The 144,179-nt window shown below is 43.2% G+C and overlaps 1 protein-coding gene and 2 long non-coding RNA genes across 3 annotated transcripts; 2 read left to right on the top strand and 1 right to left on the bottom strand.

Moving 5' to 3' along the window:
• Positions 1 to 38,204: 38,204 nt before the first annotated feature.
• CACUL1 (CDK2 associated cullin domain 1) lies at positions 38,205 to 108,108 on the top strand. Its single transcript, XM_086680981.1, has 9 exons — positions 38,205 to 38,844; positions 64,161 to 64,287; positions 65,207 to 65,309; positions 88,443 to 88,538; positions 90,772 to 90,874; positions 96,586 to 96,675; positions 100,974 to 101,112; positions 107,394 to 107,437; positions 107,876 to 108,108. Exons 1-9 carry the CDS (start codon positions 38,478 to 38,480, stop codon positions 107,914 to 107,916), a joined length of 1,110 nt encoding a protein of 369 aa, XP_086537107.1. The 5' UTR covers positions 38,205 to 38,477; the 3' UTR covers positions 107,917 to 108,108.
• An 88-nt stretch (positions 108,109 to 108,196) lies between these two features.
• Positions 108,197 to 120,689, top strand: LOC147576195 (uncharacterized). Its single transcript, XR_015241878.1, has 2 exons — positions 108,197 to 119,040; positions 119,788 to 120,689. It is a non-coding gene; the product is annotated as an uncharacterized LOC147576195 (long non-coding RNA).
• A 28-nt stretch (positions 120,690 to 120,717) lies between these two features.
• Positions 120,718 to 125,722, bottom strand: LOC147576194 (uncharacterized). The gene is made up of 2 exons (XR_015241879.1): positions 125,434 to 125,722; positions 120,718 to 122,822 (listed from the first exon to the last, which is right to left on the bottom strand). It is a non-coding gene; the product is annotated as an uncharacterized LOC147576194 (long non-coding RNA).
• Positions 125,723 to 144,179: the final 18,457 nt, after the last annotated feature.

Below are 144,179 nucleotides of genomic sequence, written 5' to 3'. Positions count from 1 at the left end.
GACCTGAGTGGGGAGAGAAGTGTCAGCATGGCCCAATGGCCTGCCAGTGCTGGAGAGAAACTAACACACATATGGGCAGGTCCAGTCCCCAGGTAGGACAGGTGTGCATGGGGGCTGTGTGACCCCAGACATTTGAGGGCTTTGCCTTGGAGGAAAGCTATAGACAGCCTCTCCTGCTGAGTTCCTTGCCCAGAGTACTATAGTCCAGGAGTTGGCATATCTGGCCCACCACCTGTTTTTGTGTGGCCTATGAAATAAGAACGGTTTTTACATTAAGTGGTTAAATTTTAAATATTTATATAAGTACATATATATATATATATATATAAATTTATATAAACACAATATACTCAATTTTGCTTCTTGGCCTACAAAGCCTAAACTATTTACTATCTTGGACTTATTAAAGTTTCCTGGCCTGTGGTGTGGTCTTTTTTTTTAGAGTCCAGACTTGGGGGCACTTGGCTGCTGGTGGAGAGACTTGGCCTTGCCTGTATCTCAGCCCTGGGGATGCTGGCCTTCCTTGGTTTTAGGCATAGTGCACCAATATGCCCCCCTTCATTTTCCCTGAGGCCCCCCCAAGTATAGAAGGGTAGGTCTGGGAGAGGGTGCCAAGCTCCAAGAATGAGCCCATGGCTCCACCTTCCCACCAAAGTCTTCCCAGGGCCGTCGGTGCTTCTGACAGCCACTTGTGCTGGGGGCAGGTGTGTTCCTGCCAACTGAGCAGTATCTTGCTGATAAAACCCAGTGATCTGCGTTTAACAACAACAAGGCCCTGCCATGTGTCTTTCCCCCGGGGCTGCCCATCTGTCGGCCCTGGGAGATACTCTTCGTGCAGCTGGAAGCTTCCTCACCATTGAATCAGGAGAGAGCCGAGGCCCCCAGAGCCAAGCCCAGCATACAGGCCAGCAAATCTCTGTGCTTAGCCTACGCCAGCTCCTGGCCACCTTCCAGGCTCTCCATGACATCGCCAGATGGTGGTTAACGAAGGGTGAAAAGCTCCTGGGGAAGGCCTGGGCACAGAGCAGTGTGGGAAGTCCAGCCAAACAGAAGGCACCCTGACCCTGGCCATGGGGAGGGCTCCAGGTGTGGCCTGCCTTGGGCCAACCAGCTTTTATTCCTGACCCCTTGCCAGCTGCCTTTCCTTTTCTTTCCTTGTCACTGTCTCCAGGGACCTGCCAGTTGGATGCTTATACGTTGCAAAGGACAAGCAAAGGCAAGGTGTTAGTGGGTGCGTGAGGTCTTATAGGCTCAGGACAGCGTGTTCTGGGAGGGCAACTGCTCTGTGGCCTGCCTACCTGCAGATGTCCTAGCAGACTGAACCCTTCCTTTTCCCTGGAGTGAAGGATTGGGCATCACACATCTGGGATCTCTGTGGTTCATCGTGCATCCCGCCAAGCCACAGGCTGGTCTGTTCAGGTGAAATAGTTTGACCTAACTATCAGAGCTGTGACTGATGTTCACTTCATCCCCTAATGTTCTCAAGCATCATTCTAGAGAGGCCAGTTCACTAGTTCTGTCCCCACCTGGGCCTCTGTCTTCTTCTCCCTTCTGGAACCCCCAGAGAGCCAAGTGGGTGAGGCCAGATGGGAGAACAGGGCTGGGTCAGGACAGATCCAGTTCCACATAATGGAGGGAATATTGTTATAAAATAATCCAAGCCGACTCCAGGATGCCTGTCTCCCTAGCGGGAGCATGTGGCATACTTCCTTCCCCTGGGTGTGAGGAGGGAATGTGGGACGGAGGAAGGAGGACACCGCAGGACATGGTGTGCTGTTATGACAATGTGCCATGGTGCATCTGCCAGGAGGTTCTGGGCTATTTGTCGGTGGGAGCTGGAGAAAGCTGCGGTGCTGTGCACGATAAAGCAGGGGGTCTTTTTGAGGTTGCAGGGGAGCAGGTAATGAAGAAGACGCCCAAGCAGCCTGGTAGGCGCTGGCTGGTAAAATGGCTGAGGTTCTTGAGAGTGGGCATAGCCAAGATTTAATTTTAAGCTTGTTTCGCGGATCCATGTGCCCTTCCTCTTTCCAAATCACCAGTGCAAACTGCTGCCTTCTCAAGGCCCGGGGTGGGTCTGTGCCCCGTGGTTGGACAGGGTCATGTGAACACAAAGAACCGGCCAGGGAACACAGAGCAAAACCCAGGAGTTCAGAGGAGGCAAGGGAGGAGAACTGGAGGGGCCAAGGGCATGTAGCGCTTTGGGGAGGGGTGTGAGGGGAGGTCTGAGGCAATGTGGTCTGGATCGCAGGGTACAGAGAGACCCCAGGGGATACCTATCCACTCTAGAAAAGTGCATTGAGCCCATGAGCCCAAGGTGGGTGGACGACAGCTCTGCTTGGCTGCACGTTGGCCTGTTTTCCTGGCAGGTTACCAGCCATTCCCGGTGTCTACATCTCCCTGGCTTTTAAAGCAAAGATGGGAGTCTGCAGCCCAGGTGTCGGTCAGGGGGGCAGAGCTTTAAAAGGGCACCAGTCATCCCTTTGAGCAAGGGAAAGAGCTGGGCATTGGAATGTTTCTCTTATTCTGTTTATTTTGTCTCAGCGATGGGGAGTGAATGGAATTAAAAACCTAAAGAAGCTTAGAGCTTTAAGACAGTGGGGATAGGAATCTGGCTGTGTCAGCTCCAGCCCCAACCTGACCCAGGATCTCTGGGTCCTTGACCCAGAGGTGGAAATGGTTTTGGAGAAGGTCTTCCCCAGGCCTTCCCCTAGCCCTGCTTAGGCATGCTCAGGCGGAGGTGTGGTGGCAGGGAGGGACGCTGGCCCCAGAGGTTCTTACCTGCTGTGGGTTTGGTGTTTTCTGGCTGGTGAAGGTCTTGCTTGGCTAAAGAAGAGCTAGAGAAGGTGGAGCATGAAGCCCAGATGCGCCCTATTAGTTCTGGCTGGAGAGGGAGCCAGCCTGTTGGGGAGCCCAGAAGGCAGCAGTGTTTGTTGCCAGGCTCCCATCCGGGCCACTGGGGAGGCGGGCATTGGCACAAACCATGCCAAGTGAGGCATGGAGCAGGTTGCATTTTACGAAGAGGGCTGCACCAACAGGCACCCCACCCCACACTCTTCTTACAGTGTGACATTGACCTCCATCATGCAGGGAAGCAGGTGTTCCCTGAAACTGGGAAGATACTGGTGACTGCCTCCACCAATGAAGTGTGGTAAGTGACTTACAAGGCCAGGTCATAAAGGGTAATCTAGCTTCTGCTGGGACATGCACTTGTGGGGCCCTGAGCCCCCAGCTAAGAGGTTTTAGTTACACCAAAGACCCCACGCTGGAGAGAGCATGTGGCGAGACCATATAGAGATAGAGAGCAGCTCAGGAAGCCCACGCTGCCACAGTAACCCCGTGGAGCATCAGACCTGAGAGGGAGTGAGCCTTCAGGTGACCCCAGCCCCATCATTCATGTCTTCCCCACCGGATGCTGAATGGAGCACATGAACCCCCTGCTGAGCCCTGGTAACACTCCAGCTTCGTGGGCAAAAGAAACACGTTGCTGTTTTAAGCCACAGAGTTTCAGGCTGGTTGTTACGCAGCCACAACTGACTGATACAGGGGTGGAAGGAGGATATTACCACATATTAAGCGGCCATTTTGCCCAATATTTCACAGGCATGACTCATCTAATTCCTACAACAGAAAGGTAAACACCTCTACTGGCCCTTCTTTAGAGATGCAGACACTGGGAATCATAGAGATAACAGACACTGGGAGTCATAGGCACTAAGTAGCTCCACCAGGAACACATGCCTGTGGGTGACAGGGTCAGGACTGGAACCCAGAGCTGACCTGGAGCCAATGCTGTTTCCCATGGTGACACCTCTCTGTTCTGGAATTCTTGCCCCAGCTCTGTTGTGAGCTGACTGACCAGCCTGGGACAAGCCCTGGCCCTCATCTATGCCACAGCAGACTCCCAATCTTATACCTGTGGCCTTGCCGACCTCTGCCTTTGGACACCTGAGGCTGGACCCTATGGACCTACAAACTTAGGCCTTTTGAGGCCAGTGGAGCTGGACACATAGACACAATGAGGCTGGCTCCCCAGCAACAGTGGCAACAAGAGAAAAGTGTGTTCTGGAGCACAGAGCTTTTTGTAAAGGAGCTGAGAAATATTCTCTTTCTTTAAAAAAATTTTTTTAACATTCATTTTTGAGAGACAGAGAACACGAGTGGGGGAGGAGCAGAGAGAGAGAGAGAGAGAGGAAGACACAGAATCTGAAGCAGGCTCCAGGCTCTGAGCTGTCAGCACAGAGCCCAATGCAGGGCTTGAACCCATGAACCGCAAAATCATGACCTGAACCGAAGTTGTATACTGAGCCACCCAGGCGCCCCAGAAATATTCTCTTTCTATGCTTAGCATTTACCCTGTGCAGAGCACTGCTCCAAGGCTTTTTACAAGTAGTAACTCTTTAATCATCAGAGCAGTTCTATGAGGTGGGCACCTGGTTGTACAGATAAGGAAACTGAGACACAGGGAGGTTACTGAATTTGCCCAGAGTTACATGGCTCATGAAGGCTGGAACTGGTATTTGAACCTATCAGTTTGGCACAAGCATCCCATGTGGAGGGACATTAAAACAATTCTCTTCTCAGACTGGTCCAAGCAGATTCTACATTGCGTTTTCTTTCTTCTTCACATCCATATTCCTTGATCTGAATCTCTTGGAGAGAGAAAACAGGAAGACACAGGCTGGCACTATGAAGGGGAAATGGGGAGCTCTGGGCTTCTCTCTGCCCCCCAGAATGCATTCAGTCAAGTAGCCTGCTCCTGCACAATGTGGAGACAGAGGTCTGAAATGTCCCTGAAGAGATACTCCCATCTGAGCAGGCTCAGAGTCTCCGCAGTGCCTGTTGCCATGGCAAGCAGCCATATAGACAGCCAGGCAGATCATTCCAGAACCCCTGCCCCACCGGTTACCCTCTGACCCAGCAAAGTGAATGGTCTATGCTTTGAAGATGCTGCATCTCTAACAGGAATCTGAGCTCAATGTTTGGCCTCACCTTGGAGGCCATGTTCCTGCTTTGGACCCGGAAGTAGCTTTCCTCCCACCCCACTGTTCTGGGGGGAATAAAGATAGTGCAGTGTTCCGATGCTCACAACCCCTCAGCCTTAGAAAAGCACAGTTACTCTCCACACTGATGAGACTGAATCCTTGCATTTAAGCTGTCACCGAATGCTGATCTTGAGCTAGGCCTTGCATGTCCCCATATCAAACACTCAGGAGCGATTCACTAGTCAGTGACTGAGGTTGGGTTATTGTTTTGTTGGGTTAAGTAGAATATCTCCCCTTTTTGGGGTCCTGGGTGGATAGAATGAGGTACAGTATATCAAGGACTTAGCACAGCGCCTGGCCCCAGAGAGAGGCAAAATGCATGCTTATTCCTGTTCCTTTTTCTGTCCTGTCCCCCTGCTACCCAGTACATCATCTTCTGTCCTCTCTTTCCCTGGAAAGTACACCAGAAAGATGAAAGAAAGCCTAGAGGGCTTCCTGGAGGTGATATTCCTATACCCAAAACAGGATGTATATATGTTCTAATAAAATAATGGCCCCTATTTTTACAGTATCTACTGTGTGCCATGCACCGTCTATATGCTGTCTCACTTGATTCTTATTGCAATCGTTTGAGGTTTCATTATCCCTACTTTTCAGATGAGGAAACTCAGATGAGATGCAGAGAAATTAAGTAACTTACCCAAGACCACACAGGTTATTTGAACCTGGGAAGTCTGGTACCAGAGTGTGGGTATTTAAACCCCACGCAATCCTTTTTTGTGTCATATTTGTGTTTGTATTTGCATCGGGACTCTTTCCAGCTGCCCTTCATAACCCTCTTCCTGCTCTGGCTCCTCTGAGCAGCTAGACCTACCTCCCTGAGGGATGGGGAACCTCTTGCCTCTGTCCCCTTTTGGATTCTCTATGCCTTCAGTAAGGCAATGACCATTTGTTCAACCACTGGACTGCACCTTCCAGTCCACTGAATGACTATGGAAAGAGAAGGGAAACAAAGGAGACAAGCTCAAGTGTGAGACTGACTGGGGCCATAGCCATACTGGTTGGCAGGCTCATGGAAAAGGAAAAGGTCCCAGGAATGGGGCTAGAGTGGATCTGGCAAGGCCAACTCAATGGTCACCATCCAGGGTCTAATGGCAAGCTCTGGGAAGTCTGGGAAGCAAGCTCCAGCTTTGAGAGACAGGGCTGGAAAATTCTGGCAGTGTTGGGTCTCCAACCTGAGCTCCCTCCAGACAGGGGAATCAGAGCTGGGCTCCCGGTCTGTGGGGCAACAAAGTGCTGGGCAGGGAAACTGAGGCAGGAACCTTATCCTCCATGTTGGGCCAGTCCAGGGGTCCACATGCAAGGTGCTGACTCCCAGTATGACCTGGCCATGCAACCTTAGGCCTGTGGGTAGTAGGACTCCATTCAAGCCCCACGGGATGGCATTACTAAGGCTGTTGAGACATTTGCTGCCTGTTAGGATGGTCCCAGACCTGAGTAGTGCTGGGTCTGCAAGTAGGCATGGGCATTCCAGCTCAAGGAGGTGGGAGGGAAAATCAGGTGAGTAGAGGTGAAGGTCGCACCTCTTAGCACCCCACCTCTCCTACCACAGGGTCCTGCATGCAGAGAGCTCAGAGTCCTCAGACCCTCAGAGTTTGCTCTCCAAGGGCCTTAGGATTGGTGTCACCTAGGGCTTAGGAGGGAAGGACATGACAATCTGATTGTAGAATTTTATACTAAAGTGTTAATGACTACTTGTTTTTTTTTAAGGGTCTGAGGACCTCACAGAGGCTTCTTCTTAGTGTGATGTGGGGGTGGTGGTGTTGACTAAGCTAGGGGGATGCCATATATGCCAGTAGCCTGATTAAAGCCTACCTGTCTCCCCACACAGCCCCCTTCTCTGTTCTTTACAGATGTCCCAGGTCCTTGACTCTCCCCTTCTCACTCCCGTTTTGACCCCCCGTGTTCTCATTCTTTCCTTTCCATCACTTAACCACAGTGAGAACCAGTCCCCCATCTTGTCTTTGGCACCCTGCCTGGGGAGCGACTTCTGGCATTTGCCCTCTGCCCCAAGGACCACTAGAGATGTCTCATCTCTGGTCCATGGTACCAATCAGCTGCATCCAACATGTCCAGCCTCCCCTGCTGGGCCTCTGTGGAGTAGAGGGACAGAGCAGGAAGTGATAAAGACCGTGGCATCCTTTGGGAGTCAGGAAGACTCCCCTTTCTCCCAGCTGAGCCCTCCTTCTGAGGGAAAGGCAGAGGCCCCTCTTGGTAGTATAGAGTGAGCCCCATGGGTAGGCCACTCTGCTCCCTGAAGCCAGGAACCCGCATCATCTCCTTGGTGCTTGTCCTGGAGTCCTGGCAAATTCACACACTGTGCCCTGGCTTTCCCAAACAGAGAGGTCAGCCACAAAAAAAAAAAAAAGCCATGGGTGAGAGATCGGGGAGGCCATTCTTCTGGCTCCCACATATGGGTTTATTATTCCCAAACTGCAGCACTGGGGTCAGCCGTGCTGGCCTCTGCCTGCAGCTGTGGCCGCCTATCTCCACTCCAGCAGCCTCCTTCCACCTAATGACTGCTGGCCACCTGCACAGGGAGATAGATGGCTGCTGTCACCCCAGCAGGTGTGCAATGCAGAGACACAGACGGTGGGCCACAAGGGCAAAGGTGGCCGTTGCAGATGGGTTGGGAGCTGGTTTGGGGCTTCGGGAAGGACGGAGGCTCCAGATTGCAGCCTTTTGTGAAAGGCAGTCGCCATTCCGGCCTCCTTCCCTTTTTCCTCTTCCCCTCTGTCCTGGAAGCCAGCCACCTTTCCCTGTCAGGACCATCGGACTGGTGATGCCTGGGCACCATGGGCTGTCCCTGCCTCCAGGGATGAGAGGGGAGGCTTCCCGGTGTCATGTGACCCAAGTGCTGGCTCTGGACTTCTGTCTTTATCCTGATGTCATCATTATGGCCTCCACACTGGCTGTTACCAGGAGAGAAGGAGGAAGAGGAAGAGAAAGAAGAGGGGGGGAGGAGGAGGAGGAGGAAAAAGAAGAGGAGGAGGAGGAAAATGGGGGTGGGGTGGGAGTGGGAGGGGAAGGAGGAGGAAGAGGAAGAGGAGGAGGGGTCATTGACTCCCATGGGGCACTGTCGTGGGAGAAACTCCCTCTCACTGAGCTGTGGAACTTGAGTGACTTGCCCGTTCAGCTTGTCTGGGACCAAGTGGGTTCCGGGGGGTGGGACTTTGAGTTTTAAAACTACGAAGTTCCTGGCAAGCTGAGATGAGTCAGGTACCCTGTGTGGAAAGCCATGGGTGGATGGGGCTGGAGGCAGTGCTCTGCTACCCTGGAAAGAAAGTGCCTGCTTTCCCTGCTCCCCCGACCCTCTCCAAGAATGCAGCTTTTCGGTCACCTGGCCATGTGAACTATGGCTTCCTGGGGGATGAGGTCTTGCCTTCATCTGCCTCCATACCTGGTGTGTCTCTGGCAGACTCCATTTTCCAAGAACTGGTGCACTGGGAACCTTGGCTGTGCCCTGAGAATGAGATTGGCCCGTTTCACTGGCACCTTCCCATCCCTGGGTGGTGGCCCAGAGCATGTCTCTGAGAGCCTAAGGTTCAAACCAGAGAAGCAGATGCATTGTCAAAGCCAAGGGTAAGGGTGGGAAGTGAGGGAGTCAAGAACTTCTGAGAACATGAGACAAAGCCAGGGTCAGGGCTGTGTTTGAGACTCCTGTTGATGACTGGTTTGTAAAAGTCACCGTCACATCCCCGAAACATCAGAGTGTCTATGGCAGAGGTGCCAGTACGAAGGGAAGGGAGGAGCTGGGTGAGTGCCGCCTCTGACCCTGACTTTGCAGAGGATGCAGCAGGGTGGCTGGGCTGGGCTCTGGGAGGTGGTCGGCTCGGGTGGCCTGACGTGGCCTTTGTCCCTAAGAATCAGCTTCCTGCACACCTGAAGCTGGAATGAAGATTTCCACCTCCCTGGCCTGGAACCCTTCTGCACTTGCCCTCTGCTGGCTGTTCTGGATGACTCAGCCCCTCTGCCCACCCCTGAATTAGCCTGCCTGGTCATTCCATCACAGGTAACATGGAGAAGAAAGCCCGAGACCTCAGGCGGAGATATTACCAGGCACACAAATGAGCTTCAACTTTAGTCATTTAAAAAACCAAAAAAACAAAAACCAAAAGAGCGGATTTCCGGTTTGCCTCTGCAAAGAGGAAGTTTTCTTTAACTTCTCAAATCTTTCAGGCCCCAGTGCTGACTGTTCTTCCTCTTAGGCACCTGCAGCCTCAGCCCCGGCTGGAAGTGTCCCTTTATGCAGTCAGCACCAACCATGTTCAACTTCTTAATAGCTGATTCCAGCCAACCTTCTCCTCTCCCCATTTCCAACCCCAAGAATGTTGCAGAGATTAATTAGAAAGAAGCTATCTGCAAGAAGGCAACCGCATGACAAGTCTCTTGAGAATGGGGCCCCTGTCTAATTCAGCTACTCATTCTATAAATACATATTGAATGTGCCGGGCACTCTTCCAGGGAAGAGAGTAGAGCGGTTATGGGCACAAGGCTCTGGAGCAAGACTGCCTGGGTTCTTCCCTCGGCTCCACCAGTTACAAGTCGTATGACCTTGGACAAGTTAATTAACCTCCCCAAGTCCTAGGTGTAATAATATTACCTACCTCATCAGGTTTTAAGGATTAAAAGATATATACACATTTCTGAGAACAAGGGATGAAAACATATCTCTGCACAAAACTTGTACACAAATGTTCCTAACAGGCAAAAAGTAGAAACAACCTAAATGTCCATCAACCAATGAATGGATAGAATCTGGTACATCCGTACAGTAGATTATTCAATAAAAAGCAATGAAGTACTGACCCCTGCTCCAATGAGACTGAGCCTTGAGAACATTATGCTGAGTCACAGAAGCCAGTATTATATGGAAGCACCACATATTATATGATTCCATTTATATGAAATGTTCAGAAAAGGGAAACCTATAGAGGCTGAGAGGAGATAAGCAGTTGCCTGGGCAGGAGGAGGAGGGGAGAATACAGAGTGATTGTTAGTGGGTAGAGGGTTTTATTTTGGGGGTAATGGAAATGTTCTAAAATTGACCATGGTGATGGTTGCACAACTCTGTGAATATGCCAACAGCCACCGAATTGCATTTAAATGGGCGAATTGTATGGTATGTGAGTCACATCTCCATGAAGCTGTTTTTCAAATGTCTTTGAACAATGGCTGGCACATATTAAGCACTATGTATTAGCTAGTGTTATCTGGGGCTAGGAAAATAGGAATGAAAAAGATGAGCAGATTCTCTGCTCCATCCAGCTTGTGCTCCTAGAACTCACTTCTCTAGCTCATGCATTGTCAAACGCAGGGCTGGCACACAACCGACGTTTGCTATCATTAGCCTGTGTGTGCCCTGTAAAGTGTGGCCATCTTGCTTTCCGTGAAGGTGTGACTTCTTTTTTTTTTTTTTAAGTTTGTTTCTTTATTTTGAGAGACAGAGAGAGAGAGCATCAGTGGGGTAGGGGCAGAGAGAGAGTGGGAGGGAGAATTCCAAGCAGGCTCCACGCTGACATAGCACAGAACCTGTCATGGGGCTCAAACTCAGGAACCACAATCATCACCGCAACTGAAATCAAGAGTCAGATGCTTAACTGACTGAGCCACCCAGGCACCCCGAGGGTGTGACTTTTGATGTCTGGCTAGCGCTATCTGCCCATCCCTTCTTGTCCCTTAACAAAGCTCACCCTCTCATGGACCACAGGACTGACCCACTGGTTCTGCTTCTGAATTTTCTCAACTCCTGACTTGGCTTTGTCCTCTTCTGTAAAGCAAGCGGGAACTCAGTGTTTCCTACAGCCTTTGCTATTCAACGTGCGGTTCCAGGACCAGCGGTCTCTGCAACACTATGAACTTGTAAGAAATGCACAAAATCCCGGGCACTGCCCCGGAACTACTGAATCAGAACCTGTGTTTTGACAGGATCCCCAAGTGATTCATTTACAAATTGAAAGGTTGAGAAGAAACCCTTAAGCCCCTTCTTGGCTGTAAAGCTTTAGGATTCTGTGGGAAGGCATCTAGTAACAACAGCCAGGATACGTGGAGCCCTTACTCTGTGCCAGGGCCTCACACAAGTCCATCTCATTATCCACACAAGCTCAAAACTGGGGTAATCATGATGCTATCTTCCAGGAGAGTGAGCTGAGGCTGCCTCAGAAAAGCTGGGCCTCTCCGCTCAGGTCACTTAGCTAATTGGGGACAGAGCTGGATCCCAAATCGGGTGGGCCTGACTTCAACCATGCCGCGTTGCCTCAGGGGTCCAGGCGATGCTTCAGAGAGGAGTTGACATTAGAATTTTACATTGCCAGATGATGAGGAGTTTGCCAGGCAGTGAGTGGGAGACAGACGTTCCAGGGGAAAAAAAGAGTGAAGGCGGTGGTCCAGGGCTGGGAGAAAGTTTGGCAAGTCTAGAGAGTGGCCTGAAGTGTGGTTTTGATAAAATCAGTGATAATTTGGCAAGAGCTGGTTTCTGCTGCGCACAGCATGGGAGGAGGGGGAGATAGTCAGGTTACCTAAATTATCAGCAAGTTTAGATAAAAATCTAATGACATTTTAATGTGTTTTCTGAAGGTGCTATTTACTGAGGTGAAATGTATTATACTGAGCAAGCATATGTTGTTCATTGTGCTAGAGAAAGATCATTCCTGTGGATTGAATTTGCCTTTTATAATTTACCTGGCATTACTTTACAAAGGGTCAGCTTTGCCGTAGCCATGTAAAGTATCTTGGGAGTTACGGACAGTTGGGAGTTATGGGAGTTACGAGTCTCTCCTCGGACAGAAGGACCATTACCAAGAAATGTTATACTTGCTAGAATTCTTCCCGCGTTTGTCGATCCACACATGGTTCTGAAGTTGTCCTCAAGGGGTCTCCACATCACTGGGCAAAGCATCACAGAGTCATAGCAGTGAGGCCACAAGTCATGTCCTAAGATTGTAGCCATGGTGAAAACCCTCAAAATCAAATCTCAGGAGCATTCATTGGAATGGACATTTTTAAGCTCATCTTTAAAGTTCTTGTTCGAGTTTATGCCCCAGTGACAAATCATTTGGTAAAAACAAAAGAAAGAAAAGATAACACATTCTTCTCTTTAACTTGGATTTTCCTCTACTGAGGAAGTATCTAAAGCAGTTAGGAAGTACTGAACTGCAAGGAACAGAAACCGCAAGGAAACATGGTCTAAATAGCAGAGATGTAGCAGGCGGCTCTGAGTTGGACAGCTCCAAGGGCTTGCTAAGAGATGGCTTCGCAATGATATCCTGGCCTTAGGCTCTTCCCTATACGTCTGTCTCAGAATATTGGTTTGTCCTCTTGTTGGCTTCCCTCACGATTCCAAGATGGTAACAGCAGTTCCAAAAATCTAGTAACATAAAAAAGGGAAGCATCACCTTATGGGTTTCTTTTAAAAAGGATTGAAGCCTTTCTAGAAAGCTCCTCACCAGACTTCTCACATTTCATTGGCCATAACTGTGTTATATGCTCTTTGCTATATCAATCACCAGCAAACTACAGCTGGCTGAGATCAGTGGATATTTGTCCCCTGGGGGTGCAGAGGAGCACTTGTCTGGGCTGGGCAAGGGTGAAGTCCTGAGAAAGAAAGAAAGAAAGAAAGAAAGAAAGAAAGAAAGAAAGCAAGCAAGCAAGCAAGCAAGCAAGCAAGCTCCACCAGTAGGAAAGAATACCAGAAGGCATGGTTTGGGGTAGGTAATCATTAGGATTTTCTATTAATTTCTTATTCATGGCAATGGAAAACTCTTGAAATTCTGAAATCAGGGGGTGTGATAGTCAATTATTGGTACAAAAGTGCTGTTTAACAACCACCACAGAATTCTGGATGCCTCAAAAAATAACCAACTGGGTGGCTGTCTCATGGACTGTGCTTGGCTGGGGTAGCTTCTCTGTATCTGACCCTCACCCTCCTCCTGTGGCCAGCAGACTAGGCATGTTCTTCTCGTGGAGGTGGCAGGGGTATGAGAGCCCAAGCCCCAGTGAGTAAGCCTGTTCAAGCCTCTACTTACCTCCTGTCTGCTAATGCCCTATTGATCAAAGCAGGTCACAGGGCCAAGCTAGACCTCAAGGGGCTTGACCCATTTAGTGGGAGGTACTGCAGAATCAGACAGCTGAGGGCCTGGATACAGGAAGGGGACAAATGCAATCTATTATAGGGGGGACAAAATAGTAAGTCAAAATAAAAACAAAATATTAAGTCAAAAAGAAAACAAAGCGTGACTTTAACAGTATTTTTGCTTTTAAACTGCACTTTAAAAATTCAAAGACCTTTTTTTTTCAGAACATAAAGGAATTTGGAGATGTTCAGGTGAATAGAAACATTAAAACATTGGGACCCTGGGTGGCTCAGTCGGTTAAGCATTCGACTCTTGATTTCAGCTCAGGTCATGATCTCACAGTTTGTGAGTTCCAGCCCTGCCTCTGGCTCTGCACTGACAGCCTGGAGCCTGCTTAGGATTCCCTCTCTCTCCCTCTCTCTCTGCCCCTCCCCTGCTTGCACAATCTCTCTCTCTCAAAATGAGTGAACTTTTAAAAAACATTAATAAGCTGTGTGTGTGTGTGTGTGTGTGTGTCTGTGTGTGAATTGCAAAGAGTTTCAAAAAGCAGATTTTTCTAGCTCTGAACACCACCGTATCTGTGGTTGTATTAACACCATATATCAGAGTCTTCGTTTCCACCGGTAACTACTCTCATTGCCCCATCTTTCTCTTAAAAAGCAATACCTATGGTCTCTACTGAGGAAATAAGTGAAGACCATATAAGTGAGAAAAAACAAGGCTTTTACTGAGAGCAGAAGCTCAAAAGCAGGCCGGGGAGTGGGGAAGCTTTATAGTGAGGGAAAAGGAGGATTTCAAGATTGTCCTGATGGGAGATTGTTGAGGAGGCTGGAGGTGGGTAACTGGAAATGGGACATTTTGTGTCATTGGTCCTGAGTTGGAAGCAGGGGCAAAAAATAGTGAAGCTGGCTGGCAGTGACAGTCCTAGCCTTTCTGATGGGATTGCTGCACAGGCAGGTTGCTGCAGAGGTTCAGGTCAGGGTTCTATCAGCCACGGTCTGGCCATTGTCTATTTGTGTATTAGTTTTCTAGGACTGATGAGACAGAAAGCCCCAGGGGCTCCTCAGCATGGTGGAAAGAGCCCTTCACTCTGGACTCCAAACTTTTCTGTCCCCCTCCAGACATCAGTGCCACCAGCACCCCCAGAGACACACACAGCTGTCACCTTACCAACCTGGCCACAGGGGCACCTCCACGGTCCCAGAATAGAGTGTGTGCCTCATGCCATGCCTGCTTTACATCTGTCCATCCAGGTCAGACTAAAGAGCCCCACCCCTGCACCTCCCCAAAGCTTTTCCCCTCTTTTCCCCCAGACAGAATGAATTGTTCCTGACTTTGGGTCACCCAAACGATTTGAGTGAATATTTATTAAGATGAGGATTGATCACCTTGTGTGAAAAGGCATTTGTTACCAGTTTGTCTCCTCCCCTATGCTGTGAATATGCTGAAGGAAAGCTTTCAGCTTTCTCTGTGCCTAGTAAAGGGCTTTGCGGAGAGAAGGCTTACAACAAAGTCTTTTTGGGAAGACAACTGTCTTTTTGGGGGAGAGAAAAGGGCATAGTTAGAGTTGACAGATAAAATGCAAGACAGTTAAATTTGAATTTCAGAGAAACAGTAATTTTTTAAATATAAGTATGTTCCAAATATTGCCTTATAAGCAGATCCAGAAATAACGTATGAGACATACTTATACTAAAAAAAAAAAAAAAACAACCCTACTCACTGTCTATCAGAAACACAAATTCAATTGTGCCTACTGCATTCTTGTTTGCTAAATATAGCAACCCAGCCCACAGGGTAACGCCTAGTGAAACTGCAAAATGGTTTGACTCTGAGGCCAAGAGGAAATCTCCCCAGTCCACTCTTCCCTTCTCTGTGAGGCCAGAACTCTGCCCCTGGAGTTAACGAGGCTTTGCTGCTATTGTACCCACTGATAAAACCCCAAATGGCTGGCTCCTTCCCCAAAGATCAGAAACCAGGCTGCTCATTTCCGGGAAAATGATTTGAAGATTCCTAGAGGAGAAGCAATGCGTGGAAATGGTAGTGGAAAGACAGGAGGAAGGAGCCTTAATGGTCCTTAATGGGCAAGAAGTTAATTTTTTGAGCCATAGTCATTTCCTTCGTGTTGGAAAACAGGAGTTAATTGTGAACACAGATGAGGAAGTGCTTCTTTGCATGGGGAAGTCTTCTGTGATGAAGCATGGTATCCAGAGGAGCTCTGCGTGGTCACGAGAGAGGAAAAGACAGATGCTGGTCCATGCTGTGCCCCGACTCTCCTTCTGGGCCCCACTTCATCCATAGAAATTGCGGGGAGGATGTGCGCGGCAGGTTGAGTGGTGACCCACAAAACCTGCCAGTGTGATCTTACTTGGCAAGGGGGTCTTTGCAGATGTAACTAAGGACTTTGAGATGAGAAGATCATCCTGAATTATCTCGGTAGGCCTCCAAATCCAGTGACAGATGTCCTGATAAAGAACACACAGAGAAGAGAGACATACAGAGGAAAAGGCAAAGGCAGAGCCAGGTGACACGAACCCAGGAATACTGACACCACCAGAAGGTAGGCAGAGTCACAGAGGATTCGCCCCGAGGCCTCCAGGGGCAGTGTGACCTTGATTTTGGACTTCTAGCCTCCAGAATTGTGAGAGACTAAGTGTGTGTTGTTTTAAGTCCTCAAGTTTGTGGTATTTGTTAAGATAGCTGCAGGAGTAGAGTCCTTAAAGCCCAGTGCCAGGCTGGGAGAGGGAGTTAAGGATGTTCCCCCAGGGGGCCACACACTGCCTCTAATATGAAGCTTCTCTTGGTTTCTTATGAGAAAATGGCCTACAATCCCACAGAGTTCCAATTTTATGTAAGACCAAGCCCTATTTACCAGATACTTTATACTAGCTACTCAGTTGTCATAAACATTGAGTATAAGGCAATGTTTTAAATTGGGAGTACTATGTGGAAAATCTCACTTGCACATTTTTATTTATTTATTTATTTTTTTTTTTTTTTAATTTTTTTTTTTCAACGTTGATTTATTTTTGGGACAGAGAGAGACAGAGCATGAACGGGGGAGGGGCAGAGAGAGAGGGAGACACAGAATCGGAAGCAGGCTCCAGGCTCCGAGCCATCAGCCCAGAGCCCGACGCGGGGCTTGAACTCACGGAGCGCGAGATCGTGACCTGAGCTGAAGTCGGACGCTTAACCGACTGCGCCACCCAGGCGCCCCTCACTTGCACATTTTTAACATCAAATTTAATTAATGTGTATATGGGGAATCCACAGAAACATGAGATTCTCCTCATGTTTGTTTTTGACAAAGAACATCGGTGGTCTCTAAGTAGGGGAGCTCAACACCATCCACTGAGTTGTAGGAAAAATAGTAGAACTTTAGGTCCAAAAAATAAGAAAGCAGTTTCCCAGTTTTCATATGTTGAAACCCTAACCCCAATGTGACTATATTTGGAGGTAAGGCCTTTAAAGAGGTGATTAAGGTGAAATGAGGTCATGACATGGGGTCATAATCTAACAGAATTGGTGGCCTTATAAGAAGAGAGAGAGGGGTGCCGGGTAGCTCAGTTGGTTGAGCATCCAGGTCATGATTTCCCGGTTCGTGAGTTCGAGCCCCACCTCAGGATCACTGCTGTCATCAGCCTGTCAGCACAGAGCCCACCTCAGATCCTATATCCCCCTCTTTGCCCCTCCTTCACTTGTACTCTCCACCCCCCCCCCAAAAAAAGATAAAAAAAGAAAAGAAGAAGATCAAGAGAGGGATCTCTTGTAAGCCCATATTGAGAAGGCGACCATGTGTAAGCCAGAAAGAGAGCTCTCACCAGAACCTGATCATGCTGGCACCCTGATGGCAGACTGCTGGCCTCTAGAACTTTAAGAAATAAATTTCTGTTGTTTAGGCCCCCAGTGCATGGTATTCTTACGGCAGTCTGAGGTGACTGATACCGGGATATGCTATCAAAAACATTTGGGGACCCCTGAAGTACATAATATCGTTCTTATATATTCCTTCTCTAATTCTTACCAAATTATTTTCCTGGAAAGTGCAAATGGCTCAGAGAGGTTGACTGTGGCAGCAGCGATGGCTCCAATTTGTCCTTGCTTTCCTGTGGGTGATCTCCTCCTATACAGATTTTGGCCTTGGCCTTGTGACTTGCTTTGGCCAATACAACAATAGGTATTATATCATAAGCAGAGGCTTGGAAATTGCTTGTGAGTTGTAGGTTGCTCCCTCTCTTACTGTGGGACCTTCTAGCACTTAGTGAACAAAGCTACCATAGTCTCGGGTGGCTGAGAGACCATGAGGAGAGTGACTACAGACATCCCCTCTGAGGCCTGGGGCCTGTGCGTGGGACCACCCTGGACTACCAAGCTCTAACCAGCTGGCCCTGAGTAGAAGAACTTCCCAGACAACCCACAGAGTCATGAAAAAGTTGAAAGGTTTGTCATTGGAAGTCTCTAAGTTTTGGGGTGGTTTGTTACATGGCAGAAGCCAAGTGATACATGGGGTAGGCAGATTATAGGGTCTTTCACCCAGTTTAGATGAGTTGCAGCCCAAAATGTGGATGGTCACCATATGAGATGACTTTCTTTTTCTTTTTTTAAATCTTTATTTATTTTTGAGAGAGAGACAGCATGTGAGCAGGGGAGGAGCAGAGAGAGAGAGAGAGAGAGAGAGAGAGAGAGAGAGAGAGAATGCAAAGCAGGCTCCAGGCTCTGAGCTGTCAGCACAGATGTGGGGCTCGAACTCACAAACTGTGAGATCATGACCTGAGCTGAAGTGGGACGCTCAACCCACTGAGCCACCCAGGCGCCCTGAGATGATTTTCAAAAGTCTTTCCAGCTTTGTTATTTGTCTTTGCACATATTAGCACATATCAGATGCTCAAAAACAGTTGTTGAGTGAAGAAGATGGGTCATAGCAAACACACATCAAACATTCCCTACATATGCTTACATGGATTATTTTGCTTAATCCTTCCCCCCAAATATGCAGTAGGTACTACGATTACCATGCCCATTTAAAGATGGAGCAACCAAGGCTTAGGGAGGTTAAGTAACTTGCCCAAGACCAGACAACTGAAGGCAGCCAAATTGGGATCTGATCTCCCGTATCTCTGCCTTCACAGTACCCACGTAGGTCCTAGGTGACACCACAAATTCTAAACTGCCCATCCTTCTGTACTGGATGAATTCCAACGGAAGCTGGAAACAGAATTATGTTGTATTTGGTACAGACATCCTGCTTCTGCAGCCGTACAGTGGTGGATGGGGTCTGATCGTCTTAGTTCTCATGATGGTGCTTCTGTGGGCCTGGTGGCCTGTGCCTGATTGAGAAGAGGTCACCCATGGAGGTTGTTAGGAGTAAGTGACATACAGCACAGGAGCTAGCAGCTTCTGGTGCCACTACCTGGGAGGAGAGCCAGGGTGCCCTTGCAGCTCGGGCTCACTGAGAACTAAGTGATGCCAACTGCCTTCCCTGGGACCCAGGTGGTGCCCATTATGCAGAGATAGAGCCAACTCCGTGGAAGGTCAGTGCCAGGCAGAAAGAACAGCTTTCTCTACTGGAGGTGTGTGTGAGGCCTTCGGTCTGTCCATCCTCCTGCCTTCATTCTCGGACAGAAAACCACAGATTGAGTCACTCTGGTCAGAGCTGTGTACAAGCTGCTGGTGGGGGTGCTTGGGCTTTGTTAGAGGCAGTTTTCCCTTTGAGGGGAGAGGGTCTGGCAGCTTCTGGGCAAGGGCTATAAGAGTATAAGAGTGGTGAGAGTTTTACAAGAGGTTGTTCTTTTAGTCCTTAGAGGGGGTGCTTTCCTGGTTCCCTGTGCCTCTCCACCCTGTTATTCTCCATTATGGTAAACCGTTTACTGTGATTATTTTGTTTGCTTATTCACTTCCTTAATTTTTTTTTAATGTTTTATTTATTTTTGAGAGAGAGAGAGCGAGCAGGCCAGGAGCAGAGAGAGAGAGGGAGACACAGAATCTGAAGCAGGCTCCAGGCTCTGCGTTGTCAGCACAGAACCCTACGCAAGGCTTGAACTCATGAACTGTGAGATCATGAGCTGAGCCAAAGTTGGACGCTTAACCGACTGAGCCACCCAGGAGCCCCTTCACTTGCATTTTTCTCCTCTCTTCCCCATTGGACATGTATCTCCATGAAGGTAGAGACCTTGTCTTTTTCTTTATGGCATCCCCAGCATAATGTCATGTACATTTAGTTGCACAATAAAAATGTGTTTAGTGAACTCCACAAGGCAGACATTATTAATCTTACGTAATAAAACAGAAAACTAAAGGTCAGAATTGTTGGGTAACTTGCTTAAGATGACACAAGTAGTGAATCATGGGAACCAAATTCTAACCTGGGTTCTACTGACTTTGAAGCCTGTGAAGTTTCTCTACAACACGAGGCAGGTACCACAGGTGGTAAGAGACGATAGTGCACAAATGCATTTAAATAATATTGAATCATGATGCAAAAGTCATTTCCTTTCCACTTATCCTTCAGTCCTGATTATCTAAAAAAAATTAGTTTTTCTAAAAAAAAAAGTAGGACTCAAGCTTAGAGCAAGTCGTCAGCATGAAGTTTGGCTGTGAGAGGCGGAAGGTTTGAAAAGATTGGATGAACGAGGTAAGGTATGTTTCTCTTTCATGTAAATGAAGCATAGGCAAATAGCCCAGAGTCGGAAAGGCAGTTCTGTGATAGTCAGGAACCCAGACTTCTTCTACTCTGTTGTTCTGGCGCCTTGGTCATGTAGAGTATACTTTATAACCCAAGATAGTTGCTGCAGCCCCAGCCATTGTGTCCACCTTCTAGCCATCGGGAGAAAGGGAAGATCCTGCCACTTTCATTAAGGGCCACTTCCCAGAAGTCATGTGTAACAGTTCACTTTATATTCCTTGGCCCACCGGAGAATTTTATTTCCACTGCTGTGTTAGGAGCCTGGCTTTCACAAGGTTCGTGGGCTCATTGCATTTGGCAGAGCCTGCAAGACTGGAAGCTTTGATCAGAAAATCAAGAAGTGCTCGAATGTGGGACGGGCTGTAAAGTAGGACTTGCCTTATGGCTCTGGGCCCAAGGCTGATGAGGACAGGGAGTCAGTCTGCATGGGGCTGTGTGAGGGAGGGCTGTGCGAGGCAATTTCCTTTCCTCCCCAGGGTGCGGGGTGGAGGGAGGGAGGGGATGCTCCTTTGTTTTTAAAATTTTTTTTTTTTCAACGTTTATTTATTTTTGGGACAGAGAGAGACAGAGCATGAACGGGGGAGGGGCAGAGAGAGAGAGGGAGACACAGAATCGGAAACAGGCTCCAGGCTCTGAGCCATCAGCCCAGAGCCTGACGCGGGGCTCGAACTCACAGAGCGCGAGATCGTGACCTGGCTGAAGTCGGACGCTTAACCGACTGCGCCACCCAGGCGCCCCGGGGATGCTCCTTTGTGTTGCTCCCCTCATTGTCCTGCTGAACCCAACGAAGGGGAAGGGTTGCAAAAGAATCCCTTGTAGGGACTAGGGTGCCCGCAGGAGGGGGAGCCTGGCACTCCATCCTGATCAGATAGCTCTCAGGCCCTGGACATGCTCATCTCCAGATGGGCCTCACTGAGCAGGGGAGGAGAGGGCTGGAGAGAGATGGAAGGGTGAAGGCGGACCCTACTGATGTATGCTCTGAACACCCACGTGTGTGAGTTTCTCAGGAGTCCAGGGGACATGGTGGGAGGTGGCTGCCACCGGGCAAAAGAACCCAAGCAGCAAGAGGCTGTGGGTATCAATGCCAGAGGGGGCAGCTTGAGGTGTGTGGTAGAGTGGAACCAGATTGCTCACTCGGGGAACTGGCGAGCGGAAGACACCTTGGAATCAGGAGAACTCCTGCCTGCACCCACACGTGCTAGTGTCTACAAGCCACCCCCAGGGAGGATCAGCCAGGCGAGTGGAGAGGACTGCAATGTGCCAGCCACACCAGGAGACCTCTGTCCTCTCCCCTGAGTTGCTGAGTCCCAGCCCCCAACCCCAGACAAGCTGGAGAAGGGAAGGATTTTCTCAAAGGCAAAGCAAGCCTCCCCTTCACTCCTAAGTATGAGGAGGAGGGAAAAGCAAGACTGCCTTGTCCTCACTCTAGTCCCTAGACCCCGAGCCCAGTTGTGATGGGGAAGAGGTGACCTTGGAATCCGACAGGAAATTAGCATGCTAAACCAGACTGGGCTGTTTTAATAAGCTCTGCAATATGCCCAAGATCCTGGGGAAGGGTACTCCACAGAGGCTGATTGATTCTTTTACTCACTGTACGTACTTACCACCCATTGACATTGTGCTAGCCACTGTCAGATGCATAGGTCCCTGCACTTGTCCAGTGGCGAGGGAGACAGATGATGGAAAATAAAGTCACGCTCCCGGGGTGGGCTACAGAGGACTGGGAAGGAGATGGAGGGAGGTAGTTACCTTTCTGAGGAGGCGATCTTGAGCAAGGGCTCAAATGAGCAAGGGAGGGGCTTGTGGGACTGTGGGGGCTAAGATCAGAGTTTTCTCCCGATTTCCTACTGGAGGAGGCCTAGTCAGCCTGCTGGGGTCGCCCCGTGCGCCATGCATGTCAAAGCTGGTAATGATTAGGATCTCAGATTCCCAAATCCAACCCTGGGATTTTGATCCGGTTGTATGGGAGATGGGCCAGAACCTTTCCAAAGGTTTATCTGATTCTGATCATCTCAAGGTCTGAGAACCAGACAGCTCAATGATCCCATTTGCTACTCACCATGCACCTGCTGACTTGAAAAGGCAGCTGGAACCATTAAGAATTGAGAGCTTTCACTATGTATCAGGAATGCTGCTAAGCACTTTGCATTATCTTTAATATGTATATATGTATAATATTTGCGAGACCACTGAAGTAGGTAATATTATTCTACCCATTTTGTAGATGAGGAAACCGAGGCTCAGAGATGTTAAGTCACTTGCTTGAGATCACAAGATGGCATGTGGGAGTGCGAGGTTCTGACCCTGGCATGAAACTATGGCTGTGCCTTCACCCTTCAGAGATGAGGTAAACACTCACCATGACAGCAACCAGCCACACAAGGCAGAAATTTCAAGTGACACATAGGAGTGGACCAAGCACAGCTTAAGATTTCGGAGGTGACAAAGAAGGCAGTGAGGTCTTGGGGCGCCTGGGTGACTCAGTTGTTTAAGCTGCCGACTTTGGCTCAGGTCATGATCTCACGGTTTGTGAGTTCGAGCCCCACGTCGGGCTCTGGGCTGACAGCTCAGAGCCTGGAGCCTGCTTCCGTTTCTGTGTCTCACTCTCTCTCTCTGCCTCTCCCCTGTTCGAGCTCTCTCTCTGTCTCTCTGTCTCTCTCTCTCAAAAAAAAATGAATAAACATTAAAAAAATTTAAAGAAGGCACTGAGGTCTGGATATTGAGGAATAATGGCTTGGACAGTCTCCAGTGGGGGGCTAAGGCTTGGGAAGGAGGAACAAGCAGAAAGCGGTGCCTGCAATGCAGAGCGTGGACAGTCACCCAGAGAGAAGCAGAGATCAGAGAACACATGGGCCCTGGATGGGAAAGTGGAGACAGTACTGGCCTCCGTTCCTTATGGCAATTTGGACCTTCATCCTAGCGCAGAGGGTGATAAATGGAGCCTGGGGGCTAGAGTTTGCCTGGAAACAAATCTCAAGCAGTGGAAAACTAGAGGTTTCATGGTCAGCATATCTAAAAATAGTAACTCAGTGCAAAACTGAAATAGAAAAAGTTGTCTACCTGCGTCTCTGTGACTTTCCCACTGACTGGCACTCAGGAACCTGTGTCCCTCTGCCCTCCTCCCTTGCTGTGCCTCCCATTGTTTGCATGATGCTTGGATGTACTTTTTCTGTCTCCAGAATCCAGGAGATCTCAGTAGCCTCATGATAAATGCTTCTGTTGCTTCAGATAGTTGAGTGGTTTTTGATCCCTGCAATCAACATATCCCTGTCTAGAATAGAAATGATGAACCTGATGTCTGGTACAGGCCAGTTGAGATACGGGTGTGGGATCATGCAGGGCGACCTCTGCTAGGAAGCTGGAAATTAAGAGATGGAATCTGAGCATATTGAAGATAATGCCAGCTGCTGTGACAGATAAACCCTGAGACCTTAGTGGCTTAGCACAGTAGTTTATTGCTTGTTGACACCATGGTGTGTGCATGTTCCTGATCAGACAACCTTTATCCGGGAACCTGGATCCCTCCATGTTGTGGCTCCTCCCTCCCATAATACTTCCCCTGTGCTCCCCCATGACTGTGCTGAGCCTGCGGGGAAGCACCCCTGCCCACATGTGACAAAGATCCCTTCTACTCACTTGCCACTGAAGAGAATGGGTAGTCACTCACATGATCTCACCAAAATGCAAGGGGGCTGATGCTCTAGCAAACAGTATGGCAGTTCCTCAAAAAGTTAAACGTAGAGGGGTGCCTGGGTGGCTCAGTTGGTTAAGCTTCTGACTCTTGGTTTCAGCTAAGGTCATGATCTACTGGTTCATTAGTTCGAGCCCTGTGTCGGGCTCTGCATTGACAGTACAGAGCCTGCTTGAGATTCTCTCTCTCTCTCTCTCTCTCTCTCTCTCTCTCTCTCTCTCTCCTCTCTCTCTTCCCCTCATGCATTCTCTCTCAAAAAATAAAAATAAAAAAATAATTAAATTGAAAAGTTAAACATAGAATTACCAAATGACCCGACAATTCTACCCCTAGGTATGTACCCAAAAGAACTGAAAGCAGATGTTGAGATAAATACGTGTGCATGAGTGTTCTCAGCATTATTATTCACAAAAGCCAAAAAATGGAAACAGCCCAAATGTCCATCAGCAGATGAATGGATAAGCAAATTGTGCGGATATCCACACAGTAGAATATTCAGTCACAAAAAGGAACGAAGTGTTGTTACGTGCTGCAACATGGGCGAACCCAGAAAACTTACGCTAGGTGAAAGAAGGCAAATGCAAAAGGTCACATAATGAACAACTTCTTTTTTTATAAGACATATCCAGAATAGGTAAATCTATGTTTTTTTTTTTTGTTTTGTTTTGTTTTTTTTTGTTTTTTTGCGAGAGAGTTGTGGGGAGGGGCAGAGGGAGAGAGAGACAGAAAGAGACTGAGAATCTTAAGCAGGCTCCACACTCAGCATGGAGCCCGACAGGGCACTGGAACCCACCATCCTGGGATCAGGACCTGAACCAAAATTAAGAGTCGGATGCCCAACCGACTGAGCCACCCAGGCACCCCAGAATAGGTAAATCTATAGAGATAGAAAGCAAATTGGTGGTTACCAGACGTTGAGGACAGGGAAGAATGGGTAGTTATTGCTTAATAAGTATGGAATTTTCTTTGGGGATGATGAAATGTTTTGGAACTTGATATAGGGGTTGGCTGCACAACATTGTGAATGTATGAAGTGATGCTGAATGGTACATCCCAAAATGTTAATTTTATGTTATGTGAATTTCACGTCAGTAAAAAAAAAATGCAAGGGGGCTGGGAAGTGTCATCCCTGCTAGGGCAGCGGCTGCTTCCTAGGGATAACTCCACACTCCTGAAGGGGGTCATGTGTCCTTGGTGACCAGCTAAGCATCTGTGTGCATCTTTCTTCATCCTTCGTCCAGAACACACTTATCTCCTCCCCAAGGGGAGATAATCCAAAGACCTCCCAGGACACTGTATCCAGCTTAAAGCTGAGGATGTCCTGTCCTCTGTTGATTTCAGACGTGGCTTCCCTTGCTCTGGTGACATACAAACTAGAAGGACAAGTTATCTGAATCCCTCACCTTCGCACCCAACACCCAGAGGTAGAGCAGAAACAGCACGACTACAATACAAACTTGTGTTCTGAAAGGGGAAGACAGGCAGATAGAGCAGCCGCTGGCCCCTGACAATTGTGAGCTCTGGCTGGGCAGGCACCGAGGAGGTGGGACCATGGGTGGAGAATTTCCCTTGTTAGACCCCATTCTAATTTCTGGGAGGAGCTCCCTGGCCCATTGTTCTTTATGGCCCTGACTCCATCCTCTGGGAGATTTTGCCTTGATCGTTATCTCCTGGGCCACATCTAAAATGAATGTTGGAGAGTTTGCTCTACTTAGCGACTGTGCAGCTTGCACAAGCTGACTTCCTGCCTGTGCAATCTCAGGGCCCCAAGGGTTGTTTAATGCTTGAACAGTCAAAATATTTGCTAGTTTGGGTTTGTCATTTCTTTGGCAATAAAACACCTAAAAATGGGAGGCTTCTTACTAGACACAAAAAAGTGCATTGTGTATGATTTTAGTTATATGATATTCAAGAACAAGCAAAATGAACCCATGATGCCCCTTGTTTTTGATCGGAATCCATGTACAAGAAGACTCAGAGAGGCTAATTGGCTTGCCTAAAGTCACACAGCCACTTCGAGCAGAGGCAGCGCTAGAACACAGGTCTCCAAATTTACAGCCCAGAAAGCTTGGCTTGGCTCTCACAGGGAGTGAACAGACACAACAGTTTCCAAATGTGGATTTTTCTTTTGGTACTTTTAATTAGCATATATGAAATACACTGCCAATCTAATTTAATTATAATTAGGTAACCAGAAGGCTGATTATGTTGTAAATTTAGATTAAAGAGCTGTTGTTTTCAATTAGGTTTGATTGTAAAGTGCTTTGACACTCTTCTTGGCCTCACGGAAAGTTCATTATATAACTTCCCAGTTTCTCACTTGGATTTTGCCCACAGGTCTGGGGTGGTAGTAACTGAACTAAAGTTCCCAGGACACCCCCAGTCTGGTGCAGATTTGGACCTGGTACCTACCCATTGGTGGCAAGGGCCGCCAGATGCTACTGGGCTGTTGGATCAGGGTACTTTCAGCTGCCTGTAATAAAGAATCCAACTGGAAAAGCCCAAACCTCAAGGGGACTTAAAGTCACACACAATAAGACACACGCAGGTATGCAGGCCCAGGGTTTGTTAATTTGCTTTCAAAACATCCTTAAGGACTCAACTCCTTAAGGATTTCATCTCCCTGCTCTACCAACTTAAACATGTTGGCTTCTGTTCTCAACCTTGTTGCTAGATGCTTATGGGATGGTTGCTGCAGCCCCAAGCTTTCTTATGCCCCCAGAGGGGGACATTCCTTCCTTGTGTCCCTTGAGCCTCCAGCAGACTTCTCATGGCTCCTTGGTCAGGACTGCAGCACAGACCCCTTCCTAAGTCACCATCCCTAACGAGTCACCATGGTTGACTTGAGCAAATCAAGTAGAGTCTTTCTAGGAGCCCATGATTGCCTGATACCCACCAGCAAATTAGGAGAGGCTGTGGGGAAGGGCAGTGGCTGTTGGCTAGGCTACCAAAGGTCCTTGCCTGAGGCCAGTGTGGCCACACCCTGCAGAAATGGCTAAGCTCAGCTCCGGTTCTTGACTCTCCAGCAGATACCTGCTCTCTCTATTCCTCGGGGCTAAGCTTTGGCATTGTTTGTAGATGGTGTTGGCCATATAAGGCATGGCTAAACAAGAACAAGGATGAAAAAGAGAAGACATTTTAGAAGATCACGCAAGCCAACTAGAAGATGAGACAGAAGTGCACATAGCTGTGGGAGTGGCTAAACCACCCCAGTTGTCTCTGGGGAATATCGGGAGCTCTGCCTTGGAAAGAGGGTATCAGAGAGAATGGGTTTGACCCTCAGCACCTCAGGTAATGTTCCCAGCAGTCCTCTGAAGTATTATCTGACCCAGACTCAACTGTTCTCCCACACCAGGCTGCCTGGAGAAGTGACCATCCTCTTGCTGGCAGATCACCTGAGGCTCTGAATTCCCTCTGCCGCCATGCATGGCCCACCTATGGACAGTGGAGTGTGGTGGACATGTAGGTAGGTCCTGAGGTCAGACTCCTCATGCTCACACTCCAGCTCCTTTCACCTCCAACCCTGGGAGTTTCTTCAAGCTCTCTTAGCCTCAGCTTCTTCATCTGTAAAAACTCTACTTTATGGGGTTCTTGTGAGGATTGAATGAGATAATCCATAGAAAATTCTTAGCACAGAGTCTAGCAGATAGTCAACAGGCAATGGATATTTGCTATTTTTCTCACTACCATCTGTAATTCATGGTATTCTGGGCCAAGTGGAAGAGCTGGCTAATGCTCTGGCCATCACGACCCCCAAAATCCTTTTCAGCATTGGTTTGAAGGGTAGCTCTGAGCACAGAGCAGAAAAAGCAGCCCATGCTGGAAGCAAAAAGCCCCTGGTATGGACCTGGCACATAGTAGGTACACAATAACTATTAGTCACCCTCCCTGCCTTAAAATTATACAATCAGCTCAATGGCCTTCCTATTCTCTCCTGTCAAGCCTTTGAAGTGATGCTTAAACTGTCACCTTGGAGACAATGTGCTCCAGGAGACAGGTTTCCATTTTGAATCTCTGATGACTACACAGGCCGCCTCCATTTTTTAAAAAAACATCTTCAAAATGTTGGGGCAACTGAATGCCTGAAAGTTGAACAATGGATCCCCATAGTAATGACATTGCACTCTCAGAAAGCTAAATATATTATAAAGTCCTTGATCATAATTGTCCTTTTTGACAGTCCTTAACAGTGTTTTGTTACCTTTTGAGATGAATTTTGTTCTTTTATTTTGCAATTAAACACATGAGTAACTGGCTGAAGTCCAGTGAATGGCCGAAAGAGATTAGAGTCTCTGCAGCACTTGTAATGGTTTCCATCTGTGTCCAAACAGGATTAACTTTACAGCTTTTTAAAAATCACTGGTATCAGTTCATCCAGTTTTCCATTCTCCCGTTTTTATGAAACAATAAGGCAAAAACATGCAATTTTCAAAAACATATACTGTTGACCACATAATAAAAGGGAGCCTCCAAAACTGACCTGTTGGCTGGCAGGATGCATCACTGTTTCAAAGCTGGAAATGTTTGGGTTTAGAGGATGAAGGGCAATTTGGGGTGTGAAGTATGAAAGTGCTGATTAACGTGTGAAAAAAAATGGAGTTGAGACCCATTTATATCTGCCCCTTCTTAAATATGACAAGATAGATACTAACTCCTACCAGATGACCAATGTGGCCTCTAAAAGGTCCTGGCTTCTGCCCATGGCTAAGCCACTGAGAATGCTGGCCTCATGATCATGAAGCATCTTGGTCCAACCACCTGGAATGCCAGTGAGCATTGCCCAGATTGACTGGCCATGAAGAACCAGGTGTTTCGTGCTCACTGCTGCCAACCACAGACATGCCCATGGCACCTGCTGGTGCTGGCTGATGGCGAAGGGCCAGTCCTCAATTTCAACCACAGGAGGGGCCTCACTTGCAGGCCACAGCTGAACTGTGTTGGGCCCAGGTGTTGCCTTCCCCTAAGACTCCATTGGGATTGGACGCACTGGATCTTTCAAAGCTGTGTCATCACTCAACATGCAAACAATGACTTTTAATAAACTTCTGAATTCTCATCTCCAGAGTTCTCTGTAACTTTCTCCCCTGACACAGTCCTTCACCCCACTCCTCCTACACAACCCTTTCACTGCTGCATGATCAGCACATTCTTTCATGTATTTTTCCTTCAAATTTTTCCTCCAAGTCTTTGCTTTAACCCAAACTTAGCTGTTGTCTGAGCACAGCATCTTTGTGGCCTGTCTAGGAGACACATGTTTCTCATACCCTGAGGTATTTCTCTGATAGGGAGGTGGTGTTGGCATCCTCCTTGTTCCTTCCCTCCCCCTTGTAAGCTCCAATGAGGCATACACCATTGGAGTTTCCCACCCCATCCTCACAGAGCAACCATCTCCTGGTTATTAGCACCCCTCACTTTTGTTTCTGGATGACCTTTATCTCTACATCAATTCCTGCCATCATTCCCTTGAGGGAAACTTCAACATGCATGTGGGTGGTCCTTCCAGTCCTCCGAACTCTTCCATCCCTGGCTCTCCCATCAGGCCCAATTCTAATATTTGCAGCAGGAGCACAAATGGAGGCTCATCTGTATGACCCAGTATTTAAATGTTACACATCCAGCTAACCAACTGTTAAATAACACATATCCTATTTCCTTTCCTTGATACAAAAAAAGGTACATGTAAAGTTATGGTAAAATATCAAGGATGATTGAATTGAACTACTTTTGTATATGTCTGCGCACTCTTTCCACGAGCCTATTATTTGGGTAAGTAATGAAATAAAGTCATACATAATTCATAAATTATATTTATTCCCTAAAAGTTAATTTTCTTGCCTTCATTTAAGTAAATTACTAATTATGTTGTTATAATCAAGACTTTCACATAATTTGTGTTCTATTGAGAGTAATGACTAATTAGACAACCTTCTGGGGACATTGTGGTTGTTAAGGTGTTTTTCATCGATTTCAAAGTGGAGAAACTATGTTTGGCTGAGGTTGAAGCAGCTGGGACTTGTCAATTAAATTCTTAAAGTAATACTTGGATTGGAAGGGAACCATGAGTTTCATATATCACATTCATATCATGATAGATCATGAGTTTAACATACAACATTTTGATGGGGTTAGGTTGTATATTATCAATTATATATCACATTATCACAGAAAATGGCATAAAATATATTAATTTCATTACATAAATTGCTAATCATCAATATCACAAATTTTTATTGTCTCTCGAAAGAAATATCAAGATCGATACAGTATTTTAAAGTGTTTTCCTTCCAAATTCTTCAATGTTGACAACAACAACATGTTATTAATTTGTTAAAATTTTTCTCCAGATTACATTTTAAGATGTAATGGCCCAAAATAGTCTCTATAGAAATTAGTTTGGGGAAATGTTGTATGAATTTCCTTCATAGTCATGCAAAGTTTTTGTTTCCTTTAAAAATAAAAAAAAATGTTTTAAAAAATGAAGTAGACAAACTTAACTCTGGTTTTCTTTTGTCAGCCACAGTTCATACCAAATAGCTGTGGGATAGTGCAAGTACCCTTTCTTCTAAAGACTACACTCAGATCTGAGAATCTTCTATTGTCTCACTTAACTCTTCAAGTGCATCTCATCTATCTTGTCTAAATTATATCAAATTGCTTTAACACAGCAAGTAACTCCAAGACCGTGAATTAGAACATGAAAATGGATAGCTCGCACAAGTGGGAAATGTTACTTTGTTATGCAAGAATCTATTGCAAGTGGAAAGGATTTCAGAAGTTAATTAATTTGTCTTCCCTTTCAGTTAAGTGTTTCTGTCATTCAAATGTTCTCTGCATTTTGATATATCTCTGTCTCATGTGTAGGTGGTGGACACCGCCCAAAAGCCTTCATGGCATCCAGGAGAGGTCACTTGTTTTGAGGACAGGGGGTACAGAGAATGTTTGCCAACTCAAACATTCTACCTTTGGGTTATGACCTATCCTGCTGGTTTCTTAATTAAAGACAGACATCCTTGTAATAGCTCTTCGACTTCATGGAGACTTCTCATTCATAAACAACTTTACCTTCTCTCTAGCCATCTGCCCCATCTGTCTTTATTTTCTTACCCAGCTTGGAGTCCGTAGCTGATTCGTCATTTTCATTGCTCACCCAACTCTCCTTCCATTGCATGCATCTGATAAAACCCCAGCTATGGATGACCATGATCGTCTATCTAGGTCTGTGTCAGAGTGGCTGAGTTATCCTTAAAACCTTTCCTTCTCTCACTTTCCCAATTTAATGCATCGAGTCCTGTCCAGCCTAACTCCAAAATCAATCTGCAGTCCACCACCTGTTTCTACGCCCACTGCCATCCCCCTAGTCCAAGCCATCATCATCTCTTGCCCTAAGTATTGGTCTCTTTTTTTTTTTTTTTTACTCTTTCCTTTCCTAAAGGCCACTCACCTCAGGGCAGTTAGACATCCTTATAAAAACGTAAAGCATACCACAGCACTTCCTCACTCCTTTTCCATTCAAGCAGATACACAATCCTCAACAGGACTTATAAGGACTTGTATAACCGGGATATTTCCTACCTTTCCTCCAGGGATATTCCATATCCCTTTTCCTCTCCTTCACTCTACACGAGTCTCATTACTTTCTTTGGGTTCCTAGATTATGTCAAACACCTTTTCCCCTGCTGAATCTTCTGCCCAGAGTGTTCTCTCCCTAAATTGCTGATGGATGAACTTCTACCTTTCTCTCAATTTAGCAGAAATATGCTTTTTCAGAAAAATCCTCCTTGGTCAGCCAAAGTAAAATACTTTTCTGTTGTGCCCTCTCACGGCATCTAGTATTTTCCTTCATGATGCCTTGTCATGCTTTGGCTTATGTGGTTAATTGTTTAATACTTGGCAGTGCAGTGGAATGGAAATACGAGAGGCAGAAACTCTTTTTGCCTGTTTACTCTCCGAGCCCCAGCATGTGCCTGGATACAGATACACTTGTGAGTGACTGAGTGAAAGGGATCGGCCTGCAATAAGGTACTGATAGGAAGAATTTTTTTTCTACAGTCTCCTTCAGCCTAAAGTCATTTCCTTCAGCTTCTAAATTCACCACAGGGAGAATCTGCATCATTATCTGCTTCCCTGCTAGGATGGAATTTAGCATTCAGATGTTAAGATGTAAAAGGAAGGAACAAAATCCAACATGGAAAGAAATTTCGAATAAAGAATACTCCCCCGAGTGGCTACACATCTTCACGTCAGCAGCAATCTCTGTGCAACGAATAAGGCTTGAGTTATTTATATGTCTCTAATCCTCTTGCCTTCTAATCAAGATCATTCCAGTAGCTTTGCATTTAGACTTCCAATTGCATTATACGTTTACAAGTCACTTCTCTGTCAAATGCTGTATTGATCCATTATAATCTCCTAGGATAAAAAAAAGTATTCATTCGGAGTGACTGGGTGGCTCAGTCAGTTAAGCGTCAGGTCATGATCTCAAGGCTCGGGAGTTCGAGCCCAGTGTTGGGCTCTGTGCTGACAGCTCAGAGCCTGGAACCTGTTTCAGATTCTGTGTTCCTCTCTCGCTCTGCCCTTCCCCCACTCATGCTCTGTCTCTCGCTTTCAAGAATAAACATTAAAAAAAAATTAAAAGAAGACACAAAAAACAAAGTATTCATTCTTCTTTATCCTAATATAGTTTATCTCTATCAAAGTAATGTTTTTAAGTTTTCCATGCTAATGCCTTCATGAAATTAATAGTAAGTTTGAAATAAAACAGCAATTAAATCATTTATATGTTGTATGTTGTCTACAACATCTTCTCTGATTCAATTAGTTCTTACTTGACTGTTAGAAGATGCATGTACAGTCTGTGGATTTTTTCACATAACTTTTCTTGTCTTCTTTCCTTTTCTTGTTCACCTCTGAGCAATGTCATCCTTTACTAACAATGCAAGAACTAAGATAAAAAGATGTAAAAATGACAATAATAAACTTTGCTTTCTCTTAGGGAAGAATGTATCTCACCATATAGATCATGTTTTAAGAGCTGATGAAAGGGAAAAGAACAGTTGATATGAGTAAGCTTTCAGGTAGACTTCAGCTAGTCGTGCATTTATGCATTCAAAAATATTGAACAATCACAACGAACTATTCCATGGGAAAGGTGACATGAAGTACTTAAAGACTGCGCCCACCCCCTCCAAGTTTTAACTATGTATTTTTTAGTTCTTTTTAAAAATTTTTAAAGGTTTATTTAGTCGAAAGAAAAAGGGAGAAAGAGAGAGAGAGAGAGAGCAGGGGAGGGGCAGAGAGTGAGAGGGAGACACAGAATCCGAAGCAGGCTCCAGGCTCTGAGCTGTCAGCACAGAGCCTGATGCAGGACTCGAACTCATGGACTACAAGATCATGACCTGAGCTGCAGTCAGATGCTTAACCTACTGAGCCACCCAGGTGTCCCAAGTTTTAACTATTTTAGACAATTAGCCATATATTTATCTAATCCGTATATACGCAATTTTGCATAAATATATTGATTAGGTAGGTGCTAATGAAGGGGAGGGAGTGGAGAGTTTGTGATGAAGTTATGTAACGGATAGGCTCGAGATTAGGTACTTGTGCCTTTAAGGGGCACTGTTGCATAGCCAGCACTTATTTAAACCTCCCAACTCGACCCCAGGTTTTGTTCTTGTATCTATTCCTCACTTTTCAGCCGATGTACTGAAGGAGAAGCTGATACCACTCTGGGCTCCAGGGGTGGGCCTTATTTGCCAGGAATAAATCCATACCCTTTCCAGTAAATGGCTCTGGAATATGTGTAAATGTCATGTGAATCAGTTCAGGAACGAGCCAATGAGGCACTGAGAGGATGTTTGCCGAGGGCTTCTGGGGAAGGACCTGCTTGCTTATAATAGACAGCTATCAGAAGTTACGGCCACCTTCTTCTTGCCATTGGTGTCCATGTATACGAGGCCTGGGGCTGTGACAGCCATTATGCCAGCAGCCTGAGGATGAAGCTTGTGAAAGAGGAGATCAGGACAAGGAGCACGACAGAGAACAGAGCTGGAGCCGGTGCTGAACCACACCTCACTTTGCCCTGCTTAGACTTTGTCAGTTTGTTAGCCAATGAATAGCCTTCGTTTTTATGCAATTTTTACTGAGATTTGTGTTTCTGGGAGCCAAAATGAACATTTAGTGTATAGAATTCCAATTTATACTTTCTTCATGTTGTTTTGTTTATTTTTTAAAACTTGCAGGCTCGGAATTTTTTTTCTGATTATAAAAATAATACATGCTCATTGTAGAGAATAGAAAACATTGAAGGTTAAAAGAAGATTAAATCCATCCATAAGCCTGTTATCCCTAGATAACTGCTATTAGTATTTTGAATTAGTCTTCTCTTTATGTGTACAAACTTCTGATGCAGGCTGGCGGGTCCAAGGACCCAGAGCAGGTCCCACAAGACCAGCCAAGAGTGTCCCTGGCTTTGCGCTGGATGGAATCAGATGCAAGCTGAGTGGAAGTAAGAGCAGAGTTTGTTGAGGACATAGAGAGACAGCAGATACAGACACGGCGTCTAGGAGACCCGGAAAGGAAAAGGAACATGAACCTCATCTTTGCTCAGGGGTCTGGAGTTTTTACTGAGGGTGGTGGTCTGGTGTACATGTCCCATCAGGCATCCAAGAACCTGTTTGAACAAGGACGAGTGCTCAGGTGTCCTCTGTAGTGACTTATGCCCTGGAGCCAGGGGCTTCGTGTCAAGGTGTTTGGAGTCAGTGGTCTTGGAGAATGTTCATGATGGCCCCGCTCAATCACTCTTCAGATATTATCTATTGTGTTGGAAGGATCCAAAGAAATCATCAACTCCTTGACCTTCACATGGAGAACATACATCAAAGCATGTGTAAGGCAGGGGTGCAGGTTCTAGCAAGAATAGAAACAGGAAAAGGAGCAAAGGAAAAAAATACACATATATACGTTTATCCTGATTTAATGAAACTCATAGCATAGTGGGAAATAGAAACAAACAAGCCAACCTAAAGATCAAACAAATAGATTGATACCTGGAACTATGGAAGGTTGTAGTAATTATTAACCTGGGTTATAACTCTCCAGTGTCAGGTCAGTGGTTGCTAGTAATGCTATTCCCTATCTCCATATCCTAGAACAAATCATCTAAGATTTTAAGTTAATAACTATTAAAATATAGGCTTTTAAGTGTAATATAATGATGTCTCAGAATATCCATAAAAAAAAACCCAGTTGTCAACATGTCCATTTGGTTTCTCTTTGGTAGATGGTGTTTCTTTTTCTTTTTCTTTTTTAACGTTCACTTATTTTTCAAGAGAGAAAAAGAGAGCGTGTAGGAGCTAACACGGGAATGGGGGGGGGAGGGGCAGAGAGAGAATCCCAAGCAGGCTCTGTGCTGTCAGTGCAGAGCCTGATGTATGGCTCAATCTCACGAACTTGTGAGATCATGACTGGAGCTGAAACCAAGAGTTGGATGCTTAACCGACTGAGTCAGCCAGGAGCCCCAGGTGGTGTTTCTTCTTCTTTTTTAATTAAAAAAAATTTTTAATGATTATTTTGAGAGGAAGATAGAGAGGGAGAGAGGGAGAGAGAGAACGAGTCAGGGAGGAGCAGAGAGAGAGAGAGAGAACCCCAAGCCAAAATCAAGAGTCAGACACTTAACCAACTGAGCCACCCGGCCTGTTTCTTCTTATTTATATGGCAAGTTGCACCCTGTCAGTGATTGCTTTGGCCTAATCATCATTATAGTTTTCCATAATGGTGTATTTAATTGCAGCTAAAATGAATGTCTTCTATCGGCCATTTTGGCAGTACGCACATGAAGAGTTCAGTGGCCACCAGTATGCTGGTAGGGCCTTGATAGAATGGAAGTTACATTGCTAAGAGAGTACAAATACCTTAAGTTCTAAATGTTTTCCAATTTCCGTTATGGTTTTCTCACCTGTGAGTTGATTGGAACAGTAGAAGCCTGAGGGTTTACCAGCTGTCTGGTTATTGATTTCTAATTTAACTACATACTGGTTGAGAAGTTGTTGCTGTGATACCGATCCTTAGACATTGTAGAGAGACTTGCTTTATGACCTAGTACGTTCAATTTTTGTCAACTTTCTACATATTCTTGTTTATGTTCTGTAGTTGTTGAGTGCATTGTTCTACATGTATTCATTAAATCAAGCTTGCTAATTGTGTTATTCAGATCTTCTGGTTCCTTAAAGATTTTTTTTTTTTGTCCCCTTGATCTATGCATTAGTTTCCAGTGGTGCAGTAACAAATTATCACAGTGTGGTAAACAACAGAAATGTATTCTCTTACAGTTCTGGAAGCTAGAAGTCTAAAATCAAGGCACTGGCAGGGCAGAATTCTCTGGAAGCTTTAGAGAATCCATTCTTTGCCTCCTCCAGATTTGGGTGGCTGTTGACATGTAAGTGGGAATGTGGCTCCATCACTCCAGTCTCTGCTTGTGTGGTCACATTACCTCCTGTTTTCTCTTCTCACATCTCCCTCTGTCTTTCTCTTAGGACGACACTGGTCATTGGTGTCATGGCCTACCTGACCAATCCAGAAAGATCTCATCTCAAGAACTTAAATTACATCTGTAAAGACCCTGTTTCCAAATAAAGTAAGGTTTCAGGGATTAGGACATGGATGTATCTTTTTGGGGGCTACTATTCAACCCATTAAAATCTATTAGAGAGAGATGGAAAAATCAGCTACTATGATGATAGAATTCTCTTTCTTCTTGTACTTTTGTCAACTTTAGCTTCACATATTTTGTATATTGGAGATATATTTATGAGATATACATATTAGAGATATATTTATGATTTGTATCTTCCTTGTATATTGAATATTTTATTATGTGGAGACCCCTCTTTATCTCCAGTCACACATACCCACCCACCTAGAAAGTCTATTGATGAAAAACTACCAGTTGCTATTTGTCTGAAAAAGATGATTTGTTTTCCCTTTTCCATCGTCTTTTTTGCTAGGCATAGAATTCTAAGGTTACATTTTTTCCCCACCCTTAGGGTTTCACTCAATTATCTTTTACTTAAAAAAATATTTCCAGGGTGCTTCGGTGGCTCAGTTGGTTAAGCCTCTGACTCTTGATTTTGGTTCAGGTCATGATCTAACAGTTAGATCAAGCTTCCCCCAACCTCCACCCTCCACCACCCATCTCTGGTTCTGCTTTGACAGTATGGAGCCTGCTTGGGATTCTCTCTCTGCCCCTTGCCCGTACATGTGTCCTCTCTCTCAAAACAAATAAACTAAAAAAGAAGTATTCCCCAAACTTCCCAGGGCCAGATAATTAGCATAGTTCTAGGCCCAGGCAATTAAAAACATGCACTGCTTCAAAAACTATATGCCATTAATTCATATGTGAGAACACTGTCTGATTAAATCATTAAGTGATTGGTAAACAGTTCCATTAAGTATAGTACAGAATATATGGAAAAACATAGGTAGAGGAGCCGAAATAAACGTGGACATTGAAGAACATCCGAGACAATGATTTCTCACTGGCTGAAGGGATTCTTTACACTAACTTCGTATCTGTGGAAATAAAGATTATCTGCTAGTTTAGTGTAGTAACGGTGTTTTCTCGACTTTATCACAAGTAGCTAGAATGTGCTCCACAATAAACAATTATAACATATATTCTCATATAATATACTGCTATTGCTATAATTGGAGAATGCAGAGGAATTAAAGAAATTATAATAGAGCTACATAACCTCTCCCCCTTGCCCCTCTGAACTCTCCCATATAATCTCAAATTTGTAGACAGATTTGTTAAACACTATAAAAAGCTTTGCATTTAATAATTTAAAATTCCTGGGGTGCCTGGGTGGCTCAGTTGGTTAAACGTGGGACATTGACTCAGGTCATGATCTCATGGCTCGGGAGTTCGAGCCCTGCGACCGGCTCTGTGCTGACAGCTCAGAGCCTTGGATCCTGCCTCACATTCTGTGTCTTCTGCTCTCTCTGCCCCTCCCCACTCCTGCTCGCTCTCTCTCAAAATTAAATAAACATTAAAAAAAAAATAAAAATTTAAAATTCCTGGCCTCAGTGTATGGAGAAGTTAAGACACTTAAAAAGAAGAATCCATGAAGAGCTCACTCGCATTCTTTTTTAAGCCACCTTGCTACGTTTCGGTTTTTATTCTTGGTTTTGAAGGTTTCCGCAGTGTGGGCTGAGGCCCACGAGCAGACTCATCAAGGGCCACCCAGGATAGTCCCACCCATTTGTAACGTGCGAACCAGGGCCTCTCGTGGCTCCCTAGCTCTGTCGTCAACCAAAGGCCGGGGCTATGAAGCTCTGCGCGGTGCGGAGGCCCATTTAATCCGGAGGGCGTACGAAAAACACCACTGAAGCAGGGGCCCGGACCATAGCGAACGCCGAACGGTATCGGGCGCATCTTCAAGGGCCAGCCAGATTCCGGTCGTCCCGGTAACCAGACAAAGAACGCGCTTGCGCAAACTCCTTGTCACGTGGGGCTGGGTCGGGGGCGGGACCGACGGCTGCTCCTTCGGACCCGCGGCCCCTCCCCTCTCAGCGCCGAGGCCAGCCGAGGCGGGGCAAACCTCTGCCCTTTAGCGTGGGGGTGACTCATAGCTCCTGCCCCTTTTCACTTTGGTCTCTCTTGGCTCGTTCCTCGCACCACGTGCCCTCCTGGCCGCGCCCCCAGCTGCCCTTTCCAACTGCCTGTTGGAAGTTGCTGTAAAATGTCGTGAGGGGCGCTGCCGCTTTACGGCTGCCTCTCCCAGGCTAGAGCCCGGGAGCGCCCACCGCCGTCAGCCCTGTCTCGAAGAGTCTGCTCGGCTGAGACTGAGAGACCCGGCGCGCCGCTCCCCTCCCTGCCGCGCTCGTGCCGGCCGCCGGCGATGTGAGCTCGAGGTGGCTGCGGTGCCCCCTGGCCCGGGGTTGAGACGGGCGGCAGGTGCCTGTGAGGCGGGAGGGTGCTGGGGGCCTGCAGGATGGAGGAAAGCATGGAAGAGGAGGAGTGGGGCAGCTACGTGGCGATGATGGACGACCAGAACCACAACAACTGGGAGGCCGCGGTGGACGGCTTCCGGCAGCCCCCACCACCGCCGCCACCCCCCTCGTCGATCCCAGCCCCTGCGCGAGAGCCGCCAGGGGGGCAGCTGCTGGCGGTGCCCGCGGCCTCGGTGGACAGGAAAGGCCCCAAGGAGGGGCTCTCGATGGGGCCACCGCCACCGCCGGAGGCCAATGGGGTGATCATGATGTTGAAGAGCTGCGACACGGCCGCCGCCGTGGCCAAGGCGGCCCCCGCCCCCACTCCCAGCTCCACCATCAACATCAACACCTCCACCTCCAAGTTCTGTGAGTCCAGCCTCTTCCCTGCAGCCTTGGCTTTTCTCCTCCCCACCCGGACACCGAATCCACCCTTCTCGGCCAGCCCCGCTTCCTTTGTTTCAGGCCTGGGTCTCTCCTCCCCTCCCCGCCTCCCTCCCCCCTCGTTCGGTGTCTGCGGCCAGCGCCTTAGCGGCCCTGGCTTCTTGTGTTACCTGGCCTAGAGAAGCAGCCTGGTGCGCCCACAGCCCCAAGTTCTCCTGCAAATGCGATCCTTATCACAGCTGGCTATCTCTCAACATTAAGAAGCCCATTTCTTCTCCGTTGCCCCTGAAAAGTTTCGCCCTCAAACGTGAGGGGAAAATTAGGCCGTCTGAGTTTCGTTAAAGGATTCTTCTTTTTTTTTTTCTTTTTTGTAGTCAGAGAGAAATCTGGCAAGTTGTGTTCTTGTGCTTTTAGCTCGTCTGCGTTCGACAAGTCAGGAATTAGAAAGCTGACCAATAGTTACACCTCGTTCTTTCCCTTCACTAGCGTGCACTTTATACGTCCTGATAGAGAACTGTAGCTGTTTTTAGAGTGACACCAATGCGGTGGGAGCGACATCCGTTTTGAAGCTAATAATGTATGAAATTACTTGTCAAAGCGTACACTCATAAGAATAAGCCACTTAGCATGTGTACAAGATAACGTTGAACTTTATGTTAGTGGTCCGCGTTAACGCTCAATTGCAGGCGGAAAGATTTAAGACCAAAATCTGTTTTGTAATCTGAAACTGACCCTAAATCGACCCTAAACGTAATTTCTATAGCTAGGAAAAAAGAGTGCTTTTGCTTTGAGTGGGGTGGTTTTTTTTTTTTTTTTTTTGGAGGTGGTGGTAGTGGTGAAAAGTGACCATGGCAGCCAGATTTTTCTCTCCTATTAATAACTGCAAGTTTTAAATGACATCTGGTAAAGCAACTGGAGATTTCATTTCTAGTTACTAATTTTATCAAGCAGTACCAGTAATTGTCCAATTAGCTGTGTAGAGAAAATATCTGCCTTGATTCAAATATATATTTAACAACCTTATGCTTTTCTTTTTTTTGTGGGAACAGCCCATAATCTAATTTATTTGCCCTCAAGATACAGCTTTGGTCAAAGACATTCATATGTAGGTATGGTTGGTAAGATTTGGATATGATTTTTTTTTTTTTTTTTTTTGTATCATGTGTATGTGAGAATAATGTATAGTTTGTGTATTGAAGTCTAGTAGTGAAACCAGGCTTTGGACAGTGTGGCCTAGTGACTTATCTAAATGCTGCAGGATCTTGTTTTAGTGCTTAAACAGTTCATTTGAGAGTTCAGAAAACATCCAGTCAAGAGCAGAAACCAATGAAATTAGGAACAAAAGAAACACTTGCTAAACCAAAAGATCGTTCTTTGAAGATCGATAAGCTAGATAGACCTCTGGTAAGACTGATCAAGTAAAATACATGAAAATATAATTAAGTGAAAAAAATGGGAAGTAACTACAAGCATGAGATTTCAGAAAAGAATTTTATGAATTCCTGTAGGTTAATATGATGAAAAGTATCAATTATTAGAAAAATACATATTGAAAGTTGGTATCAGAAGAAATGGATAGCTTGAACTAATAAATATTTAACAAAGTGGAAGGGTAAAGACCTCCCCTTTCAAAAACTGGACTGAGATAAATGAGTTGCATTGGACTCTTAAATAACAATTCCTTTTTACAAGTTCTAGAAACGAAATAAAAAGATGCCTAGTTTGTTTTATAAGGTTAGTGAAATCTTGATTTTAAAACTAGATAAGGACAATATGAGAAAATTATAGACCTGTTTCAGTTATTAGCATAGATATGAAAATCCTACACATCAAATCTAACAATGTGTTAAAAGAATCCTGATCTATGGAGTTTAAGAATGTAAATATGACTCAACATCTATTTACTGTTAATATAATTTATCTCATTAAATAGACTAAAGGAGGAAAATCATGATTATCTTGATACCATAAAAGCATTTGATAAGATCTAATAGCTATGTGATAAAAAACTCTTTTCCCACGATTGGGATATGAGATAACTGGATCGAGGTCATTACCAAAAACCTACAGCAAATAATAACACTTAGTAGAGAAATTTTAGATTCATTCACTTTAAGATAAGTAACAAGTTAAGGATGCCCTTTATCACTATTATTGTTTAACATTCTAAGAAAAGTCCTGGCTAACACTACAAAGGGAAAAAATAAGTGTAAGGATAGGAAGGGAAGCAATAAAACCCATTATTTGCAGATAACATCACTTACCTAGAAGAACCATTAGAATTAAGAGAAACTATTAGAACTCGTAAGAGTTTAGCAAGGTTCCTGGAATCGAACCATAGGGCACCTGAGTAGCTCAGTCGGTTCAGTGTCCAACTTCAGCTCAGGTCATGATCTCACAGCTCGTGAGTTCAAGCCCTGCATCAGGCTCTGTGCTGACAGCTCAGAGCCTGGTGCCTGCTTCAGATTCTGTGTCTTCCCCTCTCTCTCTACCCCTCCCCCGCTCACACTCTGCTTCTGTCTCAAAAATAAACAAACATTACAAAAAATAGGATCAAACCATAAAAATTAATAACACTCACTAGCAATAAACAGCTAGTATAGGGAATCAGAAGTAAATATATACAATAAAAGCAACAAAACTGTAAAGTCTGTAGAAAACTTTAAAACTTGAATAAGGAACCAGAAGAGAATCTAAATAAATCTTTCCATGCTCTTGAGATATGTTTGTTTATTATTATGAGGGTCAGTTTTCTCCATTTTAATCTATAAATTCGATTAAACTGCCATCAGAATTCCAGTTGGTTTGTCTAACAAACTCAGTAACCTAGATCTAAAACTCATATGGCAGATAGAATAAAGTTTACGAATAGCTAAAGCAGTCTTAAAGATTTGTTTTTGGTGGGGTTTGCCTTATTGGAAATTAAGATACTATTTCAAGGCTGTAGTAATAAAAACTGTAGTGTAAGTGCACAAACGGAGAAATAGACTTGGGAACAAATTAGATAGTGGAGACTTACCCATATGTGTTCAGGAGCTTAAGAGAAATCACTGGAGAAAGGAGTCCTATTAGGAAGAGTGGCTCAGTATATGGAGAAAAAAACAAACCCTATAGCACAGGCAGAATGGGTTATGGATAAATTAAAAAGACCTAGATGTGAGAGGAGAAATTATAAAATTAATGGAAGACATTGTTGAAGTTCTTTTCTTAGGGACCAGGGACTCCTAATGCTTCAAAAATATGAAGGTGAAAAAGGAGTGATTTTGATTATATAAAAATTAAAGATTTTCATTCAGTGAAAGATGAAAGCATGAGAGAAGGTATTTGTAGTGCCCAGTATTGATAAGGGATTGATATATAGACTAGACAAGGAACTACACATCCCTAAGAAGAGGGCAGCAACCTTTGTAGAAAAATAGGCAAAGGATATTAATAGATAGCTTATGGAATAGCAAATCTTAACATGGATAGAAAGAGATGTTTGGAATTAAGTAATCAAGAGACATTCAAATTGAAAGAGTAATAGTATCTTTTCCCACCTCTTAAGTTGGCAAAAAGTAGAAAGTGAGATGGCACCAAGTGTGGGTATGGATACAGGATTTGCTGGTTGCACTGACAGTGTAGTGGACCAGTGCGGTGTTGAGATGCCCAGAGTCTCTGTGGACCAAATAATGGAAGATAGCTGGAGTGTTGGTGAAGCCCTGAGCTGTGACAGTGAAGGTGTGTTTCTGGACTGTAAGATGAAAACAGCTTCTGGTGGTCTGTATTTGGAATAGATAAAAAGCAAGCATTTGTTAGCTTGATAGATGCATACTAGGTGCGAGGGATTGTGTTGATCTGTCCCAGTAGAGACCATATCTGGAACAGCAACTACAACTGGAGTCACCACTTGATGATTTACTATAATCCACAGTCATTCTCCAAGATTCAGGTTCTCTGCACTGACCCAATAGGTTAGTGAAACAGAATGTCGTAACAGTTACCATCCCTGTGTCTTCTACGTCTTTGAAGTTGGTTCTGTCCTCTCGTTTCCACAGAGGTGTGCTCTTGCTTTGGGTTTATTTTGTTAGAAAGGGGTACATCTAGGGGATTTTATTTGGCCCTTCTTATGCTCATAACCCTTACTACATAGTGTAGGGAGCCTTTAACTGTGTGTTCAAGAACTGGGGAAATTACAGGGTGGGTCTGTGGATTCACTGGGCCCACTGAGATGGATGGAAGCCAGAACACTCTTTCTCAATGTGACATCACAGCTCCTGATCTGACTGGTTTACCATAGTGACGTTCTGGTCCCTTAGGGTTAATATGGGCTTAGAGCCGGCGTTAAATAACCCCCTCAAAAGCCTGAGTGATTCTGTTTCCCACATGCACTGTGTCCTTGATGAAAAACTTCATGTTCTATTTGGAAAAGGCTAGGAGAATGACTTTATGTGCTTGATGGAATTTTGTAGGGTCCTTCCTCAATGGAACCCATTATCTCCTTTTTTCCAGGCGCTCTGTGTCTTTGAACAAGTTCAGCCTGCGTATTAGGTGATATGCCATAACTCTTCCACTGTGGCCACTTAAGTCAAGCCTCAGTTTGATATATCTAGAGTTTTTTTGTTTTCATTTTCTTTTTTTCTTCTCGTCAAGTAATACATTAGTATACTCCACATCTGTTTTTCTTATGGACACTATGGTTAGCCACCACCAGAGATCCAAGCCATTCTGATAACGGGTCTGGCCCTCCTGCCTGTTATAATAACCAGGCCTACTTTATATCTGACGGTTAAGTGCTTCTACTTGTCCTTTATCACCTTGGAAATCCCACTATCCCATTGAAATCAGGGAGCTCCTTTTAGTGGCAGTATTACCCATCTTTAGCCCAGAACTAAAAAGGACAGCCACCACAGCAGTTTTCAAGGAAATCCGTGTATCCTTCACCAGTGTATTTCTTAATTCCTTGATGAAGGGTCTTGGAGGACATTTAAGAGAGAGAGAGGTAGAGAGAGTTGAATATGATAAAAACACTCAAACAGTCTTGTCTTCGTAAGTCTAGATTCATTCTTCTGCATACTAAGGAATTTCTGGTGTTCCAAACTCACCTTCCCTCCCTCGTCCTCTTCATTCTCCTATTCTTCCTCTTTCTCCTCTTTGTCTATTTCCTTCTTTCTCATACACCTTTTCTCCTTCCTTCTCCATTTATATTCAGTAAATTGTACCCAGTTGAGGCATAAAGTTTTATCTAGGATTTGAGCCAGCTAGAAGCTAGCCTATTGCTACGAATGCTGGCAGAAGTCAGGAAACTCCTGGATCAGAGAAAGAAATGTTATTCATGGCACCACAAATAGGGTGAGAATCAGCATATTTGCATAGGTTCCCCTTACCCCCCAAGTCTCCAGAGACAAGCACAGTACGGCCAAGATGGATGCACCCTCATTGGGCTTGTGTTGCAGCTGAAGAATATTGAACTTGGGGAATCTACTGCTTTTATAGAAAGCAGTAAGCAAGCTGCTTCTTTGTTCAGGGGAAGATAATACCTCACCTTTCAAGGTTACCAGCTGTAGAGTGGCTCAGGTTCAAGAGCAGTTGGTCTGGGTCTTGCAGTCTTAGCACACTCAGCAAGACATGTAGGAGTACAAGAAGCCCAAGGAAGACTACCTCTCCAGAGGTAACCATGACTGCAGTTGAGAACATTTTCATCATTTAAATACTTTTTATGCCTCTTTGCTTTCAGTTCCCCACCCCCTAGCCCCACTGCTTTCTGTTACTAGGTTTTCATGTAAATGGTACCATATAATCTGTATTATTTCATGCTTGGTTTCTTTCCTTCACCCTGTATTTGAGATTCATTCATATTCTTGCATGTTACTGAGTTTAGGGCTGAGTTCTGTTTTGGCTGGGATACTACAAATTGTGTATCTGTTCATCTGTTGGTGATCATTTGGGTTGTCTCCAATTTGGGTTATTATGAATAAAGCTGTTATGAACCATCATGTGGATTTTGTGTAAATATAGGTTTCCTTTCTTCCTTTTTTTTTTTATGCTTATTTGTTTATTTTGAGAGAGTGTGCATGTGCACAGGTAGGGCAGCAGCAGAGAGAAAGGGAGAGAAAGAATCCCAAGCAGGCTCCACACACCAGTGCAGAGCCCAATACGGAGCTTGAACCCACAAACTGTGAGATCATGACCTGAGCCGAAATTAAGAGTTGGACACCCAACTGACTGAGCCACCCAGGAGCCCCTAGACATAGGTTTTCATAAATATATCTGTAAATGGAATTGCGTGGTCATACATTAGTTATATGTTTAACTTTATGAGAAACTGCCAACCTGTTTTTTCAGAATGGCTGTATCATTGTACATTCCCATTAGGAATGTGTAAAAGTTCCATTTGCTGCACATACTTATTTATACTAAGTATGCTTCACATTCTTGGAATTGTAAGGTTTTTTTTTGGTTTTGTATTTTGTTTTAATTTTAGTCTTTTTAGAGGGAGAGTAGTAATATCTCATTGTGGTTTTGTTTTGCATTTCTCTTTTACACATGCCATTGGCTTTTCATGTGCTTATTGCCCTTTAATGTAATTTTGTTTGTGAGAATCTTTGTGTTTCTTGGGTTGTCTTAAGAATTCAGCATTAATTTTAGATACATATTTTATGAGATAATATGTATTATGAGTGCTATCTCTCTGGTTTGTCTTTTTATTCTTGACCATGTCCTGCAAAGAATAGATGTATTGAGTTTTGATGAAGTCTAACATCAGTTTTTTTCCTACAGCTGGTACTGTTTTTTTTTTAATCTTAAGAAGAAACATTTGCTTATCTCATAATCAGGGAGATTTTTTTCCCTATATTTTATTTTAGAAATTTTATAGTTTTAGCTTTTATGTTTAGATCTGTGATCTAAGTTATGAGTTGATACTGGTGTGTAGTAAGAGATAAGGATTGAAGTTCTTTTTTTTTTTTTTGAATGGATATCCAGTTGTTTCAGCACCATTTATTTAAAAGATTATCCTGTTTTTACTGACTTACTTTGGCGACTTGTTGAAAAATAGCTGACCATGTATTTGTGGGTCTAAATTCCATTAATCTGTTGTTGGGTGTATCATATCTAGGATTGTTAAATCTTCTTGTTGAATTGGTTGGTTGATCATTATGGAACTCTGTCTTTATCTTACTCTGAAGGATGCTTTTCTTGTTAGCTGTTCAGTTTTTTTTTTTTTTTCTTTCTTCAGAATTACTGTTAACACAATGTATCTTTTCCTATTATTTTATTGTAATCTGTATGTATTTAAAGTGCATTTCTTGTATACAGCATGTGGTTTTGTTTTGCTTTTTAAAATCTACTCTAACAACCTCTGCCTTTTAATTGGAACATTTAGACCATTTACACTTAATGTAATTAATGACATGGTAGGGTTTAAATCTACCATCTTCCAATTTATTTTCTCTTTGTCTCCTCTGTTCTTTTGTTTTTCTTAAATTTCCTCTTTACCTGTCTTTTCATTAATTATTTTTTATGATTCATTGTTTGTCTCCAGTTTGGCTTATTAGCATGCCTTTTTTTTTTTTTTTATATTTTAGTAAATTTAGTATTTACAATATGAAAACTAAACTTATCACAGTGTACCTTCAAGTATTAGACCACTTCACATATAGTATAATAATCATATCAGTATACTTCGTTTCTTCTTCCTGCCCTTTACGCTGTGTTGCCACTGCTATAATCTTCTACATATAACGTGTCAAATATAGAGTTGCTAACTCAGCTTAAAACAAACATTTATCTTGAAAAAAAATTGAGGTGAAATTTATGTAACATAATACTCACCATTTTAAAGTGAACCATTCAGTGGCATCTAGTGCATTCACAGTGTAGTGCAACTATCTCTTTATCTGGTTCCAGAACATTTTCATCACCGTAAAATAACGTGTCTTACCTGTTAAGCAGTTACTCCCCATTCCTCCCTCCCATCAGCCTCTGGCATCCATCAACCTGCTTTCTGTCTCTATGGGTACACCTATTCTGGATATTTCATATGAATGGAATCATAATATATGAAACTTGTCTTAAATAATCAAAAATTGGAAAGTATTTTATATTTACTTCGTTATTGTTTCTATTACTCTTTATTCCTTTGCTTGGACCCAAGTTTTCACCACTTTTCTTCTGCCTTGAGAATTTCCATTAACATTTCTTATCGTGCAGTCCTTTTGGCCTTGAATTTATTCAGCTTTCGTTTGTCTGCACAAGTAGTTTACCTTTATTTTCTTTTTAAAATTTTCTTTTTTCTTTTTTAATTTTATTTTTTCAATTTACATCCAAATTAGCGTATAGTACCACAGTGATTTCAGGAGTAGATTCCTTAATGCCCCTTACCCATTTAGCCCATCCCCCCTCCCACCACCCCTGCAGTAAGCCTCTGTTTGTTCTCCATATTTAAGAGTCCCTCATGTTTTGTCCCCCTCCCTGTTTTTATGTTATTTTTGCTTCCCTTCCCTTATGTTCATCTGTTCTGTGTCTTAAAGACCTCATATGAGTGAAGTCATAGGTTTGTCTTTCTCTGACTAATTTCGCTTAGCATAATACCCTCTAGTTCCATCCATGTAGTTGCAAATGGCAAGGTTTCATTCTTTTTGATTGCCGGGTAATACTCCATTGTATATACATACCACATCTTCTTTATCCATTCATCCATCGATGGACATTTGGGCCCTTTCCATCCTTTGGCTATTGTTGATAGTGCTGCTATAAACATGGGGGTACACGTGTCCCTTCGAAACAGCATACCTGTATCCCTTGGATAAATACCTAGTAGTGCAATTGCTGGGTCGTAGGGTAGTTCTGTTTTTAATTTTTTGAGGAACCTCCATACTGTTTTCCAGAGTGGCTGCACCAGCTTGCGTTCCCACCAGTAGTGCAAAAGGGTTCCTTTTTCTCTGCATCCTTGCCAACACCTGTTTTTTCCTGAATTGTTAATTTTAGCCATTCTGACGGGTGTGAGGTGGTATCTCATTGTGGTTTTGATTTGTATTTCCCTGATGGTGAGTGATGTTGAGCATTTTTTCATGTGTCAGTTGGCCATCTGGATGTCTTCTTTGGAGAAGTGTCTATTCATGTCTTTTGCCCATTTCTTCACTGGATTATTTGTTTTTTGGGTGTTGAGTTGATAAGTTCTTTATAGATTTTAGATACTAACCCTCTATCTGATATGTTGTTTGCAAATATCTTCTCCCATTCTGTCGGTTTCCTTTTAGCTTTGCTGATTGTTTCCTTCACTGTGCAGAAGCTTTTTATTTTGATGAGTTCCCAATAGTTCATTTTTGCTTTTGTTTCCCTTGGCTCCAGAGGTGTGTTAAGTAAGAAGTTGCTGCGGCCAAGATCAAAAAGGTTTTTGCCTGCTTTCTCCTCAAGGATTTTGATGGCTTCCTGTCTTACATTTAGGTCTTTCATTCATTTTGAGTTTATTTTTGTGTATGGTGTAAGAAAGTAGGTCCAGGTTCATTCTTCTGCATGTTGCTGTCCAGTTTTCCCAGTACCACTTGCTGAAGAAACTGTCTTTATTCCATTGGATATTCTTTCCTGCTTTGTCAAAGATTAGTTGGCCATATGTTTGTGGGGGTCCATTTCTGCATTCTCTATTCTGTTCCATTGATTTGAGTGTCTGTTTTTGTGCCAACTTTACCTTTATTTTCTAAGGATATTTTTGTTGGATATAGAATTCTAGATGGGCAATTTGTGTTTTGTTGTGTTTTTCTTTGTCAACACTTTAAAGATGTTTTTCCTTGTCTTCTGGCCTGCCTTGTTTCTTATTTAATAAATGTCTGTATAGTCTTATCTTTGTTACTCTCTCTAACGTGTCTTTTTTTTTTCTGGTTGCTCTTAGGATTTTCATTTATGCCTTAAGTTTTCAGCAGTTTAGTTGTTACATTCCTTGGGGTAGGGTTTTCTTTATGTTTATTCTTTTTATTCATTGAGATTCTTGGATTTGTAGGGTTTTAGAATTTGTCAAATTTGGGGTGCCTGGATGGCTCAGTTAGTTAAGTGTTCGACTTTGGCTCAGGTCATGATCTTATAGTTCGTGGATTTGAGCCCCACACCCTGCTTTGGGCTCTGTGCTGACAGCTCAGAGCCTGGAGCCTGCATCGAATTCTGTGTCTCCCTCTCTCTCTGCCCCTCATCTGCTCATGCTCTTTCTCTGTCTCTCAAAAGTAAATAAACATTAAAAAAAAAAAGAAAGAATTTGTCAAATTTGGAACATTATCGTTCATTTTATATGTATATGTGAAGATATATACGTAGTTAGATTTACCATTCCCCGTCAGTTACACATATTGTTAGACCACTTGTTATTGTGCCCTGAATCACCGAGATTCTGATCATTATCTTTTTTCTTTTTTTTTTTTCCCCTCCCTGTGCCTCAGTTCAGATAGTTTCCATTGCTACGTCTTCCTTGGTATCTGATCTGCTATTAATCCTGCTTTTATTCAGCAGGAGATCGAGCTGTTTATAATGTAGGCCATCATTGAGTCCAGGTTTGAGCCAGTTAACGGAGCAAACTGTAATAACCATATCTAGTTGCTTGAGGTAGTGCAATAAATAATCTTTAGTGAGTATATTCCTTTTGATAACTTGAGTGTTATCTAAAGTTATGTTTCCTTCTACTCAGTACCCGTAGACTCTGATCCCATGTGTATTCTCTAGGTTTTTGTTAACATAAAGTATTTTCTTTTTTTTAATTTTTTAAATATTTATTTAAAAATTTTTTTTAATGTTTATTTTATCTTTGAGAGAGAGCATGAGTCGGGGAGGAGCAGAGAGAAAGGGAAACAGAATCTGAAGTAGGTTCCAGGCTCTGAGCTGTCAACACAGAGCCCAACTTGTGGCTTGAACCCACAAACCGTGAGGTCATGACCTGAGCTGAAGTTGGAGACTTAACCGACTGAGCCACCCAGGTGCCCCAATGTTTGTTTTTGAGAGAGAGACAGAGTGTGAGCGGGCAAGGGGTACAGAGAGAGGGAGACACAGAATCTGAAGCAGGCTCCAGACTTCGAGGTGTCAGCACAGAGCCCAACGTAGGGCTCGAACTTACGAACCACGAGATCATGACCTGAGCTGAAGTTGGATGCTTAACTGACTGAGCCACCCAGGCACCCCTCCAACATAAGATATTAATGTCTTTGGACATCTTAGAGTCTTCCAAGAGTCTGTAGTGTTTTTTGGAATGTAAGCTGACTCCCATTGGTTTATATTTAGTACTTGTTCCCCTGGAGAATCTGATTTAGTTGGAGGTTTAGGGACAGCTTGTAGGTAAGGTGTGTGGAGATCTGCATTCCCTTGTAGGTTTCAGGTAATGTCATGACAGAGTCTTTAGTTAGGTAAAGACTAGCCTCATATTGTGGAGGACGGGTACTTCTTAGGCAGGGAAGGCTCAGTGACTTTTGTGAGGTCAGAGTTCCCAGATTGATCAGAGTCCACCAGACTGGTTCCATTTCAAGTCTCAAGGTCGTACTGTTTCACAGTCAGTACCCTTTCACTTAAGAGATTTATCTAAGCTTTAAATTATTTTTGTATGGTTACTGTGTGTAACTTGCAGGATCATTCTATTTCTGATTTTTTAGCTATGTCAACCCTGTGCCTGTAAGAATTAAGAGATTCTTTTATGACAGTCACGGGTGCTCTTTGGTCTTTGTTCATTGAGCTAATAATTTTCTTAAAGTTTTCACCTGTTACCAGAATCAGTTTACTCCACAGTCTGTGTTTCTCATTTCCATCATAACTGCCAGAACAGTCTGCCATGTCGTTTCCTCAAGAACTTTATTCTGGGTATCCATAGGTGATAATTTAACTCTTTACTGATGCCTGATAGGTCCTGTTGTATTATGTTATCTGGTGTTGGCACTGTCATCCTTGTCTAAATCCACCTAGATCGCAGGGGTGCCTGGGTGGCTCAGTTGGTTGAGTGTCTGACTCGGTTTTATCTCAGGTCATGATCTCATGGCCCATGAGTTCGAGCCCCATGTCAAACTCTGTGTTGCCAGCGCAGAGCCTGCTTGGGATTCTCTTTCTCTCCTTCTGTCTCTGCCGCTCCCCAGCTCACGTTCTCTCTCTCTCTCTCTCTCTCTCTCTCTCTCTCAAAAGAAGTAAACTTAAAAACAAAAAAAAAATCCAACTAGATGGGAAAACCAGAGCCAGCTTCCTGGCTTATGAGAGTGTGTCCTTAACTACTCCAGTACCAAATACTTTATCATTTATAGTTCAGTGCAAGCAATCACTAGGTATCCAAAGCAAGAAGAGATTTAATACTGGAATTAGGTCCTTGAAAAATTGTTGAAGAGGTTGGAGGTATAGAAGCCAGTGAGGCTGCTCCACTCGAGCTGAGGGCAGGCTCCTGCTGGTGCTGCGACACCACTATGCTTACGTCATCACACCTGCCTCCCTCATCCCTGAAGCTGGTCACCAGACCCTGGAACTTGGAGTTGGAATGCCATAAATTCTAATGTCTCTTGACTTGCCAGAATCACCGGCAGCAACAATACATCCTTTGTCTCACTTTGGCCTTCCAGATTTCACTCAGATGTGTCTCATTGGTGGAATCCGATTTGGGAAGTGTAATTATTTAGTTCAGCTTTACATTCTACGTTGGTTAGCTTTCTGTGATAATAACTCCCCACATCTCAGGAGCTTATGGAACAGCGCAGGTTTATTCTTGCTCATGTTATATTTGTGGCTGGCAGTTGGCTGTGGCTTTTCACATGTCCTCTCATTTGCAAGAGCAGCTCTTTTCTGGGTCCTGTCACTCTTGGCAGAGGCAAACAGAGGAAAGTGGACAGAAGCACTAAATGGCTTTTAAAGCTTTTGCTCAGATGTAGCACGTCACATCTGCTCATATTGCAAATATATTAAATAGAGTGGAATGAATGGTTCCCTGTTGCAAAGTATTGGGGATGGAGGCAGGTGGGACTGGGGTTTGAGGGTAAAAGGCAGTGGGGATAAAGACGGATAAAGACAGGGACAGTGGGGGGGATCTTGCCTTGACTGACAATACTGTGCAGTGGTCTCAGGAAAGTGATTAACCTAGTGCACCAAATGTTTCTCTTCAGGTAAACAAAAGTTTCACGGTATTTTAAATTGAACTCCGTGAAATCACTCTGTTTTTTTTTTTTTTTTTTAATTAATGATTAAAAATGTGTTAAAATGGGCTTTTGAATTGGATGAAAAGTGTTAACTGATTTTAGTAAATCCTACCCTTTGCATCTGCCAGTTTCCAGATTGGTTGATCCTTTGGCAAGCGTATCAGTTAATACATTCAGGTCTTAAAATATGCTCTGTTTATAGCATCTGTGGTCGTTACTGGGTATTTTCTTACCTTTCAGTTTAGTGGAGTTGTGCCGCAGTAAGTGGCACTATGATACTAATTGATTGGCCGGATTTCAGGATCTCATTGGGAGTCTTGTCTTGCCATTTTTGACATGTATTGCATAAAGTGACACTGATGAAACCTTAAGGGAAAGTCATTGTAATGTTTATATAAGGCCCAGTGCCGAATCCCTAAAGGAAATGAATGCTGCTTACTTCCTCTTTATTATTTTTTTAATGTTTATTTATTTTGAGAGAGAGAGGGAGGGAGGAGGGAGGGAGAGAGGGAGAACAAACACAAAAACAGGGGAGGGACAGAGAATCCCAAGCAGGCTCCACACTGTAAGCACAGAGCCCAATGTGGGGCTCGATCTCATGAACTGTGAGATCATGACCTGAGCTGAAACCAAGAGTTGGGACGCTTAACAGATTGAGCTGCCCAGGTGCCGTGCTTACTTCCTCTTTAAACTGTAACTCTGTAAGCTGTAGACTGTATGTAATCACATGGTAAACTGTTAAATACCATGTAAAAATTATTATTGATAGCCTTTTGTAACATGTCTTGGCAGGAGAAACTGGCTTTCCCTTTTTCTTTCTACTTTTGTAGTCATTAGGCTATTAACCTCTATGGGTAGAGTTATATATAGGTTCATACTTTGTAGTTGCAGTTGTTCTGACCAGACATCTGAATGGCATTTTATTCATCAAATATTTATTTAGGGTCTTCTGTATGCCAGGGTAATACTTTAGTCTCTGTTGATGAGATAGAGGTTAGTGTGGAAGATGATGACAGATAATTATGATACGTTATGAGTAAATGCTATAGTAAAGTTATATAAGTGCATGGTAGCATAGAGGAAAAAGAGAATCTTTATGAAAACCAATAAAAGTTTGTCAGGTGGGTTGAGGAGGCAAGATTGGGCTCAAGGAGACTTCCTTTGCAGAGGGAGCAGCCTGTGCTTAAGACCCAGAGTTGAAATTGTTGGAACACAGGGTTTGAGGAGGGAGTGGTACAAATTAAACCTAAATGGATAGAAAGGTGTGCAGATGTGAGGGGCTTGCCATGTTAAAGATAGGATTTTCTCCTGTAGGAATAGGAGCCACAGAGGGTATTAAGGGAGTCAACTTGGCAAAATTTGTCTTAGCATGTTAATTTAGATTAGAAAGGAGAGAATGGAGGCCTTGAGACTAGCTAGGGGGTTGTAATTTGTTGTAGTCTAGACAAGAAATGATGATGTGAATGAATAAAGCATTGGAAGAGATCATTTTTCAGATTTTAGAAATATTTGGGGACTAGAGTCTATAAAATTTGGTGGTGAAGGAGGGAGGATATAGATGTGGGAAGAGTATAGGTAGGTAGAGGTGTGTGTGTGTGTTTCTGTGTGTGTGTGTGTGTCTTTTTTAAGGTCTATGGAATAGTCACGTAGAAAGGTCTAGTGCGCAGTTGGTAAAATCTGAGCTTTCTCATTCCGTGTGCCTTAGAATATTGGAAATCCTGAAATACTGAAACAAAAATTTCTTTCCAGTACATTTGTTTTTCTGAGCATTTGAGATTCACCAAACTCATTGGCCTTAATACAAAACAACACAAAACTTTGTTTTTATTAAGATACAGGTTTATCATTTAAAAACTTAAACTATATGAAAACCTATGTAATGAAAATCAGTGGTTCCCTCCTCTTCCACTTTCCATTCCTAACCCTCCAACTCAGAGTCAACTTTTTGTTCATTTAGCTGTTTCTTCTAGTATTTATCTACATACTTCAGTTGTTGTTATTGCTTAATTTTTCACTTTTATATGATCTGTTGGCTTCCTGTTATTAATATGAGGTTTTAGTTCTCTTATACTTCTACCTACCTTACCCCCTCAATTCTTTTAATACCACAATTTTTGGATCAATTAATAAGCCATCTTTACATTATGATTATGGCCAGGAATGCATTCGGATTACATTTTCCTACACATAGATCTTCGTTATTAGTTGCTTTGTTTACACTTACATAATGTGTCAAACTTATTTTTAAAACTCTTCAGTGGCTTCATCAGATTCACCATGTATCTGTCACTGGTATTTTAAAAATGTTCCATTAATCAGTATTTTCTTGTCTGCTTGTGAAACTGTTAATCTTGTTTCTATTTATTCTTTAGGGCCACTGCCCAGTTGCTACTCAGGGGCTTCCCAGATAGTGTTTTCCGGTGTGTGTGTGTGTGTGTGTGTGTGTGTGTGTGTGTGTGTGTGTGTAGAACTTATCTTCTAGTAGCTTCCTGAGAAAATGTGTATATATAATAAAGTTTTGTCTTTCCATGTCTAAAAATTCTGCTTTCACACTTGATTGATGTTTTGACTGGGTATAGAATTATTAACTGAAAATAACTTTTCCTTGGAATTTAAAGCGTTGCTTCATTGACTTTAAGCTTTCAGTATTACACTGGAGACTTCGGGTGTCATTTTAATTCTTGTTCTTTTGAACTAACCAAACTCCACACCCGAAAAACAAATAATTCAGTGAAGAAATAGGCAGAAGACATGAATAGACACTTTTCTAAAGAAGACATCCAGATGGCCAACAGGCACATGAAAAGATGCTCAATGTCACTCCTCATCAGGGAAATACAAATCAAAACCACGCTGAGATACCACCTCACTCTGGTCAGAGTGGCTAAAATGAACAAATCAGGAGACTATAGATGCTAGAGAGGATGTGGAGAAATGGGAACCCTCTTGCACTACTGGTGGGAATGCAAACTGGTGCAGCCGCTCTGGAAAACAGTGTGGAGGTTCCTCAAAAAATTAATAGATCTACTCTATGACCCAGCAATAGCACTGCTAGGAATTTACCCAAGGGATACAGGAGTGCTGATGCAGAGGGGCACTCGTACCCCATGTTTATAGCAGCACTTTTGACAATAGCCAAATTATGGAAAGAGCCAAAATGTCCATCAACTGACGAATGGATAAAGAAGATGTGGTTTATATATACAATGGAATACTCCTTGGCAATGCAAAAGAATGAAATCTGGCCATTTGTAGCAATGTGGATGGAACTGGAGAGTGTTATGCTAAGTGAAATAAGTCAGGCAGAGAAAGACAGATACCAGATGTTTTCACTCATGTGGATCCTGAGAAACTCAACAGAAGACCAGGGGGGAGGAGAAGGGGGGTAAAAAGTTACAGAGAGGGAAGGAGGCAAACCATAAGAGACTCTTAAATGCTGAGAATAAACTGAGGGTTGATGGGGAGTGGGGGGGTAGGGAAAATGGGTGATGGGCATTGAGGAGGGCACCTGTTGGGATGAGCACTGGGTGTTGTACGGAAACCAGTTTGACAATAAATTTCATTAAAACAAAATAATAATAATTGTTCTTTTGTATGTGACCTTATTTCCCCTTGAGAAAATTTCTCGGATGTTTTCTTATTTTAATGTGTCAATATTTTTTTCCCTTTATGTTTTTTCTATTCTTTTTTTTTCTGGAATTATTGGTAGTTATATGTTAAATTTCCTGTTTTTGTCTTCTGTTAACTACTTTTGCCATATTTAATCTCTTCCTCAATGTTTTGGGAGAATTTCTTGATATTTTCTTCAGTTGGTTTTTTTTTTTTAACAGTTGCTGTATTTTTACATTAAGATCATTTGGATTGCTTCTTTTTCATGGCAGTCTTTAGTTTTTATTTTACATCTCCAAGGATAGTAATTATATGGGTTTTTTAAAGTTTTTAAAAAGTTCTCATATCTTTCTTTTTATCTTTTCAATTTTTGTTTTGATTTCTCATGTCAACTTTCTGCAGATATTGGTGATCTGTAGTAGTCTGTTCATACTTAAAACTGAAAAAGGCTAATTGTGGTAGTTGTGTGTTTACAAGGGACCTTACCAAGTATAAGTGTTGGCCTTCATTTTAGGCTATTTAGAGGCAGAGCTGCTATTTTGTTGGAGAACTGCCAAATATTAGTATGTGAATATCTTTTCTCTGGCACTGTTGAGTTTCTCTAGAGGGAGGATCTTCATTCTGGGAGAATGGTGGGGGAGGGGTAAGTGGAACAGCAAGTAAAGTACATTTTTCCTGGTCCATGGCATTCCCTAACTTACGAGAAGGAGCAGGATTAGATGTTTGAGCATTTCTTATGTTGACTTTTTAATCTTTTTATTTATTTTTTATTTTAGAGCGAGCAAGTGGGGGTGAGGGGTAGAGGGAGAAAGTGAGAAAGAGAGAGCGAGATGGAGAATCTCAAGCAGGCTCCACAGTCAGTACAGAGCCTGATGCGGGGCTCAATCCCATGACTTTGGGATTATAACCTGAGCTGAAATCAAGAGTTGGATGCTCAACCAACTGAGCCATCCAGATGCCCCTCTTCTGTTGACTTTTGGCTTTTACTTAAATCAGCCCTGTGCTTTGTGCACACGTTTGTGCAGGTACCCCTTACCTCCTTAATGTATCTATGTCTCAGAGTCCCAGGCTTTTATCTTTCAGTTTTTGCACAGAATAACCCTTCTGTAGACATGCAACCAATCTTCCTTCCCACTGCCCATTCTCTGCTTCTAACCCATACTCCTTGTATCCTGTCTTCGAGCCCTGAACTTCTCAGGGTCCTGCAGGGCAAAATTAGCTCACTTTTTGATGCTTGCACCTCAGCACACACTGCCTTATGCTACTACTTCAAAGTTAAACTTACCTGGTCTTAATGTCACGGAGAGATTGGCTTAAGTCTTTGAGGAAATCAGCAGACTTCTAAAACTATGGCAGACTTGCACTTGGCATGGTTTACACCTGTGTATTCAGTTGAACAGATACTTTCTATATGAATATTAAGAGATTTGGGATTAGTTGGAATTAGAGCTATAATGATAGCCCTTGACCTTTTCACATATACTGTTATAACATGTTCGTTTTAGGATGTGTGTCACAGTCTCAAGTGTGATGTTGTAATTGTACAATAATGTGTAGTAATTCTTCTAGAGGTATGTAGATTTCATTGTTGCTGTTTGGCTGCTGTAGCTGGTTTTCTGATCAAGTAGTGATGAAGGATATTTCATTACATTTTGTCAAATTGAGAAATGTGTGGATTTTTAAGCAGTAAAACAATAATGAAGTGTTTTTCCTATACAAGTTTTACAGTGTTTTTAGGAAAGAAACATGTTATTTTAACCAAGGCAAAGCAGGTTATATATTTAGTTTCATATAGTTAGTATGTAAAAAGTCTTTTGTGGATTCTGTTTGGGGAGGATAGGATAGGATGGGGTGGGAAGCACAGAACCTTTAAACAATATTAATAAGGACTTACAGAAATAAAAATAAGATAGTAGTGTTAATTTAATTGTTTATGTGAATGTAACTTCATTTTTACATGGAATGATTTCTTAACGATCACAGGAGATATTTTATATTGTCCATAGTATTTAATTGAATGAAACCACAAACTCTAAGTCTTAGAAACTTCCTAAACAAATACCTGAAGCATGGAACTTTTAAAAGGTTTTTTTCGGGGGCGCCTGGGTGGCGCAGTCGGTTAAGCGGCCGACTTCAGCCAGGTCACGATCTCGCGGTCCGTGAGTTCGAGCCCCGCGTCGGGCTCTGGGCTGATGGCTCAGAGCCTGGAGCCTGTTTCCGATTCTGTGTCTCCCTCTCTCTCTGCCCCTCCCCCGTTCATGCTCTGTCTCTCTCTGTCCCAGAAAAAAAAAAAAAAAAAAAAGGTTTTTGCCTGCTTTTTTTTTTTAATGCTTATTTATTTATTTTTGAGAGAGAGAGAGAGAGAGAGAGAGAGAGAGAGAGAGAGAGAGAGAGAGAACACGCATGTGAGGGGCAGAGAGAGAGGGAGACAGAATCCGAAGCAGATTCCATGTTGTCAGGGCAAAGCCTGATGCAGGACTTAAACCCATGAACTGTGAGATCATGACCTGAGCCACAGTTGGAAACTCACCCTACTGAGCCACCCAGGTACCCCAGGTTTTTGCCTACTTAAGAAACAGTTGCTTCATTAGGACTTAACATTAACAGTTGCTTCATTAGGACTTAACATTAGCTGCCCTCCTCTATTGGCAAATCAGAATATACCTAACTTGTAGGGGTTTTTTTCTCCTAAGGGAAAGGATATTTAAAGTATTTGGTAACCCCTGTTACTATTTTTTTTTTAAACCAGCTAGTTCTCTTATGAACAGCTAAGTATTAACGATCTCTTGTGTCAGTATCAAGTTATTTTCCTTTTGAGAGAAATAATTGGAAATTTCTTTTTTTTAGTTAACACCCCATTTATTTATTAGAATACATTACTTTGTTCTGCTTCAGAGTCTTCTGTTTTATTCTATTCCTTTTCTTCATTCCCACGGACTTTCCCCCAATCCCCAGGCCTTGTTCTTGGCCTTCAGCTTCTCTCTGTCCATTACTTGAAAGTGTTCAGTCATCCCGTTGTGCTGGAGAGAGTAGAGCATTCTACCAGGTGGTAATGTTTTGGACAACACAGGTTTACTGGATTGTTACTGATGATGGATGGGCAGGCAGACTATGGCAATAAGAAGTCATACTTTTTTTCCCAAGATCCCATACACTAGCCAGAGTTAAATAGAAAACCCAGAGCTTTTTGCCCTAGTCCATTCTGTCACCTTATCTAGTTGTCATTAATTATAGTTAAGAAGTCATTGCATTTGAGACATAATTTGGCCTATTAAATTTGGCTTAATCATTTAATTTGTAATTGCCTTTGTTGTATTTTTTTTTTTAAGTTTGTTTATTTTTGAGGGTGAGACAGAGACAGAGCATTGGGCGGGGGCGGGGGGGCAGGGAGGGGGTTGGGGCAGAGGCAGAGAGAAAGGGAGACACAGAATCCGAAACAGGCTGCAGGCTCTGAGCTGTCAGCACAGAGCCCGTCACGGGGCTTGAACTCACAAACTGTGAGATGGTGACCTGAGCCGAAGTCTGATGCTTAACCCACTGAGTCCTCCGGGTGCCCTGCCCTGCCTTTGCTGTATTCTTCAGGAGTCAATTCTGAATGAAAGCAGTGTTCTTGGTGGGAAGAAAAGAGACATAGAGGAATATATAAAGTTAAGGAATTTTTGATATGAAAACAGCTCCTAGCTGTTGTTTCACCATTCTTCTTTGATACATTTACACCTTTATTTGACTCTACAAGTTGTTCAGAATACACCTGTGACCCTGGCTGTCCTGAGCTGCTGGAGTAGCATTAGGCTGTGGGTCTCATTCAGACTTGAGCAGGTGTAAGAATCACCTGGGGTGCTTGGTAAACAGATCCCTGTATTGTGAATCACTCCCCGCTCCTCTCCAAGTTTCTGATTCAGTAGTTTTGGGCTAGGGCCTGGCAGTTGGCATTTACAACAAGTTTAGATGATACTGACACTGTTCTGAGTATCACGCTTGGAGAACCACTAATATAAGGTAATGAAAGGTCTTGCAGTAGACCAAGTATAAATTAATAATGCCTGATATAATTTCTGAATTTATCTTCCCCTTCCTTACAAACAAATAACAAAGAAATTCAAAAGGAATAGTAGAACTTAACCTGGTTTGCTTCAGTCTGTGTGAAATAAAATATGCTTTAAACTTTAATTCCAGAACAACCACTAAGTGGTATGCCATCAACTGTTTTTATAGTAAGCATTTATTTTGGTTTTCGGTAAATTAATTCACATGTTAGTGAGTACTTGTCATGTGCTAGGCACTCTTTGGCGGGAGTTGGGGCTGTAGTAGTAAATTCCTCCTCCAGGGGGCGAGTGTCTAGTTTGAGGGAGATGGACAGTATGTAGTATGTCAAGTTTTGATGAATTACTTGGATAAATAAGTATGAGAAATTGAACATATGTATTCCTGCCTGGTGTGAATTATATATCTCTAATAGTTTCTTATTTATTAATAACCTGCTAATATTCCCGAACCTTAGATTTCAACTATTCCATGTGTTTTAGACTTTATTTCACTTTATTTTAGTAAAGATCAACTAAGCAACTTTCTCAGTAGGACTTAGACTGCATGAACTTGCTATCTAATAAATACGTGTTTCTAGGTTTAAGTCTTGTGGCATGATGTTTTGAGGCTAACACTAGGGATTTTACATTTTTTGAACTGGACTGTCTCTAGAGAGCACTGCATTCTTCAGTTCATTGAAATGCTCATTGTTCTGATTTTTATACTAGGCCTGCTTTACTCATTTATATTACCTGGGCCTTGTTGGGTTTCGAGTTTTAATACCTTTAAACTGCTTAAAAAGTAGTGCATTATTTTCAAGCTGGAAAACACAACCTAGATAAAATTTAGAAATTTAATGGTAATTTTTGTTCAGTGTCCATGCTTTATATTTCTTTCGGTCAGTCTGAACTTCTTTGTGGACAAAGTTGAGAGTGATTGACTACGTTTCTCTAACAAGAGGATCTAGTTTTAAAATTCAAGGCTACATACTGCTCACATACAAACACATGCTTTGTATGTATGTGTATATATTTTTTTAAATCAGGGATTAGGTTGAGATTAGCAAGGAAATAATAGATACCTTGAAGTTTCTTGGATTGTCATTTTAAGTGTTGATTGCAGATTGGCATGAAAAACCTTCCTAATCTTTGGCTAAGAGTTTACACCAACATGTGCTCATTCTGCATTCTACCTCTGGTTCTCTTGATGCTTGTCTGTATTCTGTTCTTTTGCTACCATGGTGAAGATCAGCTGGTTTCCTAGAAGAAAGTGATGTTAGCTAGTGTCTTAATCCATTCAGCTGTGACAACAGTATCAGAGACTGCATGGCTTATAAATCACAGAAACTTATTTCTCACGGTTCTGAAGGCTGGGAAGTCCAAGATGAAGGCACTGGCGAATTCAGTCTGGCAAGGGCCCGCTTCCTGGTTCCTGTAGACTGTCTTCTTGCTGGCGACTTCTGTTGCATAAGGAGTGAGGAATGTCTCTGGGGTGCTAATTCCATTTGTGAGGGCCTCACTCCCATGACCTAATTACCTCCCAGAGGCCCTTCCCAGTACCATCACATTGGAGGTTAGGATTTCACCATATGAATTTTGGGGGAAGAAACACAGATAGTCTGTAATAGCCAGCATTTAATAAAGGTCAGCCAAATTGGCTACTTATTTATTTATTTTCCAAGCAAAATATATGTAGAAATAGACGTATATTATATTTATAGATGGAAATGTAAAGTGGAAATAGATACGGCTTTTTTTGATGTGGAAATAGGCTTTAAGATTTTCTTCTGTGATCATGCCTTTTTCATTTTGGTTTTAAAGTCTCTTTTCAAAGATACTTAAAAGCAGAACAAAAAAAAAAAAAAAATGCCACATGAAAGATACCTGAGAGGCATCAGCAATTACTGCTTCTGTAGTGGGACTCCATTCTGTACTTACAGCCACAGGATTTTACATTTTAGATTTTTTTTTCTCCTTTGTATCCTTGACTTGGTGATTTGCTGAATTGTAAAGCCTGTGGTTGAGAAGTAGGAGTGCTTTCCAGTTGCGAGCAGAGGTGGAGATCATCGAACTCAGCAGTTGGGGTGCCATGGGATGATTATGTCAATTCTTGGCTTCTGTACTTGAAGTTTTCTTTCTGAGCATGTCACTTACCTTCGTTAAGCCTCACCTTTTGGTGTAGAGTGGGTATGTGATCTGGTTTAGGTGATATAGGAGATTCAGTAAACTAGAACCACATAGAAGAGAAAATCGCTTTCGGTTCATCTCTGACAGTGGCCTTTGTGTTTGTGGACAGAGTAAACGGGTGGGGCACCAAAAATTTCTGCTGTATTCTCAGATATGCTGAGCTTCTCTTACATCCATTCTCATCTCAGTACACAGCAACCCCGTCCTTTGGTGCTCAGGCCAGAAACTTTGGAGTCATTCTGGACCCTTCTGTCATATCTCACATCTAGACTGTCAGCAAATCTGGTTGGCTCAATCTGTAAAATATGTACAAAGTCCGACCTCTCTCACCCTCACTGCTACCACCTGGTTCAACCTCCATCATCTCACAGCCTCCTCACTTTGCTTACTCCCAACATAGCAGCTGGATGACCCATAGAAAACCCAAGTCAGAACACATCACTTCTCCATCCAAAACTCTCCAGATGTCCCCATCTTACTTAGAGTAAAAGCCAGTCTTTAAAATGTCCTCTAAGGCCCTCTGTGATCTGGCTTTGTCCATCCTTTTGTGTGTGTCTGTGTGTCTGTGTGTGCGTGCATATACAGTTCCTTTTGGTTTTAGCCTTTGATGTAGCCAAAACTTTTCTTTCTTCATTCCCTTCAGTGCAGGAATTCATTGGTCAAGATTTTTATTCCATCTTTACTACCCCATCCTGCTTGATTTTTGGTTTGTTTTTTTACATTTTCACACGGTAAATTTACCTATTGTATAAATTTCTGTTGGTTTTGACAACTGCCCGGAGTGGCGTATCCACCCAGACGATTCTACACAAAACAGTTTGTTCTCCCATGTTACCCTTTGTAGACAGTCCTCCCCACCCTCCGGCCCCTGGCAACCACTAGTCTGTTTTGCTTTTTATAGTTTGACTTCACTAGCATCTTATATAAATGAGAATCTTATAATAGCCATTTTGGTCTGAGTCTCAACTGGCAAAATGCATTTAAGATTATTCCATGTCATATGAATGTGTTCTTTAGAATAAATATAAGCAAGAGGGGTGCCTGAGTGGCTCAGTCAGTTGTGCATCTGACTCTTGATTTCAGCTCAGGTCATGATCTCAAGGTCGTGGGATTGAGCCCTACATTGGGCTCCACTCTGAGCATGGGGCCTGCTTGGGATTCTCTCTCTGCCTCTCTGCTCCTCCCCTGCTCACACATGTGCATGCACACTTGCTCTCTCTCTCTCTCTCTCTCTCTAAAGATAAATAAATGAACATTTTTTAAAAAGAATAAATTTAAGCAAGAAAAAGTGAATTCATTTAAAGAAAATACTGAGCAACAATGACAGGTGGTACATACATATGAGAGACCTCTTGAAGCTGAATTTGGAAATCAGTAGGTAAAGGCTTTCTTTATCTGGTACTTCTGACAGTAATTAGCCATGTACCCTTAGGGAAGTCAACTCTTTGCTTCCCACTTGCTGGTAAAATGAGTAGTAAAATACTTGATGTAGTAGTTGTTACCTTCTGCCTCTTGAGATGGCGGTGGTTCTATAAGACTCAGGGTATTTTAGGTTCTTTGGATAGCTCCTTTTTCCAGCGGGCGGGGGCAGAGTAGCTCTTTTTAACGTTGGCGTTTCATTGGTGTGAATCCCCTGTCACCCTGGATTTCAAAGTTGTTAGGACCAGCTGTTGTAAAAACTTTATGAAACCTTTAGTGAAGAAAGGAGAGCCAGACAGTAGGAATGAGGTCAGCCTCAATGTAAGTCTCCAGTTCGTTGATGTTTTTCTGTTGGGCTTATCAAGTGTAAGTTGGTAGAGTCTGAGTCCGCGCCTTAGTAATGTCCAGGAAGTGCTGGTGGTGCAAAAATGCCTGCGAGTTTCTAGCAACCTCTTTTGTCAGTGTAGCATTTGGACTTATAATATGGGGATAGTCCTATGTTACGTGAATTTTCTCAGGGGTGTCACTGAAGATTGATCGTTGAGGTTCATAATTTTCCAGAACTTTGTTGTGGTTCATGGATAGGCTGCCTTGTCACATCACTGGCAACATGTATTTGAGGGTGACGTGTGTTTGAAAATGCTCCACTGATAACAGATACGAAAACTGGAAAATGAAACCAAAGATACTTGCTTGTTTTGTTTTTATTTTTAAAGATGGATTCATGGTCATTCCTTTTTAAATCGTAATTAATGGCTTCTTTAAAATCCCTGGCAAAGTTGCTGTTTCCTTGTTTTTGAAATGGGATAATAATTGAGTTGTATTTAGGTGATTGAATGTCAAAGAAATTAGAATAAGTGAAAGGAATTTGCGAGCACAAAATTGCTTCGATTTGTGTTTACATGTGGTATGTAGTAATATTTATTTTACTTTTTACTTTTAGTAATGAATGTTATAACTATTGAAGATTATAAGAGCACTTACTGGCCAAAATTGGATGGTGCCATAGATCAGCTTTTAACCCAGAGTCCTGGTGACTATATCCCCATATCCTATGAACAGATATACAGGTAAGTCAAGATTTCATTTGCCTGGGTTTGAGAGGGTGTGTTGAGATTCATGACACCTTGAATTACGGCAGTAGGTATGCATATAATACATGTATGGTGAGGCTCTATAGGTGATTTGTATATTCCACACTTGGTGGTTGGAGGTTTGATTTTATACTTTCTGCTTCAGAATGGCTTTTGAATCAAGGTAGAGTTAACCTCAACTCGATTAGACTTCCTCCCACCTCAGCCTGCTACCCCCACTATACATAATGAAGAAACTTTGGAGGTCAGTGAAAAAGACACGAATGACCAGTATCTGGTGCAAAAATAATGTATTTTTTGTTTCACAGGGAGACCCTTGCTCGATCTGTTGATGTTTATTGACACACAATTCTGTCTTTGGTTATTTTGTTCCCCGGGTCCTGGTAAATGGAAACAGCAAATTAGTGAGGACCTGGGGTAGGACATGAGATCAGCCCTGTCACAGAGGAGGAAGCGACAGTTGTGTTGTTCGACACAAGTGATGCACAAAGAGATTACATTGCATGCAAACCTTTTGTGAGTTAGAAACTTGGTGCTAATTATCACTCTCTCTCCCTTATTTTGATACTCAATGAAACGAGAGAGTGAGTGAGAAGCTAGTTTGTAAGTAGTTATAGTCAGATTCTCAGATTATCACCTGATACTAGATTATCTACTACTGGCAAAATGTGTAATGCATTACTCTGAAAGATTTGCAGCTGGTGGTAGTATCTCTTTCATCTGAGCACTGATTGGGGCAAGGTAAACTTCTATTTAAAAGTTGTGATTGGTCAGTTTTTTAGGTCTGAATCGATTATTTGACCAGTGTCCGTATATCCAAAGTATGCATTCATCTTAGGTTGAATGAAGTTCTTTGTGGTTAACTTGGTTTTTCTGTTTTGGTTTTCCCCCACAGTTGTGTGTATAAATGTGTCTGCCAGCAGCATTCAGAACAGATGTACAGTGATCTGATTAAAAAGATAACTAATCACCTAGAGAGAGTCTCGAAGGAGCTGCAGGTAAAGAACTGATCATACTGATTTTTGCTTCCTTGGGATTTTTGGACTGGTTGAAAGTAGTCTCTATGATATATATTTGGAGGCTTGTTAATTTGATTAAGGTATAAATTTATAAATATTTCCTAGATGAGTATTGACCAAATTACCTAACCTTTAGAGTAATTCGTTAGAAAATTAGCTATAAATTGTGGAACTTTTTAGATTGAATATACTTCAGACTTTAACAGATTCCATTTATTATGTCAGTGTTGCTTTTATTTAAAACTTGATTGTTTCTGCTAATCTTAGTATTTGATGACTTTTATAACATAAATGTAGGTATATTTTAATTTTTTAACTGTAACTTTTTTGATATTATCTTTGAGGATTGGTGATGGCCTGCTAGTTTCTAATATTTGCTAATATAAACAAGTGAAGTCACATTTTGTTGATCAACCCTCTGTGGATGAACATCATCCCAGCTGTAAAATTTGGGTAGGGCAGGTTGCAGAAAGTATTCTGTTGAAGGAAGCACTTGGCCTCTGATCCCTGTCCCTCCCTGCCTTAGTAAAGTTTCCAGTGCTTGAAGGTCAGGGACTATCTTTATGCCAGGGCCAGATCATATTTTAGTTCTGGTGCAGAAGTGACATGTATAGAAAAGTCACTCAGCAATAGATGTCCAGGATCCATACCACACTTAGGAAGTGCTCCAGCAATTCTGGAATATCCACAGTTTCTAGCATGCTTTGGCCTTGGATATTGTTCCTCACTTGCCTTCTGGTCTGAGGTATCTTGGTCTTGTTTACTGCAAACAGTTGCCCTAAGTAGCTTTTATTTATTTATTTTTTGATTGTAGCCAGAGCTATGTTTATCATGGCCAAATACATAGTTTTCCTGTTGTTAGAGTGTAAATTGTTCTCTTAATCTTTTTGCCACCAAATATGAAATATTTACTCATTTAACAAACAAATTTATATATTAAAAAAATTTTTTTTTAAGTTTTATTTATTTTGAGAGAGAGCAGGCCGGGGAGGGGCAGAGAGAGAGAGGGAGAGAGAGACTCCCAAGCAGGCTCCACACCATCAGCATGGAGCCCAGCATGGGGCTCGAACTCAAACTGAGATCATGACCTGAACTGAAACCCAGAGTAGGACACTTAACCGACTGAGCCACCCAGGTGCCCCTAACAAAAAAGTTTGGTACCTAAGCATTATAAGTTGTGGATGAAACCCAGGATCTGTGCATGATAGCTTTGAGTTACTTGCTTACAAATTCTTGATTCTACGCTTGCCCTTACTTCTCACATCCAGTTTACTACCAGATCTTGTTTGCTTCCTATTTCTCTCTCGGCTCCTGTCCACTTCTCTTCACTAGCCACTACCAACCCAGGCACTGAAACACTCATCTAAGCTGGTTACTCTGTCTTCACATCTCTAGTCTTCACATCTCTTGCTTTTTTCTTCATTTCAGAGTGACTGTTTCTAAAGCATAAAGTTCAAACTTTTTCATATGACTTAGGAAACCTTTCATTATTTGATTCTGCTTATTTCTGTAGCCTGATATGTTATGTCTCTGCTCCTGTGTATTGAACTTACTTCAGTTCCTTCAACAGTTTATGTACTCTTCTTGGCTTTTGCCGTGTTAACTCGATGGCCTGGAAAATTCTTCCTTTTTCTCTGCCCTCTTATTTTTTTGGCTGGCGTGATCTTACTTTGGCTGCAGCTTGGACATCATTTGATTTGGGAAACATTCTCTGATACTTTGTTCCCCCAAGTCTGGGCCCCTCACCTGTGCCTTTGCAACACCTAGTATATTATTGTAGTTCATTCTGCATATTATAACTTCTTGTTTAGCTGTGCCTTTCCCTCCACCTGCCCCCAATATTATTTTCTGGGAAGGCAGAGGAACATGTCTGCTTTCTTTGTTATTGTGTCTTTAGCACCTAGCCCAGTATCTGATATATCCTAGATGTTTTTATTGTGTTGTCAGTACCTAGTCTAGTATCTGATACATACTAGGCATTACATGCCTATTGAATGCAATGTATATCAAATGTTTACTAATAAATAATTTACTGCTTGTTGAATAACCTTTTTCTAGTAGAAATCTGAATGTAACCATGTTTTTTAACATCAAGCATTAGGTGGTTTTGGGGTTCAGGAGTACCAGAGCTTTTATTAGAACAGCAAAGAACTCAGTATCCTCAAAAAGGATGATTTTATTAACACTGTTTTGCTGTTATTGAAATAATACTAATTAATCTTCTAAAAGAAAAAAAAGCAAACCATTTCAGTTCAATTATCAGGGCAAGATATGCTACTTGTCCTATTTATATCTATGAAATGTGGGTTGAAAATGTTATTATGTGTATTACACTTGGGCCCTGACTTCACATGTAGATCATTAATTTGACCAATAGAACTCTGATTTGCTAAATTCATTTGTTAAATTGGAGCTTCTGCTTGAGTAGATTTTTCTTGTATTCAGTCTTATTAAGCACTGTAAGACGTTTTTTCATTCTTACAGTTACAGTGTTATATTTTTAAAGTTAGAGGGCACGATAGTATTGTATTATCAAGCTCAATCAAATTGGTAGTTTTGGAAGGTCACTTGGTTACATCTTTGCCGTGTGTTTGCTTGACCAATTGTCAATAATATGAAGGTAACCTGTCACTTGTCCAGGCTGTGCTGCCTGGGGTACCAGTCGGTACTCTGGAGTCACTAAGGTTTAGAGACTAAGTTTCTGAGGTTTTGGAGAATGGTCCCTGTCAGTGTGCCTAGAGCTCCCTCATTCTTTATCATGAATGTCTGATTGTCCATTAACCTTACTTTATTGATGGACCTTCATTTATTTAACTGATTTTTGATTGATGAATATTTAGATTGCTTCCAGTCTGTGGGTGCTACTAACAGTGCTGCAGTGTTTACTACGTCCGTCCGTATTGCAGTTCACCAAAGTCGTACCAACGTACAGTCGAACCAGTTACATATAGATCGGAGTGCCTGTTTTTCCCCACCCTTCCTTACTAATACAGCATATTAGAAGACTAAATTTTCACTTTAGGTAATGAGGTAATTTTTATTAAAAACGAAAACATAAGAGTAGTATCTTTTTTGATGTTAGTATTTTGGAAACCACATTGATAAATGTAAAGGTGATATATAAAACCAAGGGAATGTAGTTGATTTTTAGAATCAGTACATGTTCTACTTAAGAGTTCAGCAATATGGCCTATAAAAATATTTTACTTCAGAATGATATCTTTTGTAAGATTCTAAAGTCTAACCATTATTAAATAGCCTGGTGGAGTGGGTAAAAACATGGGGACCTGCGTTTTGGTCTCAACTCTGCCTCTCAGTAGTTGTGTGCCTCTTGACTAAACATGCTGGTATCTTGTAAATTTTCTCAACATTGAAATGAAGTGGCTTTACTGAAATATCTGGCTGCATTAAGCAAAGTAATAAGGTATTTTGTCTACTGCTTCCTGCTTGGCAAATGCTTCTTCGTTGTTTTCCCAGGCTCAAGCTTGTTAGTGTCCACCTGTGTGGAATGTTCTGGACTCCTTGCGCTCCCCTCAAAGCAAAACAGACCATTGGAATTTTTCCTTCTGGATACTTACAACACCTTGGCAATGACAACCCTGTTAGAGCAGTTGTTGTGTTATATTGTTTCTGCGTCCGTGTTTGGCCATCTCGCGGGTCCTTCTATGACGGCACAGACTCTGTTGTGTTTGTCTTTTTATCCGTCATGTCTGGCACACTCCCAACACAGCAACTAAATTTGACCTATCCTATGGAAAGAGTAGCCTAATTAGGTACATACCATCACTAATCTCTAGATGTTTAGGCATGTTATAAATGTATTCAGTGTTCAGTTGATTCTGTTTATTGATTTATTCATTGTTACAAATACGTGGCATAAGTTTTCATGTGGAACAGAACAAGACTATATGCCAGGCTCCATGAGCCAGAAAAGTTTAATTTGGGTGGAACGTTTTGTTTGCAACTCTGATTTTAGAAATGAAATACTGTTAAAATTTGCTAAAACAAAAGTTGGATGAGTTGCATTTGGCACATAATCAGAAATGTAGTGCTGGTGTTGATAAATCCATGAGTTAGACCTTCAGGGCATGGGCCTTTATCTTTCAAGGACATCTTAAAATAGCTGCAGGTTTGTATGGTTTATGTGTCAGAGTGACTTATTTATCTCCATCATAAGTCATATCCTGTTGGGGAGACTGAAGGGTATATGAAATAATCTTCCATATTGTGCAGTTATTGACTTAAAAACTAGAGACTACTGTTTTCAGAGATTCCAAAAGATTTTAATTAGTTAAACCTAAATGTTTCTACGTAACTGTATACTCTAACGTGTTGACTCTTAAAAAAAAAATCGGGGCACCTGGGTGGCTCAGTTGGTTGAGCGTCGACTCTTGATTTTGGCTCAAGTCATGATCCCAGGGTCATCGGATTGAGCTCTGTGTCTGTCTCCACGCGGAGTGTGGAACCTGCTTAAGATTCTCTCCTCCTTGGACCCTCTCCCCTGCTCACACTCACTCTTAAAAAAAGGAAATCCTAGTTCTTTTATTTTGGAAACAATGACTTTTCTACCACTTAAGTAACTTTAAAAGGCTTTTTTGTTATTTAGTTTATTAAGTTTCAAAAATCACTTAAATAGCTAACCCTACTCAGTATTCTGCTTACATTATACTACACAGCATGTATATCTATACTTTTTTACCTACTACTAGATTGTTTGAGCTGTGATAGTGTTTTGCGTTAGGTTTTTTTTTTTCTTCCAAGTTTTTATTTATATTCCAGTTAGTTAATATATAGTGTAATACTAGTTTCATGAGTAGAATTTAGTGATTCATCACTTACATGTAACACTCAGTGATCATCACAACAAATGACCTCCTTAATACCCATCATCCATTTAGCCCATCCCCCTGCCCACTCCCTCTGCCTCAGGTTTTTTTAAAGCCATTCTGCTCCCTTGCATTTAACTCCTCTCTTCTTTAAATAAATTCTCTATTAATATATTTTCCTTTTTCTGTATCTCCAAAGCCTCAAATGTGAATTTCTAATTCTGATTTTTTAGTATACCAGTGAATGGAAATAGGTAACAAGTTTATTAGTTTAGTGAACGATATTCCGGTTAGTTGTGGAAAATTCTGTTGAAACTCTTAGCAGTCCCCATACTTTTGGTGAGGGCTCAGACCAGGTTCTCCAAATGTCTGTTGACCATTTCAACTGGGATTTCTTCTTGTGGATACCTCATATTCGTGTCTAAATCTAAATTCCTCTTCACCCAAATAATTTTCACTCTCAGACTTGAGCTTTCATGTTCATCTTTGACTCCTTTTTGTCCTTCACCCCTTGTTTCCAGGTGATTGTCAAGGTTGATAGAACACTATCATTTGCCTTGCTTCTGTCATCTTTCAGTCTAATTGCTGTTGTTCTTCTCCATGTCAGTATTGGCTCATGTCTGCAGCATTCCCCCAATTGGTTTTTCTATACTCTTTGGTTAAGTAATCTTCTGAAAACACTAATATGATGGGCACACTTTCTTGTTCAGAAACCTTAGACTCCCTATTGCCTTTCTCAGTCACAGTCAATTTTTTGGTTAGTATAAAAAACTGAGCTGGTTGATTGGTTATGGGGGTTCCTAGTGGGAAACCTGATGTAGCCAGTGCCTTCCATCCAAGTATATAAGGTAGTCTGTTAGGTATAACAGCAGATAAATGATTGATAAGGCTAGATAACTTGGACCAACGCTTTACTGATTACAATGTAAAAAACGGACAAGGTTGCTAATAAAAAGTGTAAGGAATTATAGGATCACAATCGGAGAGAAGGAAACCCAGAGAGGGGAGTCTAGCACCTGAGCCATTTCTCCACTAGGGGCCCCTGTTTATTCTGGAAAAGAAAGCTAATTGGCTGAGGATTTAATAGAGTTTTGATGGGCTTGTGGGGGTAGGGTGATAAAAATTGGGAGATTAGAGTCCATCAAACGTGAAGGATCACATCCCAACAGTAGCAAAAATAGTAAGTTACCGACTCTTGTAACTGGAGCCTGATTCCTGACTGCATTAAGGTGGTGTGGATTTGCTAGTGCCTCTAGTTGCTTACCAGAAGCAAAAGTAAATTGTCTCTGAGAAAGATAACATTATCTGAGGCATCAGATGGTTCTCTGATTTTTCATAAACAGTATCTGGCACTCCATCAGAAATAACTAGTCATGTTAGGAGGTGAGCATAAAAGTAAAAGAAATGGTAAAATCCATTTCTGGACAAGAATTGAGAGAATCCATCATCAGTAGTCTCTCACCTTAAAGAAGTAATGAAGAGTGTTGTTCAGATAGAAAGAATATGTTCCTAGATGAAAACTTGGAGAATCAGGTAGAAATGAAGAACAACAGAAGATAAATATGTGAGTGTAGAATAATAATAATGATAATGTCTTATAGAGTGTAAAAATCTACATAATCAAAACACATGACAATTACATGTAAGGTGGAAGGGAGTACCTGGGTGTAAAATGTTCTAAGGCCCTTGCATTGTGTAGAAAGAGGTAAAATACTAAGTTAGACTGATAACAAGGATGCAGTCTGTAATTTTAGGGTAACCACTAAAAGAATGGTAAAAGAAAGTATAATTAACAGGTAATAGAGGAAGAGAATGGAATAACTTAAAAATAATCAAGGAAATCAAGAAAGGATTAAAAAAAAAAAGGACAGAGAACAGATGGAACACATAGAAAACAAATAGTAAGGTAATAAATTTAAACTTCAGCATATCAAGCAAGGGCCACCTGGGAGGCTCAGTTGGTTAAGCATCCGATTCTTGGTTTTGGCTCAGGTTATGACCTCACCGTTTGGGAGTTTGAGCCCGATGTTGGGCCCTGTGCTGCCAGGGTGGAGCCTGCTTTGGATTTTCTCTCTCCCTCTCTCTGCCCCTGCCCTATTTGCGCTCCCCCTCAAAATAAATGAACTTAAAAAAAATTTTTTTAATTAAAAAAATCATTTAAAAATAAACTTCTGTGTATCAATTCTTATGTGAAATGTTAAGACTACCGTATTTAAAAAAGTAAGCAGATTATCAAACTGAATGCAATTCTGCAACCTTATGAAATGCTGCTAATATGAGGCAGCATATTTAGCATAATTTTAGACAGAAGGATTGAAAATAAATGATGGAAAAAGGTATACCATACAAACATAAGCCTGAAAGAAAGATGATATAGCTACATTGATATCATAAAAAGTAGACTCAGAGCAAGAGGTATTATTGTATATAAAGAGAACTTGTTTTAGGTTTATTTATTTTTGAGAGAGAGAGTGCACGCGTGCAAGTTGGGGAGGGATAGAAAGAGGGAGAGAGAATCCCAAGCAGGCTCTGTGCTACCAGCATAGAGCCCGATGCAGGGCTCGAACCCACGAACCGTGCAATCATGACCTGAGCTGAAATCAAGAGTCGGACACTTAACCGACTGAGCCATCCAGTTGCCCTTAAAGAGAACTTTTTATAATTAAAAGTTCCAGTTCCAGGAAGGTATGTAACATTTCTAAAATGTGTATGCACCCAATAACATAACCCCTAAAAGGATAAACAGACAAATCCATAATCATAGTGAGAAGTTAACACATCAGTGATGTTAGCAGCATTTATCTCAAGAAATTAGAAAAAGAATACAGATGAAACCCAGAGAAAGAATTAAGTCACAATCTTTGCTAGTAGACTGTTGAAATGATCAGAAGTATTCAGGAAACTGTGGTACAAAACAGAGTAAGAAAAGTGCCATGACAGACTAACAGTGTGATAGTCACAGCCAAATGGAGGAGTAGAGAGGAGGCAGCATTAAAAATGATACGTCATGAAGAATGGGTAGATGTTTGGGGAGGGAGCATTTTTGGGCTAAGAAAGCTTCATAAGCAAAGGCAGTTTCTGGGGAGGTTTGGGTAGCAAAGAGAGGTCCTGTGAAGATGGATGTGGTGTTTGAGGGAAACTGGGAGGAGATCAGGCTGAAAAAAGGCAGATTGGAACCAAACTGTAGAAGCCCTTACGTACCAGGAGTTGCATCTTAGATCAATGTAGAATACCAAAGATTATATAAATATAAATTGGTTGCAGTGGACCAGGTGAACTACAGGTCCACAGTTCCTTATCTGAAATTCTAAAATCCAAAAAAAAGCTTTGAAAGTGTATTTTTCTTTTTGTAAGTTTGGTGTCAAAACTCATGTAGTAAAACTTGATTGAAACTCGTGAGGAACTTGGTGGGAACATTTACATATTTTTTTTCTCAGAGATATCCGTGTGTTAATGAATTTCTCCCAAAAGATCAGTGTGTTGATATTCCCAATCTCTACTGCATATTCCCAATCTCTACACATAATATATTGTGTAGATACCATGATACCTTCTGAATCTGAAAAGTTCTGAATTAATGGCACACCTCTAGCCCCAGGAATCTTGGACAAGAAATTGTGGACTTGTTGGTAAGGAGAAGGGAGAAAGCAGCATCTAGAATGTGTTGCAGGGATCAGAGAAACAGAATAGCTAAAACCATGACCAGTTGGAAGAGAGGCAGGGTGAGTGGATTGAGAGATCGATATGGTTTCCATAGAGATGTTGGCAGTTGCTAAAGGGGACTTGAGAGATAGGGAAGGAAGATAATGGTTTGAGAACATTCAGGTCTGCAAACATTGAGTGTCCATGTGTGAGCAAATGTGCTAGATGCTAAGGCTGCAGGGATAATTAAGATGCAGGTTTATTCTTTAGTACTGTTTAGGGGAAAGGTGTAATGATCATTTTAATATATTAGAATGTGATGAGTAATAGGATAGAGGTAGGAAATGAGTCACAAGTCTTGCTAGTTTTCCCCCGTGTAAAGTGTCTCAGATTGATCCCATGCCATGTCCCTAGTTTAGGTCCTCATTGGGACTTGGCTGAAAAATAGAAAAAGATTTCTAATTTGTATCTTGGCCATGCAGCTTGCCTTAGTCCGTTTTGTTTATTTTTCAGACTTACCAGCTATTTTCTTAACCTTTTGACTCTCTATTTACCTAAAGAGCAAAGACCATACTCCTTAACAATTAGGATTTCAAGGCTCTTCACACTGTGAACTCAGCAAGATAGTGTAACATTATTTTGCTATTAAAATTTAAATGGGCTGTGTGTCTTCATCCTTATGTGTTTTCTCATTTGGTTTCTTTTGCCACTATGAACAATGACCCTTGAACAATGGCGGGGGGGGGGGGGCTGGTGCCCCACGCAGTTGAAAATCTGAATGTAACTTTTCACTTCCCCCAAACTAACCACTAGTAGCCTATTGTTGACTGGAAGTCTTACTGATAACATAAGCAGTTGATTAACACATATTTTGTATATTATATGTGTTATATATTGTATTCTTACAATAAAGTGAGCTAGAGAAAAAATGTCAAAATCATAAGAGAAAATATATTTACAGTACTGTACCGTATGGAAAAAATCCGTGAATAAGTGGACCCATGCAATTCAAACCCGTGTTGTTTGAGGATCATCTCCCCCCTTTCTGGAAAGGGGCGTTCTACTTGTCTGTTAGGGTTTGCTGAGCTTTTAATTTTAACTCCATTGTTCCCAAAAGGCTTAATTAATCACTTTCTCTTCTTTGCTTCTGTAGCATTTTATTTGTATTGCTACTGTCGTCCTTAGTTGAGCACTTTGACGTCTATTTAGTTACCAAGGAGGATGCCATCTGTGCAGCCTGTGAGCTCCTTGAGGGCAAGAATCCTGACGTACTAGCGTTGGTTTCTTTTGGCCTGTTGTAGTCTTGAGCTCAGTTAAGTACTTATTAGATAAATATTCTAGTCATAATGCCATTAATCGAATGTTTGCATTTCTCTTACTTATGGGATGCATGGTAGGAGTATGTATATGTCTCTATCTCATAGAAGTTAAAGTTAGACTTAGCTAAGTGACTTGCTTTGGCCTGTGAATTGTGAAAGAAAGTGAAGTGTGTATGGTGAAGTGTGTACCCAAAGATCTGAAGCCCTTAAGATCAGCTGTCCGATTTTCTGAATTTCCCTTTGCCTGCTAAGTGTTTCAGATGGTGGAGGCTTTCTTATCCCGGGTCCCTGGGTAAGTGTGACATGGAACAGACTTTCAAGATGGGCCTGTAGCCTGAGGAAGAAAGCTTTGCTATGTATTTTTTTCCCAGTTTGAACTCATTGAAAAAGTGTACAAACTTGGTTTTAGTGTAGTCACGAAGTGGTGCAACCATCACTGCTAATTTATTTGTTTGTTTTTTTATGTTTATTTGTTTCTGAGACAGAGACAGAGCATGAGTGGGGGAGGGGCAGAGAGAGAGAGGGAGACACAGAATTCGAAGCGGGCTGCAGGCTCTGAGCTGGCAGCACAGAGCCCGACGCAGGGGTCGAACTCACAAACTGTGAGATCATGACCTGAGCCGAAGCCGGTCGCTCAACCGACTGAGCCACCCAGGCGCCCCACATCACTGCTAATTTAAAGAACATTGGGGGCGCCTGGGTGGCGCAGTCGGTTGAGCGTCCGACTTCGGCCAGGTCACGATCTTGCGGTCCGGGAGTTCGAGCCCCGCGTCAGGCTCTGGGCTGATGGCTCAGAGCCTGGAGCCTGTTTCCGATTCTGTGTCTCCCTCTCTCTCTGCCCCTCCCCCGTTCATGCTGTGTCTCTCTCTGTCCCAAAAATAAATAAAAACGTTGAAAAAAAAATTAAAAAAAAAAAAAAAAAGAACATTGTAGGTACCCTAGCAAGAAAACCGTTAGTCACCGGCAGTACTTTCCCACCCTCCTCTTCTCTCAGCCACTGGCAACCACTAATCTGCTTTAAGGTTCATTCCTGTTTATATCATGATTAATACTTCATTTCTTTTTATGGCTGAATAACATTGCATTGTATGATTATAGTACATTTTATTTTTACTTTTTTTTAAGCTTATTTATTTATTTTGAGAGAGAGAATGTGCACAAGTGGGGGGTGGGCAGAGAGAGAGGGAGAGAATCCCAAGCTGACTCCACACTATCAGCATAGAGCCCAACTTGGGGATCAAACCCACAAACCATGAGATCACGACCTGAGCCAAAATCCAGAGTCAAATGCTCAAACCGACTGAGCCACCCAGGCACCCCTATAGTACATTTGATTTATCCAGACTTTTGTTATTTTTAAATTTTTTTTTTTTTTCAACGTTTATTTATTTTTTGGGACAGAGAGAGACAGAGCATGAACGGGGGAGGGGCAGAGAGAGAGGGAGACACAGAATCGGAAACAGGCTCCAGGCTCTGAGCCATCAGCCCAGAGCCCGACGCGGGGCTCGAACTCACGGACCGCGAGATCATGACCTGGCTGAAGTCGGACGCTTAACCGACTGCGCCACCCAGGCGCCCCAGACTTTTGTTATTTTAAGTCACTGAGATAAGTATTTGAGTTGACAGTATTTAGAATATCCTATTTGCCCCAACATTTGGATAATTGAATTTAATGGATAGAACATTCTATACTCTTAAAACTGTCTTAAATGACACTTCCATACTTTGATTATTTTTGTGTACATCTGAATGCAGAATCCATTAGAGCAATCATGAGGCATTTTTCCCCATGTAATGTTGATAAATTTATTGTATACATTAATGCACTTTATTCTTTTGAGAGTATATTTTCACTTTCACAACAACTATTGATGTTTTGATCTATTAGCTTTATAGCCAGTAACCTGTTCACAAGTGTGTTCCTTCCAGCAGTTGGTCAGTGACCTGGAGCTTGCGCTGTACATCGTGTACATGAATATTGTGTTTAAACAGACTTGGTTCTCAGGCCAGGACAATAACATTGACGTGTTAGGAATGGTACCGGTAATACTAACCTGAGTTCAGGGTTCTGAGGAGGAGAGGCCACAGAAACAGACATGGGGAAGAAAGATGTTGCAGTTTTTATTCCCCAGTAGGGCTGAATTTGGAACGGTTAGATGAGTATTTGTCAAGTAATTGTGTTTAAACCATTTATTTTACTAAGATTGGAGTAGTTTTAATGTCTCGTGAGCTGAATATATCTTGGTTGAGGTCAATATAATTTAACTCTAGACCTATTTGTAATAATGGAAATTAATAGAAACTAAACCATAATTAGTCAACATTACTTAACTTTGTGTCGCTCTTCAGAGACACCAGATTACAAATAAAAGCTTTACTGCCAAACCGCCAACAAACTGAGCCAAATTGTCTTGGTGTTTATTTTTTTTTTTTAAATTTTTTTTTTTCAACGTTTATTTATTTTAGGGACAGAGAGAGACAGAGCATGAACGGGGGAGGGGCAGAGAGAGAGGGAGACACAGAATCGGAAACAGGCTCCAGGCTCTGAGCCATCAGCCCAGAGCCTGACGCGGGGCTCGAACTCACAGACCGCGAGATCGTGACCTGGCTGAAGTCGGACGCTTAACCGACTGCGCCACCCAGGCGCCCCTGTCTTGGTGTTTAAAGTCAGAGCAAGGGTTGCTTTGCTGTTTGTGTTTTGTCCAGTGGGTGGCAGCATAACTCAACTGGTTGTCTTGGTGGCCAATTTGAAATTTTACGTATTTTTTAGAGGCTAGAATTTCTGTACTCTGTTTAACTACAGAGTGTGTTTTGAAAAAAACTTTCATCCCCCGAATTTAATCCTTACTGAGTATGATATTTTTTAAACTTTCTTTTAATGTTTATTTATTTTTTAGAGAGACAGAGTGCAAGCGGGGGAGGGAGAAAGAGGGAGACACAGAATCCGAAGCAGGCTCCAGGCTCGGAGCTGTCAGCACAGAGCCCAACATGAGGCTCGAACTCACCAACCGCGAGATCATGACCTGAGCTGAAGTTGGGCCACCCAGGAGCCCCAGGATGATTTTAGATAATAAGAAAATTGCCTATTGCCTATTGTCTCTACATAGATTTCAAGTAAAATAATTATCATTGCCAACTGGTAGGCAGCTCTTCATATGTGTATTTCACTGAATTTGTTTTGAAAAAGTTATTTTGAGATCTATTTTTTTATCCAAACTGAAACTTAAAGCACTTGTTATAGCAAAGTTGTTCTTGTCTCACTGAATTTGCTAGTGAGATACTTCAACCCTCTGCAGACCATAATTCTAATAAGTTCACTGTCAGTTTTTCAAGATAAGGACTGTGTTTTCTTTTTATATGCCCTCATGGGGCTTAACATAGTGTCAGACTCAGAGAGAGATCCAATAAAATACTTGTTGATAAAAAGCATGTGCTTGCTTTACAGCTGAGATTACTAGAACCATCTACTTGTTACTTAAGACAGCATCCTGAAGATGGAATTTGTGATTAGCAAGAGAGTCAAATCACTCCAGTAATGAATAGATGTTTGTAGTTATTTATGATCACAGTGTATACAGAGTACAAATATGAGTTGTATTCTTTTTATTTATTTTTTAAATATTCATTTATTTATTTTGAAAGAGAGAGAATGAGGGAGGGGCAGAGAGAGAATCCCAAGCAGGCTAATGTGGGGCTCGATCTCACAAACCGTAAGGTCATGAACTGAGCGAAAGTCAAGAGTCCCCAGTTATATTCTTTTTAAAATAAACTTTTTGTTTTGAGACAGAGTCATGTATTTAAATTGGAAAAGATAAGGGAAAAAGTTTTCTTTAAAAAATAAGCAAATAGGGATAAGTGGTAATTTTTGTTAAGTATTAAAAGAGGTGAGGTGTGTAGAAAGTGAGAAGTCATCCTAGTCCATCTGACTTCTTTAGATATTTTCCTGTGTTAAGTAATCCTTGAACCTTTTGTAACTGCCATGTCATCTAGCTTAGTCACTGTTAATGTGGGTAAGCTATAGGAATCAGGGTCACAGAGGCTGGACTTTTAATTCAGTTTACTCTCAAAGACTCAGTGGAAACTTACATAAAGGAACTGGAATAAAGGTGCTTGGGTGGTTCATTTGGATGAGGATTCGACTCTTGATTTCAGCGCAGGTCATGGTTTCACGGTTCCTGGTATTGAGCCTCGAATTTGGCTCTGGGCTTCAGCACAGAGCCTACTTGGGATTCTCTTTTTCTCCCTCTCTGTCTGCCCCTCCCCGACTCACTCTCTGTCAAAATAAATAAATGAGGGGCGCCTGGGTGGCGCAGTCGGTTAAGCATCGACTTCAGCCAGGTCACAATCTCGCGGTCCGTGAGTTCGAGCCCCGCGTCAGGCTCTGGGCTTATGGCTCAGAGCCTGGAGCCTGTTTCCGATTCTGTGTCTCCCTCTCTCTCTGTCCCTCCCCCGTTCATGCTCTGTCTCTGTCCCAAAAATAAATAAAAAACGTTGAAAAATAAATAAATAAATAAATGAACTTAAAAAAAAGGAACTGGAGAATAGGTGTGGACTATCCTTGTGTTGGGGCTCACGGGGATTCTGAACTGTTAGTTATACGTGGCCTTTAATGATTTGTTACCGTTTCTGTTGTTTTCTTACCAGCCTTTGTGGCTGCCATCACTGATGGAGAAACTGTTCATGTGTCCATCCTTTCCTTAGACGAGCTGGTCACTTTTTATTTTTATTATTTTTAAAAGATTTTATTTTTGGGAGGCACCTGGTGGCTCTGTCAGTTAAGCATCTGGCTCTTGATTTTGGCTCAGGTCATGATCTCACCATTCATGGGTTCGAGCCTGTGTCAGGCTCCATGCTGACCGTGGAAACGGCTTGGGATTCTCTTTCTCTCCCTCTCTGTTTCTGTCCCTCCCCTGTGTGCGACCTACATGCTTGCCCTCTCTCAAAATAAATAAACTTTAAAAAATATATATATATCTGATTTTTTTTTTAAAGTAATCTCTACCTTCAACGTGGGGCTCAAACTCACGACCCCAAGACCAAGAGTCATTTGCTGTACCAATTGAGCCAGGCAGGCACTACGGAGCTGGTCACTCTTTAGAATTCATTTCACCTAGCTGGACAGTGCAGCTGTAAAATACAGAGACTTCAGGTCCCTGATGAGTTTGGAAAACTGATTATGTATTTTATCTAGTTTTTCTGTTATCATGAGGGTGGGACTGATGTTTTCTAGCAGCTTTCTGCATTCTGAGTGGATGTGGAACTTCCATTACATTTTAATAACTTTATAATCACAACAGTGATTTGACAACAGTCAAGAAGCTGTTACATTTAAAATAAAAATTTAGGTAGAGTTTATCACTAATGTTAAAATGTTAGTGTATCATTTTTTACTAATTTGAGTATAGTTTGCAGCTAAATTGTTCCTGTTGTCATGCAGTAAATGCCTTGTGTTGCATGGGTGATTACTGCTCAACCCTCTCTTGAATCCTCTGGGCTTCCTTCCCATAAAACTGCTTTTCCTTCACAGTGGTCTACGCTTGACTTTTCTAAATATTTAGTGGCCGCTGACCAGCTGTTTAAAGAATCCCCTGAAATTCTCAGTAAAAATATACACTTCTGGAGGGGCACCTGGGTGGCTCAGTCGGTTAAGGGTCCGACTTCAGCTCAGGTCATGATCTCACAGTTCGAGCCCCACGTCAGGCTCTGTGCTCACAGTGCAGAGCCTGGAGCTTGCTTTGAGTCCTGTGTCTCCCTCTCTCTCTGCCCCTTCCCCGCTCATGCTTTGTCTGTCTGTCTCTCTCTCTCAAAATAAATAAATATTTTAAAAATATATATCTATACACTTCTGGAAAGTTTCGGAGTTAGGACTTTGGAGTGTGGCTCAGGAACCTGCATCATTAACAAGCCCTTCGGGTGATGTGGAGAACAACATTCTTTGAGACTCGCTGGCCTGGAGAAGTGCACCACTGTTGCTGAACCTGGTCTCTCTTAAGCAAGGAGTGGTGTCATCTTGTTTAAATAGAAGACTGTGTTATGGCTGAAGCCACTCAACACATTTGCACCACTGAAGTTCTAGTCTGGGTTAGAGAAGTATCCATGCAGACCGGATAATATAAACAGTAAAGCATAGTTTAAGTGTCTCATGAAGAGGGACAGGTAAAATAGACAGTGGTGTGTCCAGATGGTCATTATGTGGTAGAAATGTATTTGACCTAGGAGATGTTGCTGTATAGCTGAGTGATAAAAGCAGATTACAAAATAATGTAATTCCATGTTTGTTAAAACATGCACACACATACAAGAACAGATGGAAATGTTAATGGTAGTTATCTACCAATGTTGGTAGTGGTGGTATTTCTATAATTGCGTTTTTAATCTTTTAAAATTTTAGTAAACATGTATTACTTCTGTAAAGATACATGTTGGTAGCCTTATGTGTTTTAGACCCTTCTCTCCCATCCTTTCTTCTTCCCTATTTCATTTTAACATGCAAAAGTCATTTCTTTATTTGAAGACAATGTTATTATGAACATAAAAGCACATATTCTTTTTTTTTAGGTTAATTTTTTTATTTATTTTGAGAGAGAAGGGGAAAGAGAGAGAATCCCAAGCAGGCTCTGCACTATTAGCACAGAGCTTGATGTGGGGCTTGAACTCATGAACTGTGAGACATGACCTGAGCTGAAATCCTGAGTTGGTTGCCTAACTGACTGCAACACCCAGGTGCCCCAAAGCACATATTCTAAAAATTTTTTTCATGTTTCATTTTGGTGGGATGGGGTTGGGGGCAGAGGCAGAAGAGGAGGGATATAAATAGGAAATTGTGGAGCTTGTTTGTATCTTACATTTGTGTCCATTTTGATAGCCACTAGCCATGTGCATCTCTTCAAATGAAAATGGAATAAAAACTCAGTTCCTTAGTTTCATTAAATACATTTCAAGTGCTCAGTAGCCCTACATGGCCAGTGCAGGTATAGGACTTTTCCATCATCGCAGAAAGTCCTGTTGGCAGTACTGACCTCGATCATAAGTAGTTTTAAGTCTATTGTCTAGTAAAATTCTTGAAATAAATCATGTTGCTATAAAATTAATATACATCCCTTTAGAATAACTGACCACACTTTTTTATCTAGCTTTCAAAACTAAAGATAAACTTTTGTTTTCCTTCCCTTCTATGAAGGCTTGGCATGGTATGTCAAATCCAGCTCTTCCCTCCTTGTGCTAAGGAATATTCTTAATCATATATATATATATTATTTATATATATTATTTATATATTTATATATATTATATATAAATAATATATATTATTATATATGTGTAATATAATATTATACACATATATACTATATGTATAATATAATACAATATACTATATGTATAATAATATACAATACGTATACTGTATGTATAATATATGTATGTGTATGTATATATGTATATATACATACATGTGGGTATATATATAAAATGTTAGTGATTCTTAGCAGGTTGGGTCTTCAAAACTAGGTGCTGCCAAAGTTCTTTTGGTTCCTATACCATAATCCATAAGACTATCATCTAGTTCTTTTTTTTTTTAACTTAAAAATTTTTTAAAAAGTGCTGTCTATAAAATAACATCTATTTGAAGTTATTAATTGCAACATTGCGGTAACAAAAGATTGAAAACAAGCTGTCAATATGGAGATTAACTAGTACATTCAGATATTGTACTTAGAACAGGTTTCTTAAAGTGTGGTTTGGAACTTACTAGTTTCCCTGAAATCCTTTCGGGGGTCTGCAAAATTGAAACTGTCTCTAGTACTACTAAGATGTTTTTTGCCCTTTTCTGTGTTGATACTTGTTCTGGTGGTGCACAAGCAGTGGTGCAAACTGTTGGTGCCTTCGCACAAATCTTCACTTTCACATGCTGCAGTAGAAAACGAAAGCATTTCACTTAAGAATATCCTAGACGAAGCAGTGAAAATTATTAACTTTATGGTAACTTTGGGTACTTTAAAAAATATCCTGGGGGCGCCTGGGTGGCTCAGTCGGTGAAGCGTCCGACTTCCGGCTGAGGTCATGACCTCGTAGTTCGTGGGTTTGAGCCCCATGTCAGGCTCTGTGCTGACAGCTGGAGCCTGTTTCAGATTCTGTGTCTCCCTCTGTCTGTGCCCCTCCTGTGCTTGTGCTTGCCCTCTCTCTTTCAAAAATAAATAAACATTAAAAAATTTTTTAAAAAAAAATACTCTGTGCGGGGCACCTGGCTGGTTCGGTTGGAAGAACATGTGACTCTTGATCTTGGGGTTGGGAGTTCGAGCCCTATGTTGGGTGTAGAGATTACTAAAAACAAAAAAAATAAACTTAAAAAATCCTGTGTGAAGAAATGGGAAACTACATACCAAAGTACAGTGATTGTTTTAAGAAAAAGCACTTGTGTGTGGTTGTATAAATATTGAGCTAAACTAGCTGGGTTTTGTTTTCCTGTTGACACTATTTTTATTTGAAAGAATGACGACAAACTGTGGTTGTTTAGACTTTGGTATATTCGACATTTTCTCAAATCAAGTGTGTCACTTCAAGGAAAGCAACTGACAGTATTTGTTGGCAATGATAAAATTCGAGCTTTGAAGTAAAAATTAGAATTTTGGAAAACCCGCATGGTCTACCACCATGACCTTGATAGCTTTCTAGGACTTTTAAAAAGACTCTTCTGATGAGATAGGTGGTGATAGTAACAAATGTAATTTTTTCTTTTTCATGTATAGTGAAACGTGTCAACGTGTGGAAGATCTGCATAACTCAGTCAGTATTTTATAAATGACCAATTTGTGATGATATAAAATGTATGTGGTAAAAGATCCATTCATAGTACAAGATAGGCCAGTGGGTTTTAATGTAATAGAGTACAAAGAATTCATGATAGTTTCAGCTTTCCTGTTGCAACTAACCTTTGAGAAACTACCACTTGTTCAAGTTTCAAAGAAAAATATCCACAATTACCTGAAAAGGATATTAAAAATGCCTTCCTTATCTGCCTACATATCTGTGTGAGGCTAGATTTTCTTCATTTACTTCAACCAAAACAACATACCATGACTGATTCCATACCACAGCAGGTATGAGAATCTAGCAGTTAAGCTAGATTCTGTTAAGCCAGGTGCTAAAGAGGCTTGCAAAAATGTAAAAACAATGTCATTTTTCTTACCTTTTTTGGGAAAATAGTTATTTATATACAACTAGTTTGTAATCTAAAGTATATACTATAACATTAAAGTGTTAAAATGAAATAACCTTATTATTGTCATTTTGGAATAAATATGAATACATATTTTTAAAACCAAGGTTTAGTTTCTAGTATGGTAATTATTGATAGATACAATCCATATGATACAAGCTTTTTGGAAGCTTTAATAATTTTTAGGAGTGTCAAGTGTTTCTGAGACCAAAACGTTTGAGAGCCACTAGAATAAAAGTCTCCAAGATAATGTTGTTAGGAAAGGTACAGATTGTTTTGGTTTTATATTAGCATTTGGGTGGAAAGGGATATAAATGGGATAGTTATTTTCTTGTATGTATGTAAAATTCTTCTGGAAGGATATAAAGGAATTAAGTGTTGGTTGGTCCAGCGAGGAAGGAGTAAAGGTAAACTCTTTACTTCCTTTTGAATGCATTTGAATTTTAAACCAGATGAATGTATTACCCATTTAAAAACAGAAGAGATTGAAACATTCCTACCAGCTGTGTTATGAATTTCAGGGAATCTAGGTCTGTTATGAAAAGTTGGAGCAAGTTTGGAGCAATGGTCATTTTTCTGGCACCTTGCTTTTTCTTGTTTTTCTTTTCTTTTCTTTTCTTTTTTTTTTTTTTAGAAGAAAAATAAACCTTGCTTATTTTAGGGATAAAAAATTGCATTTAATGTCCAAGCCAAATACATTCATATTGAAATGATGTAAATCAAACAGGTAGCAATTTCCCCAGTGGGGCCCAAGGTATACTGAACTTAAGTTTTAAGGAGGAACAATCTGTTATTTTTTTTAATAGCAGTTATTTCTAGTTCCTAGTAAAGAGATTGGATTTATTTTAGAAGACTGTTATAATTTATAGTCCTGTCATTTAAAAGGTTTTGAATAAGTGCTGCATGAAATGTGGAACTAAAAAAGCTAAGTAAATGTTCTGACATTTGATTTAGTACAAAAAGTGCTTTTTAATACTCATAACCTTTGAGGCTTTGGGAATTCTTGAAAAGAATAACTAAGGAATTCAATTTTATTTATTCTGTCTGCTATTAAGTGTGCCTTTTGATCAGTGTTCATACTTTTAACTTCTGAATAGATAAAGTGTCCTTTTATGAAAAGGGAAAATTATTTTAATGCAAAAACTCTTCAGATTTTCTTTTTCTCATATAATACTTCTAAAATTTATTTCTTTGGATGCTGAAATATCATTTCCAGAGCTCTTTGCAGCAGTTTAGAAAAAGATATTACATGTGATTCTGTCCATTAGTTATAGTTAAAAGTATGCTTATAATGTGGAACCATTTCCCCCAACTTCTTTAGTTAACAAAAGACTGCCTTTCATAATGTTAATAGGTTTTTCTGAAGTATTAGACAAATAGGTGGTTAACTCTGAAAGTTTACTTATCCTCACTAGTTGCATATGCATTTGTAATGTTTGACATTTTTCAAAGCATATTCATATTGTTTTCTTTGATTGTTGGCATATCTTAGAAGTAGCACAATTAGTATTCTTCCTATTTCATATTTATGGAAATTGAAATTCAGAAGGCTAAATGAATTGCCTAAGGTCATACAGTCTTGTCAGATAATAAAAAAGCAGTTTAGATTAAAACAAGGCTAGATTAGGTTAGATTGAGATACATTTAGAGAAATTTAGATTTAAGGAAGACTGTCCTTGCAAAAATGCATTTATCTCTGCGTGCTGTGTTCCAGGTTCTGTGGTCAGCTGCGGAGGCATAAAGAAAAGACACAGGTCTTGCCCTCCGGGGACTTGAAGTTTAGTGGCAAAGACCAGCTAGCGGGAGAAGTGAAGAAGAGGGATGGTGCCCTGTTGGACGGCCTATATCTCAGATAGTTTTGAGAAAGGGACACAAATCTTGAAGGGTGAATAGAAGTTAGCTCAGGGTGAGTCTCATCAGGCCCTAGTGATAGAGACGTTCAGGAAGAGGGGTCAAGGAGGTCTCAAACGGCACACCGACGTTGTTTGGGAACTGTTTAGGGGAGTGCCTTGTGAGTGCTGTGCCGGGCCGTGTACAAGAAGGAGCAAGATGTGAAGCAGAGAGGCAGATGGTGTGCCCTGAATTGTTCTAAAGGTTACGGGGTGCCAAACAAGGAGGGTGGATACATGGAAGGACTCCGATTGACCAGGGTTTGAGTCCTAGTTCTTGGGCTCACTGGCTGTGGGGGTGTAGGCAAGTGACTCCTTCTGAGCCCTTAGTTGCCTCATACGTAGAATGGACATAACATTCAATTTGCAGGTAATTAGGAGGACCAAGAAAAATAAATGTGAAAAAAGGACCTAGTTTGTGCCAACCCTCTATTCAATAATGAGAGATGAATTAGAAGTAAGGACAGTTCGCTACACATACTCTAACATCTAAGTAGAACTGAAAAAAGTATAAATTAAGTCTTATTTTAAAAATAGTATTAGAACATTGGGACATTTCTAAAACAGTATAGCTGAAATGGTTTTATAATTTCATTGCTTAAATTTAGCACTTAGGAATCTTTTCAGCATAGCATTTCCTTATACCTTGTTTGAAAGCAAGACCTTCTGTGCAGGTTATGGTTGTCAGGCAGTGAGACTTCGCCGGGTTGGAACCACCTGTTTGCATGGCAGCTTGTGCCATGCCCATCCCCCTAACTCTCTAGCTCTGGAATGAATTCGTAGCTGGGAGACCTGGGTCTATCCTGTTTACTCTCTAATTTTAGACAAATGACTTGCCCATTTGTGCGTTTCTTCAATATTAAAATGGCACCCAATTAATTTACCTTTAGAGAATAAAATGCAACGGTAGATGGATGTACTTTCATAAAACACAGTGCCTTAGTCTGCTTGGGCTGCCGTAACAAAATACCTCAGACTCTGGTTGGCTTAAACAACAAATTTATTTCTCACTGTTCTCGAGGCTGGGGAGTCCAAGATTAATGTAGCCTCTGATTTGGTTTCTGATGAGAGCTCTTTTTCGGGCTTGTAGACAGCTATGGGCTTGCTGGGTGCTCACATGGCCTTTCCTCTGAGTGTGTTGGTGGGGGATAGATAGGTGGAAGAGGGAGATAGAAAGAGAGAGGGAGGAAGGTTGAGCCCCCTGGTATCTTTTCTCATGACACTAATCCTAAAGGATCAGGGCTCCACTCTTATGACCTCATTTAGCCTTAATTGCTTCCTTATTCCAAATACAGGCACAGTAGTTCAGGCTTCAACACAGGAATTGGGGGAGGGGGACACATAATTCAGTCCATAGCCCGCAGTAAAATTGGAAGTGTTTCTTTCGATGGCTTTATGACCTGGTATTTTGGTAACAATGAGTTAAAAGCCAGGCATGTATTATGTTTATTTTGTTGCTCTCCAGAGCTGCAGATGTATATGAACCATTTAAGTCTCTGCTTTCTAACTGATTGGTTAGCTATAGAAGTGGTATAGAACTCGGAATATTACTGTGCCTAAGGTAATTATAAAAATGCAGCAAACTTTTTTTTTTTAATTTTATTCATTTATTTTGAGAGAGAGAGGGCAGAGAGAGAATCCCAAGCAGGCTCTGCACTGTCAGCATGGATCCTGATGTGGGGCTCCAGCTCACCAAGTGTGAGATCATGATCTGAGCTGAAACCAAGAGAGTTGGACGTTTAGCCACCAGCTAAGCCACCCAAGCGTCCCCAACAGCCATTCTCATAGTGTATTAAGCCTGTGCCATTTCCTTGAGTTGTTTTTTTTTTTTTTCCTTATTCTAGGTCCAAATACAGCCTGGTTCCTATCAGAAATGTACACATAGTTTAGTGATAATTTTAAAAATCATTTATCTTAATAAATACAACTTGTGAATTCAACTTTTTACTCATTAACTGAGCAAGCCTTTTAGCTAGCATGGTAAAGTTACACAGTTTTTAAAGACAGCAAAACCAAACTTCAGTTTTGCGTAGCAGATTTTGAAACAAAGATAGAAGTCTAAACTAAACTTCAGGATATACACCTTCTCCTTTTCTTTATTGGGAATTTCATTATGAATTTTGACTTGGACTTCTGAGTGTATTTGCATTTTAGATTTGTATTGGAAGGTCTTTATACTTGGTTTCCCATAATGATCACATTTATGTTCTTTCTCACAGGCCAGCCCTCCAGATCTCTATATTGAAAGATTTAATATAGCCCTTGGACAATATATGGGAGCATTGCAGAGCATTGTGCCTCTTTTCATATATATGGTAAGTTAGAGCTGTTTTCCCTTTCCAAAGTATCTCAGTTTATTGGCCTAAATACAGATAGATACAGAATTAAGCATGTTCTCTTTCTCTTTTACTACGTATTGTGTTAGAAATGGAAATTAATCTACCTCAGTAATGTTTGATTGTGTTGACATAGACTTGTTTATACCCTTTTACTGTTTAAAAACTCCATAAATAACACTGCTGAATAGACAATTAGGCATTAATAATCAGCAGTCACTGTGTTAGCATTTATTTTATTTCTGCCATATGGAAGATCCTGTGCTTGGGAAATAAAGATATATAAGAAAGATTTCTTGTCCTCAGAAAGTAGAGAGTTAAGCAATATATTTAAAAACATGATGTGTGATAATGTCAAGTCACCCCATAAAAAAAGTAGAATAATAAAATTTTCTTCCACTATGATCTCTTTCATTTGGAGAATTATGCCATGAATATAGTTTGTAGTCTGTTGACTTTGTTGATTTGCCTCCCTCTCCCTCCTAAATATATAAAGCCATAGAATTTTTTTTTTTTAATCTTTATTTATTTTAGAGAGAGAGAGTGTGCAAGTGGGGAAGGGGCAGAGAGAGAGAAGGAGACACAGAATCTGAAGCAGTCTCCAGGCTCTTAGCTGTCAGCACAGAGCCCGATATGGGGTTGGAACCCACGAACCGTGAGATCATGACCTGAGCCGAAGTCGGACAGTCAACCGGCTAAGCCACCCAGGTGCCCAAGCCACAGAACCCTGATGTTGGTGTTCTTACTGAAGGCAGGGGCCCTTAAGAACCATTTTTGCAATTCCTCTTTGTTTTTTAGATTAGGAAATGGGATGTTTGGGTTGATCTGTATTCTGTAGCATAAAGATTGCTATCTGTGAAATAGTAATCTCCAAAATGATTTATTCTCCATAAAATATACCTTGCTGAAAAAACAAAACAGAACACTGGGAGAAATCTGTATTATCAGCAGGGGACTATTACTTAAATAACTTGTGGAAGATTAACAGTAGAAAAGTAAGCAGTTAAAGGTAATAACATGTATGTACATTTAGAGAGAAATCTCCAGATACATTAGGTAAAAAAAAGCAACATGCAAAGCAGTATGTAATATTTCTTTATAGCAAGTGTTTTCTCTTTATTATGGAAAATAAAGCATATTCATATATATGCAAGCAGCATTTTAGAAAGAATATACAAAAGTTTCCGCAGTAGAATGGGGCCTTTGGGAATGCGACAGAGGGTCTGTTGTGCGAGACTTATTTTTGTTGCATGGTTTTATTTTGTCACCATGTACGTATTATTATGATTTTTATAATCTTCTAAGAATTAAGAGAATCAGAGAGCAACTTGCTAATGTTCTTCCTTGTATTTCCCACATCTGTCCATGGAGTTGACATTTAAATATGAACAAGTTCAATCTTGTTTGACTTGCCAGTCGTTCTCATCAGGATACTTTTGGCTACAAAAAAACAGAACACCTGATTCAAAGTGATTTAAGCAAATTAGGAAAAGTATTAATCCCTTGGAATAAAACTCTGCAAATAAGGCTGTCTCTAGGGTTGGTTGAATCCATGGTTCAGTAGTGTTACCAAGGATTCAGGTTCTTTTTTGTCTCTTCACTGTACACAGCATCTGTTTCATCTTATTCTCACGGTTGTAAAGTGACTATAAGATGCTTGGCACCAAAGCCTAGGTTTCCCTCAGTCTGATTGTTCTATGTTGGGTCATGTGTCTGCCTTTGAATCAAAAACCATTCCTAAGAAATGCCACAGGTGAATAACTTAGACTAATGATTACAATGGATTGTATGTTGGGGAGTCAACCAGTGCCTGCTCAGCCTAGATCGTTGGTAAAGGGGGTACCTTTCCCTAGTGTTTCCTGTTGTTGCCTTTCAATGATGGAGTTGTTTCTAAAGGGCATGTTATGTGCCTCTCCCGCAGTGTGGTCCATGTGTCTCTATATCTGTTTAGTTAATGTTGAGTATCTTCCCGTGTTCTTTTGGAGTGTAGTGTGGTTCATAGCATTTTATCTTTATGTACTTTAACCCCTTGCCAGAAAGACATATAACTAATAGTAGCAGGGCTTTTGTTTTCTGATATTGGGGTTTAATGTTTTAATTGATGCCCTTATAAATTGTTTCCTAAAATAATTTATTTTTTAGTGCTTCAGTTCATTAGACAGATCATTTCCCCCTAATCGATACACTAAACATAATGTATTTTCTCTTTCAGAATAAGTTTTACATCGAAACCAAGCTTAACAGAGACCTAAAAGATGACCTTATAAAGCTGTTTACGGAACATGTTGCAGAAAAGCACATTTACAGCCTAATGCGTAAGTGTTTTCAACTTACAGGGATGAGTTAACACTAACAAGGTTTTTTTTGTTTTTGTTTTTAAGTTTATTTATTTTGAGAGAGAGCGAGAGCATGAGCAAGGGAGGAGCATAGCGAGAGGAGAAAGAGGATCCCAAGCAGGCTTTGTGCTGTTGGTGCAAAGCCCAACGCAGGGCTCAACCTCATGAACTGACCTCACAAACTGTGAGATCACCATCCGAGCTGAAATCAAGAGTCGTACTCCTAACCGACTGAGCCACCTAGGCACCCCAGTGATCTTTTTGATTTTTGATTAGAGAGCATCGGCATATAAAGCCCAGGGTTGACATCTTCTGAATCATAGCAAGATGTGTTGGAAGTTCAGTTCTGTAGAGAGAGACCCAAAGGAATTGAAAATGTGATTTGAAGCCCCCTGGAGAGCTGGGGGCACTTAGCCAGGTTATTGGGCAGTGAGTGCCTTTATTATCTGGCCTGACACTTCCTCTTCCCCCGCATCCCTCCGCCAACAATGGGGGAAGTTAACCCATAACTTTGTTAAGGGTAATTCTGGAAGGAGCACAATACTGTATCTTTGAAATGGAAGCACAGAATCCTCTCTGATTTTTTTACCCTTTGGTATAAAAATCTCTTCTCAAAAAAAAAAAAAAAAAAAAAATCTCTAGTCTGGCTCTGTCACTTATTAACTATATGTTAGGCAAGCTTCTCAGCCTCTGGTCCTGAGTTTTTCTTCTATTAGTTGGGACTTGTAAAATGGTTACTGTAATGGCAACATAGTCAGCAAGTAAGCAGATCAAAGTGCCAAGTTCAGTTAGTTTTTCTCTCCCCCTATTCCCTGGCCCCCTGCCCCATCCCAGTAGGTGGCATCTTATCCTACCTTTCCTGAAAGAGTATACCTCTCTACGTGGAGTTTAGGAAGTCCCTACAACCTAATGTCTCAGCATCTTTTAAAAGCTCCTATTTTATGCAGTATATTATTGAAGTCGTTTTTTAGAATTTGGCAGATATTTGGATTTGTAGTGTGTATTTTTTGCTTTCCTAATAGTCATAAATAGTCTGTACCACAGCAAACTTTTATTAGTATTTACAAAGAATTATTCTAAGCTTGACCATAAACTCTTTAAATTAAGAGAAGGAACTGTTAAACATTGGGCTAGTTTATTTTAGAAAAGCAGAATTTTCAAATAATATGCTAGATGAAGATAATATTTGTTTCATTATTATGTTCCCAACAGATTCTAGAATCAGAATAGAGACTGATATCTTGGGAGTACGACTTTTGAAAAAACTGGACATATGTTTATAAACATCTTTAAATGTAATCTCATGAGATATTGCAGCTGTTACAACCACTTAAATATTATCTCTGATGTTGACATTGTCTTTGCCTTCACTGTAAATTAGAACAGAGTATTTTGAAGTCTTTCCTTTTAAAATTCTTTGAGAAACACTGCCATTTGGTAGAAAAGCTTATTTGATTACTCTGTATGTTTTTATATTTGTCATTAATTTGGAAATCAATTTTATTAGGCAAAAACAAAGAAAATATTCAAAGAGAATATAGTAGTCCAGATCTGGTGAGACAACTCTGTCTTCAGTCCATGTAAGCCTTCCATAAATTCATGATATTTTATAAGATCAGACCACATAAAGACATAAAATCCGGAAAAAAATGAATTTTTTTTTTTCCTTTTAAACCTTCAATTAATTTGTACTTTATTTTTCAAAAAAAAGTAATTATCATCTTGTTTATTATAGAATCTGATTTTCAACCAAAATTATATTTAAAGGTAGACAGGCTTTTCTTTTCCAAGTAAACTGTAAAGTTCCTTAAGCTTTTGTAAATTGGATAAACCTGAGCTTATCAGTTATCTGTTGAGCAGTTACCAGGCATTGTGCTTAGAGTAAGGGATTCACACAGTGATCACTGGCCTAGTTTGGGCTCTGTAACAACAAGAGACACTCTAAGTGTTTAATAATGTTATGTTTAAAAAAAAAAGATTTTTTAAAAATAAACACACATATAGTGCTTACTATGTAGTAGGACCTATTCTAGGTACTTTAGGACAGTCATTACCTCCATTTTACAGATGGAGAAAATGAGGCATAGAAAGGCTAATATTAATTAAATCAGAAAAACACAGCTATTAAGAATTGATTTCTTGGCCCTAGTTGACATTTTCCTATACTTATCCCCTCCAGCAAAAACAGCTACACTCCATGTGTATAATTGTCTGAATTCTGATCAGTAATTTCCTTTTTGTGGCTTTAGATACATTTGAAAATGCTAGTGTTTATTATTACCATGTAACATATCACCTCAACACATAATCTTTTATAAAGTCATTTATTTTGCTCACATCTGCAATTTGGGCAGGGCTTTGCGGGGCACTTTATCTCTTTTGTACTCAGCATCGGCTGATGCGACTCACCCAGGGGTCGGGGACTTTGAAGATGGGTCACTCATATGACTGGCAAGTTGTGGTGGCTGTAGTTTTCTCTCTTGTGTTCCCTCTAAGAGTGAGTGTCCCAAGATCTAGGAAATGGAAACTGCCAGTTTCTTAAGTCCTGGGCCTAGAAACTGGCACAGTGTCACTTTTGCTGTCTTCTGTTGAGCAGGCAGTTATAGAACCCAGATTCCAGGGGACTGGACAGGGACACCTCTCAGTGGGAGACCTGTTGAAACAATTTAGGGGCCATGTTTTACAGCAGAGCAAAATGAACACCCTCTCTGCTAATGAATAATTGGTATTCGAATGCCCTGGTTTTTAAAAATTTGTGTATTATTTTTTAAAAGCAGGCCTTTTTTTTTTTAAGTTTATTTTGAGAGAGAGAGACAGACAGAGATAGGAGGGGTTGAGAGAGAGGGAGAGAGAGAATCCCAAGCACGCCTGTCTGCCCTGCCAGTGTGGAGCCGGATATAGGACTCACACCCACAAACCACGAGATCATGACCTGAGATGAACCAGGTGTCCCTTTAATGCCCTAATGATCACCTAGGTGTCCCTTTAATGCCCTATTTTAACAATTGTTTCATGAATGAAGATAGTGACTTCTCATTGCAAATAAAGGTAGTTTTTTTTTTTAACTTTTATTTTTTTTTTTAATGTCTATTTATTTTTGAGAGAGAGAACATGAGCCGGGGAGGAACAGAGAGAGAGAGGGGGGAGACACAGAATCTGAGGCAGGCTCCAAGCTCTGAGCTGTCAGCATAGAGCCCGATGTGGGGCTTGAACTTGTGAAGCACGAGATCATGACCTGAGCTGAAGTTGGACACTCAAGTGACTGAGTCACCTGGGCACCCCAAAAAATATTTTTAATTTCAGTTTTGATTTTAAGAATTACTTCTCATATTAAAAGAGGAGAGAAGCCCTGGGGTCAGCTTGTAGCTCTGAGGAATAATTGGATGAGTGGAGGAGCTTCGTTCTGGTTCCAGGTCAACTGTTAAGCTGTGTGACTCTCAGGATGGCACTTAATCTCTCTGGACTTTAATATCATAGACTGTAAAGAAAGAGGTGAGAGCATTAGAAGTTCACTAAAGTCCAATTCTAGTTTCCATCAGTGGGATTGTTGGAGAATCCTTGTTTTGTCTTTTTAACTATATAATTTGGCGGGGGGGGGGGGGGGGACTGTTAACTAAGGGTTTAGTTAACAGTGGCTTTAGTACTAGTTAGTACTTTATTAGTACCTGTTACATGTAAGATCTGTATTTCAACGGTGGCATGGTGAATTAGAATGCAAATTTAGAGTGAAACATAGGTTCTCAGCCCTCTTCTGCTGCCTGCTAGCTCTGTGACTTTGGATGCATTTTTCATTATGTTTTATATTGTTTTGTTTTTAGCCTCTGTTTCCCTATCTGTTAAAAAAAAAAAAGATGATAATTAAGCTTGTGAGAAAGTAAATTGTAAGTAAAGTTTATGAGAAACCTGTAAAGTACCCAGCACCTGTTAAATACTCAAGAAATATTTTCTTCCCAGTCTCAAGCTGCTGCCTCCCCAGATTCTCTTCCTTTTTCTTAAAAGAGGAGATCAACTACAAGTCTTCTAAACACTGATCTCCTAAAAATAATTTAGGTGGAGAGGATTTTAGTGAACTGTTAACACCTTCTCAACTTTGTAATTGTTTGTTATTGAATATAATTCTTTTCATTTAATTCACCCCAAATTAATTTTTATATATTTTATGTATAATTTAATTTGTGAATGTATCATTTCTTCATTTGTAAATGTATATATTTGATTACATAATTAACATGTGACTGAACATGAAGATTTAGTGGGATCAAGATTTACGAAGGCCAAAATGATTGGTCAAAAGGTAGGAAATGATTTGAGGTAGAGTCTGCATGTGGGACATATGTTGAAATTAGAGATAACCTTGAGTTGAAGAGACTCCTAGGGTCTAAAATTTAGAATTGCAATGTTTAGGGGCACCTGGGTGATCAGTTGGTTAAGCATCCAGCTTTGGCTGAGGTCATGATCTCACAGTTCGTGTGTTCGAGTCCTGTATCGAGTTCTCTGCTGTCACCGCAGAGCCCGCTTCGGGTCCTATGTCTTTGTCTCTCTCTGCCCCTCCCTGCTCGAGCTCTCCCTCTCTCTCAAATATAAATAATTATTAAAAAAATAAAAATAAAATAAAAATAAATAATTAATTGCATTCTAAAACATTTTCTGCAGTGCTTTTGTCATCCTTAAAATGTATCTATCTGTGCCATTCAGAGTTAGCAGCTCTCTCCTGACCATAGAAGCAGAAGGATCACCTTGAACAGTATACCTCTTACTGTCATCACATAAGTTCAGATGTAACTCGCATTGCGTGTTTGAAAACTATAAAATCATTGCTGGCCAAGTGAGGTGGTGTTTTCATTTTTGAAAAGGCATAGCTTATATATGACTTTACAAGCTTAGCTTAGAGTAAAATTATGCCAAGTTTTATGGGTTTGGGGGTAGTCAATTGTAGGTCTTTGAGAGATAAATTAAAAATTAACTTCTGAGTCAGTGGTGTCTGTTGTATCTACGAAATGATGGAATATGTTGATATCTGTTAGTGATGTTATTTGGAGGAATTATTTCTATTTATTTAAAAATGTTTTAATAAAATTTTCATTGGAGAAGATAACCTAAAAGAAAACTGACTCTCTTGTCACTGTCGGTCGGAGTCCTGTGGTTGTGAGAGTCAGGAAAGTGAGGATGAGCCAGGCAGTGTCTTGTCTTTACTTTTAGTAAGAAAAAAGTACATGTAGTTGTAGCATTTGGAAAAGTGACTTTCTGACTGATTGCATTTCCTAAAATTACGAATGAAGTATCCAGGAGCCTCAAATATGGCGATTTGGGGAAAGAGAAATGATTCAAGGGGGTTAGAGACCATTTTATTTTCCAAATGTAAACCTCCTGACTCATGAACTTAGTGGGAGGTACTCTCAGCTCACTTGCTAAGTACCGTGAATACTATTGCTTTTGGAAAGCTTATTTTCAGAACCTCCATGAATTGAATAATCTCCCTTAGTGTTTTAACAGACCTGCACATGTTTACTTATTAGATTGAGCTCTAGTGCATTGGATTTTTAAAACTCTTGGGAGTATAAACTTGGTTTGTCCTCTGAGGCTGTTCTTTTTTTGTGCCCGTTTGCTCTTTAGTCTTTGGGAAAAATAGTAACAGAAACCTTGACAATAAGTGTTCTATCATTTTTATAACCCATTTTCTCTTCTTTCAGCTTTACTCTTAGAAGCCCAGTCAACACCATTTCAGGTCACACCTTCAACTATGGCAAATATTGTGAAAGGCCTATACACTCTCAGACCAGGTAAATAGTGGTCATTTCTTTTGGGGTTGGGCTTGTTTATCTGTTTATGGTAGCTCCAGCTTATCCAAGAGGACAGTGTTTGTCTATCTGTTTCTTGAGGCTTAATGGTATTTGGATTTGTTATAGCAAAAAAAACCAGAAAACATTGAGTAGATACTACACTCATCATTATGAAATGTAAACTCAGGACTCGCTTGAAATTCTTTCCACACTAGTGAAAACCAACTCGGTTAGGAAATACAAGGAATGAATTTGTAGCAGACGTTTTGGATGAAATTGAATCTCACTCATATCCAGTATTAATCTCTTTTTTTGTTATGGAGTTTCTCCTTTGCTTGTACCCCACACTGCAAGTATATGTAGACATACATACCCACAACTTCATGTTCTCAGGCCTATTTTATAAATTGCAAGGAATCTAGAAGTGTTGGTAAATGTACAGTCATTTCATAAGTATATTGTGAGGAGAGAGAGAGTCAGAACAGCAGAACCAAAAATCAGAGATCACTGTATTCAAAGGCCTGGCTTGTAAATTGTCTTAATGTATCTATCTTAGAATTTAAAAAAAAAAAAACAAAAAAAACAAAAAACATTATGAGGGGCGCCTGGTTGACTCAGTCGGTTGAGCGTCCGACTTCGGCTCAGTCATGATCTCCCGGTTTGTGGGTTCAAGCCCTGCGTCAGGCTCTGTGCGGACAGCTCAGAGCCTGGAGCCTGCCTCAGATTGTGTCTCTCCCCCTCTCTCTGCCCCTCCCATGCTTATGCCCTGTCTTTCTCTGTCTCTCAATAATAAATAAATGTAAAAAAAAAAAAAATTTTTTTTTAAATTATGAATATAAAGGAACCCCAAGATGTTTTTGTATTTATCTTCCTATTTATAAGCCAGAACCTCAATCTTGTCATACAGTTGTCCAGCGAATTACAAAATGCCTTTAGTAAGAGAGATTGCAAAAGCTCTCAGGGTAGGGGCACCTGGGTGGCTCAGTCAGTTAAGTGTTCGACTTCGGCTCAGGTCATGATCTTGCGGTTTGTGGGTTTGAGACCCATGTTGGGCTCTGTGCTGACAGCCTAGAGCCTGGAGCCTGCTTCGGATTCTGTCCCGTCCCCCCCACCCCCCACCCCTCCCCTGCTCTCGCTCTTTCTCTCTCTCTCTCTCAAAAATAAATAAATATTAAAAAAAAAAAAAAGATCTCAGGGTAGAACATTGTTCTACAATCTAGAAACCTTAAGGGATGCTTTTTTGACAGTGCTTTTTTGTGGAATTCTTTATGTCATTTAAGGATTGAATGAAATAAAACATGATCTAAAGAGCTTAACATGGTACCTGATAATAAGCATGGCTGATATTAGCTGTTTTGATTACTCTTCAGTTGGGTCCAGTGGTTATTTTATTTTCATTAATTGACGGCTTGATTGTTTGCTTAATTAATTTGAAAGACATGTGAGAATTTAGCTTGCTGAAATGGAAACCAATTAAAAACTGTGGTGCCAGTAGTAGACTGTGATGTCAGAAATACCTTCTTTCCCAGGTTACTTTGTATATGATGAGTGTCTGCTAGAATATTCAGATGTAATGTTACTTAAATTTGGATCAGGCCTTGCTCTATTCTTGATAACTGTAAACAAGTTATTCTTATAAAGTAATTAATTACTTACATAAAATAGCAAAAATATTTTATTACATATGTCCAGTAAACTGATGTTTTCTAGTTTCTCAGAATTTTGTATTCATTTTATTAAATGATGAAAATGGCTCATGAAGTTTTCTTTTAGTGCTATAGGTTATGAATTTTTTTTTTTTCTTTAATTTTGGAAGGCATCCAAATGCAGTATGACAAATTTCTAAATTCTGCCTCCCAAGTAGGCAGCTTTATCAGCTCTGGCTTTTATCATCTATAGCAAAATTGCATAATAAAACTAATCACTAAGGGTAGGAAAACTTACAGATATGTATTTATCCAAATGCTGTTTTATCCATGTTCGAGCTCTTATAATAGGATTCATACTACTTGTGAGGAGAATTTTGTATTTGAGAGTTGTCCTTTTGAAAAGGCAAATTTTATCACAGACTAACCGTTTGCCGCCCTAGGCATTTTCTGAGATACTATTAAACATAATTTTGACATTTACCTGTCTTGCCAGTGCCTGTTGTGCTCCTGGTTTGTTAAAGTAGTTTTAGTCACTGGACAGATTAAGGTTAAAATACTTTAAAAGTTGAATTTTAAATGTGGAAGTTTCTTTCATTGCAGTGGTTCTCAAGCACTGATCTTTGTATAATGAGAGTCACCCAAGAAAGTTTTTTAAACTAATTCCTAGACCCTAATCCTTGGAGATTCTTATGACTATTACAATTTTTGGTGTGTTTCCATCCGATCTTTAGAAGCTTAGTTGAGACACAGTGCCAGCTGTCCCAGCCGGCCCTTCTTCATTTAATACACACACTTTTCTTTGATTCCTTCATCTTGTATTTTAATGATTGCCTGGAGTTCCTGAAAATGGCATATCGGTCTGACTCCTGCCATCTCTGACTGATGGCTAGCGGCTCTCCCGGGCACCGTGTGGAGACCGTAAAGCCATATTTGAGTTGAGCTAACAGGAGGGACACTATTGAGAACATTTTTGCCATGAGTTTATACAGTGCGTGAGCGGCTTGGCCCTGGTGGTGTTTTTGTGGTATTTGTTTTTGTTGTTGTTGTTGTTTTGTTCTGGTCGTGTTTAACTTACTGTCCTCCTGTTGGGCATTTTTTACTTACCAGTGACCCAGCATCACACAGCATTAAACATATTTGTTTGCTTGTGTTTGTTTCAGATATAGAATTATTTACTCAAATTACAATTTTTAAAGCGAGCTCACTGGATTAAATACAGCATTGACATTTTATGGTTTTTGATATGTACATCCAAGATGTTTTCCAAAAGGGAAAATTTGAAAGGACAAGATTAAAAGAATCTAAAAGGGATAACAGTGCTAAATTGAGACCACCAGCAGGGTAGGGGAATGCTAGTTTTAGCATGCCCTTGGTACAGGTGGATTTTAGTTGTATTTAGCGTTCACAAAATAAGAGGAAGAGAGTGTTTATTTTAGCTTGAGTTTTTTGAATATTAACAAGGCTGTCATTGTGTTTATTTTTTTCTTGCAAATTATAAGTCTTGTATATTATTAGTCCTGTCTTTCATTCATTTATTTGGTCTTACTGATTTATAAAAATGTTTTATAAATAAGGATACTGATTCACCTTTGTCATGTCTGATGCAAATGTTTGCCTTTTCTGTTTTGATAGATGAACGCTTATTTTTCTATAGAGTATTCTCTTTATCTTTTATCTCTTTCTTAATAATTTGATACCCATGTTAATTCTCTTTTCTTTCAATACTGCATACATTTAATTTGCTATAATTTAGTTTGGGCCAAAATAGGTTTTTATTTCAAAAGTACTTACTCTAGTTATCTTCAGCCTACTTCCTAAATGTTTAGACCTCTCTCCCCCATTTTTGTGATACTTTTTGTATGCTTCCTTATTACCTGTACTATTCTCTATTCTTGGGCCAGTATGTATGTATGTGTGTATGTACATATGTGGTGTGCTTGTTTAATTTTTTTTGGTATTGAAGCATAGGTGGCATGCAACGTTATGTCGGTTTCGGGTATAGAACATTGGTTCGACACTTCCGTCTGTACATTACTCAGTGCTCACCACCATCAGCGTAGCTGCCGTCTGTCACCAATCATTGTTACGATATTTTTTACTATGTTTTCTGTGCTGTACTTTCATCTCTGTGACTTTGTTAGTATAACTGGAAATGTATACTTTTTAAATCCCCTTTATGTGTTTTGCTCATACCTCTGTGCATCTCCCATCTGGACCACTGCTCTAAGCGTCTGTTTTGCTTGCTTGTTTGTTTGTTTGTTTTGTTTAATTAATGCTTATAGGGGTTAGTATTTCCACCAAACCCTCGCTTTTAAGTCCCTTCCACTTGGAATTCTTTGCCTGTCTCACTCATTTTTCCCCCGTATTAATTACAATTTTTGATAGGTCCATTCACAGATTCTCTAGAGATTTTCATTAAATTTTGTTAAGACAGCAAAATGGAAAAATAACTGCTTTCTTTGACTATAAATTCATTTTAGAAAGGAAATTTAACCTGTTTGTATATTTTTTATCAGAATAGGATTACACTAATTTTCCCCCCATTTTGAGTTTGGTTTAATATATATTCTTTCTTTGAACAGAAGAAAACTTTACATTTTTCATTTAACTTGTCTGATTTCCTTAATGAATCTTTTCCTTTCCTCACAGAGTGGGTTCAGATGGCTCCAACTCTGTTTTCTAAATTTATTCCAAACATTCTCCCTCCGGCGGTGGAGTCTGAACTTTCTGAATATGCTGCTGAAGATCAGAAACTTCAAAGAGAACTTATACAGAATGGTTTTACGAGGCAAGTTTTTTTCCCCCCTTTTGACAAAATGTGTCCATTTCCTTAGGCCAGTTTGGCTTGGCAGGGGAGGGAGGCCAGAGTTCTTAGAGTGGGAAATAACTGCTGAATGGTCAAGGTGACACTGCGGGGAGAGGCCATTGGCTCCCTGTCTGTGCACAGAGATGGGACAGCTGGGGTCTGATTCCATGGAAGCCGCCTGTCACTAAAAATGGATTTGAAGACAGGATTTCTCAGTGGGTGAGTAGTTAGACTGGGAAGCCTCTAAGTGCTCTTCTAGTTTTGATCCTCTACGTTAGTTCTCAACACCTGGGAAAACAGAGAAATTTTATGTTTAGTTACAAGGTACTTTAGTTACAAGGTACAAGCAAATGACTTCGTTTTACGACTAAACCAGTAAAGAGGCTTTTAGATTCTGTTTTTCATATTTTCACTTTTGTCCTAGATTCTACTTGTTTCTTCTTAAAAATTGGAGTATATATTTACATGTGTCCAGAAAATTTGCCTTCCTTGGTTTTGATACATACACTTGGCTAATTTTTCTAAAATTTGCAGTTCAATATCGTAGCTATATCCCAGAAAGTCTTGCAAAGTGCATTTTTTCAATTGAAATAGATTATACTATGGGAAAATACCCTGTTGTGTCACCAAATCATTGAAAGGTGCAGTCAGGCCTTATATTTTCATAATCCCTACTCTCAGCACTCTTAAATACCTTCTCTTGTTTCAATTCCTGACATTAAAGGAAGAAAGTTACGGAAAGTTAGGCATAGTTGTGAACACAATGGCAGGTTGAATATTGATTCACTTTATCTAAGGCTAGGCTGGGGATGGACCTTGTCTTTCACTGGTTCTGAAGCCAAGCTAAGTTTCGGAACACCAGTCTTGACCAAGATCACTGTTACTGTCTCTAGTCTCGGCACAGGTTAGGAAAGGAAGTAGAAAGTCTGTTCTTTGTAGCCTCACGGGTTGGTATTTATTCCCTTTTTGCCCTTGTGCTATCTATATTCATGTGGTAATGAGGGCACTGAGTAATCCACTGATCATTTGCCCCCTTGCTGGCAGCTCACACAGGAAAGGCCCACGGAAGCTGTGTAGATAGGTCTGGTAATCTTGACTTTCTTGGATCAAGTTAAGGGAAGGCCATAGGAATGCTGGAATGTTAGGCTAATTTTTCTCCCTGATGTCCAGTGGCCAGGTGTTTCCTGACATTAATTGCAGTATTTCTAATAACGGTATTATTTTCATACACAGAATGAAGCCGTTTAATGGCATAGCATTTTACTTAGTCATATTTGAAGAGCTGTTCTATTCATACGGTTCAAAAGTCAAGATGATATAAAAAGGATACATTGAGAAGTTTTGCTCCTTCTTGTCTTCCAATCTGTTCCTACCTCGTTAGGTGACCATTTTATGAGCTGCTGATGATTCCTTTCGGTGTGCCTTTTAATATACCGATGCAAGCAGACACGATATGTGTTCTCATTTTTATTCCTTTCTTACACATTCTGTTGTGTAGCTAGAACTTGTTTAGCCACTCCCCTGTGGATGGCAACTTGAATTATTTCCGGTCTTGCTGTCACACATGTGCTACAATGAATACCCTTGTACGTGCATAATTTTGTACCTGTTGCAGGTGGATCTGGAGAGTAAATTCCCGTCAGTGGGATTGCTGAGCCGAAAATAAAAGGCAGGTGTAATTTTGATCAGTATCACCAGTTTTCCCTTCACAGAGGATTGTGCAGTTTTGCATATCCACCAGCAAATTTTGAAAGTACCTCTTCTTTATAGTCTTGCCGGTAGAGTGTGTCGTTACACTTTTGGATTTTCTCTGGTCTGGCAGGTGAAAAATAATTACTCAGAGTTGGTTTCATTTGCATTTCTCTTACGAGTGAGGCTGAGAATATGAACATGTTGTATTTCTTTTTTGGTAAACTGCCTGCTTATGACCTTTGCTTACTTTTCTGTTTGTTAGTCTTTTTTTTCTTGAATTCTAGGGGCTCTCTGTGTGGTGCAGAGATTGTTTGCCCAAGATAAGACCGTTAGTTTTCTCAGTTTGTCCATGACTTTACTCATGGTGGCTTTTTTGTTTTAAGTCATGCAGCAGTTTTTTATTTTTGTGTGATTATCAGGTTTTTTCTTTATGGCGTATGGGTTTTGAATCGCAGTTGAAAGTTTTTTCTTAAATGTTTTTAAGGGAATGGAAAATAATCTGAGTATACCTTTTATGGTTTTCTTTAATTTAGGCTTACCATAATAGTGAAGTCTTTATGCTTTTATTCATGTTTTTATTTGAATGTTTGCTTTTAATTTTAGAGGTGAGTTTATTGATGCCTTTAAAAACTAAACAGCCTTCTGAAAACCTTTATTTCTGTGAAGCACTGTGTGAAGATAGCTCTTGTGGATTTCTCTGAACACCTTGAATTCACCTTCCAGAACAGTGTCTGGAACTATGTAAACACATCAGATATTTTCCTAAGCCTGATTTTGGAACTGGAAGAAGAGGACAGGGTGCAGGACTGCTTAGTGTGCAGCAGCTCTTAAAATTTGCTCGGGATGAAAGAGGAACTGACTCCATAAATAGCCTAGTGTGACGTTGCCTTTGTACGTGAAGGACTAACACGGCGCTGCTCTGCCAAGGCCAAGTGGGTTGTAGTCGGGAAAGGTCCCTTGGATTTTTGGTGTGTATTAGAATTTTTGTTTCTCTTAGTGGAATTCTTTCATACAACTTCTGCCTGAAATTTAAATGTTAGTATTTCAAGAGGTGATATGATTAAAATGTTTTATTTTACAAACCAGATTGGGCCCCTTCTGGAATTAAATTAACCTCTGCATTACTGTGAGGACTAAAGTCTGCCTCACAGGTTATGCTGAAGGGTGCTTTGCACAGAGTAGGCTCTGTCTAAGCTGACATTCTTGGACTCACTCCACTCCACTGCTGAGCCGCCCCACCCCCCACGGAAAGGTGTGCGCACATGATGTACTCAACAGCTGAGAGAAAGGCTGCCCGTGCTGCCGTGAATCTCTTGTATGTGGGTCTTCTGCAGTCTGCCCTGCCAGACCTGATGCCTTCTTTGTTCATTATCTGGCTAGGATTGTTTTGGGAGAAATGATGTCCATCGATGCAAAAAACCTTGAGAATATAGTACAGACTGTCTGACCAGAATTCTGTTGCTGGCTGTCCTGATTGAGCAGTCATTTTATGATTTATGTCTAACCAGTTACACGATTCCTGCTGAGCTTCACAATTTCTTCATTTAAGATCGTGTTCCATTTACATGGCGTAGTCCTGAATAGGCATCACACAGCTTCGATGTGGATGGCACAGAGTGTCTTTGAAATGAGGTGTGGGTGTTGTCAAATATATCCTCGATTGCAGTTAATGGGCATTTCTCATCGGAGCTGGAGTTCACGTGCAGCATCTTTATGTACATGGAAATACACGTACTAGACTTAACAAATGAGAGCAGAATTTTGTCTTTATCTGTTACCTGCATGATTAAATTGATTATTGGAGGGTGGGGGAGGGCAGGTTGGTATCAAAGATGACATTATGTAATCTTGTTTGGGAACTTCTAACATGAGTGCCCTTAGACGGAACGTTCTCTTTCAAACCAGACTATGGGTCTCTTCAGAGCTTGTGCCGAATAGCTTTTAAAGGTAGGTATCTTGCAGAGTACTTGTTACTTGGAATTCTGCAACAAAAATAGAACCTTGCAGGGATCTTGTTGATCTTTTAGTTGAGAGGGTCACTCTAGAATTGGCACTTTTTTGTTTAGTAGCAGGGGTCTGGTTTTGAGGGCAGCCATAGCTTGCCAGACTTGGAGCATTAGATAATATCTTTGGCCACATACACAGCCTCTCGCATATATCACATTCACATATCACATTCACATCCCTTTGTGCCTTCTGTTGTTTGCACATCTGTTTTATTCTCCTCTTATTTTTACGTGTTCAGCTTTTATTTAACCCTTTGGGAGTGGGAATGAAGGTTGTGTATACAAGTTGAGGCTCTGGATATAAAATCCTGTGTCTTCGTTTTTGATCAGCATTAACCTACTTGCTTCAGAATATTTGGTGAATGCTTAACTGTGATGATACAGCTGGCTTTGGCCAGGGGTAGTGTTAACAGCAGAGGTGTTAAGAAAGTGGCATTAGGGCAGATTTGTTGAGGGTTCTTTAGGCTGCCTAAGGCTCGTTGATGCTAGTTCATGCTATGTGTGCTGCATGTTTTTCTCTACATGCCCAGCCTAGAGAAAAAACCTTCAGAGGCCATTTGGTATCTTCTCTTCCTGCTGGTGATCGAGACTCTTCGCCTTGTCCAGCAAGAGGTTTCTGTCCTGGTCTTGAGCACAGCCAGGGAAGGAGAGTGGGAAACTCTGCTAATCTAGAAGATCACTCAAAAGCATGAAATAATTACTTGAGCTAGCATTTTCATAATCCATCTGTAGAGGCCATTTATGAATTATTCACTGATTTGTTAATTCAGCAGATATTTATTTTCTGCCCATGTGCTAGACACTATTCTAAGTATTGGGTAAAAATGAGACCCAGTTTTTATGGAGCTTGTGCTCTAATGTTGGGAGATAAATAACGAACATGTACGCAAATTATTTCACATAATAAAACATGCTGTGAACAAACCGAGACAGCATGGGATAAAGAGTGAGTGACCAGAGCACGTGTGAAGGGCTGGTCCAGCCAACTTGAACATGAAACGCCTTCCAAGGAGGAGACATTCCAGTGAGGACCTGGGTGGTAAGGAGACAGCCACGTGGCTAACTAGCGGGAAGAGTGCTGCAGGCAGAGACAAAGGAAAGTACCAAAGTGCTGGCGTGTCCCAGCGCAGAAGGAAAGCCAGCATGGCTGGAGTGTAGTGAACCAGAGGTAGAAGATGAGGGTAGGGAGGTAGGCAAGAGCCATGTCTCACAAGACTGGGAAAATGAGTTTGAATTGATTTTTAACTGTGATGGAAAGCCACTGAAGGGCTTTAATCAGAGGCATGAAATAATCTTACTTATGCTTTTATGTAAGATGGCTCTGGCTGTGGTCTGGACTAATAATAAGACTCTTGCAGCTGTGTTCGGGGAGAGATGATGGTGGCTTAAATTGGGAGTGGAGCCATGAAGATGATGGGGAGTGGTTGAGTTTGGATTATGTTTTGCGACAGTATGCTCCAGAGCAAGAGAAAGAAAGAAATCAAGAATGAGCCAGGGTTTTGATCTGAGTAATTGGGCGGATGGTGGTGCCATTTATTGAGGAAGACTGAAGAAGGAGTGGGGGTGGCGTGGAGTCAGACTGCATTCTGGCCATCCTGAACTGCCAGCAGTCCTGACTCACCCAGTTAGATGAGGGGAGACAGCTGGACCTCCTATCTGCAGCATAGGGAAGGAATCAGAGCTGGAGACAAACCTGGGAGTCATTGGTATATGGATAGTATTTCAAGTCTTTGCACTGGTATGTATGATCACCATCCTGGCCTGCGGAGAATATATACATGGGAAAGAAAAAGCGGCCAAGAACTATGCTGGGTGGAGCCAGAAGTGTTTAAGGAAGGAAAAGATGGGACAAGGTATATGCTGCTAAGTGACCAAGCAAGGAAAAGCTAGCAAATTGGTTGTTATTACTCATTATAGTTATTTGTCTGGGTTATAGTCTGAGAAACTGGAGAGACAAAGGTAGGATTTACGGGTAGCATTAGGACCTAATCAGAATCTCTTATCTGTAAAGTGGAACTAGAATCTTCTCTAGGTGTCTAAGATGGAACTGGTTAATATTTATGAAGGCTCATGTTCTTCCACTTGTAGGAAGGGTATTCATGTACATTAAGATTCTGAGATTTTTCTAAAGCCTTAAGCAGTTTTTGGTTTTATAATAAGGCTTTTTGGGGGGGAAGACTTTGAATTATCCTCTATTTCATATTTGAAATGTGCCCTAGTATATGGCGTTCGCTGTGGGTGTTGGTAGCAGAACCCAGGTTTATCTTCAAACACATTTTTAGTCTGAACCTATTTCTAGAACCCAGTGTAAGCCATTTTTCTAGATAATCCTTCCTTCATTTAATAGTGTTTTATATTTAAAAGACAACACCTTTTAGCTAAGAATATTCAGGTTATAAATGACTGTACTGCTGTTTAAGTTTAATGCCTGTTTTAAGATAGGTTGTTAGAATTGAAATACTTGCTTTCCTTGTATTACCAGTTATGTCAATTCACTTCTCCCATTTGGATGTATGAAGATGTCTGTGTAATCTGGTTGATTCCCTCTTCTTTTCTTATCCCCAGAGGTGACCAGTCCCGGAAAAGAGCTGGGGATGAGTTGGCTTATAGTAAGTAATGATGTTCCTTACCATTTCTGATGGTTCTATTATGTAAGGCAGCTGCTGGTGGTGACCGTACGGTGAGTTGTAATCGTGTCCACAGTGCTCTTGATGGTGGTCTCACAAGGCTGTCCGTGTGATCAAGTTCACGCTGTTTTGCAAGCTGTGACGGCTCCGAAGTCCAGTTGGGGGCGGTGGTTCTCAAGCAGCTGTCAAGAGCCTCTTGGATTCTTTAGTCTCTGCTAGAGTGTGATAGTGATCCAGTCTCCTTTCTGACGATGTAGCCTCCTTTCACTTCGCTCACTTTTTTTTTTTTTTTTTTTTAATCTCCTTTTGAGGGATCGGGAGGGGGTGAGAACTATGTATTAAATAAACAGATTCTTACCATTATCAAATGCCATCTGCTGTTCATACCTTTTCCTGTCGCAATGTTTTTTGTTTTTCCAGACAGCTCATCAGCGTGTGCAAGTTCCAGAGGGTACAGATAGTGAATGTATTGAATGTACTTTCCTTCCCGAAAAGAGGACACACTGGAGCTGCAGAGACTGTATTGGGAGCACAGCGGGGGTCCTGCAGACACTCAGGAGCTCTGTCACAAAGTTGTTCTTGGAAGAGGATGTTGGATTTCTTACTTTGGTTTGTAATTTTAAAAAACAAATAACTAACAAAAACAAAAAACAGTCAGTTGCTGCTAGACTTGGGGATGATTTTGAAATGGGACAATCTTTTAATGAGTTTATCTACAGATTCCGTGAGGAACAGGCGTCTTGAAAAGCGACCATTGCTAAGGGAAATCCAGCAGCGACCGTCAGCAGCTTCCTCCAAAAGTATAAGAGCAGAAGAATTTTTTTTTTTTTTTTAAAGCACTTGTTTTGTTCATTTGTGGATGTGGCACTTCAGCACATTGGCTTTTACACATCGAGATCTCTTTTGCTTTGAAATCGAGCAGATCATTACAATACAGTGTTTTTTACCCATAACTAAAACAAACCCCGTTTAAAAGAGTTGGTCTTTGTTTAGCGTTAGAAAGTCTTGTTCAAGGAAAATGCTAATAACTCTGCTTCTGCTATAACATCTCCCCTCACCAGTTCACAACTGTTTTCTACTCTGTGCCTTGAGCTTTGTGCACTTTGCAACTCCGTGACCAGTTGTTCGACTCCCGGATGCTTTCTGAAAAAGCTTGTGGTGTCACAGACTAACCCACTGAGGTGGCAGGTGTGACTTTAGCAGGATACTAATAAGTAAGTGGGAAGATAGAAACACGTTGCTCATTGGTCAGATTCCCCCCTGCCTCACCTGTGGCATATTCATGCTGATGTTGGGGACCAACTCTTACAGAACACATCCATTCCCTCCATCACTTCCATGATCTCACCAGCTGCTGTAGCGTTGGCATGATGCTAGCGTAGGATGGGCTGTCCTCTAGCACCAAAACTCCCTTTTTTAGGACAGTGGAGACTTATCAGAGGGTGACAGCTAGTTACTAGGATACTCCGGGGAGCAGATATGGTTATTAAATCCAGATATAATCAGTGGTGTGGCATTCCTGATCCATTTCATTTTAAATGGGTGAGACAGGTACTTCAAAAAAAAATGTCTGCAGTCTGCATCTTTTGTAGCATTATATTCGAGTATAACAGAGGAGAAGTAACACTGCTCTTTTGAAGCTTCGTTCCAGCTGTGACACAGCTCTTTTTTTTTTTTTTTTCCTACACCCACAGTGCTATTTAGTTTCTTATAAAAGACTCTAAAGCTTATTCTAGTCGTTTGGGGAGGGCAAAGAAAAATAGATGTGGCAGGTGAAAATACTTTTCTCCTCAATTTTGCTTGAATCTAAATTGAGCATATGCTTGACTGTATTTGGCCACGTGACACTAATATTTAGCTCTTCGGAGAACTTGGGGCAAAACCAGATGGATCAGGGATACTGCCACGCTTCCGATTGTCAGGTTTTTCGTAGAGTGGCCTCTGCCAATTCACTCTGTCCTTTTTTGGGGAACAGGCTGGGTGGGAGAGTTAGAAGTGTGACAGTAGGAGCAAGTAAGTGCTCTAGTAGAAGTCCTCTATTTGTAAAACTACTATTCCGAGAAGTAAACGTAAAAGTTGGCAGATTTATCTTTTAAGTACTTCTCAACCAGAGCTGGATTTTGTGGAGGACTTTGAATTGGACTCATTTTTAACCCTGTGAGCATCTTGGGTTGTATTGATACACACCGAATTACTGGAAGAATATATACAGGTTCTCACTGTGCCCTATACAGTTTGATTCGCTACCCCAGTAGCATTCTGGTATCGGGGAAGAACTCCACTCTATCATGAAGTCCAAAGTTTACTTTCTCAATGGAACGCTTGCTGCAGGCTTATAAATAACACCTGCAACTAAAGTCTCCCCTGAGTGGTTTCAGGAATATTTCTGAAAGGAATAAAATTGGGATGCTTCTTTAAATGTGGGATGAATTCTTCATTATCCTAATAATGTACCCAAATGCTTTTTCTGGGAGAGTGTTTCTTTGGCTAACAGGGGAACTTCTCTACAAAAGCATTGTATTATGATGTGAATTGGTGTTAAAATCTTTGGATGCTTTTGCATTATTAAGTTAATGGAGAAACATTTTATGTTGTCTTCTTATTATATATGTGTTAACAAAAAGTGGACAAAGTTTGCAAAATTCAGCTTCTCTAAATATTTGCACAGCGACTGCAGCTAGCTATGGGCCAGGGCGTGGTACTGCGAGGCCGTGAGTGGAAGGCCCTATAGAAAGAAGATACACGTTCTCCTAGTGCATGTGACGTGGTTGTTACCTGTTGGCCCCTTGAGGTACATTGCAGTATGGAAAACCTATTTCTTCGTTTTTGAGTAGAAATTGACCTTGCTTCTTTAATTGGGTTTCTTAACAGAATTCTTAGTTTGCAACACAAGGGGAAATCAGAGTTGCCCTCCGTTTTGTATTGACAAAGCACCGTTTACCAGAAAGTGTTTTCTTCTCATGTTTACTTGTATTCTTCTTTGCCAGTACAGTATCTAGTTTCTCCACCCCAGTTGAATCCTGGCTTTTGTGGGGCCCAAATCATTGAGGACAGAAAACTGTCCACCGATTGTCTTGTTAATCGGCACGTAGTTGCTTCGGCAAGCCTGACCGCCAAGCATGTGCAGCCTGAAACCAGGCTCTCCAAAAGAAAGCAGTTCAGTCACCTCGAAATAATGCCATGTCCAAGTCATTGGTAATTGTAATTGAGAGACGGTACTTACTTTCAGAGTTGGCCTCATGCTTCAGTAACAGTGTCATCTCCTGTTCCCCGTTGTCACAGCTGCACCCTAACCCGACAGGACCTACTTGTTTTCTGTGGAGCAGAAAGCAAAACCTGGTATAGGGCCTCTGAACAGTTCTTAGGTAGAGTTAGAAGAAACGCAAACCCGGAGGCAGGAGTTGGGCATTGGTCAGGTTTGTGGGAAAGTCACTTTTTTTTTCCGTGTCCCTTTTACAAATTTGAGGCAGTTCCTCTCTCCCTTTCTTTGAGGCGTGGGGTGAACACTGACCTGTGAGTGAGATCGCAGGGGAACAGGTGCCCGTGGCCGTTCGTGCTGCGTGTGCGTCTCGAGTGCGCCAGCCCCGTAAAGCTGCCACTTCCCCCGCTATAAATGCCACGCTTTCTGTCAGGTTGCAGATTTGCACACGTGAAGAATTCCTCAGGAAGAGTTTGCACATGCATCGCCTCGCAATATTCTGTACTGACCGAACAAGGGATTTGAAAGTTTTTCAGCACAAAAGGAGAACTTCAGAGTGGTGGTCTGTGCACCCGTTCTAGCAAAGGTAATGGTGATCTAGCAAACACGATCGGTTTCTGTAGTTATAAAGTGAGCAGGGGCACTTGTATCATAGTATTTAAATAAGCCTGTTTAATCTCCAGAGTAGCCCTTCCAGATTTTATCTTCTTATCGAGACTAGTTATATTTTCGTCTATGTTTTCTCTGTTTTAGGGCAGTTAATATTTTCCACGGTAATTACAGAGGCATTGCCCTTGAGCTAAAATTCAGTTGTTTAATAAGCAGCTATTATTAAAATAACTGAACCTTGTTTTATGAATAGACACTAATCTGAGATAGTAAAAAAATTTTAAAAAGCTGCATTAGGTATCCAGTCAGTTTGGATGTTTTGAGTTGATTTTTTTATGGTGTCTCATTGCGCTTCAGAGTATTATGTTTACTTTACCCCAGGTCTAGGCCTCTTAAGGACTTTAAAATTTAAGATCAGAATGTGAATCCCTTGACTAGCATAGGTTTATAGGACCTTTTCAGTTGTGATTGCAGTTTTCAATAAGCTTGCCTAAGATGAAGTTCATGTTTATCAGAAGTTAAGATAGAAGTTATAGGAGTTCTTGGAGAAATGGCTTTCTTGTTACTTTCATTACCTTGTTGCAATTTGCCCCAGTTTCTGGCCACCAGAATCGATGAAAGGACCCCTGTTCTTTTTCAAGGGTAGTGATTCCTGTTTTGTCCCCACTGGTGATTAACTAAGTCACTGACGCTTTCCCTCCTCCCCTGGCCAGGACCCTATTTTGAACTTCTTTCCAGAGCCGAGTGGCACAAGTCCATACACTGATTCTGCTGACGGTGGTGGTGTGGCTGTGGGAGAATTAGAATCCTCATCAGAGGTACATTCTTGACCTCAGTACATACTGTACCCCTGCTGGTGGGAAATTTATCTTCATTTCTGGTTGGATTGCATTGTTTAGAAAAATGTTAATGGTTTATAATTCTAGGAAATTTATAGAGTGGCTCTGGGGTAAATTTTGTGGTTTAAAAAATTTTTTTTGTATTGATTTTAACATGTCATTTCAATGTGGTGACGATGTACTAAATGCAATAGGACTGTGGATATTCTCTTAGAAGGGTATGTTTTGTTAAACAGATGGCAATTTAATTGCTCTCATTAGCCCTGTTTGTCAATATTACAGCCATGCAATTCAGGAGAAATTAATTCAGATGTGACGTTGTGGGGAACTGTGGCTGGAAACAGGAATGTTTGTGAATAAATGGGAGTCAAAGACAGACAAGAGGCTCTTGCCAGCCACCTGCACAGCCAGAGCAAGGAGGAAGCAATGAAGTCTAATCCCTGGTGGTGCTTCTTTGTTGGAAAGCATGGCGGAGCTTAGAACAGGGTGTTCTGTACATCAGTTCTTCTGTTAATCTAAGAACAACAAAATTGTGAATGAAACTCTTTTTGATTGGGGATTAAAGCCACTGACTTTGGCTCTGACCTTTAACTCTGGATGGATTTGGAATCACTCCTTCTGTATTAGGGTGTATAACCGTCACTCTAAAACATTGTGGTTAATGAAATAAATCTTGTACAGATGTCCTTGGCTTGTTATGTTGATACTTGGTTCATTGGAACTTTGTTATGGCACAGAACATAGGATTTTGCTTATGGTGTATTCACAATTCCCTCTTAAACGATAAGCACACTCAGCACATGTCTGTTCTGTCGTGGATAATCAGTGGCATGGTGAGTGTCCATCTTGACCTCTGTACCAGCGATAAAAGAAACGGGGTGTGTGTATTTATATACATTTAGTACATAGTCTGCATACATATGTAGTATCTATACCTATGTACATATATGTGTCGTTTTCTTCTTTAAACACTGGCACATTGTAGACCTTTAATCAGAACTTTTGACTTGTGGTTGTTTGCACTGATGACACCGTGCTTTAAAAAAATAGCCCCCCTGTGTTTTCTTGCTGTGATATTAGTATTATCCCCTAGGGTGTTGTGCTCCCTCTTGCCAGTTTTAGTTCCTCTCACTTTCTCTATACAAGTGTTCTTCCTAACAGTGTGCTCAGTATGCCGGTTTTCAACTTTGGTCCTCCACTTGTTTGAAACCCAAGCTGTGTTGTAGTGACACCCACTCTTAGATTACCATACCCAGCGGGGTTCTGTGACTGTCTTTTCTTTTTCTCTGCATTTAAGTCACCTGACCCTTGCCTTCTTCAGCTTTTTCTTTTTTTTTTTCCCCAGCCAGGTAGGGAGTTGTTTAAATCCTCTCCCCTCTCTTATAGCAGATTTTGTTTTTTACGGAGTATAAAACTTTTCTACTAGAGTCAGTTCTTTATGTGTGCTTATGTGTGTTTATTTCCTCTATTGGCATGTGTCTTTAACAATCTAGAATTCCAGAACATTTTGCATTTCAAAGAACGTGTTTTGGTAGAAGGACTATCCTACATGTAATCTGAGAGCAAATGTTTGTCTCAGCTTAATGGAGTTGTGTGTTCTTGGGTAAGGTTATTTTTCTGAACTTCAGTGTCCCCATTGGGGAGGCCCATTTCCCTCCCCAAATTACTCATGATGGAGAGCCTCTGCATAGTGCAATGGGCTTAATTGGCCAGAAGGATATAACAGTTTTAAATTCAATTATGCCCCTAAGTGACTAATAATATACCTCAAAATATGTATTTTTAAAAATGGCCATAACTACAAAGAGAAATACATTAATCTACCAATATAATAGGTGTTTTAAACATACCTCCCTCATGAGTTAATAGATCATGAAGAAGACAAAAATCATAATGATGAAGGGCATAGAAGATTTAAATAGCACAGCTAATAAATTAGACCTGATGGAGATATCTAAAATCACCTTGCACCTTCCAATAAGACAATAAGCATTTTTTGCAAATTAAATCTAACATTGTATTTAAAGTATAACAAATGATGACCACAATGGATTTACCTGAGGCAGCAAGTTGGTTAATATTAGAAGATCAATCAGTGTAACTCATCTGTTAACAGATTAACATATGATCAGATTGTGAAAATCCAAAGAGTCTGCAAGGCAGATGAGAAGACTTAAGAGTTCATCAAGTTCACTGGAACAAAATCAACATGTGAATGTCAATTACATTTCCATGCATCAAGCAACAATCTATAACGTCTTAAGATTTTAATTTTAATTAAGAAAATTTACAGTAGGAACAAAACAGTATAAAGTATAGAAGAATAAATCTTAAGAGCTATATAAGCCTTTTAATGAGAAAACGATGATGGAAAAAACCCCCAACACCTTGATTGACCTAAATAAATGGGAGATATGGATAAGAAGATCATGTAGGTCGCAGCTCTTTGTTCAAATTGATTAGTAAATTAATGCAATCCCAACAAAAAATCCCAATGGTTTTCACTGTGGTACTTGACAAGCTGATCCCATAATGTGAATGCAAGAGCAAAGGGCCAAGGACATTCAAAACATTACTAAAAAACAATGAAGTGTGAAGGGAACTAGCACTACCAGATTTAAAAGCTTACTCTAAAATGAAAAACAAAACCAGAAGCCATTTACTCAGACATCTGAAGAAACAACAACAAAAAACTTACATCAAATGTAGTCATTAAAACAATGCGGGATTGGTACAGAGATTACAAGTGGAGGAACAGACAAGGTTGAAGAGCTCAGAAACTGACCCACTTAGTACGGGAACTTAATTTTTAAAAGGAGGTCAGTGCAGACCAGTCGGGGGGCGGGGGGGCGGAGCGGAGAATAGATTATTTAATAAACAGTGCTTGAATAACTTTTCACAAAGGAAAAAAGTGAGTTGGACCCCCCCTCTACCTTGCACCAGCTGCAAAAAGCAATCCCAGGCGCATTCAAGATTCACTTAAGAAAGTTAAAACTATGAAACTTTTAGAAGACAATAAATACAGAAGGATATTGTTATGGGGCGCCTGGGTGGCTCATTCAGTTAAACATCCAACTCTTGGTTTCGGCTCAGTCATGATCTCCCAGTTTGTGAGTTCAAGCCCCACCTTGGGATGTGTGCTGACATTGCAGAGCCTGTTTTGGATTCTCTCTCTCCCTGTCTTTTGCCCCTCCCCAGCTTGGTCTCTCTTTTTCTCTCTCAAAAATAAATAAACTTAAAAAAAGAAAAGGATATTTTTACGACTTTGGGGAAGGGCAGGATTTTGTAAACAAAAGAGGAAGTGCAAACCATTGAAAGATGAATAATTTGGCTATAAAGTTCAGAAACTGGAAAAACTTAGTACATTGTTTAGGGTAGGGATTCATGAGTAGTAAAACTAAAGAAAACAAAGATTAACATCTAAGATCATAGTTTCTTGGGGGTGGGGTGGAAGGAAAGCAGAGAGGAACACAGGCTGATAAACCCTTGATAGAGGTTGATAGAGGGGCGTTTTGACTGTTGTAAATAGATCAGTTCTTGAGTTAACATGTATATTCGGTGCAAAGCCAATCCAAATGCCAAAGAGTATTTATTTTTAATACAAATTAAAAATTCACATGGAAGTATAAACAGATGATAATAGGATCTTCATTGAAAGGGGAGAAAAAAGGGAACTTGCTCTACCAAAAAAATTGTTTTTAAGTGCAATTAAATTTTTACACTCATATAAAAATAGACAAAGTCAATGGAAAAGAGTTTAAAAAATAGACTCCAATGCTTTTAAGAATTTAGAGTACTCTAAAGGTGGCTTCTTGAAATAATTCTGACCATGATGGATTATTCAGTAAAAGGTGCTGGTTTAAGTAGAGAAAATTAAATTTATTCCCATCGTACCATTCACCAAAAGAAATTCCATTTGGACTAAAAATTTTAAAAGGGTAAGTTACAAAAACTTGAAGACAATATAGTTAGTATTTGGGAGGATTGAAGAAGTTTCTTCTAAGGATGTAAGCAATAGCATGAAACATTGCTGTCCAAACCAGTCACCTGTGTGCACGTAGAACACCACCCCCAGCATGTGTATATAGACCTGTATATTTTTAAATTAATGTTTATGTACTATACTAAGACACATAGGCAAAAAAAAAAAAAAGAAAAGAAATAGAAAAAGTGAAAATGTTTTAAAATATCTTTTGTGTGTATTGTAAAAAAATACCTTTTGCTCTTTCTAAATTTTTTTTTCTTTTAGAGCTATATGATTAAAAAATGCTTCATTTTTCAAACTTCTAATTTTAACATTTTGTGATAAAAAATAATTTCTGGTTTTAAGGTAAGTTTATTTTAATGCTGGGTTTTAATGGCTATTGTAGCTAAAAAAGCCACTTGATTAAGATCTGAGTATCCAAATGACTGCTTACTGAAAAACAATGCTCATTTTCAATTCCATCTACTAGTCTTAAAAAGTGTTTGTTGAAATCTTTATAATAAATTTCCATCTTTCTCACTGTCAGTAACTTGTTCTTGCTCAATTGCAAGTGTGGCATTTTTATTGTTGGTATATATTAAAAAAAAAAAAAAAAAAAAAACGGGCTCAAAACCTACTGAAACTCCTGTTTGGATTTCATATCCCAAGCTTTCAGTGTGCACTTATGAGAGTTTATAGGTGACAGTTTTTGGTAACACATTTTGGTAAAGTTGAAGTATGTCTGACCATTTTGAAAGTGCTTTTAACATGAATTCTTTTGGAAAAAAATAGCTACTTAATGTTAGAATGTCATCTTTACCTTGAAGGATCAGATAAAGTGGTTGTTTTTTTTAATACCTTCCACATTCCATATTACAGACAGGCACTGGTCCATAATAAAGTATTGCAAGGGTGCCCTTATGTCAGATAACATCCATGAGACCACTCACTCTGTGGGGACATACAAAATAAGTATTCTGCAAGATGGCGCCATTGTCAATGGCTGCACTTTGTGGAGCTCAAACTGCTTCTTGAAGCACGTACCTCACGTTTTCTGCGTGCTACCTGGCCACTTACATAGACACTGTGTTAATGAAGTTTGGGCAAAGCTTCTTTACTCTTTTTTTTTTTTTTATTTTTAAAAAATGTTTATTTATTTTTGAGAGAGGAGACAGAGCACAAGCAGGGGAGGGGCAGAGAGAGAGGGAGACACAGAATCGGAAGCAGGCTCCAGGCTCCAAGCTGTCAGCACAGAGCCCAACTCGAGGCTCGAACCCACGAACTGCGAGATCATGACCTGAGCCGAAGTTGGACGCTCAAGCGACTGAGCCACCCAGACGCCCCTCTTCTTTACTTTTAAAAACATAATTGGCTCCTGATTTCCTGCACCTCTGTGGATCATCTTGTTTACTTCAGAGGCCACTAGCTTAAATATTAAGGGAGGTGAATTACCTCACAGAAATTGCAAGATTGGGCAGTTTCAGGATCAATAAATGTGGCAGCTCATGGATGTCATCAAGGACCCAGGTTCCTTCCGGCTTTCTGCTCTGCCAGCCTCCATATGTGAGCTTCGTTCTGGAATTGCTTCCCGCAGGGTCTTGGCTCGCACAGTTGCCAGACATGAGGCCAACCACTTGAGAAGAAGACCTTGTTTCCCAGCCTTTTTTTTTTTTTTTTTTTAAGAGCAAAAAAACTTGCTCATGAGCCCACCTGCATGGTTCCTCTCACTTTTCACTAGGGAAGTTGGGGTACATAAACATGCCCAAACTAATAACCGGGAAAGAGATTGGGACCACCTTGGCAGACTTAAATAAGTCTCACCTCTTGGGGCTTCGGTTGGGCTCACCTTCCCACTGGCCTCAAGAGGAGGATGTGCTAGAACTGAGCCATGTCTCTGTTAGGAAGACGGAAGAGAAAATGGCTGTTGGCAACTATCGGTTTGCTTGAATCTACCGCACGGGGGAATGACTACTGCTACTTAGGAGCCTCAGGGAGATGCCAAAAACAGCCCCTCTGATTCTACATCAGCTTTGTTTTCCACACATGTACACAAAAACCAACTCTTACCAATTCTCATTCAGAATGAACTGATGTACTCTTGTTTGAAAGTCATGGTAGTCCAGGTCTAGAATCCATAAACAACAAGGATATAGGCACACCCCTGACTGGAATAGCCAGGGAACTGTAAAGAACCCAAAGCTGGGAAGAGCTTGAGCTACGTGAACACAGGCCCAAGAAAACCCAAGTCCCTGGCTGGGAAAATTTCTCTCTTGGGTATGACTAGTTTCACCTATAACAAAAATAAGACCATGTTGTTGAGCTAGTGCTTGGTAAACACATCCTCTGTCAATGAAAAAAGATGGCTCAAATAGCATAAGAGAGGGAAAGGAAATAGATGTGAACTAAGCACCTACTTTATGGTAGTGGCTGCTGTTTACTGGCCGTCTGCCTGTGTGGCAGGTGCTGTATGCAAATTTTAAGAGCATTTGAGCAAGGCAATTAGTGCTACTCTACTGAAGTGTAGGCAGCTTCTAGCCTGGTCCTCGGTGATCCCCGCCTCCTGGTATTCATTCACCCTTGAGAGTGAGCTGGACCTAATGACTCTTCTCATGAATACAGCAAAAGTGATGGGTGTCACTTCTGTAATTAGATTACAGAAGACTGACATCCGCCTTACTGGTGTATACTCTGGCTCTTCTTACTTGCTTACTTGAATGTAAAGGCCCACCTGGCAAGGAACTGAGTGTAGCATGGGGCCAACAGCCAGCAAGGAACTGAGACCTTCAGTACCAGCCCATGAGGCACTGAATTCTACCAACAGCTGCTGAGCGAACTTAGAAGTGGATCTTGCCCCACTTGAACACAACGAGGATTTCTGCCCTGGCCGACACCTTGATCATAGCCTTGTGAGAGATGGTGAGCCAAAGAACTTAGCCAAGCTGTGCCCAGATTCCTGCTCCAAGGAAACTATGAGGTAATATATACATGGTGTTTTGAGCCACTACATTTTGGAGTAATTTGTTACAGAGCAATAGATAACAATTATGAGATAGTCAAGATGTCAGAGATTTAAAAACTCGTCCAAAGTTACATAGCAGCAGCAGATTTGAGCCTTCATCTGCCAGGATGCTTTTGTCTCTACCACCTGATCATCCTGACAGCCTCTGGTGGAGGTAAGCTCTGTCCCAGTGTAATTCTTAAGACCCACTAATCATACCTCCCTAGCCGAAGCTGTTCAACCATGTCTATAATAACCTTAGGAGAGAACCTTCTCCACTGAGGTTCCATGACAGAAGCCCTAGAGAAAATGGTTTGAACAGTTTTGTTTTGTTTTTTTCACTTTTCCCAAGGCTGGTACATGGCTTCTAGATAGATGCACAGAGAGAAGTTCCATATACTGGGTGCCTTTAGGACATAAGGGGTTAATTCTCTCAGAAACCCTGGTTGAGAAGCGCTAGTGGGGAGAGAGAAGCAGAGCAGGAGAAAATCATGAGGTGTGCTCTGGGGAGAAAAATGCCCTGAGTATCCCCTGGAAGAGATTTTCCTCATAAAGCAGCCTCAAAAGCTACTAGTGAAGCCAGGAACCACACACACACACACACGAGTTCTCTAGGGCCAGTGCTCAAGGCCAGTCTGTGGCTCTCCTCTGGTGATAATAGGGTGAGGCCTTAGCTGGATGGGGTACTTGAGTCCCACTTGCACTGTTTCCTGCATTTTCCAGGGGCATCCGGAGGTGGGAGGAGCCACAGGAAAGGCCTGTCCTCAGGCAGCACTATCTGTTGGCATGAAGTCCAATGGAGCTCTTGGGAAGCGAGAGATTTCAGGTAGTGTTTTTCAACCACATGGGCTCTTTTATGGACTGTCATGTCCCTATGCCTGAAAACACCTCTTGGAATACTGCTTGAGTACGTTATTCTCCCCCAGCTATTTGTTCATGTGTCATCTGATATCCTGTACCCCTTTAGGTATCCTGTACCCCCCGATAGGATGTACCAAGGAGGATACTTCACCTCTGTGGTATTTTCTCCAAAATCCATAACCTCAGTCTACACACAAGAAAACGTCCGACACATCCAAAGTGAGGGACTTTCTACGGGACACCTGACTGCTCCCTCGTCAGAGGTGTCAAGGTCGTGAAAAATGAGGAAAGACCAAAATCTGCCTCGGATTAAGGTGACTGTGGAGACAGGGAGACTTAAGTGCAGCGTGGGATCCTGGGATTGAGAAAAGATATTTGTGGAAAAGCTGGAGAAGTTGGAATAAACTTCGTGGCTTAGTTAATAGTGCTGTACCAGTGATGATTCCCTAGTTTTGATGAACGTACCAAACGTAAGGTTTTAACACTCAGGGATAACGGGGGAAGAATTTATAGAAACCCTCTGTACTATCTTCACAACTCTTCCATAAATCTAAAACTGTTTCCCAAAAGAGTTTTTGAAAAATTCCATGGGTTTCTCACGGTTATAAAGTGGTGTGAAATAACAGTCCTCAAGGAATCTGAGCTTCTAATTCCTCTTTCAGAAGCCGTACAGGGAGCCACGATAATTCCAATGTGCACGTGGCTGTTGGGTCTCGTGGCTGATCGCCAAGCTCTGTCATAAAAAAAAATCCGTGTTGAGATGACATAAGTGTTTATCTTCAAATCTGAGAGTCTGAGCTTAACAAGCTGTGTTTTATTCCTACTGTCCTCTTGCTGGTGTTGACAGTACATTTTTGGCTTTCCAATTAGGGATTGGAGAATCGGATGGACATTGGTATTACCAGCCTAGCTTTAGGTAAAATGACATCGTAACCGATCAACCCATCAGAGGCAGCTTCGAAAGAAGGGCAGTTGAAGTCCATGGCACTTGGGTCTCCTGTAACTGGGAGGTCTTCCCCAGGCACTCGGGGGGCCCCTCCCTCCTGGGTTGCTTGTACCCTCTGCTCTCAGGCTTTCCAAGGATAGTCTGGGTCTAGTGGGTACCCACCAGTTCCCAAGACCTGGAATTCTCAAGCTGATTGAAAATCCTGCTGAATCAAGCTAATCCAAGGTGGCAGTGTGAAGTGTGACCCATCGGGGCCTGGAGACACGGCAGGGTGGGGGAGTGGCCATGAGACTCAGGCCAGGGGAGCAAGTGGCAGAGCTGGGATGTAGACCAGAACCTCTGAGAGGCAGCGTGGTGCAGTTGAAAGAACATACGCTTCAGACTCAGAGATGCTTTGGGTCAGCTAGCTCCTGGTGTATGAGCTGTGTGTCCCTGTGCAGGTACTTCAGCTCTCTGAGCCTCAGTTTCTCCTGCTTTGAAGCCAGAGTGGCCAGGGTTTCACTGTCCTGTGGTTCAGGTGCTTCTCATCCTTCAGTGAGAATAACAACCGCCACCATGGTTACACTCCCACTGTTCTGTCACCGAGTGTTGGCTGTGTGCCTGGCACTGTGCAAGGCACTCTGTCCACTATCTCAATGACGCTCATTTTCCAGTGACAAAGCCGGAGCCCACGGATGTGAAGTGTCCAAGGTCACCCGCTGGTGACCTAGTAACCAGTCCTTAATGATCGCACACTGTCGGGTGGATGTAAGGGCTACAAGATGTAACCAGAACACAGCCTGGCAAGGGCCGGTGCCCAGGAAGTGCTCACTTTGCTTCCTTGGGGTGGCCCCAAGTGTCTGGATGGCAGAGGACAGTGTCCACGGGGCACGAACTCAGCCTCCTGTCATTGATGCTCAGCCCTCAGCCTGCGGGCTGTCTCGTGTCAGCAGCATTCTCTGCTGGGCAGTGCCTGCCAAGCTCCGGGTGGCTGCTCGGCCTGCAAACAGAGCCCCGTCTGAGCCCATCTGAGCCCCAGCCTCAGACCAGACTTTCAGGACACATAGAAGAAGAGGTGCCCAATAGGTCTGTCAAGAGTCCGCTCTCAACAGAGCCAAAGACACCCCGAGTTAAAATGACTGCCCTGCCAGCCCAACCAGAAATCACAGTCGAGTGGCTAATTATTGCTTGCTGGTTGGAGGGAGAGGGATCTAAGCCTCGGTCAAACATACTCAGAGGAGACTGAGCCCTGTTGCAGGGAAAGCTCAGCTTAGAATCTGGATCAGACTGGGAATTTTGGCTCCATCATTAATTCACCCGGAAAGTCACTGAACCACTCTGACCTCCAGTCTCCTCATCTATAAAACAAAAAAATTGGCCCATGGTGGTGAACATCGTTGTTTGGGTCTTCTGACCGTCCTTTTCTCTTCTTCATATAGTTTTGTTTGGGGAATTACTCCTCTTCTTCACTACAGTCTCGGGGGCACTGCTGGGGGAGCTGTCCCTCCTCCGTTAGCGCTGGGTGGGCAGGTAACCTGAGTTATCAGGCTTCCTTCCCTGGAGCTGGGATGGCATATGGGGCAATCTGAAAAGTCTGAAAAGGGCAGGAGTCAGCCCTTCCCCAGAATGGATACGCCAGGGACTGGGTGGGGTTCCTGTCACTGAGATCCCTGGCCCTGCCAGGTGTGGGGGCTCCAAAGCCTGGCTCTCCGCACTGTTCCCAACTGGTGACCACCGTCCCTTTGTCCACCACGGCCTTACCGCTGCCTTAGAGGGTCATGGCCAGTGACTGGTGTTTGCAGCCCAAGTGCCCTGGCCAAGACCCCCAGAAGATCTCTTGGGCGGGATCCCTTCTCCATAGCAGGGACTTTGTTATCCACTTTGGAGCTCTTCTGAGACAATGTGCGGGGCAGAAAAATTAATATATTTAAAATATGGAGACGATGATTTCTTCCTCCTCTGCATTTTCCCTCTGGAAAGAAAAGGGAGATGTCACAGTGGATCCAGAGTGGAGTAACCAGGTGTGCGGTCCCTGGGAGCCCCCGTCCTTGAGCGCTCCCTGCGGAGAAATCAAGGTGTCCGCTCACCCCAGCCCTCCGTCAGGCGCAGCCAAGCCTCTGGTCACGTGAGCGATGCCCCTGCGTGGCTGCTGGGACGTCTCTCAACGCCCCGGTCACCACGGCTTAACAAACCGCAAAACACTTCCAGCTCTTCTCTCCTCCTGCTATTTGTAAATCGCGTTTGCCCCAGTGCCCGACAGAGTGAAAAATGCATTTCTAATCTTCAGGCAGCAGTAAGCGTATTTCTGCCACTGTGGGAGCTGGCGGGGAGGACCCTGCAACCCGGGGCCCTGGTCCTCAGCACTGGGTCTCTGGGGCATCGAGGGAACTGGTGACCTTCTGGGACAGTGGGAGCCAGGTCAGCCTGGAGGGAGGGGGTGACCCTTGGGCACCTTTTGGGGACACAGTGGAATCTAACAGTTGGGGGTGGGCAGGGGCGAGGGCGGCCCCCTCATTACCCACCCTGTGATATCTGGAAAGAGCGCTATGAGAACTGCAGGCCTCAGTTTCTGTCTCTAAATGAGGTCATTTAGGAAGAACAGCGCCACGGAGTGAGTCCTCTTTGTTCCAAGCACTGTGCCAGGCATTGTCACTCTTGTGTCATGTGTCCTCACTCAGCCCTGTGAGGCAGGCACCGTTGTTAGCCACCCCATTTTCCACGTGAGGTTCAGTCCTGGGGCCCAAGCAGGGCTGTCTGAGTCCAGAGGGACTTTTGCTACACTGTGGTCCCAGGGAGCCAGCTGGCGATAAATCCAGGTCTCCCCCTCCCCCACCCAGGGCCATCGCCTCTCCAACAACGCTCCATCCATGCACCTGTGCCTGGCACGGTGGCTCCTGGGGGGGCACCTACTTGGGGGGGGGGTGATGTTGGAGGGCTGCATGGAGCCTCGGGTGTGTACCCTGCCACCTGGTGAGGCTGATCTGTGAGAGCTGGTGCTGTGTTTGCCGTCATGGGGTTTTCTCCCTGACTTTGGGTACAGGGTGCTAGTTGGCAGCTCGGTTCTTTGGAAGCAGGCAGGTCCCAGCACTGCCACTTAGAGCCGTGTGGCTGTGGCCTGCATTTCCCCCACCGTCTCGGGGGGCTTGTACTGGAGGTGGGGCTAGTGAAGGTCCCTGGAAAACGAGAGCGGCTCTGATCACAGTGAGTGTGAATGACTTCTTTCCTTTAAGGAACACCATTATCACATGCCAGAGAATGACAGCAGAACCATCATACTGTCTAGTCAAAGCCCACTATTCACATTGCCTTTTAACTTTTCTTTGGGCTAAAATTAGATGCCTGTTTCTTTTAACTCAATAAACAGCCACTGAGCGTCCCCCACGAATTGGATTAGGTGGTCTCCATGGTAATCCAACACATCTACACATCTTATTAGATTCATACCTAGACTGCGGTCCCAGAATGGAAGTCCTTGGGTAAAAACAGTAGCTTTCAATCACTGAGTGTACCTGTTGTCAGGCTTTGAGCTAAGCACTTTGTATACACAATGGCATTTAATCCCCAAAATAGTTCTATGAGGGAACTAACATTTTCAGCTCCGTTTTACAGAGGGGTAAGCGGGCTTCAGAGAGATTCAGTAACCGATCTGTAGTCCCTCAGCTACCACGGGCTAGAGCTCTGGTCCAACTTGGGTCTGTCCCCAAAGGCTGTGCTTCTGGTCCTGGGCCACAGTGAAGACCTCAGAGCGGGAATGGGGCTCTGAGCCACCTCAGCATTTCAGGATACTTAATAGGAACCGATCGTTTACCCACAAAATGCTGCTCGGGCTGGCTCACTCTGCAGCTGAAATGCTATTAACTCTTCATGGTCAACATGGGAGTCTAATTTCAGTCGAATTGGCCCTGATGGGCAGTGAAAGATGTGATTGATGAGATAGGGTGAGTTCGCCCTTAACTGCACTGTGGGCAGGCAGCCTGGAGCCTGATGGGGCTGGGAACCTTAGGTTTGGGAGCTCCCGTTTCGCCCTCCTCCCCCTGGTCTGCTCAGAAACAGGGAGGGATGAGAGTGGGCAGCAGGGAACCAGAAAGGTCCTGAAAGGTAGATACAACTGAGCAACCTGCACCAACAGCTCGAGTCCGCCAACAGCTACCCCAGGAAGTGGGAACTCTCCCTATTCCTGGTTTCCAGACGAGGAGCTGAGGCTCAGAGAGGTACCCAGGTGGCAGAGCCGAGATGGCCAGACCCAAATCAGAGCCCCACAGGAACTATTCCCTACGCTGTCCTCTCTGCTGCCCGCCTGTCACCGTGTGGCAGTGGACCCCAGGCCAGTCTGTGCATCACCCCAAAGACCCCACTGGGCTGAGTCTGCCTGCCTGGCTTGCTTCTACTTCCCTGGCTAGAAGAGCTGCCAGATCCCGGGTCCCCTCATGTGCAGCTGGGATCCATCTTGCTGCAAAAGCCCAAAGCCTTACGTCTACTTGCCCCCCGCGACACATTGAGGTCTGGCACCACCCGTCTCCCTCCCTCCCCCCCCACCATCTCAGCAGTGGCGGCATGGGTTGCAGGCCTTCTCCCGACATTACCTGGCAAAGGGTCCTTGGCCAACCTGCTGCCCGTCGGTCTTGTCACTGGCAAGAAGAGGGGGGTCCTGAGCTTCGGTGCGCGGGGCTAGCAGCCGGGAGGCTTGTTACTCCCCTAACCTCCACCCCACTAGGATTCTAATTCTATAGGTCTGGACCAGGGCCCAGACACACGCATTTCGGCCTCAAACTCCAGGGGCCTTGGATGCACGTGGGGCCCACCACAGAGGGGAAGGGGACACACACTCGATCCGGTCTAAGGTGTGAATTTCTATGTGGTCTGACAGTTAATTCTCAGTCACCTTTCCACTTTTCTCATCCAGGGCTAAAATTAGAATCCCAAATTTAGTTGACCTTTTCATTCACCTGTCACCATGCTCTGAGCACCCATTCTGGTGCCAGGACCTGGGGTGGGGGTGCTGACAAGGACACACCGTGGCCCTGTCCCCCTGCTGTAGTTTCTCTTAACAGAGCCCTTGGCAACAGCTAGAAGGAGCTGAACACTCCAAATGGGGGCCCAGCATGCTGGGTCTGTGGGTCCTGTTTTCTGGAGTTCGTGATGCTTTTCTCCTTGAGCAAAGCCCCTGAGGGGCTTGGCGGGGGCTCCCTCCTCTCCTGGAAACCCTGTGAGCCCGGTTGTAGCTCAGCGAGCACATAGCACATTCCGCTGGCCGCTCGGCCCCTGGAAGCCTGTTGCCTGACGGCCCAGTTAGGGTGGTGTGACAATCCAGCTAGCTGGGGAGACGATGGGATTGAGGGCGCTCCAGATTGGAGTTCCCCAGAGCCCTCTGCAGTCGAGGGCTTTATTAATATAGATTAATGGGCATAAACAAGATTCTTGGTTTCCTCAAATAAATGGATTTTGAATGGTTACTCTGGCAACCAAGCCTGGCTCCATTCATTATCCAGCGGAAGGAGATTGAGCTTGTAGAATCTCCGTTCTTGTCCTTATATTTCACAATGTCTGAGTCTGGGGTGGGGAGAGCAGGGGTGGCGTGAGGAGGGGTGTCATTCGAGGGCTCCACTGGCCTCTCGTTATGAGGCCGGGCCCTGGGGGAAATAGGGCAGGTCTTGTGTGGACTCTCGGGCCCCTGAGTCCTGGGCCAGTGGACCCATCACCAGGGGCCAGGAGCGCTGGCGGCTGTGGTTCTGACATTCAAGGACTCGTGGGGCTTGTCTGTGGAGCCCTGATTCAGGACGCATCCTGCCAAGAGGATTCTTGGCCACCTGGCACCGAGGGAGGGCTCCGGCTGGGAGTCAGGGTGCTCTTGCAGAGGGTCTCCCCATGCTACCCTCCACCTCCCTACTCTTGGGGCCTCCTATCGTGAGGCTCTCCAGAGGCAAGAAGGGCAGGAGCTGGGGAATACAGACTGCACTCTGCAGATGCGCCGGGCAGGATCCCGGGAGCACTGGGAAGGGGACCTCCGGCAAGCGGAGCCGGGTCGGCACCAGGCCACACTCCCAGACGCTCAGAGTTCTCTCTGCAGACACAACGCTGACCCGGCGTGGGCAGTGAGACCAGACTGATGCCGGAGGCCCGGCAGGTGGAAATCAGTCTTCCGGGGGCAGGTAGACTTCTCACCCTCACCGTAGCAGCCCCCCTTTCTTGAGCGCTCCTTAATGCTCTGACTCTGCCTGCACGATCTTTTTCTGCCTCCCGGGAGTCACGTGAGGCCCAGAGAGGTTAGGTGCCGGTGCGAGGTGGCACAGCCGGCAGGCACGGCACAAACCGGTATGGTCTGGCTCCACGACCCACACCCATTCGTTCGTCGTTCATCCAGCAGATCTTTGTTGAGAGTGTTTTGTTGAGCTACGTCCTGAAATCTGCGAGGGCCCTAGAGCTCCTGAGCATGTGTCTGGGACTCCAGGGTCAGTCCCGTCCCACCCCTCTGACCCGGGGCCCCAGGGCCCCGGGGAGGTTGACGGGGTCCCTCTGTCAGTGTCATGCACCCGCCGTGCAGAGGCTTATGGGACACGGCGGATGGATGGTCTCCAGAAGCCTCCCGTCAGGCTCCGATGGGGAAATGGCAAGGGAAGAGCCAGCCGCTTCCCCGGCCGCCCTCTGAGGCAGGCCTTCACACAGTCAGGAGAGCCCGCAGAGGCAGGGCTGGCCCGGGCAGAGGAGGGCGGATGGGCTTCTTGCCTGTCCTGGTGGAGATTCCAAGTCTCTCCCAGGCAGTATTTGGGCTCAGCGAGTGTGGCTCTTAAGGGCTCTCGTGGTCTCAGACTGGCTCTTGCCGGACCCTCCCCAGGACAGCCTCTCCCCTTGCCCAGCGAGCAAGGAGCTGCAGAAATGCCTGAGCTGCGAGGCCCTGCAGGGGGGCAGCCCTCCCCTCCCGGCAGGCAGCCGGCAGATTGTTGTGTGGACTCCTGCCCCTCCTTCCCTCCGCCCTTCCTTCCGTCCCTCCTTCCGTTCACCCTCTCCCCCATTTTCTCCCTCCCTCCCCCCTTCCTGCCCTTTCTTTAACTTGACCATCTTTTCAGGAATTCTGCGTGAAGTGCCTCACACCCTCTACCTCATTAAGCGGGGCAGCGGCTCATACTGAGCACGGTTTAAATTTGGCTTCTCGAGGGGCGCCTGGGTGGCTTGGTCGGTTAAGCGTCCGACTTCGGCTCAGGTCATGACCTTACCGTCCGTGAGTTCGAGCCCCGCGTCGGGCTCTGTGCTGACAGCTCAGAGCCTGGAGCCTGTTTCAGATTCTGTCTCTCTCTCTCTCTCTCTCTCTCTCTCTCTCTCTCTCTCTCTCTGCCCCTCCCCTGTTCATGCTCTGTCTCTCTGTCTCAAAAATAAATAAAAACGTTAAAAAAAATTTTTTTAAATTTGGCTTCTCGATTCCCAGCTGCCATTCAGAACAGAAATGATTACAGACCAGAGGACCAGGTGCCCCGAGGGCAGTGCTGTTCGACACAGCAGCCACTGGGCACATGTAGCTCTTCAATTAAAATTAGGGGTGCCTGGGTGGCTCAGTCGGGGGAGCATCCGCGACTCCCAATTTCGGCTCAGGTCATGACCCCAGGGTCGTGGGATCGAGTCCCCCCCAACCCCCGTCGGGCTCTGTGCTGACAGCGTGGAGCCTGCTTGGGATCCTCTCTCTTCCTCTGCCCCTCCAAAACTTAATTGAAACATTCAGTTCCTCAGTTGCACTGGCCGCATTTCGAGCAGTCGATAGCCACGCGTGGCGGCTCGGTGGCTTCCACCCTTGCGGGAAGGTCTCTTGGGCGGCGCGGCTGTGACTGCCGGGTGGAGAAGACGACGGAGGGCCTGGGGGCCGAGGGAAGCCGAGGGTGCCAAGCTTCAGGGGACGGGAGGCCGGTGGCCCAGGCGTGGCTGCCGAGCCTCGGCGTGTGCGTGGAGCCGCGGGGCTTTTGAGGCCAGGCGGGCCCACGGGAGCCGCCTACCTCCCGGGGTTGTCGGGAGGACCACAGGTGCCAGCACGTGTCACCCACCTCTCGGCACCTCTCCCCGTGCCTTCCGGGGCTGGGCGCCCGTGAGGGCAAGAGTGCCCCTCTCTTCTCTTTCTCTTCCTCTAGAACACCTGTGCCCAGAATTGCCTCACCTTTCCCTTTGCTCCCTGACGACCAACCACGTTAATTAGCTTCATTGCGTATTAACCGTATGCAACCCTAAGCACCTACGAGCGTGTATTCGAATTCATCCCCCTCGGGACCCTCCCCTCCACCTTGCTTGGACATCTCTTCCCTGCAGGTCAGAGGCCGTGTCCTCATTCCCTCCCGCAGCTGCGTGGTATTGCAGTGCATCGAGGTATTTGGCTAGCCCCTCATCCACAAACATTTGGGTTGCTTCCAAGCTTTGCCTAATATACACAGGCTGCAATGAAAATCCCGCATCTCTGCCACTTGGGCCCTGAACGAGCTTATCTCTAGGATTGATTTCCAAAAGTGGGATCGCTGAATAAAATAGCACGTGCGTTTAAATTCTGGCTTGCTCTTGCCAACTCGCCCCCCTTAGGAGGGATAACAGTCAATGTAGACTCCTGCTGGTGTAGCTGACGCAGCCTGTCTTCCCACGGCCCCACCTACAGGGGGCGCTACTAGTGTTCAGGATTACTCTCAGTCAGATAGGCAAACTATGGTCTCCCAGTACAGTGAAATTTGTATTTTTCTACCATTGATTGATCCGAGCATCCTGCCACGTGTTCAAGAGCATTTATGTTCGCTTCATTCAATCAGCATTGCCTTCTTCCTAATAATGGACCAAGGCCCTCTTTTTGTCTCCTTATTTGGAAAAAAAATTAAAAAAATAGGGACAGTACAGAGAACAATTAGATCAAAGCTCTAGAGCAGTGCTGTCCAACAGAACTTTATGGGGAGATGGGAATGTTCTAGACCTGCACCCTCCAATATGGTAGGCTCCAGCTGTGTGTGTCTGTTGAGCCCCTGAAATGGGGTTAGTGCAACTGAAGAACTGAATTTTAAATTTGATTTCATTTTAGTGGATTTACACTTAACTCTTAATAGCCACGTGTGGCTCTTGGCTACTATACTGGGCATCGCAGCTCTAGAAGCATTAATTACTGATAACTGGACACTCTCATGCTCCTGGAGACTGAGCCATTCTCAGTATTTCAAGATCCTGCTGGGCACAATTTGTTTGTATCCAGTAAGGCTGCACAGGCTGAGGTCACATCAGTGCAATGACTTTGGACAGAATGTCGGGAGGGCAATAGAGTCTGTAACCTGGATTTGAATCTAGGTCCCGCTGCTTCCTAGCTGTGTAGCCTTGAACATATTACTTGGCCTCTCTGAGAAGCCTAATCTGTGAATTGGCGGGCCGTGGGGAGTATTATTAGCATCAGCTTTTAAGTGTTTGAAGATTAAAAGAGATAATTTGGTGAAGTGCACTTGAACCCTGGTAGGAGCCAGGCCCACAGGAGGCAGACACACTTCTCCAGGTTCGTCCTCACGACAGCTCAGTTCATGAGAACCAAGAAGAGTCCCGGAGCTCCAGATACCTGATAGATACTTTCTTTTTTTTTTTTAATTTTTTTTTCAACGTTTTATTTATTTTTGGGACAGAGAGAGACAGAGCATGCAGAGCATGAACGGGGGAGGGGCAGAGAGAGAGGGAGACACAGAATCAGAAACAGGCTCCAGGCTCTGAGCCATCAGCCCAGAGCCCGACGCGGGGCTCGAACTCACGGACCGCGAGATCGTGACCTGGCTGAAGTCGGACGCTTAACCGACTGCCCACCCAGGCGCCCCTGATAGATACTTTCGTACTTGTTCTTACCCACAACCCTAAGCATAGCTACTGTCCTTGACTCCACTTGGCAAGTAGGCCCAAAGGGAAATCGACACAGAGAGGTTAAGTGACTTGCCTCAGGTCACACAGCCAGGAAGATGTGGCAGGCCTGGGCTTCAAACTCAGGTCTGGTTGACTCCTGAGACCGCTCCACCAACCGCCATGCGAAAGAGTCTGTAGTCGAGGGGCTGCTTCGAAATATATCCTCAAAGGCAGCAGCTCTCAAATTGTAGTCCCTGGACCAGCAGAATCAGCATCATCTCAAAAGGTGTTAGAAATGCAAATTCTTGGGGTGCCTGGGTGGCTCAGTTAGTTGGTTTTTGCTTAGGTCATGATCTCATGGTTCGTGGGTTCGAGCCCCGTGTCAGGCTCTGCACTGACACCATGGAGCCTGCTTGGGAGTCTCTCTCTCTCTCTCTCTCTCTCTCTTTCTCCTCTCTGCCCCTTCCCCAATGTCTCTCTCTCTCTCAAAATAAATAAATAAACTTAAAACAAAAGAAATGCAAATTCTTGGGCTTCATCCTAGAACAGAATCAGAAACTCTGGGGAAGGACCAGCAGCCTGTGTTTTAAGAAGCCTCCCGGGTGATTCTTGGGCACTAGAGCCTGAGACACATAGCTTGTGGGGCCTTCAGAATATTGGTCTTGATTTCCACTGGGGTCCACAGCTTCTGCTGTCTCTACTGGCCCCATACAACTCCCTCCCCAACCCAGCGTCTCCATCTTGCCCCCTGACTCCCCTCTGATCCACGTGGCTACAGGGCCCCCCCTCCAGACCTGCTTACAGACATGAGAGAAGGTGGAGAGGTGGGTGGTCAGTGAGGGCTGGCCCTGCCTCTGTCCCCTTTGCTGCTGGCCCAGCTCCTGGTTGGGGACCACGAACTGCGGTCTGCAGGGCTGGCTTTTCAGACTGTTATCTGCCCGGTAATTAGTCCCGTGGAGGGCAACGTGGACAGGGATGCTACTGCTTGGTCGTTTGCAAAAGGAGGTGTCTCACTGGCTGATGGCTCAGTGTGACCGACTGTCAGCCTCCAATGACAGAAATCAGTCCCTGGTGAGAACCCCTGCCACAGCTTGGAGCTCCCTGACCCTCAGGAGAACAGAAGGTGGGAGGGCAGATGGAGAAACACAGGTCCTAGACGGGCTGTGCAGGTGACGGTGCAGTCACTCAGGCCTTGGTTGGTCATCAGCATTGTCTGGGGAGCTCATAAACCAGGAGCCCAGACCTCACCCCAGGCTACGAACTCAGACCTTCTGGGACCAACACCTGGGTGCTGGTTGTTTATAAAACCTCAGGTGATTTGTTTTTCCCTTCCAGCTTTGTTGAGATCCAACTGACATATAACACTGTGTCCGTTTAAGGTGTGCAGGGTGATGATGTGATCCACCTATATATCGTGAAGTGATGACCACGATAAGGCTAGTTAACACACCCGTCACCCCAGTTACTACTTTTTGTTGTAGTGGCGACAACATTTAGGATCTACTCTTGTAGCAACTTACAAGTATACAATGGTCACCATGCTGTGCACTAGATTCCTGGAATCTACCCATCTTATGGCTGGAAGTTTGTAGCCTTTGATTAACATCTCCTTCTTGTCCCCACCCCCCAGCCCCTGGCACCCATCAATCTACACCCTGGGTTTCTATGAGCTCGGCTTTCTTGGGTTCCACATCTTAGTATCATACAATATTTGTATTTCTCTGTCCAACTTATTTTGCTTAGTATAATGCCTTCCAGGTCCAACCATGTTGTAGCAAATGGCAGGATTTCCTGCTTTTTTATAGATATCTGTATCTACAGATTTGATATATAGATCTATAGATCTCTGTATAGATCTATGGATCTATACAGATCTATACATCTCTATATAGATCTATGGATCTATACAGATCTATACATTTTCTTTAGCCTTTGATCCACTGATGGATACTTAGGTTGTTCTCATGTCTTGGCTATTGTGAATAATGCCACAACGAACATGGGGATGCAGCTAACTTTTTAAGAGAGTGATTTCATGGGGCGCCTGGGTGGTTCGGTCGGTTGAGCGTCCGACTTCAGCTCAGGTCATGATCTCGCATTTTGTCTGTGCTGCCAGCTCAGAGCCTGGAGCCTGCTTCGGATTCTGTGTCTCCCTCTCTCTCTGTCCCTCCCCTGCTTGTGCATATATATCTCTCTCTCTCTCAAAACTAAGCATTAAAAAAAATTAAAAAAAAAAAAAGAGAGTGATTTCATGATTCTAATGTGTAGCCAAGGCTGGAAACCATTGCTGTAAATGAGCACTTCTCAAATTTAAAAAGCAGCTGGAATATCCTGGAGATTCTTTTTTTTTTTTTTAAGTTTATTTACTTATTTTGAGAGAGAGAGAGAGAGAGAGAGAGAGAGCAAAGGAGCGAGCACAAGCTGGGGAGGGGCAGAGAGAGGGAGAGACAGAATCCCAAGCAGACTCCATACCATCAGCGCAGAGCCCGATGTGGGGCTCAAACTCGCAAACTGTGAGATCGTGACCTGAGCTGAGCTCAAGAGATGGGTGCTTAACTGTGCCACCCAGGCCCCCCACCCCCACCCCGGGGGACCCTATTTGAAATGCAGATCCTGATTCAGTGAGTCTGGACTGGGGCCCCAGAATCTGCATGCTGAGAAAACTCACTCATCAGTTTGCCAAATGACCAACTGGTCTTCACAACCAGATTTCCTATTTGATTGATAAATGCAATATATGGTAGCTTATTAAAGGCAAGTTCATTTTTGCTGAGGATGTTTCATCAGCAGAAAGTCCATTACCAGCGTTTCATTAGAGAAGTTTAGCACTTATGCTAATTTTCCGCCTAAGATATTTTTAATTCATTTGCATGATTTGATATTTGGCCAACTGATTCTCGGTGCATGGGCCGTTTCCGTGTCCACAAAAAAAGCCTTTGGCCAGCCCTGGGGAGAGAAACCACACAGGTAGGTCTTTGGGTGAGCCCCTGACTGTCCCAGAACAACACCCCCCAATTTATCAGGCATGGCCTTCACTTCTTTTACATTTGGGGAATCTGCTGCTAAATGTGTTCGAAAGCTACATCTTTAAAAAAAAATTTTTTTAATGTTTATTTAATTTTGAGAGAGAGAGAGAGTGTGAGCAGAGGAGGGGCAGAGGAGAGAGGGAGACACAGAATCCGAAGCAGGGTCCAGGCTCTGAGCTGCCAGCCCAGAGCCTGATGTGGGGCTGGAACTCACCCCGCAGGGGTGGGGCTGGGAGGAGTTTGGACCCAGCACCCTCGCTCTCCTAGTCCCCTAGCAGCATGACTGTCTCCCTCCATGTCAGTGCCGAGAAAGGGTCCAAAGCCACTTCTTGAGACCCACTGAGGCATCAGGAGGCCAGAGAATAGCTAGATGCCTGTGCCTGCCCTTCCTCTGCTGCCTTTTTCCCTAAAGCAGGAGGATCTTCCAAAGCGGCAGTGATGCAGCAAAGCCGCAATAAGGCAGAGCAGAGAATCACTGACCCCTGTGAGGCTGGGCTGCCCCACCTCCACCTGGCGGAAGCCTGGGTAGCTGGGGAGGGCTGGGCTGGGCTCAAACACCCACCGGAAACCAGGAGAGATCAGATCCTGAAGGTCCCTGGTGTTATTGTGACCTGGTGGGGAGGGTACCTGACCCCAGGATCAGCCCATCAGAGAGTGGGGGAGTCGGCCACACCTTTAGGAAGCCCTCTGGTCCGGGCCTCTGCTTCCGGCCAGTAGGTCACTTTCGTGTCCCTTGCCGAGACGAGGCAGCTGAGCCCTAGAAGTTAGTCTGGATTGGAGGGAGGCGGGTCTGAATCTGGTCTCCTGCCTTCTTGTCTGGGGTGGAGGGCTGAGGCTGGGCTAGTGTTCCCAGGTGTCCTTCACCTCTTGCCATTCCTTCCTTCCCCCGGTCTCCAGTGGACAGTGAGGAACAGGCAGGACAGAGCAAGCATCAAAGGTTAAAAAACCCAGCAAACTGGCATGGAAAAGACCGGGAGCCTTCTGTGGGGGTTTTGGGGACAGAGCAGCTGCTGGGGCATTGGTGCTGGGCCTGTACCCCAGTGGCTGAGCTCTGACCCACAGGGTTGGAAGTTTCCTCAAGATTGTGACCCCCAGGGGCGCGTGGGTGGCTCAGTCGGTTAAGTGTCCGACTTCAGGTCATGATCTCACAGTCTATGGGTTCGAGTCCCGCATCGGGCTCTGTGCTGCCAGCTCAGAGCCTGGAGCCCATTTCAGATTCTGTGTCTCCCTCTCTCTCTGCTCCTCGCCAACTTGTGCTCTGTCTCTCTCTGTCTCTCAAACATAAATAAATGTAAAGTTAAAAATATTTAAAAAAAAATAAAAAAGATTGTGACTCCCAGCCTCCTCCTGGGGAGGGGACAGGGCCAGGCACGGTGCCAGTACAGCTGCAGGAGGCCGGAACTTCTCTGGCAGGTGCTCCATCTGGGCACAAAGACTCAAATGGGTGTATAAAGACCCACACCAGGCAAGTCTGCCCCATGCCCTGTGTCCTCGGAGAGCTGACCGGTGTGGGGACCCCTCCCTCCTGTGACCACTGACCCAATCAAAGCATTAGATGTGGGTGACATCAGAGCATCATCCAATGGAGGTGCTGCTCATTGCCACCCCAGTGAGATGCTCATGACCCTAACTTGGGACCTTCTCCACCCGTCCAGGCTCTTTCCACATCACCCTTGAGAACAGGTGCATGCCGTGTACAAAGCCCACCACGACCCCCTTACCAAGCAATTTCCTTAAGCTCTCTGTATCTCCTCTCCTATCTGTGGAGGGGATAGTATTAGGTCCCATCGCACAGAGACAGATTGAGGATTCAGTGAGATGGTCTGTGTCAAAGGTTCAGAACGATGCCTGGCACACAGGAGCTGTTCAGGGAGCCGTTCTGTGCCATCATGCTGTCTTTGGGAATGGCGAGGGAGGGGTGCCCAGAGGCCGCCCTGGGGAGGAGAGGGGTCGGGGGCTGCTGTCTCAGCTATATCCTGAGGACCGAGGGGCTGCACTGGAGGGGGAGGGAGCACAGTGTCCAGCATGGGGCCAGCCCTGACCAGTCTTGGGGCTCCACTCTGGAGGCTTCAGGATCTTTGTTCCCAGCCCAAGCCAGGTGCGGCAGGCACCAAGGGTTTAAAAGTGGGTGGGCTAGGGGCACCTGGGTGGCTCAGTCAGTTGAGCATCTGACTTCGGCTCAGGTCAAGCAAGATCTTGCAGTTTGTGAGTTCGAGCCCCGCATCGGGGGCTCAGAGCCTGGAGCCTGTTTCAGATTCTGTGTCTCCCTCTCTCTGCCCCTTTCCCGCTCATGCTCTGTCTCTCTCTGCCTCTCAAAAATGAAAAAACGTTAAATAAAAAAAAATTTTTTAAAGTGGGTGGGCTGGAGGGTCAATGGTCCTGCCTCGGCATCCTGCCGGCTTGTATCAACAGCCCTGATATCGGGAGCTGGGCCTCTCATGCCCTCTAATTAGAAGTGGGATTTTTCTATTTCTGGGCGGCCTGTGCTACAGAAGAGGCAGCTGCAGCGGGTGGTGGGGGGAGGGGAGTGGCGCTGCGAGCAGCCAGCCTGGGTGGTGGTGGGGGGCAGCACACTTTCCCAGCCCTAATTTCAAAAATCGAGCTGAAAAACAGTCAGACCTCCCTTGTGACTCAGCGCCATTATCCCTAATCACGTTGGGAACGCACTAACCTCTGCCTGGCAAGTTCCTATGGCAGCGCCTCCAGAAGGATCCAGTGTTGAGGGGAGGGGGAGAGACAGGGGTTCGCAGCAGCACCGCTTGCTCCGGAGCAACCAGAGAAGGAGGCTCCTGCCCTGGGAAGGGGGCCCTGGAGAGGGGTTCTGGTCCTGGGGGCTTGGCGGGGAGGTGCTGGAACATTCAGCAGGTGCCCTCACTTCTCTGCCCAGCGCTGTGGGGGTGGTGGGCTCTGTGGTGTGGGCTGGTCCTCCCGGCTGGATCCAGTCCTGGTCTCACCTCAGCAGGCTCAAGATACTGCTCTCGGGGAGTCCCTGCTCCAAGGCAGGAGGCGTTGCTTTGACACACAACAAGCCTCCATTTCAGGAATGTTCAGTATAAGCTGAATGTAGGCATTAAAAATGATGAGGGAGCCCTTACAGGGAAGGACCCTGAAAGATACACTATTCGGTGGAAAAGGCAGTTTATAAAATGGGTGTATGGTCTTAGCCTGCTCAGGCTGCCATCACAGAACCCCATGGGCGGGGAGGGCTTCAACAACATTTATTTTCCCACAGTTCTGCAGGCTGCGATTCCCAGATCAAGGTGCTGGCCAGGACGGTTCCCGTGAAGATTGTTCCTGGCTTGGGAAGGGCTGACCACTGCTTTGTCCTCACGTGGCCTTTCCTGGGCAAGCATTTTGGGGTGGAGAGACAGTACTTCCAGGTGTTTCTTCTTATAAGGGCACCAATCCGGTCAGAGCAGCATCCCCCCAGGGGCTCATTTGACCTTAATTTCCTCTTTAGAGACCCGGTCTCCGAGCACAGCCACACTGAGGGCTAGGAATTCGGCACGCGACTTTCGAGGGACGGGTGCAAACATCCGGTCCACAATGAGGAGCAGGACCCTGGGCTCCAACCAGCGTCTCGGTCGACACGTGGCGTCACTTGGGTGGAGCGACGTGACTTCTCTGAGGTCCTCCGTTTCCCCACCGGTACTCTTGGGGGAGATTGTACCTCTGCCTCCCACCTTCCGGAACTGTTACGAAGATGAAGATGGCCGTGAAACCGAGAGAGAGCCTTGTAAGCAGTCAGAGACCCCGAAATGAGAGGTGGTCTTATGAGAAAGGATTGCTGGGAGCCCTGGGGGACCCGCACCCGTCAGGCTCCCCTGCGGTAGGGAGGGGGCGTTGACAGGGTCACCCAGTGCTCTTCAGGTGCAGCACAAACCCAGGTGCGTGAAGCCTGGGTTGACCCCCTCGGTGGGTGGGTGGGGGGAGAGGTGGGGAGGGAAAGAAGGTGGGAGAAGGTGGGAGGTTGCCAGGGCGACAGGGCACCTGGAGCAGGCCCCACTGTGCTCCAGCCAGAGAAATCAGCTATTTTCTGGACTTTCTGAATTATCAGGACAAGAAGGGAGTTTGACTTCTCTGCTGGTAGGTAGCTGATTAAAGCCTTTAAAACACTAGCACACCAAACCTAAACGAAACCCACCCAAATTGGCCCGCAGCCCAGCAGTTCCTGACCTCGGATGTCAGAGCTACTGCTGAGATGGGTGGGGTCAGGCTTGGAAAGGACGAAGGAGCTGAAGACAGAGGGGGCTGGGGTGCCCCCGGGGTCTAGAGGGCAGAGGCCTGCGGTAGCTGCTAAAAGTCCTCCAGTGCATGGGACAGCCCCCCCAACAAAGAAATAACTGACCCCAAACGTCAGTAGTGCTGAGGCTGAGAAAGCCTGATACATGTTAGGGTGCGTGATTCTCGTTCGGAGCTGTTCTGTGCATTGTGGGATACACACACACACATGCGTGTGCACATGCACTCTTAACTCAGAGCTGGGCAATAGGGGATTATCCCTCAAAACCATCCTAGCCACAGTAGGAGAGAAGCACAGCCTAAATCATGGTCATTATCATGGTGACGAGATTACTGGGAGATTGTATCCAAAATGTTCTATCCCAAATATGATCAGCCGGGTTCTTCAAGAGGGAAAGCAGCTCATTTCACGCATTTGGAAAGCTTCCCATTTGGAACCCAGTTCTCTCCCCATCCCATCCCCCTAGAATGGCACTCAGAGTGGGGAGGGTGTAAAGGCAGGTGCGCAGTCCCTGCGGTCTCGGGCTTAGAGTCCTTGACAGCTTCCAGGGCTACTTCTCCACGAACCAGCAATCTCAGGAGTGTGTCTGCCATTTATTATTTGATTAGTCTCTCCAAGGGCATCTTAATTTGTCCTTCCCAGGCACGTACTCTAGCCAGACGGTTTGAGAAATTACGTCTCTGGGTCTGCTATAATAAGGCAATTATTCTAGCAGCATCCCACACCATGGCAATAAGTCCTGAGCTTGGTCATGGCCTTAATTTCCATCTGGGATGAGAATGCACGGAAATTTTCAGAAGTCATAGCTTTCAGAAGGCCAGTGTACAGAGGGAAAACTCAGACGGGGTAGTACTTGTGGGGTGATGTTTATTCCCTTGGCCGGCTCATGTTCTTTGGAGACCTGGGAATAGGGTGTCAGAAGTACATGGGCTTTGGAATACAAAGATTAGAGCTGGAATCCCAGTTCTGCTCTAAGTGTGTGGTTTTGGGAAAGTTATTTAACTTCTCTGGGCCTTAGCTTTCTCATCTATAAAATGGGTGTGTGTCCCAGGGCCCCTGGCTGTTAACTGGCCATTCAACATCTCTTTTCCATCCTTTGGTAACAGCTTCTCGATTTTCTTTTTTAAAAAATGTTTATTTATTTTTGAGAGAGAGAGAGAGAGAGAGGTAGGGCCTGAGCAGGGAAGGGGCGGAGAGAGAGGGAGACAGAATTTGAAGCAGGCTCCAGGCTCCACACTGTCAGCACAGAGCCGGAAGCAGGGCTCGAACCCACAGACCATGAGATCATGACCTGAGCTGAAGCCAGACGCTCAACTGACTGAGACACCCAGTTGCCCTAGTTCCTTGATTTTCTTTTGGACAATTACCATCCCCACCTTGTGCAAGATCAGAGGGGCGTGAACCAGGGTGTCCTGCCCTCCCCCCGGCCAGAGTGATCATGTGACCGAAGCGGGCCAATCAAAGCACCTTTAGGTAGGGACACCCTCAGAATGACAGGTGCTCCTCAACTGGCAGCCAAGCCCCGATAAGACCACTGAGAGGGTCCCACTGCCCTTTAGACCCCTGGATGTGCCCGGGTCGCAGGCCCTCTTCTGATCCTGTTTCTCTAGCTTTCTTGTCACTTCCATGAGGTAACCAGTCTCCTTCCGATAGATTCCTTCCTGCTTGCCTTCTCTGAGGTCAGTTTCTCTTGCTTGTGACCAGAGAGCCCTAAGCCAGCCTCAGGTTTGTTGGGAGATGGGAGAGTGGCAATCTCCCAGTAAAATTAAGCGTCTGCTTCAGATCCTGGTGTACACGGTCCCTCAGCCGATGGGCTCTCTCCCGGTCTCTGCTCCGGAGAGCAGAATTTATTGACGTGGAGGAGATAAGCTGAGCCGAGCATCCAGCATGAGGCGGGCGGGGAGGGGGGAGCAGGTTATCCACCTGCTTTGAGGACTCTCCACGTCACTGCCTTGGTCTGTCTGTTCTTCTCGGATCCTATTCTCACACCCTTCTTCCTCCCTTCGGACTCCTCGAGAAAGCTCAGGGAGGGGACCCTGGGTCCTGAGGTATCTGTCGCTTCCTCCAGCTCTGGAAGGGGGGCAGTGGGCTGGGGGGGTTGCGGCCCGTCCACCTCCCCCCTCTAGGCTGCTGAGGGGCCCGCCTGCCCCACAACCACCCTGGGGAGAGACTCCAGGCCGGGAGCAGAAGCTGTGCGGATTTAAAATCTCATATGCCGAGAGGAGCTGCCTGAAGCCCCATCAATTTGCCTAAACCTCGGGAGAGGCAGGATATGCTGGGCCCCTCTGGGCAGCAATCATCGGATCCACACGTGACAGCAAGAAACAAATGGTCATTGCCTTGCGTTAAATGTGCAAAACCACTTCAGAATCACTCGTGTCCATTTCTTGAAAACACAAATTTATTTTGTGAGAAGTGAAATACGACAGTAAAGAAAGTACAAAAAGCATATAACCAATACCCATATTGTCGCCACTTAGTAGTTGTTAATGTACTATCCTATTTTCTTTGCTTTTTTATAGTTTATTTTGAGAGAGAGAGAACGTGCGCGCGCGTGTGCGCCCAAGAACAGGGGGAGGGACAGAGAGAGGGAGAGAGAGAGAGAGAGAGAGAGAGCCCAAGCAGACTCAGAACTATCAGCGCAGATCTCCATGCGGGGCTCCAACTCATAAATGCAAGATTGTGACCTGGGCCGAAGTCAGACACTTAACCGACTGAGCCACCCAGGTACTCTATTATCCTATTTTCGTATATGCTTTTTTTTTTTTTTTAAATTTTTTTTTTTTCAACATTTATTTATTTTTGGGACAGAGAGAGACACAGCATGAACGGGGGAGGGGCAGAGAGAGAGGGAGACACAGAATCGGAAGCAGGCTCCAGGCTCTGAGCCGTCAGCCCAGAGCCCGACGCGGGGCTCGAACCCACGGACCGCGAGATCGTGACCTGGCTGAAGTCGGACGCTTAACCGACTGCGCCACCCAGGCGCCCCCGTATATGCTTTTTAAAAACAAGGGCGCCTGGGTGGCTCAGTCGGTTAAGCGTCCGACTTCGGCTCAGGTCATGATCTCACGGTCCGTGAGTTCAAGCCCCGCATCAGGCTCTGTGCTGACAGCTCAGAGCCTGGAGCCTGCTTCAGATACTGTGTCTCCCTCTCTCTCTGACCCTCCCCCGTTCATGCTCTGTCTCTCTCTGTCTCAAAAATAAATAAACATTAAAAAAAATTTAAAAACAAATAGTAAACATAAAACAAAAGAAAGCAAAAGTAAACATTAACAATGGAGCGGAAGGTTTTTCAACCGGCTTCCCCACTCTTGTCTCTCTCCTCCATGACCTCACGGTCACTTCCTGCAAGGCTGCTATAGCCCCTTCCGCACTGTGATGGGCACACACCCCTGTGTCCACAGCAGGATTAGTACTCTTTAAAAAATGACATAAAATAGGGGTGCCTGGGTGGCTTAGTGTCCAACTTCGGCTTGGGTCATGACCTCACAGTTTGTGGGTTCGAGCCCCGCGTCGGGCTCTGTGCTGACAGCTTGGAGCCTGGAGCCTGCTTCAGGTTCTGTGTCTCCCTCTCTCTCTGCCCATCCCTCCCTGGTGCTCTGTGTCTGTCTCTCAAAAATAAATAAAAAATAACATTAAAAAAAATTAAAAGCGATGACATAAAATCGTTCTCTACGTGTCATTTGTCTTCATGCTTGTCTCATCCAACATTTTGCTTTTGAAATCTGTGTTAGGGGTATGATATAGATAACACACACACTTCTTTCTGACGTCTGAATTCACTGTATGAATAGACCGCTTTCTGCTGGTGTGATTTCCCCCAATTCCGCGGGCCTCTGCGTGCACCTGTCTCCCTGAGCATGGCACGTGAGTTCCTGTCACAAAGGTTCAGGTGTGCATTTCCCAGCTTTGCCAGATCCTGCCAAATGCCACCACTGTGTTATTCCCTCCCTGCTCTCCCTCCCTGGTCCCTCCTCCAGGCTCACCAGGGCGTCCTCTGGTCAAACCCAGGGTGCGGCTGACCAGCCTCATCTTCTCTAATGATGACCCGCCACGTCCACCTTCCTTGTTTCTCTCCCTTTTGCTTTGCTTTTTCTGCTTCCCTTCCAGGCGTCTCCTCTCCCCTGCTCCCTACCCAGGCTCAGCCACTCTTCTTCTCTGCCAGGACTTTCCACTCACGGAAAGAGGCAGATGTGGCCAGCACAATGTTCTTGAAATGTTTAGCATGTGAACCTCCAGCCCCCAGGCACCCCGATTTCTTACACCAACCAGACTGAGGTTACCAGCCAGGTGTCTGTGGTGGATCCTGTTTCAGCCTCCTTCTAGGGTAATTCCCATCACAGCAGAGGCTGAAAAGCTAAGATCTCTGTTTTCCAAGGTCCCTGCAGTTGTGGCTCCAGAAGTGATTCAGATTCACTAACCGGATGCGCTTTCTTGGACCCGGAGCTCAGAACTGAGTTAAGTGCGAGACTCGTGGCAGTGTTTCCATCAGGCACAGTGCAGCTCTGGAGCTGGCCCTTCTAGGGGCAGCTTCTTGACCCCGGACCACCAGCGGTGTAGACCTGGAGCCAGCGGTCGCTTCCTGAGTCCACGGCTTCCTGGTTACAGCAGAAGTAGCGATTCTTTCTCCTGGGTGAACCAGTTCTGTGAAGTTCTTTTGGAGTCTCTTCTTAGCCTAGAGGTTATTTATTCTTCCGTCCCTAACAATGACACGGTAAGCACTCGATTCTGGGAATTAAATTCACCTTTGCTTAAACTAAGCAGGGTGGTTATCGTTATATGCAACTGAACCCTGACTAATAGGATACGCTGAAGGAGCAAGGTTTTTGACCCCAGATTTATTCCTTTACTTTCTCTGAGAGCACATTCTGACTTTGGCGTTACTCATTTAGTTATTGAACCATCTAATAATACATACTAAGCATCTACTGGGTGCTTAGGACTGTGCTGAACATGGGGGTTGCAATACTGAAATAACGTGGGACCAGCCAACACCCCTACCCCAGTCTTTGGAAATGCCATTCTCCTGTCTTCTAAACCAGAAACCACACATATGCCTTTGACTCATCTTTTTTTTTTTTTACAACACACACACACACACACACACACACACATCCCCATGGGCCCTCTATAAGTTCTGGCTTCCTAATGAGCTTCAATAAATTGTTGATTTGCTTTCAAAGGACCCTAAGGCCCCATCATATCCCAGAGTGTCTCTGTGTGGATGAAATGACAGACAAGCCACAAGGAAGGAGGTTGTTACCGGGGAAGGTCACCTGTGTTTCTGACTTTTCCAAAGGGCAGCATTAGCATCTGTCCCCCAACCCCAGTGATTTGGGTCTAAGAGAGCTGATAAATTTCTGCTTTTTCCCAAGACAAAGGTATTATCAACCCAGCTGACAGAAATAGCTTCTCTTGCAGCCAACTTGGAGTCACATCTGGAAAGGTTTAAACCAATCAAAACATTTCTTTTTGCATAAGTGGATGTTCTATATGTTGAGATATGTCATGTTCCAAAAAAGGGAGTGAAAAAAACCCCACAGAATATCTCTGACTTTAAACGAGTCAAGGCTGCTGCAGGGACATACATACTTTCTTAACTTTTTCTTTTTTAGAGTCAGAAGGGAGCTTATTATTTAATCTTGACTTCAAGATAAATATTGCCAAGGATAAAGAGAGATCCTTCTTAATAATGGAAAAGGCCAATTCATCAGAAGACATAACAATCCTAAGTGTATATGCACCCAATGAGAGCTTCAAAATACAAGAAACAAAAGCGATAGAACTAAAGGGAAAAACAGATAAATCTACTATCCTAGTAGGAAATTTTATTACCCTCTCTGAGTAGTTGACGGAGCAAGTAGACAAAATATATGGACAATCTGAACAAAACTATCAACCTGCTTCACCTAGTTGACTTTTATAGAACCTCTGCCCCACAACAGGAAAACACATGTTCTTTTCCCCTGCAAATGGAAGATTCTCCAAGGTAGACTATATGCTGGACCACAAAACAAGTCTCAATAAATTTCAAAAAGTTAAACTAATATAAATGATGTTCTCTAACCAAAATGGAATTACACTTGAAATAAAAAATATCTAGGAAATCTCCAAATATTTTGGAAATGAAGCAACACACTTTTAGACAATCCATTGGTTGAAGAAGAAATCACAAGAATATGAAAGTATCACAAATTGAATGGATGGATACTCAGGTTCCTTTTCACCCTCAAAA

Source organism: Puma concolor, chromosome D2 (assembly GCF_028749965.1).
Source record: "Puma concolor isolate L17-30 chromosome D2, mPumCon1.1.hap2, whole genome shotgun sequence".
In the NCBI taxonomy this organism is placed as follows: domain Eukaryota; kingdom Metazoa; phylum Chordata; class Mammalia; order Carnivora; family Felidae; genus Puma; species Puma concolor.
This window is presented reverse-complemented; position numbering and strand designations above follow the sequence as displayed.

Coding starts and splice junctions, on each gene's coding strand:
- CACUL1 (XM_086680981.1), top strand. CDS start 38,478: ATGGAGGAAAGCATGGAAGAGGAGGAGTGGGGCAGCTACGTGGCGATG. Junction 65,310..88,442: donor GAGTCTCGAAGGAGCTGCAG/GTAAAGAACTGA, acceptor TCTTTCTCACAG/GCCAGCCCTCCAGATCTCTA. Junction 96,676..100,973: donor CCTATACACTCTCAGACCAG/GTAAATAGTGGT, acceptor CTTTCCTCACAG/AGTGGGTTCAGATGGCTCCA.